This window comes from Oxyura jamaicensis, chromosome 5 (assembly GCF_011077185.1).
Source record: "Oxyura jamaicensis isolate SHBP4307 breed ruddy duck chromosome 5, BPBGC_Ojam_1.0, whole genome shotgun sequence".
Classification (NCBI taxonomy): domain Eukaryota; kingdom Metazoa; phylum Chordata; class Aves; order Anseriformes; family Anatidae; genus Oxyura; species Oxyura jamaicensis.
The window spans coordinates 25,058,586-25,202,764 of NC_048897.1; the positions used below are offsets into that span (position 1 = coordinate 25,058,586).

The window sequence follows — 144,179 nt, forward strand, 5'->3', positions numbered from 1 at the left end:
GTCTTAAAGTTTTACCACTGTATCATCTCTGGATCTGCTCCTGCTTAAGAGATGTGGACAGCAACATGAATGGCCAGGACTTCGGGCCAGCATCACCTTTAGCCACTGGGTGCCTGGACGCAAAGCCTGTTTCCCTTCTCTGGGAAAAGGAGGCTGATCTCCAACATGCGCAGAGTATCCACTTCCCTTCACGAACCATTCCTGTTTCTGAAGGACTTGTGAAGCCAGGAACTGATAAATCTTCATTTCCCTTTTCAAAAAAGTCTTGACAAAGTGGGATGAGGAAACCACTGGGGTTATTTTGCAGTCGGCTTCTTTTGGTGCTTTCTTCCTTCCAAGCAGTGCCCATGGAGGCCTTCCAAGATGAGGTGCTTTGGGAAGCCCGTTCCTAAAAATAGCTGTGCTGAGGGGCAGGAGAAAAGAGGAAAGAGCTGCAACCATGCACTGCACAAAAACAGAGAAGAGCACGTCCATACAGTGTGTAGCAGCAGTGTGGCACAAGTAGCACTGAACACATTTTACACAGACATTAAGAATGTCTGTGAAAAGTATGTGTAGCCCCACCTGTATCTCAGCATCCTGTGAATGAATGCCAATTTCATCAAATGTTCTGCTTAATTTAATAAAAAGTTGAATAATTTAAAATTGCCTTTTTTTTTCTTTCTTTCTTTCTTTTTTTTTTTTTTTTCCAAAGGGAATTAGAAAAAAATATATTGTTTAAAACTTTTGTATGATTAAAATAACATTGAGAACTTGCAAGCTGAAACAGAGTACTCAGTAGACTCAGAAAACAAGCCTTTATTTCATTTTTTCTTAGTCTTTGGAAACTTCAGATGTTTCTTTTATCACTCATCCAAAAAAATTTTTTCTCCCAAGCTTTCGAGACTGTGATACGACGTAATTTCCTCTCCCCCTCTTCTCTTGACTCATGTGAACTGGGCATACCTCTCTGACCTGGGGCGTGCTGCATCATCCGTGAAAAGTCAACCCCAAAATTTGCATCCAATAGTAGTCTATACAATAGCTATTAAACACCTCGGGCTTATTTAGGGGCAAGTTTTCAGGCAGCCTTGCAATCGGTGGCATTCAGTCAGGTCTTCTCTGCCACCTCTCGCAGTCATAGGCGCTCACACACCTCACCCACATAGGTCCCGTTTCCTGTATCCACTGACTATCTTTTGGCTGCTCTGGATACATCAAACATTAGGAGAAAGCTGAGCTCACAGGAGGAGATATTTTCCAAAATAGATCCTGAGGGCTTTTTTGGTGGGGAAATTTTGAGGTAGTAAAGCAATCACGAGCATGCAGCTTCTCGCAGATTAATGGGTGCTGATTCGGGCACCTCATGACAAGTGTCCTGGTGTGGACAATTTTACCCATGACTTATACCATGTATGTCTCCACGCTGATTCAACTGAAGGCATGAAGCCAATGCACATGACCCAGGGAGTGTTAGGTATTTCCCATGCCGATGCTCTCATTTAGCAGCAAAGCTGAATGAAAGGAGCTCAGTGTGTCCTCTTCCTGCAGGTAAGTCCCCTGCATTGCAGGCAAGTTTGTCATGGAACACCACTATACAAGGCTTCTTAGCATCACCTTAAGAAAAAAAAATATATATATATATATATATCTACAGCTTCACTAACCTTACATCTGGACCCTTGGCTTCTGTCAGCAGAAACTGCATATTCCTTATAACCAGAATACAAGGAAAAATGCGTATAGCTTTATTAACCATTTTGCTTAATGTCATATGAAATATCACATTCATTAGCAATCCCCAAAGCACCTGAGGTCCATCTCTGGGGACAGCTAAAACTAGCAAGAAAACCCTTTGGGAGCAGCCTCCCCTAGGCAGAGATGACCCTCGCCCAGTGTGGATGCGAAGAATGATGCAGCACTGCTGGGTCCCACCAGAAAGGGGACTTTCAAGGGTGAACTAAAAAGCAAGCACGCCCTAACAATAGGGCAGACTTTTCCATCACGTTTCCTCACCACTCAGCTGAAGCACAGTGCCGTGATGCATGCAGAGCGCTTGCTGTTTGGTGCTGGCAGCTGCTTGCTCCGTGGCGTGGCAGGCCGTGACGTGGTGCTCCCCGCTTCGTGCCCGTGGTGGGAGCAGGAGGCCGCCCTGTCCCTGCAGCACGCCGTGTGCCCCGAGCCCTGTCCTGTGAGCTGTGGGGGACATGCTTCACGAAACCAAGGAAAGAAATCAAAGATGAGATAGGTGAGATGGGTGAAGTGTGCAGAGCATGGACCCGCTCAGTCCAATCGCTCCATCACCAGCAGGTGCGAATCCAGAGCTCGGGGGCAGAACTCACCAAAAGCACATATATAAACAGGCACGATAATCAGAAGAAAGAGAGCTTCAAAATGAGGGCAAGCACTGCACTTGTCATTGTTGGAAGGGCTGAAGCAGAGAGGCATTACGTGCCCACAAGCCCCACTGAAGCGAGCGGGAGCTCAGTGCCTCTTGCACCGAGCCTTCAGGAGCTCTTCAGACAGAGAAGTGCGAGCTGGCTCCAAGTGGGGTTGCTGCTTTGCATGGGATTTCACTTTACCTCGTTTTACAAAGCAGTGGTAAGAAAAAGAGGCAGTGATGGTAAATGCAAATATCTGCAGCACATCAAGGCCCCAGCACGGAAATCATTTTGAAGCTGCTCAGCTCTGCAGTACCTGAGCGTACGGATAAAGGAGCTGCGTGGCTGCGACGTGATTGACATGGGCCTTGACTGCTCTTCTGGCTGGGTAGAGTGCTGAAAAGTCCCTTTATCATGTCAACATTAATAGGGTTTTTTTTTGGCTCCTACTCAAACATGAGGCACCAAAGATCTGCTTTTAAAAGTGAGAGCTTGACACGCACAGCTGCCTTTGGCATTACAAGAAATGAAGAAGAAAGAGGAAATGATTTGAGCTGCATGCACACAGCATGAGCTGCATCAAACAGCAGATAGGAAGATTCTTCCAAGACGCAGTGCTGCAGCTACACTGGCATCTTCTCCCTCTTACTGCTGGCAGTTAATTATTTCTTGCATAGCTGTAGTCCTGCACCTAATGCTCTTGCTCCTGCACAAATCCAGAGCATCTCCCCTTTGCTAACTGGCAACCTGTTTGGCTCTGTGTGCCTGCGCAGCACTGCAGAGATCTCAAGTGCAATACCAGATGTGCTGCTGGCACGGTGCTGAAGTCCCCAGGAGGGGCCCCCTGCTCCCACTGCCCTCCGCGAGCTGTGTGCTCCCAGCATCTGCCAACTGGGGCTGCAGATGTCCTGGGAGAAAACCCCTCTGCAAGAAGCCAGCACGGAGCAGACTGATTAATACCAAAGGAATGAGGGAGAGGGAAAGAAATGTTTTTGCTAGCAAACAGCCAGCAATTTAAATTAAGAATTGCAATAATACCAGAGAGCCTGACCGAGTGTGGTATTAGCTTCTCAAAACACTTGCAGCACAACAAATACTACAGGTCTGCAGTGGGGAAAACTGAGGTACGGGTAGTTGATGGTTTATCTTACCCCTTCTGCAGTACAGGAGGGCTCAGCCTGCTTCCTGATGGCACTTAGGGAAAGTGAAACATCACTCCTTCAAAGCACCTTCCAGTAATGGCACAGGCTGGCAAGTGCTCAGAGAGCAAACCCCCTGCCACCTGCGTGGCTCTGCTGCTCCTTGCCTGGGCAGGCTGCATGCCCCTCGGGGCACCCAGAGCTGGCTGGGCACCAGCTCCTGCTGCAGGGAATGAAGTCAGAGCCCGCAGCGGGCCCGTGGCCTGCAGGATCACCGTCCCAGCTTCAGGCTGCAAGCTCCTCAGGGCACAGGCTGCTTTTAAATACATGTTTGTGGAGGTGCCTGGAGAGTGTGTGCTACCAGTCTGCTCCGGCACAAAGCCATGAGGATACAAACTGGTAAAACCAGCACCGACAGAGTTAAATCCATTGGTGCTTTCAGCTTGCACCCACTTCGATGTCTGCTGTGACAACCAAAATTCAGGCTGTCTCCTCTGCACAGGGCCTCCCTCAGGTGCTTTAGGCACAACCAAATGAGCAGATTTCCATTGGTGATGTGCAATAAGTTGCAGTGATACATTGCAGACTCCAGGGACCAGAGCATGGTGGAAATTCAGCAGGATTTATGGCTGGGCTGGGACCCTGCTTTCCAGCAGGTTTCACCTTTGCTCAGCCTGCCTTGCAGAGGCAGTCTATGCAAATGCAGTTCTTGAAGCTTTAACACGCATAACTTTCAAAAGTTTCATGCGATTCAGAAACAAAAATATAGGATCAGATTTTCCTATGGCCCCTCAAGTCATTTTATTAATCACTGGGACCATTCTCAAACGTCTTTCAACATTGAGAAATTCCACTTAATCACAACCTGCCCTGCTATCACCCTTCTCAGCATCAGATGGAGAAAGAAATGATGCAGCGAGGACCTTAGTCACACTAACAGTGCTTCAAGGCTGAGCTGGGGAATGGGACGTGAATCATCTTTGCCTTTTGTTTCTTTTAAGGGAAATAGAGAAGACTGCTGCTGTGAGAATAAAGTGCATAAAGCAGTGACGGGGGCTTCCTGCTTCCTTCCCAGCTTCAGTCCCTGCTCCTTCCCTGCACTCAGCTCTGTGGACTGAAATACAAACTCTGCTTAAAGCTATCCCTTGGGGATTTGTTCACCACATCTCAGCAAGCACAGCACCTTGTAGAACTGTTTTCCAGGACTGGCTGGTGGAGTGAACTCTTTCCAAACAAGCCCATTCCTCTTACCTGTTCCAGTGTCACTCAGCCCAGAGATGGTTCTGTGCATACAGAGTTACAAGGCCAGTAGGATGTGGTGTGAGGAGAAAACAGAGCAGCTTGTCAGAGCTGTGAGCATGGCAATGGCAGGCATTGCAGCCACTCACTTTTAAAAGCTTGCTGAAATCCTCTGGGCACTTTTGGAGCCCAGGATACAGAGCAAGGAGCTGCCTGAGCAAGCAAAGGGAAATGCCAAGGGCAGAGGCGCCCCGTCAGCCTCACCCTGACCAACATGGAGGGGAACAGAGGGCAATCATGACCCCCCTTGGTGCAGCCCTGCAGGAATAGCTACCCTGCAGCAAAGAAAAAGCCAGCAGTTGTTATCTAGACATGCTTTCAGCAAGGACTCTGCTAAAGAGCTGGGAGCTCAGCTCTGCTAATGCTCCCTCCTCCTCTCCAACCTGCTCCTGCCCTACTACTACATACGAAGATCTTTCAGGGCACAGAGGCCATGGTGTCTGCAGTGGCTTCCTGCCAAAGCAACAGGAAGCTGCAGACATCGCATCTGCACCCAGCAGCTGGGCACGCCGCAGTGCCTGCCTCTGCGAGCTACCCAAAAGAGCCAGGGCCAGGCAGTAAGCCCGGGCTCCTCTGCGGCAGGACAAAGCCGTGCAACTCACTGCAAGCAAGCTGGGACACTGCTTGCTGCAAGCAAACAGCTCGTCGCATGTCTTTCCTAAGGAGAAACCCCAGCAGGCTGCTTGGGCAGGCAGGGGTTGCCGTGTTTCTGTTTGGGATTTCCTGGCCTGAAATACACGTGCCCGCGCTGCAGAGCCATGCACGCAGTGAGCTCAACAGGTTGTGCGCGCGTGGGGTTTCCTGCACGCCGGGCGGCCGTCTGCACAGCGCGGCCAGATTTCGGCAGCCCTTGCGCAACTGGGAGCCCAGGATTTCCAAACACTCGGCTGCCGACGAGTCACAGCTGCAGCTTTGTCGGGGCTGCCTGGAGTCAGCCAGCCCAAGTCTTTGGCTTCGGCACCAGCAAAATTTCCACGGGTGGAAATTGCTCGGCCAGAGAGGGCTGAGGCACGTGGTACCTGTCGTGTGCCCTCCTCTGGGGCCCAGGCCAGGGGTATCAGCTCCTGCTGGCCCTTTCCACGTGCTGGCAAGCTGCTGGCCTTCCTGGCTGACCCAAGCACTGCTTTAGACAGAAAGCTGCCATTAGTTTAACAGCCAGGTCTGCACACTGAGTAGCTTGTTATTAATTTTGGTACGGCTCGCTTTTTTGTTGTCTCGAGTTCACAGCCATCTGGACTCAAATGACATGTAAAGCTGGGGATCTCCCCACGCCCCAACCTCTCTATCACTGAACAAAGCCACCTCCCTAAACTGCAGGCCTTCAACCTAATTACAGACCCTGGCATCACGCCTGTACAGACACACTCCTGCCATGCAGCAACTCCAGGGATCACAGATCCAGGCTGCAGACCTGCCTGCAGGAGACACAGAAAACTTCAAGGGTTTTCTCATTTTGACCCCAATGCTCATTCTGTGTCTCCCAGCCACTCATCCCACCACCGCTGCAGAGCTATCTGGCAGCTGTGCCATGGTCACAGAGCAGGCTTAGAAGCTCACTTAACTCTCTTAACTTAAATCTGTTGTTTTGAGATTTATCAGCCTAAAGGGGATAAACAAGTCAGTTCCTAGAAGCTTTGCTGCTGGAGCTGGCAACCTCCACTGGCCATCAGAGACAACTACGCAGGAAGGTGGTGCCAGAGGTTACACGAGCAGGGAAGCCCCCAGCAGGCAATTTTGCAACAACATTCTGAGCATCCAGGACAGGGATGGCGGCTTCCAAGGTCGCTCCTCTCCATCAGCCTGAGCACGTCTCCCTGGCAGGCTCTGCAGAAGTTGCACGCTCTTGCCGAGTGTTTGTGCAATGCTGGAATCAAAGCTGTGCTTAAGGCAATCTGAGCTCATGTTTGCTGATACCTATACAGGGGCCTCGTCCTCGGAGTTGAGCAAACCCATAATTTATGCTGGGGATGATTGGCCTTGGGAGCACGCTGAGCCACGGGGAGAGCCGGTCACGTTGCTCACTGCTCTGCAATTTATTTGCTACCCAGACTATTTCAGGCTGTGTCAGGGTTACATGAAGAAAACAGCTCGTTGAGCAACAGGCTGAGTTTAACACTTAATAAGGATACTGCAGTCACCGTCCCAGAGGTCCTTCCAACCTGGTGCCATCTTCAGCCGTGACCAATGCTGGAAACATCAGAGTATAACCTCACCGTCACTTGGGCTCCCGGCCAAGTAATAGCACAGACCTATGCAAGGAGGTGTTTCTGCCCACACGGGAGACGATCTGAGCCAACCTGCAGCAGCAGGACTATTAACAGCCCTGTAACGTGATCCCAGCTGGAGCTGTGCTTCTGAAAGGCCACAGAAATACAGGAGCATTCAGTCCCGGCCTCAGGAAAGACGGCTTGTTTTCCAGTAGCATAGCGGAAGTCAGCACTTGGGCACAGATCCCAGAAGAGATTTCAAATCCTAAATCAGGATGCTGGTAGGCTGTAAAAGCCTATATCTGAGCCTGGAAAGCCGGCACTCAGCAACTCCCTATATCCTGCAGCACGTCATATGCACTAGCTGGCTTCTCCGCTCAGCTGACAAGTGGCTTTGCTCGGCACAGGGCTGGCTGTTTTCTGGATCTGTTGGAGAAGGACAGGTTTTGCTGCACACCCAGCTTTGCTGGTGGAAGAGCCAATGGTCCCAGTCTGGCTGGCCAATGTGGTACCCACCTTTCGGCCCTCTGAGGGCTGGCAGAGAGCACTGCGCAAGCTTCCCCCAGCTCAGTTCAGACAGAACCAGCCTGGGTTGCTTAGGCAAATCAAACTGCTCAGCGTGACCTGTATAATTTTGCCTGAAACCCGCACTGGGAACTGCACTCTAATCACTCCACCAGCCACCTGCAGAGAGCAATCTCCAGTGGGAAAGCCGGGAGGCTGGAAACTTCCTCCAGCACCAGAGCTGGCACTAGAGGAAGGAAAGTCCCCATGGCCCAATGCACGCAGAAAACCCCTCACGATAACCCACCACATCACCAGGGTAGGCAGCAGCAGCAGCCCTTCCCAGAAGGGACGGAGGGGTGACGTTTCTGCAGGTTCTTTAGTAAAAGATGGAGAGGGCCCTAAAGGTTTACCAGGAGACTGAGCAGGAAAAGCCAGTAGGGCTGTCTGCGAGCGTGTGGGAGCACAGAGCAGATCGCAGGTGGGAGGGGGCCCCTCCATGGAGCAGCCAAGGCTGGGAGGGCAGCCAGTGGAATGAAAAGCTGGGAGGCTGAAGAGAAACCAGCAGGCCCCACAGCTTGCCAGGCAAAACTTGCATGGCTGAGCATGTGCTGTATTGAAATAGAGGAAATTTGCAAAGGGAGAGAGGAGTCCCAGGGCTTTCAGCATAGCACCACACCAGCCAGCAGCGTCACACTCCAGCCCCCACAGGCTCCCAGGCCACCATGCTTCAGGGAGGGGAGGAGAAGAGCAGCACCCATGTCCCGCACACAGGCACTTGTTCCCTCTGCTCACGTAGGATGGCTCACCTCGAAAACCAGCCTGGCACCAGGTGAAGAGGCGCTGAGCCCGACCAACACCAGCCAGGCAGGCGGGCGCCTTTCCCAGCCCAGCGCGAGGCTGGCTAGGCTGCGGCAGGACCACGGAGAGGCAGCCAGCTGCTCGATCGCAGCACAGTCAGCTAAGCCATTGCTCTCACACTGGGTAATTCCAGGTTTCTTCCAGAAACAAAATGTTCCTTTTGCAGCCTAGTTTTGGTGGGGCTCCTGTGAACGCCCAGTCTGTATAAACAACACCAGGGCTGGAAGTAAAGGTATCAGCTTAGTGGTATGCACAGGGCTCCTGAGGGAATGTTTGCAGAGCTCCTCGTGTTAACTGTGGTGTGACAGACATCCTCCATTGCCCTAGTGATGTTCTCAGGTAAACCTGATGCACATCTGTGATGTGAGCAGCACGTGCCATGGCATGTGCTGGTGCTCTGTGGGACGGCATTGCCCAAAGCACCTGCTGACAGGTAGGTGTCCTGGTGACTCGGCTCTCATGACGTGCTGCCACTCATCGAGGAGGGGTTTGTTACTTCCAGCCTAACTAGCAAGGCCAGCAGTTCGTGTACTTGAGATGACCTTTCTTCTCTGCTTCATTAATGCATTGTTTTGGCTGAATTGGCAATGCCCTTCTTGCTCCCCTTGCCCTAGGAGGCAGATAGCCACTGAGCGTATCCACCTTGAAGCAAGACTCGCTGTAGCGGATGAAGCGCTGCACTGAGCACTTCCACTGCAGAAGGGAACCAGGAGAGGAAGGGTCCCAAGTCTGACGTGGGAGATGTGCCTATGGGGGAGCAAAAAGCAGATGCCAGCACAGAATGGGCTCGCAGCAGACAGACAAACCCCAGTTTGGCTAGTAGCTGTCTGACATTAAGCACAGCATCTGTGAGAACCCATGGAAACTTCTTAGCGAGGGACAGGCTGGGGGCAGGACTGCAGAAGCTCACAGAAGCCTTTGGCAACATGCAGTGGCAGCTGGAACAGATCTGGGCAGAGATACACAGATGAAAACATTGCCTGCAATTGCTATTCTCAAAACAAAATTACCCCTGGATCAAACCAATGTAATTTCTAGCTGGGTGTGCTGGATTTCAGAGCAAATGGGCATGTCGTGCAGATACTCTCCTCTTGGTGTTTTTGCTCAGAAACCGGAGGGTTTCCTGTGGTAACTTGCTGAGATGAAATCCTCAGCTTTGGAAGGAAGACATTTTTCCATGCCCCCTAGGGCAGCTTCCTGATGGGACATGCTGGGAAGCAGGAAGGGCTTCCTGGGGGGCTCAGGAGCGGTGAGGATTGGCTTCCTGTCCTTACCCTTTATTCTTTCACCCTGTCTGACTGCTGCCGAAGCGGAGGAGAGGCTGCTGCAGCGGTTCCCATGGAAGGCTGTGGCTGGTGGAGCCGTGCCAGCGCCGGCGACTAGCCACCAGTTTGGCCTTGACTGTGGTTTTCTGGGGAATCACCCCGATGAAAGCAAACAAAGCACACACCTGATTACTCCTATTAAATATATCTCACTTCCTTAAGGTAGCAGGCAGCCAGCATCCTTCACCGCTCTGGAGTTGGATCCAGGACCAAGTCACCCAGCTGCAGCAGGGCTGCTTCGTGTCTGCAAAGGACTGCTGAGGCCAGAGAGCTTCTGCGGGGATTTGCAGAGCTGGTTCATGCATATGCTGATCATGCAATGCTGCTTCTTTCTGTCTCACCAAGCCAACCTCCTTTACCATCACACTAATCAGCTGATTGCATTTCACTATTAATAGTTAAAAAAAAAAAAAAAAAAAAAAGTTCCTTGTGCAATTTTCTGGTTAATACCCATCTCCCTAGGATTTTGCTCACCTACTTTCAGAGTGATTCAAGTGGAAAACACTGCTATAGCATGATTTCCACTGAATATACAGATTCACAGGGTCACACGCTGATCAGAAGTTTGGTGGCAATCAGGTTGTACTTTCTGTCCTTATTTTAACAGCGAGAAGAAAAGCACTGCCAGCCCCAGATGGTGTGTCAGGAGAAGGCTGCTGCATGCAAGCACAGCCTCAGCACCAAGTGTTGTAGATGCAACACGCTGGCAAAAAGTGGTGGTACTTTGTACTGACTGCTCACTTACATGCAGGGCAACGGAGCATTCTCCTTTCTCAAAAAGTTATTCCCCATTGCAGCCCTGTTTATGCTCCCCCAAAGTCCCCTTGCAGCACTCTCTGCTGCCCCAAAGCACTGCAGAGCAGGATTTTTCATCCTTGAGTTGAGACGTCCCCCAGGCCACCTGTGTCACTTTGGGTCTCCCACACTCCTGCTGATTGTTGGACCTGAGGAGAAAAAATACTGAGGATGTTTCCAGCAAGCCTGCAGAACTGGGGTGGAAAACAAACTCATCTAAAAGTCAAATTTTTTAGATGGAAAAAATGAAAAGAATGGAAACCAAGCCCACAGTAACTGCGGGATGGACATGCCATAATGTTTACATGAAAAACAAGGCACATCCCTCCCATTTTTCAGCCAGTTTTGCCCTGCAGCTAAACACAGCAAGAGACCTACACAGGGACAGAATGTCTTCCCAGGACCTCTTTTTCCTCTCTCTTTTTTTTTTTTTTTTTTTTCTCCCGTGACATTTTGTTTGTCCTTTTTTAAAATCTTTTTTTCCCCTCCCCTCTGTTTGGTTTGACAGGACAACATCTGCTTTTGCAAGGAACACCTCGCTCCGGCCTCAGCACTGCCTGTTTCAGCTTACTCAGCTTCTCCTCTGGGGGATTTCTAGCGGAAGGCCACTGGCACCGCAGCTAACGCAGCTCCTTCAGCAGCCAGCAAGTAATCCCTGATGTCCAGAACAGGAGCACATGCACCTCACCAGCACGAGCTATTTCACACCGTCCGCGTTCCTACCTTGTCCTCTCGTCCCACTGATGGCAGTGGGAGGAGAACCACGACTTGCGGTTGGACCTGTTCATAGCCCCTAATCCTCCAGGCCCTAGAGGTGACTAATCAGGCTTTTAGGATTTGAAGGGATTTTCGCAAGATTACTCTTTGTGAAAAACATTGCTATCAAGGTTAAAAAGTCCATTAGTGCCAGCTCTACAGGGCCTGCTCTTCTCCATTTGCACACTTATGTGAGTCTGTTTCCCCTTGCTTCTTATCTGGTTAAAACCAGGAACATACAGGTCAAAAAAAAAAAATAAAAAATAAATAAAAAAAAGTTTGTGGTTTATAAGAACTGTCTACTCCTGGAGGCACTGTCAATTCTCTTGACAGGACGGTTGAGGGAAAAAAAGGAGGATCCCTCGCTCCTTTCCGTACTGAGAATGTCTCCCATGCATGTGAGTCTGCAGAAATTGTCATGAATGGAGCAGCAGCCACCACCCAGTCTCACGGGGATCCTGGTATGGTCTCAGTTTTTTTGAGACAGACGCAGAGGACACTGGTTGTGTAATGACAAAACCGCTGCATTTTAGGAAGAAGAAAAGAAGAAGGAAACCGTGCAAGACAGGAATTTCCCAGACTGCTATGCTATCTTCATACAAGGTACTTTTGAATGGAGGAGAAGTCTGGGAACCGGGAAACCAGGAGGGGGTTTTGGTACCTTCACTTCTTGTTGATCCCGTAACTCAGATTCCAGCTGAGGCCACGACAGAGTTTGCCCACCTTGGGCTGTGCACAGCAAGAACCTGGCAGGCTTGTGCAAAAGGCGCCAGATACTGGAAGCTGAGAGAGGTGCACACAGTGCATGAATGCTTGCCTGCCTGCCTCATTTGCCTGGGGACCTGCTGGCACCAGAAAATGCTGCTGGCAGGCCCAGAGGGCTCCCCCGCAGCAAGCATCACCCTTGACCACCCTTTGCAGCACCTCCCTGCCCTCTGCTCTGCAGGGCAGCTGGGGATGGATCCAGCCACTGCAGCAGGGGGAGCACCCCACTCCCTAGCAGGTTTTTGTTTGTTTGTTTTGAACAAAGCTTTTTGAAGAGTCAGCAGTTGGACTTGATAACCTTTGGGGTCTTTTCCAACCTAAATGATTCTGTGTATCTGTGACCAACTTACCTCTTTAAGCACTCATCTCTGATGCAGTACGTAACTCAGCAGGGGATTTTGCTGTGAAGCTGGTATCAGCCTGCAGTGTTTGAAACACAATTTGGTGTGATCCGCAGCTTCCAGGTGGGCAGATGCCACTGCCCATCTGGCCAGGAGGGATAAAAGCAGAGACCAACCACCCTACTCTTATCAGAGGAAAACCATTATTCGCTGCTTGCCAAAACCAGAAACAAAGCAAACACCACACTCCCCTAGCTGCCACGGCCACGGCAACCCTCTGCACCGAGCAGATACAGCTTGGCTTCCCTGGGGGAGCTTCAAAGGTGCTGGCATAGAAAATCCTCTGCAGGGGGAACTCAGGAAAGGCCGTGCACATTCACATATCTCCTTCCTTTACAGGACCTGCAGCCAAGTTCCCTGCTGTGCTGGTTTCGTGTTGGCCGTGGTGTTTGCTGTGGTGCTGCCGTGCAGTCACCGTGCGTGGGAATTCCCTGCGGGGTGTGGCGCTGCCGGTGGCTGCGGCAAGGGCACCGCTGAGCCCAGGGGTTGCTGCTGCTGTCAGGGTGGGCCTGTGGGGCCTTTCAGGGCGGGGAGCCGCCTCCGAGATTTTCTGCTGTTTATGGTTTAGCAGAGGAGCAACTAGCTGCTGACTGAGCGTGTTGAATGTGGAGGGGACGGGACTGGGACAAGCACTGAGTTGATGAGTTTCTAACAGCCTCTGTCCTGGTGTTTTATAGCTTACTTTCTGCAGAGCTGCTTGCCATTTTTGCATCAAAAAGAGCGAACACTGATCTGTTCTCCCAGACTGAAAAACCTGCCCATGACCTGGGCATAAGAGGTTTTAAAGACACCTGAAAACAAGACCAGCTTATAGAAGTCTGCCCATTTGCAAGGCAGCACTCTGTGCTACAAAATGGTTGGAATAATCCAAATTACAGTCAACAACAGGAGGGCAAGAGGAAGTGTGATGCTGTTCCTTGCAGCTCAGGGCTCCTGCAAGGCTGCCAGCAGCTCGGTGCCACCGCAGGCCATGAGCCAGGGCTGGTGCCCAGCCGAGCCGCCTGCGGCAGGGCAGTGACAGCCCTCCATGCCTGCTGCCATCGCCACCGAAACCACACCAGCAGGAACCACGCCAGGATATTTTTTGATCAACGTTTCTGAAGCACGGGCCCAGCTGAAACGAGCCGGGCAGGTTCTCCTGCAGCTATATTTAATCTGTTCCAAATCCTGTGCAAGGCTCGCGAGAGCAGCGGCGGTGCTCAGCTGGCTTCCTTTCAGCCCGGTATCCCCACATGACCTCGGTTACTGTGGGCAGCACGCTCTTCTTTCCCACCTCTAAAATCAACGGATGTGCTAAACTGACTGCCAAGCCTTGTTCATAGATACTGTGAACGCTCAGTTGTGGTAAACGCGTATCTTTTCACACAGATGCATTTAAAACAACAACAAACCAGACCTTCACTCAGCAAATCCGAGGCAGAACAGGATGGGGGAGCAAGCAACAGCACAGCAGCCAGCACGGCCAACCTGCCCCAGCAGCTCCTCAGTATTTGCTAAGAGCTCAGGGAGGGAGCTTGAGCTTTCCAGCAGCCAGAAAGAACCCGGGGAGTAACCGCAGATCCTAAATCCAGCCCTCACAAACATCTGTTTCGGGAAAAACAGAAACAAGCACGTGCACCAGGAGTTTCACATGCTGTGCTGATTCAGCCCACTTTGCAGGTACCTCACCTCAGTCACAGCAGCACGGCTGGAGAGCCGTGCTGTTACTCCTGGAGCGTGCCACAAGTTAGTGACGTGGGTGAGGTTGGCAGAGAGCAATCGTTTATTATTCTCCTAGGGAACTAAAAAAAAAAACCACCCACACAGCATAGCCATGGCAACCCACAGCATGCTGCATGCCCGTCTAACAAGAGACATGCAGGCTTTTCACTCTGACAGGGTGACGGCACGTCAGCCTGTGCTACGTGGGGTCCCACCTGCCCTGCTTCCACAAGACCGTGCCCCATTCCCTGACTGTACTGATGCCATTGCTGCATGAGGAATGGTGTGGGACCTGCAGCGACCAAACACTGGCGTTTCTGACTTGGATGTGGTAAAGATGCTGTGAACCCGCACCTCCACCTGCTTGTGCTGAGAGCTGAACCTAGACAGATTTTTTTTTTTTTTTTAATTGTGAGCCTAGAAGCTGAAACAAACCCTTTGCCCACCCTGCTCTTACAGCACTCTTCTCACTTAGGCACTGCTAGCCCTCCCCGCAGATCTGGGTTGCAGCACATATCAAAACCATACGCAGCAATTCTGGTCACAAAGCACAAGCGTTCACGCCTTGTGACGTTGTGTTTTGAATTGCTACCAGAGTGGGACAGCAGCATATACTCATTGTTATCTACAACTGCAATAAGGGCTGTAATGACATTTTGAAAATGTGCTTCATCAACAGTGGGAGTTTCTCAGTCCTTCTGCTAAGTGTGTTGCACATGCTTTTATTTATCAATAGGCATAGCATCAAAAAACATAAAAATTCACTTTACTCTCTTTTCCTCTACTGGTAACTAAATCCCCCTCTTACAAGTGAAGGGCAGAGACATCTTTGCTACTTCTTTCTTCTATGATAGACTGCTTGTATCACTACTTTTATTTTATTTTATTGTTTAAATGTTCCTTTTCTGGACCACCTTGCACCCTTTATCATGCCAACAAACTGGATGCCATGACATTTACAGCATCTGTGGATTGTGTTTGGTTTTATGTTTTGTCGGTGGTGGTGGTGGTTTTTTTCCTACATCCAGGCTTAGTTTGCAGTCCATCTCTACTCTTGCCTTTGAATTTATGGACCATTGCTCCACATCAAGCAGCTGTCCCCCACTCAGCTACCTACATGGGTGCACAGGTCTGTTCCCTGTGCCAGAGAGAGAGAGGTGTAGGTGTCCATGCAAAGTGCTCGAGGAGAAAAAAGATTAAGAAACTTAAGTATTTCCTAAGTGCTACCGTCACCCAAAGGATACAACTATTATTGTACATACAGAGCTAATTTTGTAATTTTTTATGCTGCATTTACCTGGTTTGTTACTAGGTAAGAGAGATAGGTAATGGAAACTTCTGGAGATAAGAACAGGGACTATTGTCACAACAGTCTAACCGGTACTTAAACATTTTGCATGGCAGACACCCAGGCAGGGCAGAGCAACCTGGAACTACAGACCGAAAAATCCACCAGAGGAGGTTCAGGTGCACTGCCTGCTAGCTCACTGCAAGCCTCCCTGGCTGTCACTGAAAACGCTTCTTTTCCTCCTGTACCTTCTGCTGACAGCCTTGAAATAGACCCTCCGGCTTTCTCACAGGCACATCCTGTCACCTTCAGATACCAGAGGCTACGGTGAAGGCAGCAGACAACTAAGCTACCCTGGTAGCCTATTTTCAAGGTTCACCACATCCTTAGGGTGAGAAATGTTTTTCTCTCAGCCAGGCATTTCCAAATACTGCTAGCTGAAACTAGGCTAGCATTAACCGTAACTAAATCCCTTCACAATGCCTGAACGGTATGCACAGGCACAGGACACAGTTGGAAAAGCGAACAACAGAAACGTTGTCCGTTCCACTTGTGCTAAAAAACCCTCCAGGGTAGCTATTCCCTTGGCATCCAACTTGCTGCAGGTTTTCTCAGCACCTTTGTTGGAAGCCCTACCTGCCTTGAGGCCCTAAGGCTGCGCTTACCTCAGGCCCTCTTCTGGGCTAGCCATGCCAGGCTTCTCTTGGATCCCAGAAAGGAGGCTTCAACAGATCCAGAGAATCGATATCCCTCCCCTTCCCATGGAAAATATTTGCTGATAAGGATTTTGACTACCCCCCCAGCAGGTGCACCACTAGTTGAACCGGGCCCTGCTGGTGGTTCCTGTCCTGCACTGCCCCCTACGCTGGTATCACTGCTGCGGGACCAGGATCAAAGCTAAGCCGGGCGCCACACATCTCTGAATGGATTTTTTAACAATTTATTTTAAAACATAATCCTGCCTCTGAATCACGTTCCCTGGTAGCCCTGGAAGTTGCTGGGCTGCACAAAGGGCATAGGAGCAGAGGAACAGGAGAGAAACTACGGAATAGCACCATCCCCAGAGAAGCCTTCCTCAGCCTGGTACCTGCCTACTGAGGGGGCAGTCCTGATGCTGCTCGAGGTAAGACTCGTGTCACCTGCTCACAGATGCGTGTTCTACTCCAGTGGACCAAGTGCCATTATAGAGGTTTAAGCCAAAGAGCAGTCGGGGGCACAATGGGCTACAAATTCTCATGTTTCTTCCTTCCCTCCTTTGTGATGCAGGCTGTCATTTCTGCAGGGGCTTAAATCAGAGATTACAATCCCATTTCCCTCTCCCTTCCTTTACTCCACCTTTCCTGCTACTTAGATCCTACAGGGCTGATCCAGGCTGCTACTCCAGCAGAGAGCTGGACAAAACCAAAACACTTCTCCATCAGTTTAGCAAAAAAAACAGCTCATTATAAATTTAAATGAGCAGCAGTGCTGGCTGAAGGAAGAAGATAGAGGTACCTGGGATCAAAACAGGGAGGAGGGCAAGAGAAACCACAAACATCACAGAAGGATCACTTGTCACAAAGAAATTCCCATTCCTGATTACGAAATCCCTGCCTGCACACATTCACACCATGCTTTCTCACAGTAACCCTAAATATGCAGGCCTACGTGAGAACTACGTGCATCCTTAGCCTTTAAATAGGAGGCTTTAAATTCTCAAGCCCCTTTGCAGCTACCAAGTTTGACTGACTTGAAAGAGGTTTGCTTTATAGGAATCCTGTGAGGACTGAATACCTTATGTTCAACAACTGCCTATGCCAGTGCCTGTCACAGAAGGTGCTTTTCTGGGAGAGGGAAACGGATATAACATGTCAGAAAAAATTTACAGCTTGGCTTGGGTGTCTTAACCTGCACTGCATACTATCCTGCTAAAGCCTTAAAAAATTTTACTCCAGAGGCTTCTGGTTTGACAAACATGTCAGCTAAGAAAAGATGAGTTGCATAGCAAGGACTTGTAGTGAATCTAGTGACTGAAAACTCAGCTACAGCTGACATGGAGAAGACTATTAACCCCAAAATGGAAGCATACACTTCATTGTAGACTACTCAGTTCTGCCAAATGCAGTTAGCTGGATTTTGACTTAGTGCTGTTGCTGAGTATTTATTCACCAGGTTAACAGTCACACACTACAATTCCCGTATTTAGCATTGCAGCACAGAATTTTCATAGATTATGGTGACACAGGAAAGAATAATAGTAAAGAGAAAGTTCCTATGCTAAGTATGCTAAGAAAAACTTGTTGAACAGCAGCTGTCAACAAAGATCTCAGTCATTTAAAAAATGCAAGTATACCTGTACAGATATTGAGCAGGAGAAAATGATTTATTATTATTTTTTTTTTTTAAACGTGATAATCGTAAGAAACAAACAAAATCCAGACAGCAGTTTCTTTAGGCAGCCATGCATACGCATGTGACTATCTTTGTTTTACTTGGGCATGAGAGACTTAAGCTTACAGTTCCAACTGATCCTGAACTACAGGATGTCTCACATTGTTTCCAAATACTTTGGGTTACAGCAAAACAAGAGGACAGAACAACTCGTTACCAGCAAGAACTGGCTGGAACACGCTATGACAATTATGAACTTCCCATAAAAAAAAAAAAAAAATACAAAATGAAAAACAGCGTGCCTTACTATTATCACCCCCAGCAGCATAGGGCTTTTCTTAAAAGAAAACAAGAGTACTCTCATGGATACACTTCAAAAACTTGATCACGAGCCAACAAGTTTTGAAGAATTCAAAATAGCAGGCTTTGCTTTGTGTCTAGTGAAAAATGGAAAGCTTTTTTATTTTTTTTTCCCTTCAGCTCAGCAAGCTATAGATCTAGTTCTTTCATGGTACTTTCAACAACATACACGGAACCAAATTATTTCGTCTTTGGTACTTTTGGTCAAGTTTAATGAGGAACAGGACAGAAAAGGTAGAAGAGATACAGTGTATTATTTCACATTGCCAAAATTACTGTTTATGTATCCACATGTACGCATTCCACATGAGTTCCCAAACTATCTCAAGCCCGGTATCACTTGGGATATGCTCTGCTGAAGCCAGAATTGTTAGGATCATACCAAGCATACCCAAGTTTCTCTCCAAATGCCAGGCCTGGACCAGTAAGTGACACCAAGTACAGTTCAACAACACTCATGGCTGATGCAGTTTGGCTGCAGATGCTATCTGCTCCAGGGTATATCTGTAACACACGGGGTTTTCCCCGTTAGGTCGGGTATCTATCTACCTTTTGTGTAGCCTTCTTACCATAAGCAATAAAAAGCTTTGACTGAAAAAGGAAAATCCCCATTATTATGTAAGTGAGAAGTATGAATTTTCATTACAGGACAAGACACCAGGAAAAACAGTATTTCACTTGCTGTAATTTTAACTTATAAAAAGAGGATGTAACATTCCCAATGAATATACTGTTGACAGCTTACTTCATCATCTCTGAAAACAAGGTGTGATGTTCTGCATGCAAGTGCATAAGGTATGAACAAACACTGCTAGCAGAAAAAACATGCAAGTTACACAATCACATATAAGCCCCCCAAAATTAAAGGCATTGTAGGGAGCTTTAATACTCTAAGCAAATGTGCTCTAGTCATATGGTTCTCTGATTGTCATATTCCTTTTAATCAGCTTTGTTTGTGAAGTCATTAGTGGTTTTTATACATAAGCAAAGCTGATCGAGAACACAGTGTGAGTGGAGTATGTTTTATGGCAAAGTAAATGATGATTTCAGCATACTCAAAATTCCAGGATGTTTTACGAGTGTTTTATTAGGAAGAAAGGTTTGGGGAAGTTTTGTTCAGGGAAGTTTCTGAAACGCATCTGTCATTCGGAAAGATACAAACCTTTCCAAATGTGCCACTAGCCTACGTTTAGCCAACCGTTACACATAACGCACAACTCTCTAATAACCAACACCCCCCCCCAGCAAAAAAAAAAAAAAAAGATAAAAAAAAAGAAGGCAAGGATGGCTTTGCCTTAACCATCCATACTATAGTATCTGACATGATAGAAGCTGAAATTTAGAGATGCTCTTGGAAATTCTGGAAACGTTGCAAAGTCAGCAATTCACACTACTTTGGAGGCATAAGAAAAACGTGAGGATCAGAATTTCCTCAACTCAGTTATACAGTTAGCATTATCTTTTATTAAAACCAAACACTGAATTGTATCTCCTTTACTACAATGAACTTGAAAAATTCACATTGAAGGGGCTTAAAGTATAAAGTAAAGCAAAAAATATTAAGCAATCCCAGTTCCTGAGAACTTACTAGGCCTTCCCCAAAGGTCCTGGAAACTGAAGAGAATTTTAGAGTAATGGAAGCCAGCATACAAATAGCATGACAGAAGAATTGAAGAGCTAAGTCATATTTAGCTTGGCATTCTTCCAGGAAGACTCTCACGTCCACCCGACAGCTAAAAGTATCTGGTAGTCTTCAGTTTCTCCTCAGCATCTCCTTCCTTGCAACTTTATCACCTCCCTTTTTGCTGTGGAGACTGAAACCTCTTAAATTCCAGCAAGACAAAAAAGCAGTTTCCTTTACATTGACTCAAGTTTTTGCAGTCTTATCTTTCCTCTTAACTTGGAACCTTTAAAGGCTCAAGTTGAATTGCTTCCCAGAGACATTCTTGCTGATGGACTTTGTCTGTTGGCTCCATCATTGATTGCGTTTGGCACTGCCCAAAGCCTCAGACCAGGTAGGTGACAAATCCCAACATGGACTGCATATAGAATCTGTTCCCCTAAGTGTTAGCTTCAGAGCTATTTGATTGTAGCTGACATCTGTTAAGCCCAACATTCCTCCCCACTCCCCAGATAAATCTGTTGAATACACTGGGAATCACAGCTCAGTTTTTTTTTTTTTTTCTTCAGCTTTTGTCCTACTTCCTCATAGAAACCAGGGCAAATCCTCAGGTTTGAAATCAACATCTTCTTAATTTTCCCACAGATAAAACAGTACTGTTACAAGCCTTTAAATATTTGGGCAAGGAAACACATGGAAATGTAAGATTTATCTCAAGAGACACACACCACAACCTGATATGAAACTTTACACTAGGAGTCATATAGCTCAGATGAAAAATACAGAACCAAGTATAAAATTGCTCATAAAATACAACAGATATAATAATCACAAAAACATTTAAAGTCATCAAGCATTTTGATGAGAACTTCATTGAACTGAAAATTAAGAAAAATAAAAGACAACAAGTATTTCAAAAACCTCTGTTTTATTTGTACAGAGTAAAATACATCATACAGTGAACATTGTTTTAATACCATAATCTAAATTCGTTAATAAGTGTTTTATTTTCACCAAATATCCTGGTGAGAAGCACAGACAACAGAAATGGGAAAGCTAATTAGTCTCTCTCTGCCAGAGCTACAAGGTGCACATCGATCTCTGCTTCTGTAAGGATCCTGAAAGAACAAAAAGAAATCCTAAATAGCTTTGATGATTCTTCCCCTTAAACTCCAACCTAGTATCTACACAAATCCGTATTACACATTGCATCTTTCAAACTTTAAAGCCCTGCTACCAGGGCCACAAACCAACATTTACATTATTCTCAGAAAATAAAGGAGGAATCAAAGGCACAGACAGCAAAGAGGTAGCAAATGGCAGAAAAAGAACAGGTAATTCCTCGTGGATAATGTATTAGCAAGCTGGCACCTTGTTTAAAAGAATGGGTATGGTAGTTAGTACAACGAATTACTCCAAGGAAGGCACAGGCTTCTATAGCCTTCTAGTTCTGCATGTCACCTGTCCTTTTTGGAAAGGACATAAGACAGGTACATGAAGGTTGGCAGAAAGGTAGCACTAGAGCCTTGAGCAGCATAAGAAAAGGGTTAATGTAGCTCTTGTATGCTTTTTCAAAAATGCTGTGCTATTCTGTTGTCCTGAACATCCACTACCAAAAGGAAAATCACCCAGCATCACCATGTCAACTTTAAACAACTTAGGAAGCATTCAGAAGTCTGCAATTGTAGGACCCAAAAGTTTAAAGTCTCTCTCCAATCCCCACCTAAGTAGCTAGACTAAAGCAGCAGAAGACTTTTTCCTTTGTTTATTTTAATGAAAAAGAAAACCAAAACACAATGAAAAACTAAAGCAGAATTAACTGAACTCCTCTGCAACAAGTCTGACTCAGCCAAATTTTAAGTAACATATACCTAGAAGGTCCTGCTGCATTGACTAAAAGACCCCAGAAGTTTTTCTCCCTTTCTTTCATGTGTAACTCCACAGCTATACACTGTGTTGTGGGAAGGCTGTTCAGCACATTGTATCTGATGTGAGATATAGCCTGCAGCAGAAGATTTCCAGGTATTGTCTGTGTAACCATGCTGCACACAGTAGGCTGCACTCAGATTCAGACAACAGTCTGAGGGGAGGGGAGGAAATGGCAGGTCTCGCTTTCGCAGTAGGCTGGAACACAGTGTACTTGGAAAGTAAAAGTTCAGCGAGTTCTGAATCAGCACAGTGGTTTAAAACCCAGAATCTTTTAATCTCGTCAAACTTAAATAGATTATTTCAAATCATACAAATGTATAACCTATTAACTACACACTAGAGCTCCTAAACACTATGATGAGATGAGGAAGAGTCATTTCCCATTTAGAAAATGATTAAAAAAATAAAAGGACTTTCAGAATGAATCCTAATATAAAATAGACTTTACTGAGTTAGCTGTCATGACTGCGATTTGAAAGTGAACTCCAGATACTAGTATAAACAAAAGTACTTAAATCTTTTAAGTGTGATAGAAACATCTAGAACAGACAAACATGTTTTAACCATGTAAAACAACACCCTTTTACAAACTGGATCCCCTAACCAGGTCAAAAATTTTAAACCATGTTAAGATTAATATCAATTTCTGACATTTCTCTTTCGGCATTTATTATTACACAACAAATTAAAACTAATCACACATAACCAGAGAAATACACCATGTTTTATCAGTACTGATCACTTACCTGAACTTAGGATTTTCCACTGTGACTACACCAACTTCTATTTCTGAAGGTTTGAAATCAATGGATAGTACAGTAGACAGGCATGTTATTGCTGTCTGAAAGATGACCAAAAAAACATCATTAAACAGAAAGCACTGAAGCATTGTTTAGTAGACCTAGCATCAACAACTATCCTCTCTTCTAGTTTTATTTCCTTCCACCTCAAAACCTTAGCTGTAAAGCTTCAAATAGTTTTCCTTTGTTACAAAATACATTTCCTCTCACCTTTTCTCTCCAGTAAACCCAATCTACAAAAATCAAATTTTCTTAGCAGAAAAAAGAAAAAAAAAAAAAGAAAAAAAACAACAAAAAAAAAAAACTTTTATCAGGTGAAGATTAAAACCCCAGATCCCAAGGACAGAACATGTTTCCTAAGTGGCAAACAAGCCAGACATCATGATTACAATTCAGGATTACTCAAAGCACGTCACTTGTGTAGCTTCCATGTTGGCTTTTCTTCTGCTAACTAAAATTACACCACCTGTTTTTAGAAATTGTGTTTAATTACAACTTAACCATCCTAATCATCACCTGTTTTAAAATGTGTTCTCTGCATCCTCACTCATACTTTGCAGTCAAGTCATAATAACGCTGAAAATTCCTTTTGAGCACAAAAACGAGTTCTGTAAACCAGCTATTTAGCCAGATGCTTACCAAATCAGTTATTCTGACATCCTGGCATTTAATTCTCATCAGTATCGCTTTAGGAAGCATAGAACACCAGACAAGACTTTCCTAAAGTTTATTTCTAGTATGTTGACAATACGCTGGTTCTGCAGTAATTGTACGAGACTATGCAGACATCAGAAAACTGCATGGAAGCCACGTTGTTAAAAAACAAAGAAAAACACAGCAACACTACTTATCCATGGAGAATTACCTTTAAAGCACTGCAAGCTTTTTAAAAAAGATGCGTGTGAACTTTCTGATGATGAAGAACATCTCAACAACATAATCAAGCAGTGTCAGAAAAATACATTTAAGGTGAAGATTATTTAAACAGGATAAAATAGGGTCTCTGCCAGAATTTCAAATACATTCAACTTCAGTCTGCTGCAAGTATTTATCCTCTCAGAATCTTTTATTTAAAAAAAAAAAAAAAAACAACATATGAAGAAATCAGTATATTGCACTTTTTGGACAGACATTTTAAACTGGTGCATTTATACTGAAAAACTTCCCATTTAAATGTTTTTTTTCACAGTAATGTAGACTTCAGAAGCAATTTAGCTGGAGCTCTGAATTTGCATGGCATTCGCATATATGTTAATACAATAGTCTGTTTCATCTCACAGTGGGGTCAATTGCTTCGGTTATTATACTTCATTTCCAGTGATCTTGTGATGCAAGAAACCTAACATTATGGGAGATGAACAAGACCAGGCAGGAGAAACAGGTGCGCCGTGCAAGAGCTCTGTTTAGACAGGTCTCTACAGTGTAAGTGAAAAAGTAAGGGTTATTATACAGTTCATTAATCTGTTGGATAAATAGGGTATATTTTTATAATGGGCCTTGAACAACAGTTTTCACAGCAGGCATAGCAATTGTTGTTGTATTTACTGAACCGACAGATGGGCACTAACCCCCATCTTGTTTGAAATCCTTTTTAACATGAGGACTATTTTAACAGCCACTGAAAAAAAAAAAAAAAGAATACACTGATATGCCCAGAATCCTATGGATTCCACTTCAGCTAATACACGCAGAAAAGGCAGACTAGAAGACTCTAAACACTTGCCAAATACCTTCAAAAGATTTTCTGGTTGGAATAGCTATAATTGCTCTGGCAGCAATACAGAGCTGTAAGAAAACAGGAAATGTGTGACTGCACTCCCCTGTATCACAAGCCTGCATAGATGATAATCATTAAAAATACTTCGATAAATCTTTATTACCGTCCACCAGCCTACCTCTACTGTTTGTTCGTATGTCCAATCAAATTTCTTCTTTACTTTCTTTTCAAGAAAACTGGTCGACTCTGTCTGCTTAACTCCTGCAGCTGTGGCCTTGAATCCACAATAGTAACCTGCTGGATCACACTTGTACACCTGAGGGCCATGTTCTTCATCAATACCAATCAAAATCATACCTTGAAGGGAAAAAATATATTTTTAAAAATATTATTGTTTATATTTTTTTCCCAATTTCCTCAGTTCCATTGAACTGAAGACCACAAGAGATACTCCTCTCCCAAGAGACATGTGCGTGCTGCAGTTCATTTTCAGAAACCAGTCCAATACCTAGACCTGTGACTCCTTTATCACCTTTATTCACCATTTCTTACCAGTGTCTCATACCAGGCACACAGCTCATTTTAGAGCAGACTAGATTTCTGTCACCCCCAAGAAAACTGCTCGTTAAACATAGCAATGCTTTGGCCAGACTCAGTAGTAAAGAACCACAAAGTCAGGAAATACAAGTTTAATCCTGACACAAGGCTCACCCAGCCACAATTCACATCCTGTGTATTATGTGACAGTGACACTTCGAAAGCATAAACAGACATTTGGTTAAGATGTCTTTTACAAGAAAGCATCTTTACAATATGCTGAAGTGAAATATTAAAATAGCAATTTTGAGTTCTTGACTATAATCTTGACAATCACTGCATTACATCTAGACATAAACTGGTCAAATCCCTGAAGTGCAGCTATATTCAGCTACACTTTTACATTTACAGTTCTATAGTCTCAGTAAGCATACTAAAAATAACTGAAAAATAAAAAAAAAAACTGCAAAAAAAAGCATCTTATTACTTTTAGCTTTATACTTGTGCAACTTTTAGATAGCAGTTATAGCTATCAGCTTCTGAACAGCAACTGCTGAAACAAAAAAAGTTTCATCTTTTTAAAAAACAAAGTTAGGAAAAACACATTTTTCTTCTTGCATTGAAAAAACTTCACTTTCCAGCAGCATCAGGGCACAGAAAATGCCAAGCAACGGAATAAATGGTCATTCCCGAACATTACAAGTATACAAGCCTACAAAAATTGCCCCATCATGGAAACTGTGCTGCAACCCTGAATGTTAATTCTTTAGTAAGAAGTGCTACTGCCTAGTACGATTACCAGAAGTGATTCATCACTTCTGAAAATATTTTCATTAAAAAAGAAAACCAACGACACAAAAAGAACTCTAGGCAGAGCATGTAACAAAAGAGCAATAGAGGAAACATTATGTCTTTTACCCCAGTTCCCAGGCAGTCTAACGATACAGTTATACATTACTCATGGCCAAGCATAAGGAAAAAAAAACAAGTCAGAACTAAACTCAGAATACAAGGACAACGAAGTATATGCAGAAAAATTTACACACTTTTTAATTAAGTTGGGTTTGCTATTATATAGCCAGAGTGATGCAGAAATCTTTACAAGTGAAATATTAAGTGCTTCTTCCCTACATTACACGGTTAATGGTAAAAGTTAAAAGCACCAATTTAGTTTACTTTTAGCCTATACACACAACTTAGATTAAAAAAAAAATTGAACATCTTCACGATCTGCATTCTTCTCATGTCTGTGATATTTACCCAGACATGGACACTGGTAGAAAGAGCATCTTCCATTCACAGTCATCACTGTGCAACCAGATTAGGCTCATAAAAATAAGGTGTAATAGCAACATGTTTTAAAGCAGTTAAATCATTTAATTAAATCCAAATGCTAAGTCACTTGTAAAATTATGGCTCCAGTTCAAGACTTCTGACACTATTCTCCCACCTGCCTCTTCACCCCTTTTACTCCTTTGGTTACATTCATATCATTTTGCACAATTTAAAAATGGGTAATTGCTTACACTTGAAGTTGCAAGCTTAGACATGAAACAGAGAAGATTTCATACACTATACTTACAGCAACCGAGAGGTCTCATTTCAGCATTTTGCGTATAGACCTGAGAAATATCTGCAATCCGCTTACACAGCATGTCCACAGGGATGTCATAGCCATACTTGTACTTCCAGTTAGCAGCCTCATAGCGGGCCCTCTGCACCTGGGATCTGCTGTCAGCTAGAGGGAAAGAGCTAATTAATTTCACTGAATGCATACAACCTTTATTCCTAGCGTTGCTTGAGAATGCAAATTCCATGCCCAACTCTAAATTTAAAAAAAATACATCAGATCTAGACAAGTTCTCCAAGACCAGATTGAGTGTAACAAGTTTCCTAGAGCACAGGTTCAGTTTTATGCAATACACAGTTGGCCAACCAAAGAAAAAAACAAAACCACAGGCATTCCAGATACATAAAAAGATAGTGAATTAAATACCTGTCATTCCTGTCATCACACAGCCAATATTTTCAGTAATGCTGAATAAATGAGTCACTGTGTTGGAATCCAGTAACTTGTCCTAAAGAGGAAGAAGAGAGAATCTAACAGAAAATGCTATCATAGACTGGTTTGGGTTGGAAGGTACCTTAAAGACCATCTAGTTCCACCACCCACCTTTTGTGGGCAGGGCACCTCCCACCAGATGAGGCTGCTCAAAGCCCCATCCAGCCTGGCCTTGAACACCTCCAGCTTCCATCCACAGCTTCTCTGGGCAACCTGTTCTACAGTCTCATCACCCTCATAGCTAAGAATTTCTTCCTTATATCTCATCTAAATCTAGTCCCTTTTACTTTAAGGCTGTTATCCCTTGTCCTGTTGCTACACACCCCAGTAAAGAGCCTCTCCCCATCTTTTTATAGGCCCCCTTTAAGTATGAGAAGGCTGCAGTAAGGCCCTTGAGTACAATAAAGATAGACTGGTAGCTACAGAAGAGCTCAAAAGAATCAACAGCTAAAACTTGTCTTTTGGGTTCTCCACTACTTACAGCTGTACACACGCAAAGGAACAAATAGGATAATGAGGATGATAAAAACTGCAGTATCTGGAAAATGCTGACAGCTAAAGCATGACCAATGTAAAGGCCTCTTCCCTCTGAAGCAACTTTGAGAGCAAGACATAAACACTGGAGTTCCTCTTTCATTCTGCCCTTCAAATGCAAGTGTTCCTCCCCTTCGTCAACAGTACATCTCCACTGTGCTGAAACACCCAAGCTGTTGTTGTGCTATTGGTATGTTTTCTTAGTGGGAATTAAGGAAGAGAAATCAGAAAACTGACTTGGGACAGCTCAACCCTTACGAGCCAGAACACTGTACATCCACCAAAGTAGACCAGAGCCTAGCCCGTAGTTTAGCTTTATCCCTTCAACAGCTGCAGAGAAAATCACAGTACATGGGGATGAAACGTACAACTGAGCACTGAACAGAACTAAAACTCACAGAAAGCAGAGTGACAAGAAATTCAGTCCAAACATCTTTATGTGTCAATGTTAATACATAACATTAATGTTACATTTAACATTGTATTTATATAAAGAGCAGACTTACAGGTACTTTCTTCTGTGTTACGATTACTGCAGAATCCTTCCCACGGACAGCTACGGACGTAAGTCCGCCCTGGTTTATGGCCTTAAAAGCATATTCTAGAAAAATATGTAAGAGTTATCAAAAAACACTATTAGATAGATTAGTACAAGCAACTCTGAAACCCTCCCTCCCCCCCCCCCCAAATCTCACCAAGTTTTGGCCTTTTTAATTCTAGGCACTTCTGTACCACTTTGTCTTTAAGCTCTTTAGCACAAAGCACAAGACTTTCTGATGAAAGTTACGCTGGTCTGTCTTCACAGAACTGCTATTATTGCTTCCTTCAAATATTTCTAATAATTGGCCTTTTAGTTCAATTAGAGCACTTAGCAACAGAATTTGTTCTGCACTTGGCCAACACAGGCCACCATCAACCTACAGGAACCGTAAACCCCTACATAAATTTTTTATCATGGCAGAATCTAGTATTTCAAGTATTATTATCACTATAAGGATGTAATTTTCTTTTGGATACTTTAATGAATACAGGTGAGAACTGAAATAACAGGCAAGGCAGAGAAGCTGAGTTGCCAGCTCAACGCCACATTTTGCGTCTTGATGCTCAAACGCTGCAATGTTTCTATTTGCTTTTTAAAACAAAATCTATCCATGTGCTTACTAAAGCGCATTAATCAGACAGTGATTAAGAATTACTAGATATGTTCCAAGAAATAAATTTCCCTTCATTAATGATTTCAAAAGCCTCAAGAGCCTTTAAAAACCTTTATCTGGCAATACGTGATAAACATTCAAAACTTTCTAATACCTGGACAGGAAAAGCAAGTTTCAGGCACTAGTTAGATGCAGACCAATTTTTTTGTTAGCTACGTGAATGAGGCTGGAATCCAGAACAAATTGGTACCACTACTGTCAAAAAAAAACACAGTAGGGGCAGGAAATAAGAGTTGTTTCAAAAGCTGTGTTCAAATTTGTGGGAGAGACCACAACAGGAGAGGAATCATCTGAAAATGAAAAATATATCTTGCAAAAAGTCAACGTCTGATACCCTGAGTCGGCATTGTGGAAGGGGTAACTGTCATGTACTGAGAGTGCTGTATTTATTGCTCTCAGACTTCCCAGCATTTACTGGTTACCTAAACATACTGTAAGGAACGTTCCCCTTTTCTCTCCACTAGATGCACTATCTTGCTCACCTTCAATTTGCCTTCCCAAGGCACACCTGTGCTAGCCTGCAGCGAAGCACAGAGCCCTGAGACACAGCTAGCACTGCCCTAGCACTGCCCGCAAAGCGCCCATGTTTGAAGCCCCAGGCTGGGGGTGTGCAGCACTTGCTTATTTGTGTGCCTAAATACCTGAAGGGAGGGTGCAAAGAGGACAGAGCCAGGCTCTTTTCAGTGGTGCCCAGTGCCAGAACAAGAGGCAACAGGCACAAACTGGAACACCAGAGGTGCCACATGAACATGAGACAGCACTTCTGGATGTGGTCCTGGGCACCCTGCCCTAGCTGGCCCTGCCTGAGCTGTCCCCCCTTGTCTGTTCCTATAGCTACCTGTGATGCTGTGTTCAAAGAGACAAGCCAAAAAAGTGGCTGTTCCAGTATAACAAGTCCAAATAAACATTGCTGCTGGCAGTGAAGTCTGTTTTCTGCTATTCGAGTATATCATCAGAAATTCCACCATTTCCTTCACCTCCCAGAAGTTCCCTAGGCAGAAATATCAGCTCTGATAACTGGAACTAACGGATTGCAAGCCAACACTGATTCGCTGAAGGATTTTAATCACAGCAACAAGAAATTCATACAAAATAACTGCTATTTTTTATTTTGAGAACACTTTGAAGGCACATCAGCTTTTTGTGCTTCAGAAGACAGACGCAAGGCAAAGTGCTGGCATTTCAGGCCAGTATCACTACACTGGAAATCTCTGTTCAGGTAAAAACTTCTGGGGAAGAAAAAACAAAACAAGTTTTGAGACAGCCTTAAAGCCTGAGATGTGTCCATCCTCAATAGCACCTAAATAGTCTGTATCTAGCACACAGACAAGGATGTATAGAATTAAGAAAGAAAGATTCACACATTTGACCACAAGCAAAGTTTTCTGCCCATGCTGTGGCTAGGTGCTAGCCAACGGAGACTCACGTGGCACAACGCCTGAGCTATCAGCCTGGCTGCAGGCAGAGCGAGCTCATGCTTACCTGAAGGTAACTACGCACACCTAAGTACTTTCCTCCCTATATTCCCCTAACAGATGGATACTCAAAACACCTTTGGACTGCGTGCAGATGGTCTCAAATAGGCATACAGGAATTTGCTTCTCAGACATGGGCAAAAGATACAGAAGTGCTGCACTCTTCTCATGTATTATCTTAATGGTTAGTAACAGTCGATGCATATGTCCGGGGGCAGAAAATGAAGGCTCAATTCCCTTGTTGCTGCAGGATGCTAGTAGCACTGCAGCAGAGAAGGAGCCAGAAAGGTGGTGCAGGCCAACCAGCAAGTTTTAATGGCAACAGAAGGCCGTACTCCATGCCTCTTCCATCGTGGCCCCACTCACATTCTGTGCGAGGAAGCATTGTTCCTACTACCTGCACGTACAAGGCTTACCGCACATACTGCCTCTAAGCCTTACGTAAACTACAGGTACTAAGAAGGCGGCTGTAGGTAGGTAGCTAGGGACTTTCTGCTGATGCATAGCCACCCAAACATGGACATGCTTGTAGGTGTGCCTTGCAGTAAGGGCTGTCCAACGCTGCCTGCCCAGAAGCCTGATCCATGCAACCTTCTTCCTGAGCAAAGCTTAAGGGCAGACATAAAAGGAAGCGCTGGCTGCTGCTGACCATCCGTGCAGCCCGGTCGCAGCAGCCTCCTTTCCTGGGGAGCAATGGCCGTACAGACACCACAGACAGACGGTGAGGCGCCTGCAGCCGGGGCAGAGCCCCCACGCTCCGGGGGCTGATGGCAGCAGGATGATGCGGCCAAAACACTCCGTGGGCCCGGCTGCGGGGCTCCCTGGGCCGCACTGTGGATGAACTCTGCCAGGCTGGGAGGCGGCCGCATTGTTACCGAGGGCCCCGCAGAAGCGCACCACGAGGCCCCCACACCCCACGCCGCCCTGCACCACCCCGGCCGACCCCCTCCACTCCCACCCCTCCCTCCCTCAGCCCCGCGCTCCCCTCACGGCCACCGCGGCCGCCCCCCCAGCCCAGGCGGTGGCGGCGGGGCCTGCCCCGGCCGGGCCCGTGACGGAGCAGTTCCGGGGACGGGCGGGCCGCGGGCACGCACCGACTTGGTAGAGGCGGCCCTCGGGCGAGAAGATGGTGATGTGCCGGTCGAAGCCGGCGCTGGAGCCTCGGGACATGGCGGGCGGGGGGCGCGGGGGCGCGCAGCGTGCAGGGCCCCGCCGCTACCGGACGGGCGGCCGACGGAGCGCTTCCGGGTTACGCGCTCGGCGCACGCGCGCCCCGCCGCAGCCCCGGCTCCACGCCCCGCCGCGCGTGCCCGCGCCGCTCGGCCGCGAGCCTCCAGCGAGCATGCGCAGTGCGGCGGGGCCCTCCCGGGGCCGCGGCGGGGTCCGGCCCGGCGGGAAACCCCCGCCCTTGGGTGAGGCGTGCGGGCGCCGCGCCCTCAGCGCCCCGGAGTTCCCCGGCTCTGTGTGGGAAGGGCTGTTTTTTTTTACTTTTTTTTTTTTTTTTTTTTTCCCTCAGAGTTTAATAAAAAAGCTGGGAAAGCTGTGTTTTGATGTCCAAGCCTCCATTTGAAAATGAGTTTTCCTGTTGAAATAGCAGCTTGCAGGTGCGCATCGTGTACGCCACGCGCGAAAAGCCTGCTTTAATTATTTCCACATAGCTTTCCTTGCTTGTTAATACAATGGGAGAATGAAACGCCTCACCACATATTTATTACACGAGACGGATTTTGTCCCCCTCATTAGGGAGAGGCTCCGTGGGAGGACAGGAGATGTTTAAAGCTCTGATGCAGAAGTCCCCAGCCCGGTGCCCTGTCTCCAGCTGTGGCCAGAAGCAGCCCAGGGAGAAGCTATTAAGGCTGCAGAGAGCCTTTCATAATGCATTCCCTGAATGCTCTCCCCGTCTCCAGCCGTCTGGAGGGACTTCCCAGGGCAGAGATAGCGTCTAGTTATTTAATAACCCCTGCTGGATTTCTTTCATGAACTTGCTGGTCTCCCCTTGAACTCATGTGAACCTCTCGCATCCACAGCATGCCGTGGCAAAGGGTTGCTCAGCATAGTGACGCGCTGCGTGGTTTCATCTGAAACTTCACCTTTTGTATGAAGCTGCTATTCACCAGCACCATTTGATGCCACTTTAGTAATGGGAGAGACGGCAAGCACTCCATCCCAGTGCATTCCCTCCGCAACACTCATGATTCTTACAGCCTGCTTGCCTTAGGACCTCCCCTTCCCCATGCTAAGGGTGCCTGGCTTCCCATTCCTACCACACATGAAGCAATTCCATACTATAACACTGGAATCTAATGTCACATTCTTTGTTTTTATTCTCAACGAGAATAATAATAAATGAGGATGGAGAAATGGAAAGAATTTAGCCCAATTGCCAAAAAGTAATCAAGTGAGAAAATCCATTGCTTTTAAGTGTTTGGAATCAGAGACTCAATATTTGAGTTAGACCTAAGACTAAGATTAAACAGTTACTCAACACCATGGACATGACAGGGTGGAAGTCATACTACTCTCAGGATACAGTTTCTAGAAGTTTTCTCCATCTATATAACAATTGCATCAGCTTCTAAACAATGGTTTTGTTTCAGAAGAGTAATCAAATATTTTTGGTGTATTATTCATCAATTCTTACCAGCCATATTAAAGTCTGTGATGCAAGATTCTGAGAAAGACTATTCTCACATCTTTTTAACATAATAATCAGTAAATGGGCAATCCTGGAGATGAAACTATTCACAAAACAACTACAGCAAAGGCTGAATCAGTCCACCCTTTCTCAAGTCTGTCCTCCCAGCGCGTCTCCATCCCCATGGCACGTGGCAGGCCCAGTTAGTGTTGTTCTCCCTCTTCTCACTCAGTGTGCTTGCAAAGGGCACCAGAGCCACTTGCCATGGTTACAGTGGCACTGACTCCTGCGACATTCAGAGGACTTACCTGAACTTGCCTTCCTGGCTTTCAGTGTGGACCCATCAATCCAATAAACTAATGCAAGGAAGACATTAAAAATCCTGGTTTTTCAGTGTACAACAGTACTAATAAGCAGTAGATGTCAAGTAGATCTGGTAGATGTCAGTAGATTTGCTGGCAGATTGCTTTGATTTGGCTCTCAGGTTGCCAATAAAACACCCCAGAATTCCTTTTAAATATCCAGAAACAGGTGGCATGAAATTGAAAATGCCTATGGTTAGGTCATTAACCTCATTCATTCCAGAGAGGAGGCTGTTCATCCCTTCTAAGGATCTACAGCAAAGTGCATTAGCAGCAAACTTAATTAAAAATAATATCATAAGAATTCTCACACTAATCCTGGGACAGCTTCCTGTTGGAAATTTCCAGATTGTGTTCCCTCTGGCTGGCTTGTTCAGTATCTGCTCTGAGATAACTTACTGCTTTAATGGTTGCTGTCATCAGTTCTGTGTTATTGTATTATTTCAGCTAATTCCAATACTCATGTATTTGGAAGAAAAAAAAAAAAAAAACTTTGAGGTTTTCAGCCAATTTCTTACATTCTCTCAAAGAAAATTTTTCATATGCAATAACTAAACCCAATTACTTATTACGGTACTTCATTTACATGGGATAACTGTAAACCTCCCTGCCTTTTGACACGTTAGGCAGCATATTAAACTACACAACTAGTAGTAAACTCTTCTGGTTGACTGGTTTTAAATAACTGGCGCACTCCCCAAGGTGAATATGGCCCCAGTCAAAATGACCTGCTCAACTCTACAACTGCAATGGCACCGTGGGCTTCAGGATAAATTTCCTGCACAGGGGAATTCGTTTCTATGGGGAAGAGCTGCAGTGACACCCCACCTGATAATGTTTCACAGGCACTCTAAAGCTGTCAAATGATTCAATCAACTCCTACACCGAAACGCGTTCTGAAGCACGTAACTCCATGCTCCCTTTCATCCTGCCAGTGATTAACAAACTCTTTCCATCCCCTGCAGTACAAATAAAAAGGAAGGAAAGAGCACTGAAGAAGTAACCATTTTGTAGCTTGACCATGAATTAAAATCATTGCAGAACCTCTGCATGATAGACAGCAACACGAAAAGCACACATACTAGCATGCAGTATTAACTACCCACACTAAGACTGTGTATTCAGGAAGTGTTATTATTGAGAAAGTATTACCATGTCTCTCTAAGAACAGCTTTTGAGATGAAACCTGGGCGATTAAGGACATGTCTGGTTTCAGTTAAAAGCAAGCACAGGATGCAGTTATTCCAGTTAGATGTTGGAATTACAGGCGTCTGTTAATGACCAGGGTGAGATAAAATACAAACCTCAGTGAATGTGTCTCACAAGTTTTATAGTGTTTGCATTCAGCTGACTCAGCTCTGAATTGCTTAGGACTGCAAGACAACCAAAGCTAGCACCACACTGGGACCGTGACAACACTCACTCAGATCAGCTTCTGCTGTCATGGAACTACAACAGAGGGTAACCCTCACTCAGAGCAATGGTTACTAATGAAGCAGTCCTGTGCAGGAGCAGACACTCGCTTTAACAATGCAGTATTTGCATTTTCAGGGAGATGTGGCAGTTGTTGGACTTTGAGAACTGTAAAAACAATATTCTGACAAATTAGAAGTAAATCAGTTTGAGGAGTAAGAGAAGACCCAATTTCTCTGTGTTCCTGGAGGACTCCAGAAAGCAGATGACTTACCAGAGCTGGCACATCCTGCCAGAACAGGGGGTTGTCATGAATGCTACCAGCAACACGATGAATTTAAAACCAAGGTTCTAGGTTAGCTTAAGAGGTATCCAGCTCCTCCGCATTTTCTGCACATTACTTGAAGGACATGACTATGTGCCAAACAAACCTACGGCTTTACAAACGGACACCAAGAACAGAACAAGTGTCAGGACAGCTCCCTGTTGTGAAAAAAAATAGCAGGGAGCATGTTTGAACGCTGAGTCATGAGGGAGCTTGTCATCAAACATAGTGAAAACTCAGAACTGCAAGTAATATGCAAAGAGATCTGCATGATTCAGCTCAGTTTCAAGCAGAGGACTTCTTAGTGTGCAAGATAAATGTGACAAAATGTGATCCTTTAGCTGAGATTAACGTGGCATCTCCATGTTTTGGAGGGAGAGAGGCATGCGTAAAAGTGGAGAATGGAATAAACACATTTACCATAGAAATACAAATAATGACTTAGAATACAATCACTGTAAATAAATACTACTTTTCTTGCTTTGGGAGAGGTTTCATTAAAATCTCTGTGGAAAATATAATTCTGTTGTATTATTGAATTGCTAGTTTTTGCCAATTTTTGTTTAGAAAAACTAAGTATTTCCATAAGCGAATTATTCCAGTGATAAAAAATTCTGTCAGAAGCAGCAAATTTAAGACTGAAAGAACCAGACAACATTCCACTGGGTGCTTTTTCATTCTTACAGACAAAAACTTAATATATGTTGCTACAACAAATCTTTCACATTCTATATAATCAAATTAATTGTAATTAATGTGAGGAAGTATTAGGAGCTATGCGTGCCTGATGAATAGTAAACATGCCGTTTGGCCCTTTTACCTCTGTTTACTGGACAGTGTGCAATACTGTTGCATGGTCAGCATGCCAATTTTGAAGGCACTCTGGAAGTCTTGCTTATTTTTTTAAAGTACACAGTTCATGAATTTCAGTGTAGATGAAAAGCTTGAGCAAAAACAGGCAAATAAAAAAACAAAAGCACACAACCTGAAATTCCAGGTTCCCAGGAGGGAAAAACAAGTTTTAATTCAAAATCACATTGAGGCTACAGAAATTGCCAGTAAAGATGGAAATCGTGGACCTAATTCATCCCTGCTGGACCCCCACTGATATTAACAGATTTACTTCAAGAATGATTTTGACAAAATGCAGTTAATTAATTTTCTTTAGTTACATGCCTCACACATTAATCCCGTACTTGTACTGCTGTTCTACATGTATTCTGTTCTTTTAGTCGACAGCAGGGATTTTTTTTTTTTTTAAAAAAAAGAAATTTCAGCTTGTGCAATTACATTCTTCTGTACTTCCGATGAAGGCAGAGCCATTTTCTTGGCACTCGATATGAATATTTTTCCTCATAAACATCTTTATAGGGGATATGCCATGTGTCCCCTGTAGTCTGTACCACACAGTCATAACTGAAAGCAGGCTGTAGGAGAAAAAAGAATAAAAACTTGTTTTTAGACTTTACATGAGATGCTACTGAAATACCATTTATAGCTAGTTATAAGTTCCAACATTTTCCTTAGAAATCTCCATGGATTCATCTCTTCAGCAACTCTCATTTATTTCCCCACAACAAACATAATAAATTTTAGCACTGAAGGAAAAACTAAAACATCTTTTAGCATTTTGTGGTCTAGGGGTCATTGTAAGTGGTTAAAAAATTCAGTCTTCGATCTCCACCAGATAATTATGACTTGAACATAATGCACTGAATTTTCAGAAAAAGCAACCTTTTTTTCTGTTCAGTTAAATGAAATCATATGGGAATTAGCTCGGGGTGCAGAGTTTACCAGCTTGAACTGATAGAGTACATTAATGACATCCTGCGTTTGTTCTCCCACTGTACCTCTTTGCAGAAATGATTTGCTCTGTGCTGAGGAGGACATAAGAAAAGGGGTTCTCAATCGCACTTTCAAGAGCAGCGTGTCAGACGAGTATAAACTATTCTTCTGGTAAACCATGTTACAGATATACTAACTCAGCACACGTAACCCAAATAGAAAAGATTACTGGTTTGCAATTATGGCTCTCAGAACACATTATAACTGTGTATGTATAGTCTTGGAAGTCTACAGCTGGGAACGTGCGATACACAAAACCCGCATGGGAATTAAGATGTGAAAATTACTAGCCCTGCTACAACAAAAGAAAGAAACAAAATGCAGCTAAAGCTGTGTTACTCAGGTAACCCTGCATCCAATTTTTGTTTCCGTAGAAAGAAATGTATATGGCAGCACGGAATGAAAGGCTGTCATTCTTACATGCTTATACGCCTGTATCTCTGCAGTCTGACTGTAGTGATGAACATCAATTTACAGTTTTAACTTGAGCAGCAAGGAAATGAATCTGCGTATGTGCGGTATTCCTTTAAGCCAGCAATAACAACAAAGAGAGATCAGACAGCAAGAAACTGCAGGATATGGAATGGCACATGATGAATTTTTCCCTATAAAAATCTTAGAACAGCTGCACTCTTGTTAACAAACTTTTAATGGCTCATGAGGACTTCTGTCTCCTAAACAAACACAGTACAGCATTCTGCTATAAGATGATATTATGCTTGGTATGCTGTGATTTCAGTAGCTAAATATCGACTACAAACGTGACTATTCTGGGCTCTTTTTCATGAAACTTAACAGATATGTTAGGATAATATTACAGTGAATACTGAAATGCCTGTATTTTCCAAGGGCTGCTTCTTTAACAGGTCTGTGCCACGCCTTATGAATATAGTGAATCTTCAGTAAAAATGGAAGTTCTGAGCCAAATCCACCTCTTATATTCCGACAAAAATCTTTTTGCCTACTGAGTTTGAAATTACATGTATTTAACAAACATGCTTTGTGTGCTTTCTGACCGTAGAAGAAAACTTACCAAAAATTTCATAGGATTTCCTCCTACAGAAGGAGAAAGGGCTATTTGGTGTCCACGCTGCCACTTACGGAACAGCTGACGCGTCTGACTGTCAGAAAGACAAGCTTTGTGATCCCGAAGGAAGTCTCTCGTAACGAACTTGCAGTGTTTGCCAGATCGAAGAGTGGCATATAACAAGAAGGTATCATCTTCAGAACTTAACAGAACAAATGGAAAAGACAGACATCATTCACAAGGCAGTAATTGTCTGCAGGAAATGAATCAAATGCTGATCTGAGATTTATTCATCAGCATCACCGAAAATTCCCACTGCTACTCAAGGTCCCTGATAAAATAAATAACTTCTGCTTGCCACGAGGCATCAAAAGTCAGAGAATACAATAAAAATTGCATGCTACGCAAAGCACTCTTCCCTCTCATCACAGTCTGGTAATATAATGATATCATCTTTTGCCATAAAACTTCACAGTACAGTGGTATGTGGAACAGAACTACTGAAACTGGTACGGGTAGCCCCAAAACTTTGTTGGAATACAAACAATAATCACCCGTCAACAGCACAAATCTGGGAGTCTTTGTCACATGGGTGAATGAACTTCCAAAAAGGCTTGATGATTATTTGCAAAAATGTATTCAATATTAGCTGCTATTAAACAGAAATAGTTTTGGGGAAAAACCTCTAAAATACATTTATAATGGGCAGGAGTTACCCCAAGGCTGAAAAAGGTTCTGAAGCAGAACGTTGCTTGAAACCTCCTACTGATTGCTATGGATTACTCTAATAGTTAAAGTGATGAGACTTGAGATTAGTGAGGCTCTCCTCTCCATCCTGTGGTTACTGTGTCCCCATTGGTGGTGCTCAGGTAGTAGAAAAGAAAGTAACGTGATTCAACAGCAAAGAGAAGAGCAAGAACTAGACGGGTGATGCAGGAGAACAGATATGAAAGACAGAAACAGAAGTGACTTGGACTGGCTGTTGGGACAAGGGACATGTTCAGAAGTTCTGGGAACTGGGAGAACACAGGAGAAGTGGCAGACAGGCAAATGATCAACACTGCCCAAATCAGATGGAGACTAGGTGGAGCTGGCACCAAAGGAAGACTGAGGCTCATTATATGAGGAAAATCATTACATGAGGAAAGCAGGGCAAGGAGGGGGACACTGGGGTGGAGGCAGAGACAAGTAAATAATTTACAGCCTTGGACAAGCTTGAGTGGACAGGAGCAGACAGCCTGTTTCCATTCTCAGAAATATGCTACCACAGGAGCAACAGGGAACTCCTTGCTCCAGATTCTCCACATTCCTCTGCTACAAAGCATCACTGGGCAGGCACAAACCTCATCTCCCCCTGAGCAGGGTTACACAGCAGACTAAGACAGTTTACTGATGCTATCAAGTATGCTGTAAGTTCAGGCCAGTGTGATCTTTGGCAGTGCTTTCAACAATTATATCTCACGGGAAACCATACGGATGTCAGCCCAATTCTGTGACGAAATTTTACATAATGCAACTTTTAATACGTATTGTTTTTTGCAGCGAATATAGCAAGGGATATGTTTCTCTTTCATGTATACAACTGGAGATACTAGTAACAGTACTAAAACCTATAGTTGTTAATACTGATTAAAAAGGCACATAAATCAGGTGTTGATCTGTCAACTTTAGCCTCTTTCTTCAACTTACATGTTTTCAGCAAAGAAGAAGTCTGCCTTATTCTGCATCTCCTTCATAACCTCTCTTTTCCAGTTTGAAGAGTTGGCCAGCATGTGTTTGCGGCCCAGCACAAGCAAGCGGGCATTGTTTTTTGCCAGGCAGTTGACAGCCTCAAATAGCTGCAGAAAAAAACAGCAAAACCAACAATTTCCTTAGCTGTAAAACAAGAATGGCAGGAAACACTTTCACATCCGCGTGTCAGGTAGAGGGAGTTCTGGCATACCCTCGTTTCCTACAGTTCTTACCTGCAACACAAGTTAGGTAGATAAGTAATTTGAGTCCATAATAACAAAAAAAAAAAAAAAAAAAAAAAAAAAAAAAGCATTGCTATTTTCAGCCTTTCCAACTCCTGCAGCTTGACACGCCTGAATTCAGTAAGAGATTTCAGAAATCCAGGGCTGGCTGAGGGACCTGAATCACTTAGGGATTCAAGTAATATTTTGCCCTGGGAATGATTCAGCTGAGAAGCCTGTGTTGGTACTGGGGAGGACTGAGCCCTAGCCATACAGCCATTCCAGCCCCACCTATTGTCGAAACTACAGAACTACATTTGATCTGGGCTGTCCTCTGGGGAAGAAGCAAGCTAGAGTAAAAGGAAATTCATGACCTCAGGAATAAGGGTTTGTGAAAGCCACATCCAGGCCAGCCTCCCACTTACAAACCAACATCCTGAGGTGACAAATTCACTGCGATGCTGGCATCTCTTCAGAGGGACTTTTCGCTTGCCTCTGAGCGGTGCCAGTTCAGCAATACGTGCTGCTCTGGACAGGCATTGGGCCACGACTGCTGCCTTGGCTTTCCCTCCCTGCTTCACCCAGAGATGAAGGCACAGACTCTGACGTTCAGCCTGCATACTGGCACCACAGGTTGCTCACAAAGCAATGCCTTTTGAATACTGCCTAGAAAGAGGAAAACTCTTTCTTTAGACCGAAGCATCGTGTTTGAAGGCCAAGGACTGTATGCTCAGCCTCCAGGGAAAGGTGTTTCCTAATGTGCCACTGTTTGCTGCCACTATTCGTAGATGTACAATCTCCTGATTTTACTCTAATCCCTGTTCCTAGCTTTTCTAGCTACTTCCCTCTTCCCTGTTAACTCTTCTCCCTGCTACATCTCCAACTATCTTTCTCTTATTCTTGCTCTTTCCCCTCCTTTTATGATCACTACACATTATTTGTTATCATCAGCCTTTGTTCCAGGAAATACATTTTCTTGCAACCCTGGAGTACATCTTTACAATGCATGTGGTCTGACCTCCCTGGAAGCCGCAGTGGAAGGGGTGCTCCCACTCATTCCTGTCTCAAGCTGCACATTCCCACCACTTCAGTGGCACGGGATCTAACAATGTCCCAGCTACCCGCGAGCTCACCGAACCAACAAAAGATTTTGTTATTTTCTGCAGGGCTGAGCTTGCAGCCACACAACTGAAAGACCTGACGGAAGGGGAAATGATGGGAAGACATCACTGGAGGTAGCGAGGCCAGGAGGTGTGAGTGCCCCGTTTGGCAGAGGACCTGCGGGCAGCTCAAACTAAGTGTGCCATGTATCTGGCAGCCAGGTGGACTTTCATCTCCTACATTTTATTAGGATATGTGGTTCTCTAGTACAAAGGGCTTCTGGGAAAAAAATGAGGTGTGGGTATAAATTAACTACAGTTTTGCAATGGACAAACTCAAAACAGGCTTAAATCTTAATAAAATTAACTGGACTCACCTTAAAAAAGAATCTCCTGCCTGCATAACATGTTATCCCTCCTCTAGTTGCCGCAAAGATTAAACTTTACTTACACAAATAAAACATAGAAGATAGAAATTGTTTTTGATTTCACAAGATACAAATAATTCTGTTCTGCACGCCCTCTTGCCTGATGCAACTTTACGAAGCAGCATTTTGTCTCGTTTCAGGCTTGGGCACTTAACAAGGGTGGTCTACAGAGAGTCGCAGAACTTATGTGGGGGCTTTCCCTGAGCGTGTCTACTCCCACGCCTGGCTGCTTCTCTAGAAAGGAAGACATGAGACACACAATAATAACACTTGCTTTAGTCATAGAGGAAAATCAACATAGTACTGTTAACAAAGAAGCCGAAGTAGTGATACCTCCCTTAGAAAGAAAGAGCATTTTATTAATCTCATATTTCCAAAAGTTAGAGAAAATTTATTGTTACCTGCCACTACATAATGCACATCTGCTGTAAGCAACAGCTGATACGTTGAGCTCCAGGAGCCACAGCTCTGTGCTGAGGCACCTTTTGAATGTTCCCACACTAGTTGGGCAGCAAACGTCAGATGTTCAGCTGGACAATCTGCTCAAAAGGCAGTGTGTGCAAAACATTTAAAAATGTGCAGCACATGCATTCCCCATGTTACTCATTTTCTCAAGAATGAGGATTACAAAATTAGTGAAAGAATGACCAAGAATGACCTTTTATAAATATCTATCTATAACAGATATTATAACAGCATATATAATAGTAATACCTATTATTATTACTACTTACAAATATTATCTTTCAAATTTGGTCAGCAGAGCATATAAAAAAACTCATTTTCTCTGAAAACTAGAACTGTAACCTGCCATTTTGCAGGGAAGAGAAAATGAGCACGGTTAGGCTGACTCCAACTCACGTGGCCAGATGCAGCTGAGCCAGAGAAGCACCAAGAAGCTGTGAACTGCTGCTGTGCTGCACACATCACTGCCACGCAGCAAGGTACTGGAAGTACTACTGGATTATATAAATAGCTATCACTGCATTGAGTCTTACTTTCTTTTCCTCAGACAGGGCACATCAGGGTCCACGCTTCTTTCTGAACCAGACACATTTTAATCAACTGTTCGTAGAGATCACTAGATCCTTCCCCACAAAATTCATGCTCATTAGGACCTGCAGAATGGGATCTGTTTGCAATCCCTTTCAATTATCAGCTACATTTAAATAATCACTGTGCTGTCCCAGTCTTCGTTTAATGAGATCCTTCTCAAGCTTCTCCTAAACATCTCACCGACAATGTAAACAATTTTGTGTTCACAGCAGGTTAATCAACTGGACTTGGATGGAGCCAGGGTGCAGCCACAAGGAGTATGAAACTGCACACAGATCAATGCAAGAGTGCAGACCACTGCTCACACATGTATGTTATCCCCCAACGTGGATCTTTAAAGCATTTTTCTATTAATTAGTTTTTATAGGAAAAGCATAAAATGGACGCATGTGTACAGTGTGCATGCTCTGATTCTTACTTCTGCACCCTAAGCTGTGGATCAGTGGAAGAACAGCACGCTCGCACAGCACCCTGGCTGAGCGCATACATTTATCTTTCCTTGGGACAGTCCCAGAGATAAAGGCATGCAGCTATTTCCCCACAAGTAAATGAATATTTGTTTTGTATCTGCAGCAATGCGATTTCATGGAATTTCCCCTCCACCACCACACTCCTGCCCTTATAGCGCAATGCACCTTTTTTTTTTTTTTTAATATTTCAGTTGTGCTGATACCATCTGTTCGTGGGGCCATGCCGTGCTCACACTCAAGGGCAGGAACTTCTGGATCAGAGGAACGAGAGAGCACAAACTCCACAGCAACCTGCTGGGGTTCAGCCACGTTATACGATCCCACATTACAAAAGCCTAAGCTTTGCCAATGTGAAATAGAGCAACTGAAAATGCTGTAGCTGGTAATTTTATATTTTAAAAATCAGCAAGTTATACCTTAGAAGAATCACTTTTCAGGTGAGGATTAGCTATTAAATACAGATTCTCAATGGGAGGAAATGCTTCAGTACTAATTCCTGGGAACAGTTCTGCAGCAACCCACATTCACAATTCTGCACAACTGAACAAGGATAAAACACGGGATCAGCTGAGGGGCAGACAATCCTTGTCACATTGCAAAGCAAATCCTCGTTCTTTCAGCTGTACAACAGCCTCATGAAGTAAATGCATACTTAAATCTCCCCTTTACACAAGTGCATAATGCAGCACAAGGAAGACGGGTGAATTACTCCACCTCTACAAGGAACTATGAGCAGAGCAGGTGTGGATTTCCTACAGCCACTCATCCCCTCTGATCGCTAGATCATACAGTGCCACGCGTCCCTTTTCCAAAGGTTAGCTTTGTAAGACAACCTTTCTCCTTGGACACTGCTGGTGTTTTCCCATTTGTCGGATGGGAAATCCCTAAATGCTGTGCTCAGAGGCACACCCTTTGGCCCTCAGCAAAAGGTGGTGGCTCACCTGTGTACAGCTATAGCAGGAAGAAGTACTCAACCAAAAAGTTTAAATCAGTTTACATTTGTTGTTAATAAATCATGTTAGACATTTTCTGAACATTTGGTTTTACTAGTTGCCATTTAAAAGCAAAACACACCTACGGTCTGGTATCTGCTAATAACAGCAACAAGCTGCTGAGTGTTACTGCTATTTATTTTCACCTGCTGTCAGTGCTGCCTCCCACCCAGGCCCAGAGCTGTGCAAGTGCAGAGGAAACCTAAAACCACCCCGCTGACCACAGGTACAGAGCTGGCCCGAGCACACCACCAGGCGGGGCTGAGCAGGAGCGCTCTCCCCAGGGTTATGCAAGGAAACACTTCCCACCATCAATACATTTATTTGACTTAGTTCCATAATTTTTAGTTCCCTTTTTAGGGATTGCAGACAAAGAAGCTCAAAAAACGTGCACTTAAGTGCCACACAGGAGAGCGAGCCGTGCCGGGATGCGGGAGGTATTCCCCCAGCACGAGACCAGTTAGGCAGGGAAGGCAGGGTGCTGCCTCCCAGAAATTTAACATCCAAACAAACCTAATCTGTCACTTTTCCAGTGAGCCCAGTCATTTTGCTGAAGTAGATTCAACACCATTATCAAAGCAACAGACATTATGGAAGTTGCTTCTTATGTTCCCTACATTATTACTGAGGGTATAGGGTAAATTAGTCTCAAAGTCCTCTTCACTCAAGTGCAGAGGCTGCATACACGTTTCTTGGTTTCCTGCAGATTCCCTTCCCCTGAATAGAAGGGGGCAGCTCCTTAGAAGAGATAACAGTAATGGATTAATAAATAACAGCCAGAAGCTCGAGCAGCCTGGTTTACCGTACTGCTCGAGACAGCCAGTAGCTAACTCTTGGGAATTATCCTCTACACCACTGAGGGTTTCTGAAGTGCTGCAGCTACAATATTGTTGGGAATATTTGTATGTCGCGTTACAGCAGGACTGTGCAGATTGATGCAACACACACATCATCATGCAAAACTCTACCAATGACACCACTTTGCACATCATGACAGCAATCACGCAACGTTTAACATGTTTTTACCTGTCTACGTTGACTCCACACCTAGAATTGCCATATCCTCTCTTGAGAACACACACACATGCATATGCCTTAACTTCCATGACTCATTAGAATTTGCAGTTCACTTTTAGGTCCCAGCTTTTGCTCTTGACTTCACAGCGAACTCTAGTAACCAAAGGCAGAGTATGGATTGAACAGGAAAACTAAACCACAGAAGCAAAGATATCCAAGTTGATTTCACATAGATCGAGGACAGTGCAGCAGCCTCAGTCTGCCCCGAGGAGATGATGCCCAAATACAGCTCTGCTGTTTGCAGAGAAATTGGTATTCAGAGGCATCCAAGGGATGCTTCTGCAGCCAAGTGCAACCTGACTGTGTACCAAGACCCTTGGCATTTCAGCACGTGCCGGTGTTCCCGTTGACACTAAGTGCAGCCTGACTCACACGCCTTCTTGATTCCCAAGTAGCGTGGAGAGTAAAGCAGAGTTCCCCAGTTCCCTCATGATCTTCAGATGAGTAAAGGTCAACCATGGATAAATAAAAGAGAAATGGGTAATGATAACAGTTAGCAAAGCATGTTATTAAATGAACAATGCCAAGAACTCTGACGTGATGGCTAAAGAAGTGATGTGGAGTTGGTGAACTGCTGATTTTCACAGTATTAATTTGTAAAAGAGAAAAACAGCTTAGTTCTTTGACTCTTACAGCAATTCAAGAAATATGTGGACACAAACATTCCTTAGTTGCATAACTGAATTTTTGAAAGTTGAGTTTTGAAAGTCACTGCAGCGCCAGTTAAGTTTCTCAATCCACGAAAAATTCTGTTATGCAGCAACAGGTTTAGAATCACATGGAGACAAAGAAACACTAATTTTTTGTTAACCATCTGCAACAGCATTTTTTTTCCCTATCACTTAAAAAATTATACCATTGATTTAAACATGCAAACTGACCCATTGATGTTGGCTCAGTAATTATGAAGTAGGCATAAAGATCATGAAAAAGTGTGAGTTTGAAATCCAAAGTAGCATTTTTGACAAGGCAACAACTAAAACTGGGAAATGTTCATATTCACAAGGAAAATTTAGTAACACAGTCATTTTCTGCTTTTGTCACAAGTGTAGCAATGTAAAACTTCTTTAAGACTTCAGGAATTCAGAAACACTCAACCCACATCAGCAGTCACAATCAATAATCTGAAATCCCCTCCTAGGCTGTTTGACCTAAGCAATTTCAGATGCTGCACCTCTCTATCACAGCCTGCGTCTTCTACTACCCAAAGTGTGTTGAAAAAAGGAGAGAGCATGGGTGAGAACTACAAAACTAGGCAATCTCACATGGCTCCTGTTGTTTTGGCTCCACGGTCTCTACTTGGCTGCATGACTTTGAGGGGCAAGAAGATTAGCCACATGGCTCCCAGCCCTATCTTCCCATCTACCTGATTTCCTGACACTGTTTGTGGTAGAGAACACGGAGACTTCTGCTGGGAGGGAAGCAGGGAGAAGCAGAGTTGCTCTCTCTGTAAGCAATCAAATTCATCCACATACACATCAGAGGTTTATTCTTATGGACAGTTACATTTTTAATATAAGATGTTAATCTGAGACAAAACTGGGCAACAAAAGATGTAGGTATGATACAAAACATGGCTTATAAGCTTGGTTCATCTATTCTAAATGTAAACAGTTTTAGACTTTGTTTGTTCTCCCTGAAAATTACATCCTGAGGTACTTCCGCAGAAAGTAAGATCAAGCATCTGTGTCACTCAAGTCTTTTCAGGAATGAAAGCACGATTTGTTGGAATGCAATACTTTAAATATTAAGGATAAAAAGTCTCTCTTGCATTAGTTAAAGCTTTAAAATATATTCTTGCCAAAGAGATTAATTCTCCAGAAATAATGACAAGTTTACAATATTATAATTAACAATTTCTGGGTTCTTCCTGTCCTAGATAACTTCTTCCTCAGAGTTAATTATCAATACCATAAATTAAATAGATATTTTTTCCTCAAACTGCAAAAAAGAAAAAAAAGGAAATTCTAATGATAAAAGAATGACAAGATTTTAATCACCTTTTTCTTTTCTTAAGGTTTATTATGAAATCCAGAAAGTCAATTTACACAAGTAGATCTGCTAAATCATGGCACAACACCCCTTCCAAATTTCAATAAATTCTGTTTGGCAGACTGTCTCTTAATCCTCTTCTCAAGCCATGTTACTCAGGTTACGTCTCAAAACATTAAAGAAAGAAATACACCTAGGCTTCCAGTTGTTGAATGACTGAAACTAGTAATTGATATTCTGGATCAAAACTTAAGTTCATGCAAACCCGTAACCTATCTCTTAAAAAACTAGTACCAAATGACTCCATTAACCTTATTTTAATCCTTTGACCTCACCTGTCTTCTCTATTTTTTATATGTATCTGATTTGTTGCATACTTTCATCTCTCCTCTTACTCATCTCCTTTCTTGCCACAAAGAAAAAATACCAAGATCTTCACAAAACTCATGGGCATCTTACATGGATTTTTTTTTTTAATCCAAACTTCTCTTGAGAACTCTCTATTTTGTATCAAAACCTGAGGATTTGCAAAGTATGAAAGATTTATCAGTATCAACCCTTGTCAGCCAGGAAATGAGCTAGGTGATTCTGTCCATCAGTGATTATACAACAGTAGGAAAATAAGCATATAAAAGTTCAAAGGACACAAAGTCTTGCCTAGGTGTTTCCACGTTACTGAGGTACTATCCTTTGTTCTCATTCTTAAATTCTTCCTGCTTGTGCTGCTGTTTCCTCAACAGTGCCTTCTTACTGTTCACTACACATAGTTTTATTGCACGGAGTACTGCATATACATCACCATTATTTTCATGAGCAAGTAAGTTATATAAAAATGAAAAGGTATAAGGTTTTCTTATTTTTGTATAGGCTACAGAAGTGAAACTTCATCTATCAGTGATATAGACTGTAAATGGAGAAATTGTCCCAGCTGAAGTCTTCAGGGGTCAGCATCTTTCACTGGAAATCCAGTCTGACATTACACTGGTATTTTTGCATTTCTACTATTTCTATAGCAGTTATATACAGTTATACAGTTATATACAGTTATATACAAAAAAATATACAAAAAACCGATCATTTCTCATTTGTAAATGTAAAAAGCTAACTATTAGAAAGGATTATTTGTGAACTATATGCAGCTGTGCCAGCCTTTGATCTTGACAGGCTGAGTCAGAAGCTATGTTTAAGTACCGAAAATCCAAAATGTGAGCAGGACCTCTGGGTGTTGGTGGCAATGGCAGTGGGTCATTATGAAAATGAAAACACAAGATCAACTGATCTTTTCCACAGATAGGAAATAACTTGGTGCAGGACTGAAATCAGCTTTGTAAGACTGAAACTGACAGTTTAAAAGTTACCAATGTTGTAGCTCTCACCACTGTCCCATGCAGATGTCTGAACAGCGTCACTGACCTAGTCTGATGCTGTGTTTTCCCCCTCTCCCATCTGTGGTTCAAAAAGTCCCAGACGGTACTTTTATTCTTTGAGGAAAGGTGCTGCACCAGCTGGGGAGATCAATGTTACAGCAGGCACAGGCTTGATGCTGTTCAAGACACAGTAAACCTGTGCTTCTGCAGTGAAAACCTACCTTTTGATAAACTAGAGACTTAAAGAAAAACTTTAAAATATAGGCTATTTCTCTGCTCACAGGTAAACAAGCTTATGGTCCAGGTGAAATGGCGCGATAACCAACGGAAGTCATCCATAAATCAACAAAAAATAGAATTAAACTACAGTATGAAGCAAATATTTATGACACAATTTTCACACAATTTTTGTTCTGTTTCTTATTCCTACTATTTTGCAGTTGCTTGCTACAGATTACTATTTAGAGCTAAAGAGGCTACCTCCAAAAACAGTTGTTCCAATAGGAGCAATTTTCCTGTCATTAACACAGATAAGTACATTAACTAGCACTACCCAAGTCTGGTGATTTCTCTTTGAAAGATGAAAAATTTGTTTAATAAGACAGAGAACGCATCAAATATTTTTCCTCAGCAGGACAAAAATCAGCAGAAACAAACTAAAGCACAAAGTTCTAAAGTGAAGGAGCAACAGTGACGCCCAAGCCAGGCCTACCTACCTTGCACGCATACCTAGGGGCAGCAGAGAGGGACTAAGGCAGGAATCTGTGCAATGCTGGTATAAGCATAATTGGTATTTACCAGAAAACTTTAATATTTCAGCATTATTCGTCTTGACACAGTTATTAACTCGGATTGTACAACACTGGAGACTCATGCTATTTTACTGCTAGTATTGCTGCTGCCAACATCTGGGCCTGGAGATCCTTGGCAGTGAAGGTCTGAAAACCCCTCACAATGGCTATGATCCACAAGATCTAATTTACTTTAATGCTTTTAATATAAGTTTATTGGTAACAGTCTGCAGTACTCAGTATCTAAACACTGGCCAGGTCAGTGTTTATCTTAAGTATTTTTCTTTAACTCAGGAGATAAGATAGAGTATCTGACAAACAGATAATATTGTCAGCTCCCACAAATTAATTATAGATGATTTGGCATTTGTCTAAAAGCTCCACATCATGGGAAAAATGGGTTATATGAAAATCTTTGTCAACTTTGTCATTTTTTGCCCTTGTAGTCAGAGAAAGAAGCTTCTGAATATGATCACCACAAAGGCTCAGGTAACAGACGCCAAATAAGAACATCCCACCCCCTATTTCATAAAAGGATCTACTTTTTTAAAGCAAATTTCATTCTGGGGACTCAGCATTATGGTTTCCAGCTGTCTGTATGTGACTACTCCAGCCAGACATTTAAGGAATTCTGCTACATCTTTCCCTCCTTCGCCCATTCCCGTGGAAAGAACACACATACCCACAAACACCCCCTGCAGCACCCAGGTACAAACATCTATGCTCAAGTGTAAGGAACAGCTGTAGTTTCAAAAGTATTTTGTATACAGACAATAAGCCAAATGTATCAGATAATTTAATGTTAAAACTGTTTCGTATTAGCAGTTATGATAGCTAGGCTGGCAGAGTGATGGGGCTTGTGGAAATGAGAGTGAGTGGGACAAGAAAGAAAAATTCTATTCTTTAGCATTAGTATTTCTGAAAGCCCATTTGGGGATGCCCATTCAGTGGAAAGACAGAACTCTTTACTCTGTAAGACATGAAAATATGAAGTATGACATATGTATCACTGAGAAGTGAAGATGTCAAAACCTCCACACCTTTTATTTTAAACCACTTCCTTTAACTGTTGAGTCGTAGGGCCAGCATGCACAAATGGATTTAGATAGTCAATACAAATCTTTACAGGGATATCACATGTAAACACAAATAGAGTTAGATGCTGAAAGCAGTGTAGCAAAATTAACATTAGACAAGACCAGGATGATGACTTTTAGTAAGGATCATGGTAAATCAACATCATTATGACTGACTGGTTATGCTCTGTGACTACCCTCTTGCATCTCTCTTACTGCCATTTTATTTATTTATTCAAATATGTAGCAACTTAGGACTGCAGTGGAAGAAAATTCCCATCAATCAATCAATAAGGTAGTAGTATAGGTAGTACTAGCACTTAGTGAATACCTATCTTCCATTTATAGAAACATAAACTTTCATTGAATGTAGAAGCTCAAATTCCAACGAACTGCAAATCTAATATGCACCATCATACTATTTTTTTTCCATTGCAAAGCGTAAGCAATACCTAGTTTACCCCAACATCACATAATTAGGAATAAACAAGGAGAAAAGGCATTAGCAAAGTGGATTCTTCCACACGAGTACACCACCTAAGTCAGGCATATTTCCATTGAACCAGTGGAACTGAACTGGCGTTTAACTTCTGTTAGAGAGCTTATGCCACACAATGTGCACAACTTGCTCAAGGAGCCGTGTCAACATGAATCCTGTGAAGTTCAAGATTCAAAAAGATTAAATATATCACAAACGGAAGAAATATTATTGCTAACTCACTGTTTCCTTTTATAATGATCATAAAAGTGAGCAGATAAATAGATGAATGCAGGAAAATGATAAGGAGATATAAGCATAACTAGTATTTCCTTATTTATGTCAAAGGTAAGTTGGTTTCACCACAAACTTGACAGACGTATGGGTCCACTTTTAACAGTCACTACAGGAAAAATTATGCAAGGACAGGACAACGCAGCAGTTGGAAATAATAGAAATGATTTGGAAAAATTAAATAGAAGCCAGTAAGTATCAGTTAATACTGATAAAATTGGTTGGAAAATAGAGTATATTATGTTTAATAACTTTGACAACGTCTTTAGCTTCTGACTCACCTGACACATTGCAACTTGAATGTGTGTTTCCAGATAGAACTGTGAACAGAACTGTTCAGATCATTAAAGAATTATCTGGTGAATAACAGATCAGGAGAAAACTGCATCACAAGTTAGTATCTCCGTGCAGAAAGGAAAAACCAGTAGATACCTGTAAATATTAGTATGAAATATGTAAATGTTTGGAAATAGAGAATTTCCAAAGAAAAGGTAAGTTTCTTACAAATATATGGCAGGTCAGTAAGTACGATGCCAAAGATTAAGCATTCAAAGTGACTTACAGTGTATTTTTGGGGATCATATTTAATGAGAAATATTTGTAGCATAGAAAGTATGGATTTTTATTTGATGGATACACATAAAAAGGGGAAGTTTAATACAAATTATGCTTCATAGGGGTAATTCTTCATCTAACAGTTTTCAAAGTCCAATTTTTAAGACCTTGAGGTAGGCATCTTTCTCGGAGGTCAGCTAGTGAAGAATTCTACTGATGTACAGGGGGGCCATAGAACCATGGCTACTAATAAGTAAATATATATACAGTTTTAAACTTCTAGTTCATTCTCTATCATTTAGAAAAATGCATATCAGAAGATCTAAAACATTGTAAAACCATGTAAGCAACATGAAATATTACGCTAAGAAGCAAATACGGAAGTGTTAGGAGGGTTTCTGCAACTACCAAAAAGCATTCTGTTCCTTTACACAAAGAAATAGGGATGACCTTATATACAGGACTGACGTCCGCAGCAGTAAGCCACTGACTTGCTACACTACCACTACATGCCTGTGGAGACCCAGCAGATAAAAGGCTCATTTTCAGGAGATCCTGCAACTCAGGGATGATTTGGGGGTTTATTTCAGCTTGGGACTTTTCTCCTAGAAGCAGGCTCCAGAAATCCCCATTCTTCAGAGTTCATTCTATATGACAAAAGAAGAACTCATGCAGATCAACACTGCCTGTGTTAGAAATTAGCCTCTGGTAATTTTTTTTAATGAAAATTTGAATAGCAGTAGCAAAGGTAGCCGTAGCTTTCTTATTATGTTCCTGGTACCGGTATTTTTACCGTATCACTACTGCTCCTCACATGACACCTAGCAACAAAATCATTCACAACTCCCAGCATGTGTGATAATACCTTAATTATGTTTTGTATGAATAAATCAGGTCTGATTAGAACCGTTAATGGACACACTTGCAAGGCTTCCAGGTATTTCATGTTTTATACTATTCTAGACTATGTTTTGATTTCATTGGTGTTGGGGAATTAGATGGAAGACACCAAAACTGTTCCCTCCTCCTGCTATCTCTGTTTAACCACTTATTTAACCACAGTAGAGGTGTACCACAAATGATCCACAGAAGATTGCAATGGTTTGCTGTAGTCTCACAGACTCCAACTGCCTTTCTGAGGCACAATTAATTTTGAAATTTATTTAAAATTTCATATTAATCTCTTCCAATTAAGTAAGAAAAGATATTAGAAATTTTCATTCTATGAGATATAAGAATTTACTTTAAAAATAGTGAAAATTTCACAAAAAGCTTTGGCTTGTTACACTACCTACAAGAAATCTGCAAGACCTGAATACTTCAAACAGAGTTGCTCACAGTCAAATGGGAGACCAGCAATTATATAGTGAAGTGCTGCTCTCCCCAGTCCTATTTGAGGATCTTACTCTTTAGCCCATGAGTAGCCCTTATTTTCATCACATGCAAGGTACATCACAGGTACAGCAAATACCCTATCAAGAAAGGAACACGGTTAAAAATAAGAAAGATAGATAAATCCATGACACCTAACTTGTACAACTGTATGCAATTTTTTATTCCAGATGATTTATAAAGAGTATGTGCTACCTATTCGAGATGGCCTGAAAGATGACAAGTTAGCTGGAAAGTGCAAGTGGTTAATACCTGCCATTTCTCAGCACATAAAGTAGAGGCCATCATACAAAATTATCAGACAGAAGGTTTAAAGCAAACAAAAGCACAGACTTTATCATATCTTTTGTAATTGTAGAACTCATTGCCACAGGATGCTTTGAAAACCAGAAGTATTTGGGAAAAGTAATTAAATACATTTCTCACAGAAAATTCTATCAGTGGCAATTAAATCTGTTATTCAGGAGGCAGTTTTTTCAAGCAGTAAATAAATAAATAAACAAATCGGGAAGACTATAACAACAAGAATCATCCCTCCCAACTTCGTAGAACTTGAAGAGTGAGCGCCTCTTGCCTGTCACCTCTGCATCGGATGTACAAAATCAAAACTAGAAAAAGGTATGTTTTTCACGGTAAATGTTTGATGCAGGAAGTCATCTGTAATGGGAATGGTATTTTGGATAAGGATTAAGTGTCTTACCATTTCTCAGTTTGAAATACGAATTCTTGTGAATTGTTTTTAAACAAGCATACTGCTAGTGCAATCATGTTGGCAGTATGGAATCTTATCCGGTGAAGTTGTTCTTCTAGATTCAAACAGGACTTTGTAAACTATTTTCTTGTACCAGACAACATGAAGCAATCAGTTTACAGAGAGATTTAGATTAAAATCCATGGAGAATTCTACTCCATTTTTCCAGAATATTAAAATAATAATAATAATTTACTTTAGCTCTGGTTTTAAATTTCACTGCAGGTTACAAACATTTTATAACTTCTGTTTCATATGTATATAACAACCTGTATAAACCTCTATCCCTATATACCTCTTTCACTCTAGCTGTACAAGTATAATTCAACTAGAGAAAAAACAATAAATGCAGCTTAATGGCTTGCTGAATCCTTCATAAGCATGTCAATATACTGAGATCCCTAGAAATAACCCACTGTGCAGGAAAATCTAGGTTTTCATAACTTCATAAATAAATCCAAATGGAATTTAAGCTTCTGGTTTGTTGCACATTTTCTCCCTGAGATAACACAGCTTCTAAATGTGTACTTTCCTACTTCTACTAAAAATAGACTATCATCTTTAAAAGCCAAGTGTGAATCAAAAATGTATTGCTTTTCAATGTACATAAATCCAGATGTACATAAATGAATCCAATAATTGTTCTAAGGATTTTATCTACATTACCTTTAAGATGACGTACAAAGAAACAGCATTTCTCAGGCTCAAAGCAAATATTTATTCTTGCATGGAATTGGCCTATAATAAACCAATCATCACGTTTTCTGGCCTGCGTCCCCTATGCTAATACCACTATTCAATAGGAATTTCCATAAAAGGATCACTTCTAAAGAAGCAGTTCTGTTCCCTAAAGACCAGGTTTCAGATCTGGAAGCACAGCATACCTCTTATTGCCCCATGATAACATTTCCATAATCAGATGAATCAGTTGGGCTGCCCAAAGAAAGTTCACCTTTTGGTTTCTAAGGGAGAAGTGAAAACAGCATGACTGAAACTCACCCAGTTCGGAAGATACCCTCACTTGACTTCGTCACCCAGAGTTTAGCAGGACTTCTCTGTGACACAACAAACAACCTGTTGCTACAACTACTAAGTTCACCTGAACATGAATCACCAGGGCATGTTCATTCTATTCTGTCGAATTTCAAGCTCATATACCTGGTGATGTACAAGAATTATTATTATGAAAGATATTACGCAATTCCCCTTATAAAAAAAGGATTGCTTGGGTGTTCCTGTACTTATCTTAACATTCAATTTGCTCCTATTGCCAAATACAAAGGCAGAAATGATAAATACCAGAGAGGAACCATGACAGGTCGCTACTTTAATCACAAGTGTTGTTTGTTTGTTTGTTTTAATTTAGCCTTTTAGCCAGAGGCCAACAAGGGAGGCACCACCAGAAAGTATAAGACTTAGGCAGAAAATGACAGGGAGAGGTTGTCAAAATGCCTGATGGTCAGATTTCTTAACCTGCTCAGTTTCTGCTGCTTTATTCTTCTCACCAGGAAATGCAAAATGAGATTGGGTAACTCTAAAATGAAAGTGGAAGCATACATGCCTACTACTTGAAGGAACATTTCTAGAATCTCTGACATTTGTGTCATATATGCCTTCAACTATTCTATATGTGTGTGAAGCTGAATATGTTAAATGCCCCTTTATTTCTCTTTTAGCCACAAATGGAAAGCATCCAACTGTTCTGAAGAACTTCAAGGAGAAAAGATAGACTTTCCTCTAAGTTTGAAGCAAATGAGCCTGCTCCCCTTCACCTCTCCTGAGGAGCTTAACAGCCTTTCTCTTCTTCTTGATCTAGTGGACAAAAAATTATGAACTGGACCTATCCTACTTAGCATGGCACAAATATGAGGGGGGATACATTTCAGCTTATCAGTCTCTTACATGTGACTTCAGAGAAGAGATTCACTCAGTCCACCTGCTGAGATATTCAAGGACCCTCAGAAATTAACAGAGGAGAGACGAAAGCAATGCTGAGTGTGACAGTCACACACCTCTAACACTAAAAATAAGCGCGGTTCCAAGAGTACCTGTTAGTACTTGAGCTATACTAAGACAGGGTCTGAATGTCAGGAGAGGTATCCTGTGACTAAACCAAGTGATGATCATGTTACACACGCTGTAGGTGATTTTCAGTGCATCCATCAAGATCTTCATCGTTATGATTTGAGCAATACTCAAAGGAAATGAAAGCACAGTTCTAAAGACTACAACAGATGTTGCAAAGACAGAAATTTCTCCAACACTGAGTAACAGGGCAATGCTTAGTTATCATAGAAATGTAAATTTGGACTATCATCAGAAGACAGAAAATAGAAAGATGGAAAAGGCTGGGAGCAAATAGACAAACACGTCTGACGGCTCTGCTGAGTGGTAGGACAAGAGTTGGTAGGAGGAAGAATTGATGAACTGTCACAGTATGACAAATAAGACCTCTGTTGGATGTATTGATTCTGAACAGAGAATGACTCATGGATCTACTCAATTTTCGCTTCATTTAAAGACAGTAAAGTACTTGAACAAATCACAGATGCTGCCAAATGAGTCAAAGAAGAAAGAACATTCTTTTCCATGCATGACTTGTTTTGGGGCAAATTTATTAATAAACGCTTGTTTTGCAGGACAGCTCATACAGCGGAGCTCAAGTTTTGTATCAAGTAGCAGTGTCTCACTAATAGTGCAGTTGACCTCCTGTACATGTAGCATTGCTAAGAACAGACTTGAAGACTGGGAAAAATCACCACATGAAAACCTGAGTAATTAGTTTTTTTTGTCAACTGTATGTATGTACATATATATGTACAGACGTTACTTTTTTTCTGTGTTTATTAGCCTCAAGGTATTTTTTTACTAAGTCAAGACATCGGAGCAAAAGTTTTCTTTATTGTTTCCCCCAAACACCATAAGCTCCAATACATTTTTTTTTCCTTCTTCTCACTGTCAGTTTTCCCTTCAAAGCTGCAAATTCTCTCTATCCTCTTCCATACTACTAAAGTCAGGTGTGGTGCTTCCATACTACTAAAGTCAGGTGTGGTGCTTTTACCGTGCTAGGCAGCTGAACACCACAACCGCTCTCTCACTCCCCCTCCTCAGATGAGGAGGGGAAGAAGTAAAGGAAAGAACAACTCACGGGTTGAGATAAGGATCATTTAATTAAAGAGAAAAAATATTAAGGAAATATTATTATTAATTAAACAATTCAACTAAAGGGAAAAAGGGAAAGGGGAAAAGGGAGGGGGAAAGGGAATAACAAAACAAAACAAGTAAAGGCTATGTGGAAGTGCAGAGGAAAGAAATTACTCCCTACTTCCCACAAATGAGCGATGCTTGACCATGTCCTTGAAGCAGGGCCTCAATGCTCATAGCCGGTATTCGGGAGGAGGACAGATGTTTTTGCAATGAGAGCCCACCCCTCCCCTCTTCTCCCTTTTTCCACCTTTTATTGCTGAGTGTGACATCATATGGTATGGAATATCCCTTTGCTTTAGGTCAGCTGCCCTGGTGATGTTTCTTTCTCACTTTTTTGCCCACCCCCTAGGAGGGTCAGAGAGAGTCCTGATGCTGTGCCAGCACTGCTCAGCAGCAGACACAACACTGGTGTGACACCACTGCTGTTCTAGCTACAAGTGCAGAGCGCAGCACTGTATGGGCTGCTGCAGGGAAAGTTAACATCCCAGCCAGACCCAGTACATCAGGGAGTCCAGTAATACCTAGTACAGAACCACTAGAATGGGTAAAGTTATAATATTAGTCTTAAACTCTGAATTTCCTTGATAAAAATTTGAAAAATATTTAATATGAAAAAAAAGCAGCAATAACCTGTGTTTGCTATGCTACTTGTGACCATGCAGTTCATTCAAACAGCCCTTTGGAGGGTTGGTTACTCAGAGAGCAACCTCCATTCAACAAGTTTGCTATTTTTCCCCTGGAAGAAAGAGGAAATACCTACCAGGCACACCCTATCCCCTCTGCCCGTCTCAGCACCCCAGCTACAGCAACCCCAGCCCTTTTGTGCAGGAGGGCAGCTTTGGTGGCTCGCCCGGCAGGGGCTGACGGCTGCTGCAGGCGGAAGGAGGTGAGGCAGGGGCGGCTGCCAACTGCTGCCACCGGACGGGGATGGGAGGGGAAGTGCAAGGCTCTGGCTTTGTCAGCTGTTGTACAGGGCCACTACAATTTGCATGGGAATTATATGAACTTGTGTAGTCCAGTTATAGAAATGCTTATTAAGTTTGGAAGTAACCACTTTGAACTCTCTGCCAAGAGTGAAAACTATTTCTTTGTGCAGTATCTGCCTTAACAAATTCAATCTGGAAGTATTTTACCAACCTTTTAGATGTCTGAGTTTAATACAGAGATTAGGGAGTGAAGTTAGGGCTGAGCTGGCCCCAGCTGCTGAACCGTTTGAAGAAGGGAATTGTGAGTTTGCTTTGATCCGTCCCAACACACATTTGAGATACATATACTCAGCTATGCCTAAGACCAGCTGGGTACAGCTATGAAAGGAGCTGGCTGCATACCTCATTCACAACAGAGCAATCTCAATGTATATTTAAAACACTGAAGTCCTCTCTAAATCATGCTTGCTGACCACGCTCTCCTGCCCATCTCGCTCTCACCCCTGCCCTGGCCTTTACAATCTAGGGGTAGCTGGGAAGAGCTCAGAGTTCCTTGACTCCTCTCCCACATCCCCAGAGGGATGCTTCAGAGCCTAGATATCCCGCTTGCACTTAGATTCCCCTTGCTTCCAAGGAACACTTCTGCTGAAAACAGTGATAAACAGGAAAAAAATGCATTTGAGAGTTATGTAACAGTTTGTGTTTAAGAAGACAACCGGACAGCCAGTGCGTGGAAATTCCCTCTCTTGACCTTTACAAGGTGAAAGGCAGGAACACTACAGGGAGTTGGGGCAGCAGGGAACAGGGAGTTCCAAATGTCATTGTGTAGCTGCAGATTGGTGTAATTAGATACACCTGGAGGAAAGGATTAACTCTAAGTCACGACACAGCCAGAATGAACTTTGCTTAGTCAAACTGTAAGGATAGCTTAGTTTATAAACTACCAGCTTTGCAGTACGAACCGTGACTGACTCATCAAGGCAAATACACACCAGGTACAATCTTAAATTGGAACAGAATATAATGCCCAAAAGACATCAAAAAAAGACATACGATAACTATTTTACACTTTATGGGAGTCTGTTTCTATTGTTTGGATTATACAGCAAAAATAATTTCCATTTCATGGTGTCTTTTAATTAGGAATTAATTATAATGTCTAATTTAAAACAACACACTAAGTTGCAAAGTGTCGAAAAGAGGTACTTGCTAATATCCAGTGTTGCAGCTTTACACCGACTGCCTTCAAAAGAGATGATCTCACCACTCCCTAGCCCTCAAAAATGCTTGTTCCCATCCTCATGCTACCTCCTCTTTTGTCAGTAATTGATGCAGCCGCTTGGTGATTTGTACCAGGAAACAGCCCTAGTTTAAAATCAACCTGGCAAAAAAGTGGATTGTAATTACAAAGTGACTGTGTCATATAATAGAGAAATTACCACAGAATATTCCTGTAAATCTGCCAAGTCAATAAGATTCATGATGATCTGCTAAGTAAGTGCTGGCTGTGAAGAATAAAGGTGCCTGGGGCTACTGGAAGTCACATATCTAGTTTTCCAGAATGTCAGAATACTTTGAGGATTACACAAGTAAAAGTCATTCCTTTAACTTTGGCTGTTTTTCCTTTCTTCACATCCCATATGGTACTTGTACCTTGCCCCTACACCCAGCCACTTTCTAAGACGCCTACAGAATGCATAGAGGGAATTATAAATATTAAGCTGTTTGAAAAAGAAAGTAGTATTTTATCAATGTTTTATCGTATTTTTGTTAAATGTAAATAAAAATGAGACTGCATTAAAATTGCCACAAATCTTACGCCATCTCCTGTGTTTCACTATGACTTTTATTCTGCTATTTACTCTGAATTGTATACGAGGTGGTCCAACAAGCTAACAATTTGCAGTTTTTTTACACAGGTTCTTGGAAATATAATATTTCTCAAGAAGAGCAGACTAGGTCACTGAAAAATCACAACACGCCCCTCTTCTAAATTGGCCAGTCATACTATCCTAGCCAGCCACCCTGACCTCAGCAGCCTTCTCTATCCTTCACACTCTGCCTCCAGCTTCTCCGGCATTTATTTCTCCTCTTTGTCCTCTCAGTTCTGCATTTTGTGCCCCAGACCTGCCACTTTCCATTCAGCTGCCTCTGCTGCAGGGACAGCAGCCTCCAGAGAGGAAGCGCTTTTTGGCAGAGTTAAAACTCAAAGCACAGACTACAGCTTGCAGAGGTCAGCAGTCACAGATGGGGACTACTCCTGCAGCACCAACACTGATCAGGAAAGCTACACCGGCAGCCTTCCCTTCCATCATCTGGATGGGAATGGGTTGACAGAAGAAAGAGTTGCTTTGTTTTGCATTGCTGTTTCCGTTTCCTTTTATTTTGTTTAGCTGTGTCATGAAAAAAAATAAACAAATGAGAATACATGCTTCTTGTCCAAAGCACCTAAAATAAGAATAAAGGCACAATCCTTTCCTGATATGCTACAGTGCAAGAATACAGGCTCACGAAGAAAGAAAACAGTCCTAATTAGTATCCTACATGCTCTCACATTTGAACTGTTCCACACTTCCAGTGGATAAGTGCAATGTTCCACATTTAAGTGGATAAAACAGTAAACTCAGCAATTAATAGAATAATCATGTATAAAGACATCTACCATTAAAAAAAAAAGTACCTCAATGAATACAGGGGCTCAATAGAAGAATAAAGTATCTAGTAGTTCACATGTCTAGAAGAGTGTTTCCTTGGGATGGTTGGAGCAGCGAAGAAGCTATTTTGTCACTTAGAGCATGAATATACACTTCCTATTAAAAATACATTCTGTCCATCCAGTAAATATCTACAGATGAAAGGCACAGAAAAACTAATGGGCATTTTCATCCTATCTCTTGTAATGACTTCACACTCTCAAAAACAGGACTGTGGTACCGAGCAGCAAAAGACTACTTGGCAGAAACTCCAATGATTAACATTTTGTGCATGACGATGCAATAATAATTAAAAGCACCATAGCTTGTAGAACAAGTAAATTTTAGTTAAGATAATCTTTCTCAGGAGGTAAGATGGGATGAGCCCAAGTTAGTGTTCTGTAGTGCAGGAATAAAAAGCAGACATAATCTGTAAATACCTAAGTCTCATGAAGGATCCCACCTGCATCTATATGGAATCATCTAAACGGAAGCTGATGCTGCCATACTGCCCTTCTGGAGCTGCTCGGCATCATAGATCCTAAAATCCTTCCAATAAACACAGCAGAAGCTAAGAAGGAATTCAAAGGCAGCTTATGCTACTCAACATGCTAATACCTCCTAGTACGATTTCTGACCAGAAATCAGACGTAACTATACTGCAAAAACAGGCTTGCTCTTTGCTCCATTGCCTTCAACATCTAGTGAGCATTCAAGACCCCGATCAGAGCTCCCACACTGCAACAGGCATGCACTGATGGAGGACATCAACAAAACAACACTTCGTTTCTCTTCTCCCTTTGGCAGCTTAAATCTGTCTTCATAGGTCTTAAAACATTGTGCCACTGCACGCTGCCTGGGATTCTTCTCAGATAATCAACACTTCCTCTATGATTCCATGCAAACAATTTGTGAACTTCCTTTTCTACTTTCATTCTAAGGAAAGTACCCTCTTCGTGAGCCAGTATCTCATGAAACTTCATTGCAGCTCTTAACATCTTTCAGCAGGTTTATCTCAGCTCCTTAGCTCAGCTGCTTTTATCTCCATATATAAAAGGATATCCTGCCTCTTCAGAATAGTTTTAAAGTAGTTCTAAGAACAAAAATGCATTTCTTGTAATTACTAGAAGTAAATTACTTCCTTTTTTTTTTATCAAACTCATTTATAACTTAGTTTTAATTTCAAGAGCTTGAAAGTTTAAAGACTGGCTCTGGAAAACATGTGAGGAGCTACTTTGTTATTCCTAATTTAAAATAAATATTTCATTGGAAGTACAACAACAACAAAACATTAAGCCATTTCTTAGTGAAATGCCTAAAAGGAGTGCCAAGAATTCTCAGCAATTTGAGAAAGGTACTCTCAAAGGTATTGGCAAAAAAAAAAAAAAAAAAGAAAAAGATTCTCAAAGGTATCGGCAAAGCAGCAGGATTATTCTTCTAAAAAACACCAGGTGGAAAGAACTGGAGCCAGTCTGAGTTGCCCTTGTAAGAACAGAACTCAAATGCTTAAGACAATAGGAAGTGAAATAAAGTTTAAACATATAAAGGATGCAGTCTGAACTAGGGGGTTATTTCAAGAGAAAGACTTACCAGCATAACTGCATTAGATTGTATCTTCTATAGAGTAGGTTTATTCTGTTCCCCATCGTTATGAAACCAGAGGAACACACAACATATGTCCTAGTAAAGTTACTATAACTTATCTCTAACTATGAGCATTGCGTACAAGGGAAATTTATGTATTATTTTATACGATTAATACAGTTAAGTATGTAAGAACCACCGTCTTTCCACTGATCGTTTTCATTTGTGAAGTCTAGATAAGTCTTTGGACTTTTGTAACATGCTACAAAAATGTTTGACCAATTTCTCAAGAGGGTAAGTAATAATGAGTCACTAATTGTTCCACCATCAGCCTAAGCATACACAAAACTCTTAATTAATATTTAACCAGCACTTACATTTTCACACTGCAACTTTCTGGGTTTTATGTGGGAAACATTGAGTCCATCAATAACAATATCAAACGGAAATCGATTTTCCACAAATGCTTGAAAGGCTTCAAATTCCTGAAATAAATAAATAGATACATAAATTGAAATGGTAGGGGGAATAAAACATTTAGCTTAACAGAAAGTTTTCATTCAGTTTTTATTAAAAACAAACAAAACAAACACTAATTTTTCCTTTGTTGGTTACAATTCACATCTTTACTTGCATATTTGCTAAAACAAACATATGCACAAAATAATACCTTTAGAAGCCATAAATGTTACAGCGGATACTTTCAACGTAATTTTAAGTTACATTACTGCTGAAAACCAAAACATTGCAGTCATCTAGATTTTAAAAAATTATAGACCAAACATTTTTGTAAAGATACATGTCTGGAGTCATTGTTACGGAACAGCTGTGGAACAAAGCAATACTGCTGGAGTATGACACTCGCTAATATTTCCAAAGTGAAAGCATCATGCTTAGTTTCTCTGTAAGAATTCTGAAATCCTTGAATGCCAGTCTTTGGATAATAGGATCTATGTTTAAATAAAGATTCATTTACAAACACAGCCCTCCGTTTGTGAGAAATGCACAGCCTTAAGCCCAGCAAAACAATGAACTTACTAGGTCAAAAACATAATGCAGTGATTGAGCAAACAAAGAGCATCCATCCATGTTTTTCCCAACAGAAGGAAAACCACAATTGCTTTAGGCCTGACAGCCCAAAGTAGAACAGAATACAAAGTCTTAATCAAGGTTTCAGGAAATGCTATTTTGATTTTTGAGTAAAGATTTAGTGTTTTCAGCAGATGCTTGCATTAGATTTCTACTTCCTGCTGATACTGTGCCAAGTGGTGTGCAGTGACCTTGTTTCATAATAGAACCTTCTACTGACAGGTAAAACTTATTTATCAGGTAGTGGATGTTTTACAGCACCAGGCTCTCAGTGACACTCACAACAATTACAAATTTCATCCCTTGGGCTCAAAATTCCAGAGCCACTCTTCTAATCTTACTTGCTCCCATTTATCCATATAGCAATATGTAAAACTAAAGAATTACAAGCCCCACAGCCCACACCAAACCTTTATAGCATATACAACTCTTCCTCAGAGAAAGAAATGCAATAATTTATTTGTTCAGAAGATATATTGCTATCAGGCAGTACCAAATGATCACCAACTTCAAATTTAGTCAGGATGCTTATGACAAATTACACTAGAACAAGGGTTACTTGTATGCAGAGTACAAACAAACCAAGCAAGGTAAGAGTGCATCATTCAGGTGTTAAAGTTTCAGTCACTAGCAGAGGCAGTGGGGACGAGAGAAGCAACTGCAGAAAACAACGAGGATTCCTGGCTGTCAGGCTCATTGGACTCCCCTGTGGATCACCATCAGGTGAGCCATCGCTGTAACACTGGAGGGCTGGCTGAAAGGAGGGGAAGACAAGAAGGCAAACGCATGCAGAATGAAGGTAAAACAGGAAAGTTTTGAGGCAAAAATGAGTAAGGATGGAAAAGACAAAATAAAGTGAAAGCAGATGAAAACACATGGTACACACTCCAATAGAGTGCTATATTCCCAATGCCAACATTCTTTGACGCAACACTGACTACAGTCAGGTACCCATTTCTAGAAAACATGGCATACGTATAGCCTTGTCTTCAAGGGCTCTGTGCAACACAGAACAAACATTTTGTGAAGAATCCTTAAAGAGGTATTTTATTTCAAGTGCCAATACTTATGGAGCAGTTCCTTGAGGGGGTGAGAGCTCCTTGAGTGCTCTGCCGAGGAAACGCTGCAGCACAAGCTGGGTAGGCAGCAGTGGAGGCGGGCAGGGGGTGCTCCCCTCAGCACTTTGCTCTGCTCCCTCTCCTCGCCCAGCGGGAGCTGCCAGGAGGGGCCTGCTGAGCGGGACAGGCTCAGTGCCTCTCAGCAGCCAGCTCCTGGCTCTCTCCGCATTACTTTTTGAACAGGGGAGTAGCTGCAGCCCTTAGAGTGCTCCCTCACCCCCCCACCTTGCCCTGCCATCTCCCCATGTCTCCAGGCCCAGCCCCAGGCATAGCCTGTCAGCGTGCCCCCGGCGGGCTCCCAGTGCTGCGCGGCTCTTCTGCCTCACTACCAGGAAACACCGCAATACAGCAGGGAGAGAAAGAGAACACACTCCCAATACCAGTAAACTATACAATTCTGGAGGAAGAGAAGGCTTGCTGCCACAGGAGACTGCTTTCCACACAGGGGGAGATGAGGAGTTAATGGCCATTTGTCTTTTGCACTTACTCTGCTAGGTTTAATTTATGTCATCAAATTCAGAAGACTCCTTAGTGACAAGCCTTAGAGAGATTAAAAATCCCCAAGGATCTGTTCATTTTCTCCTCTCCACCCATGTTTCCCCAGCAACACACAAGACTGCTCCTTTCCTTTTCCAGAAAAACAAAACAAAGCAAGAAAAAGAAAAACACAACACACCTGAAAGAACCATAGAAGATCCAGGTCTCCTTCCCTCAGAGAGAGCTTTTGAGTTGTCAAATTTATCATCCTCTCCAGACACAGGGAAGGAAAAGGGTAAACCCTGGGGAGTAAGCAGCAGGCTATGCCATCCAGATGCAGTACAAAGAGTTATCCATTCATACACACTGACTTACACTAGAGGAGAGAAAGTATATAGTTTGAAGGATGCTAATCTTTCAAACATCAGGATTTGTCTGTATTTTATCCAAATCTTACAGCTACAGTAATAAAGAGATGATTCATTGACAATTCTCTAAAGATACTCCCCTCACTAGTCATCTGGAAAAAAAAAAATGAAAATCTTCCTTATAAAGAGGAATTAAGCAGAGCACAGCTACAGCCAGGATACAACCGATCGGGAGAAGCCAGACCCAAAAATCACCCATGCGGTACAACAGTGACGTGAAAGTTGATTTAGGCAAAAGGAATCCAAACAGGTTTCCCCTTCCAAACTGAGGACACACTGCCTGATCCAAGTACACTGGTGTGTTCGCCAGACAGGGAGATAGATAATGGGTAAAGAAACCAAAAAGGAACATTTAGATGAAAACTTCCTGCTGAACACAACAGGGAGCACTTCTGATGAACCCCTGCAAGATGCCAACAAGTAGCAAGACATCTCTCTTTACACACAAGAGCACTCAAAAAAAACAGAGCAAACACTACAGCAATTTCTAACTTGTTCCAAATGGGTTTGCCTCAAAAAGATGCTGAGGAGAAGTTTCTCTTGATGCAAAGGAGCTACAGAAAAGTGCTGCAATGAACTGTACAGCAATTCTGCTGTGTTTGCTGCCAGGAGCCTGTGTGCCTGGTGAACGTGCCTCACTGCAGCAGGAACATGGGCAGCCTGCAGAAGGGAGGTTGCTGTGGTACCCTGTTGTACACTGCGTTCAAAAGAAAAGGGAATTGGAAAAAAAAAAAAAGGCTGATTTCATTCATTGCCTCACTGGGAAAATCGGGAAATGCCAGCTACGCAATCGTTAGAAGTGATTCACCGCCACTTTTACTAAGAGATCTTATGTTTGCAAATGGACACCACACTGACTAAATCGATTTATTACTAAGAGCCAGCCATAATAAACCCATTATGGAATTTATCCTGACATAAAGAAGTAAAGACATTTAAAATATTTTTTGTTTAACCACTAGCGTGTGGGTAGCTGAGTCTATTCATATCTCAGCCAAAGCACGAAGCGATTGCACATTTATTGGTACTCAGCACCAGCTGGATGTCTCACGCTGTATTTCACCACCATCTTTTACTGGTATGTACTGGTGCTGCCACAGAAAGAGGTGTTTCTACCTTCTTCCTTCTCTTAGCCATTCATTCCTAGTCTACTAACCCCACCTCTACCTATGCAAACGCATCTGTTGGCACCACAAGAAAGGCTGGAGTGGATGAAGAACTGATCCAACATGAGCTGGGCCAACAGAACAGACTTCAGCCTGCACCAGTTCACAGGTCAGGTCACAGCACAGAAGTCTGTACTGGCACAATGTGCAGAAAGCACACAGAGGAGGAATGAGGCTGGGAGCAGGTGAGACTCCTGGGATCACCGGGTAGTGCTGACTGTGCTAACGCACAGGATTTGAAACTACAGAATTTTGAGAGCCTTTTGGTGATCTCTCAAGCTGAGGTATTGGAGTGAAAGTTTAAGATCACTGAAAGGTTAGATCATAGCATTTTTTCCGCTCAAATTTAAATAGGAAATGTGCTGAAAACTAAAAATAGAAATCACGGTCTTTCTCAAATTCTTCGACAATCCAAAACGTCCTCTAATCTAAATGCTAAAAAACAAAGTGATATAGCATACAAAGGACATACATGAGCAAATCCATAGAGGACTTTAAATACAAGAAAAGCCATTATGCTCATGCAAACACATGGAATTTGGAAAAAAAAAAAAGGGAGAAAACCTACCAAAACCTATTAAAATCACTGGAGAAGCAGCTGCTTGTCACTCCTTCCAAGCAACAGAATCTGTGCTCACTCATAAGCAAGGGTGGAGACACGACAAGTTGATCATGAAGTACAAAGCTACAGTTACCAACATATATATTCAACAGAAGCATTCACCATATCCTAAGGTTTGTACAACAGAAAAAGCAGTGCTTCCCCTCTCCACATTGAATGGCAATATACTCAAGTGCAAGGAAAGAGTAAACGTGAATTAACAGAATATGATATTGCACTTAAATATCACACAGCCCTACCCTAAGAATCAAACAGTGTGTTTTTCAACACTGAAAGCAGCTTTTAGGGAACTGAAAACATTCACTTTTTAGCGGTTTCATAAAACGTAAAGCGATGGGGGCTGCTTTGTTTTTGGCAGTGTTTCCTGATATCAGAAGAAAAACACAGGAATGAGCATTAGTGTGTGAGAAATAAAATTCAGCTGTCAAACTGAAATCCAGCCAATTTCTTTTAAGGCGCCTTGTGTTGCAACTACTAGAGCACTCTTAAGTCTGTTTGTTGCTGTGCCTGAAGGGTTTAAATATTTCCCCCACAGTTTCAAAGCCTGGAAATCCCCTTCAAACCCGTATAAGCAGGAAGGCTTTTCTCAGTATTGTGTATGGTAACACTATGTACTCTGGATTGCATACGATTTGTTTGCCCTCTATTATTATGCCTGCAAAGTTAACAAACAATGCAAGAGTCTCAGACTGCTGTGTCTGTAACCTCCAGAGAAACTGTCACAAACAAGAAGGGCCTGGGATGGGAGGCAGAGAGCAGGCACGCCGGCAGCCCAGCAGCGCTGTCGCAGGACTTGGTGCTGGCTGATGTGGGTCTGTCACACCAACAGTGCCGAACTCAGGCCTCAGCAACCCAGGCAGGGCACTTCTGAGATGTCCTTCCTGAGCACACTTAACATGGAGGGAGGAACAAGAAGTTTGTGATGCTGTCCTCAGTGGGAAAATGCCCTCATCTTCGCACTGCTGCCTTTGGAGATGAACTTGGATGCCTAATAACACTGTAACTGGCATTGAAGACAGATAGTGGAACAAAAAAGCCATGCTGTGTGAACTGCACCAAAAAAAAAAAAAAAAAAAAAAAAAGAGCATCCAAGTACACAAGGCAGACTAGCACTTACTGCTAGTCAATAGTCTCCATGTGGAAAGATGCCTCCTGAAAATCAGAGAGCCAAATATACCTCCCTGCTGCTTTCTCTGTTACGCTGGTACAAATGCTTGAAGTGAATCTAAGCAAGGAACAGATTTAGCTGAAAAACCACCCATGAGAAAATAAAACATGATTTTGTCATCTAGCCTTGTCCATAGGGCTATGCTCACTTTTTTTCTGGCACACTTTAAGGAGGCAAAGGGGGCAGGAATGAGCAGCTGGTAGGGTGGTAAGGCTAGCTGTGCTAGTTTGAAAATCACTGCCACCAAATGCTTCTGCTGACTAATATTTGCAATCTCAATAGAAACAGCAACTGTTCTGGAGAACTGAATGGCACCAAATGTTCTAACCCTATTTTAATATTTCTGGAAACGATCCAGAGAATTATAAACCAGAATCTGTGCATTGTAGCATGATTGGACGGATTATGGAAAACTGTACAAAACCGCTGGAACTCCACAATCTGTTGGAGTTTCATGTGCACATCTTTTGCAAAAGAATATCTCAAAAAATGATTTCCATGTGTCAATGTAAAAGTAGGTAAAGAAGAACCACATGACATTAATTACATTTTCAAAAAAAAAACAAAACTAACTGACACAAGACTTCATAAAAAGCTGCTAAACCACTGAACAAGCCATAGCATTTTAGAAAAGAGAGCAAAGGGTCATGCTAAAAAATTAGCATCGTCTTTCAAAGTTCTGTACTAATTCCCATATGTATATGAAATATTTTATAGACATTGATGAAAGAGAATGGCGCAGAAGAAGCCAGACCAATGATGAATACAAAACCAAATTAAATTTAACATCAAAAAGATGAAACAATGCATTACTATGGAAAAAAGTACACTTACATTTTACAGATTATGGAGGAACTGTATCTACTTATAGGATCATCATGTGTAACGAAAACATCTGCTCGCGTTGCTGCTGTTCTAACACAAACCTTATCAAATCTTAAGAGATAAGGCATTTGATAGATAACATGAAATCATTATAACTCGTTAAGCCATTCTAGTTACCATAAATTACAATGAAGCCCTGTGTTAGAAATTCCACATAGGTCTCTGCAGCATCAGAAAAATCTGGGTTTGACCACAGCTAGAGACCAGAAGCAAGCATATTTGGTGATGGACCAAAGGATGAAATGGTAAAGGACCATTCGATTATGCCCAAGTTCAAAGAGGTAACATTTCAAAGTGTGTATAAGAACATGAGCTCATACTAATTTTACTTTAGAAGTATTATCAAAGAACTTAGCAATATTCAAAGGCAGAGAACACTGTCTGAAGATCCTAATTAGTGGAATGAATGAGCTGCAACTACTAGACTGTGTATCCAAGGGGTTTCCAATAAAACAATCTCCTTGAAAATGAACCACTCAGATTAAGTCAGATTAGTTTAACTCTTAGGTGAAAATTTACTATTCTGACTTCACATTTATGGCCCGTCTGCCTCTGTGATCAGCTAATGAACAGAAAAAAAAGGAGTATTTTATCAAGGTATGACATTCTAAAACCTTGGTGTTTTTTTTTTATTTCTTCTATTTCTCTCTCTTTCTTTTTATATGTTCTAGCTAATACAAGGAATATACAGATCTAGAAAATCATTGCATCAGCAAAGCAAGCACATTTTAACCAAGGAAATGGCATTCAAAAAGATTAGAAGATTAGAAAAAGATTTTTCTTACTTGATTGCCCTAACTGGAGTATTCGGTATGTTAGGAGAATTTCCAAATACAGAGGTGACAAAGGAGCAGTTTGAAATGACTGGGTGGGACAGCAGAACAGGTTTAGACAATGGATTGGAAGAAAGGAACGTTATTTTCTTACATGGTGGCCTCATTTTGGAACACAATGAGCTGATGGCATAGTAGACAGTGACCTCAGTAAAATCTCAATTCATTCCTTGTTAAATGAATCACGAAAAGGAAGGCTCGACCACCCCAGAAGATCTGACCCAACCCCAACAAAGATTCTCTAGCACTGAGGTAATCAAGGGAAAGAAATACATGCTAAATTTATTTCTTGCTCCTGAGAAAGCAGTTTAGTCTTTTTATTCTCCTGCCAAAATAATCTCCGTGCTTCTGTTTGCTTCCATTATTGGGAGCCTCTGGGGTAAGAGAAGATGCAAGAGAAGGCTTAGAAAAATTCCAGCAGCCTTTGTCTCTCACCATCCATTTCCCCGCGCAGTCTTCCCTCTTCCCCTCCTCCTCCTTCCTTCCAGAAGTTCTCCCCTCTCTAGCATATCATATCACAAGAAGAGTGCAACATCCACCCTGAATTAAATGGGGGCAGGAAGACAAAGTATGCAGGATAAATCCTGCAGCTTGGGCTGCAGTGCTCTCATCACGTCTGGGCGGTCTAGTACTGAAATTATCGCAACGTCCACCATAAACCATTACCCACCTTTATTCTACGCTTACTAAACCCACAAGATTCAGTAGTGGATTGAGCTCTGAAGCTAGTCTTCTTTCTAACCCCCAAACTAACCTAGCGCAAACACTGCAACCAAAAGAAACCTGCAGCTAATCCTGAGCCCCTCAGATCTCCCCTGTTCCTGTGGCACGTTACAAGACCTAGCAACATACCTGGCTTGAGGCAACACAGGATTCTGCTGTACTGACTACTAACCCCATCCCAATTGAGTCCAGTGGCCCATACGTAGCAGAGAAAAAATAATAAGAAGAAGAAAGTTCAGCCCTGTCTATAAATGTTGTGTCTCATCTTTGTAGGTTTTCCTAGACCTATGACAGAACTCTTCATGATCCAGGAGTCAGCAGGGCTGGCGTATTTAATTCTAATTGCAATGCTAACCCCTTTCTTATCCACAGTCCAAGGACCATATTCATCCCATAACTAAAAATCAGCCACAAGGCAGTGATGGACTTGATCATCACTGTGTTATTCTGCAACACCTGTAAAATCACCTGTAGAATAAAAACTGTTCAGCAGTGGTTGTCCTATAATGAAACGAGTTAAAAGCCAGTGTTTTGATCCATGTTGTTGCTGACTATCATAACCCATTTGTTCCTCCCGATGTCACTTCTAATCTAATGCTGTGACCAAACCACAGCCATACTGAGTGAGCACTTCAAGTATCTTACCTCCCAAATATCAACTCTTGCCTTAGTCTTGTCCATAGCCCAACACCAGCACGAACCCAAAAGGCTACCAGTAAGCTCTTCATCTCCACTGCTATTAGCTCTCATTTGATCCCAATGAACTTCTAAGATTCTACCAATAACTCAAGGTCTCCAGGGCCTGCTGTCCAAAACAGTAACCCCAAACAACAGACTTCCAGGACTTCTGAGATTCAGCCACACCAAGTTCTTCCATCCTTGCCATCCTGAAACCCCGTCCTACCTACAACCCAGAAGAACCACAGAAAGCGTCCCAGCCTAAAAAAGCCCCATCCCAGTGCGAAGTGCAGCGTTCACCAACAGGCCATGTTTTTGCACTCCTACTGTACATAAAAAAACTTAACTGGGAATTTGAACCCTGTGACGCAGTATGGCACGCACCGAGGAGGGAAGGGGGACATGTGAAGCCACGGGAAAAATTCCACCCAGCCTTCTCCTTCCTTCCTCGCCTCACAAAGTCCTTTTGCTCGCTGGCACTGACAGGGAGAAGGTAACATATGGGAGCAGGGGTAGAGGAGGTAAATGGCCCACACAGCCTGGGTGTAGCACACACCGTGCGCTGTGAAGAACTAGATGATCTTGCTAGAAGCTAAGACTGCGTCAGACAGTTTTGGAGTACACACATTTTTTGGAATTAGTGAACTACACCACCTAGAACAGAACGCACATACAGCACAAAGGGCTTTGAGGCAAATTGTGGAGTTGGGACATGTGCACGTGAAAGGAGAACCAAAGCACTGTAGGAAAGGCATCAATCTAAAAGCTGACAGAGAGCTTTATTTTCCATGCTCCTTAGAAACAGCAAAGCCTCATTCAACTGCAAAAATAACAGCAATATGAATGGGTCACTTCCTCTTCTCCCTCCAGTCTCTTATACTGTAGAAGAATTTGTAAAACCCCTTTACACAATTAACCCAGACCTAGTGTGGGGACTTTACATGCCCACAAACCCATCTCTTCCTGCCTTCCTGCCAGCACACGCACACACACACATCTGGCAAGTGCTTCCTTCCTCCTGCACAGCATCCCTTTCCAGGGGCATGAAGTAGCTGTGAAGGGAACGAAATGGCTGCATTCGTGTATCTGAGAGAAACAGCTGAGAGCAGCTGAGCATGAAAGTCTTCACAGCAAAAGATGCTGCTGCCTCTCAGGATACTGATTTTATCATCTCAGGCTCAATAGCAGAGCTCCCAATTAAATGCAGCCAGAGTAAACAGGCATGTGACAGTCCTGTTACGATTGTTTTCTTCCTGTATCAGCTGCAAGGTTGCGGCTCGCTACATCTGACCAGCATCTGACATCCTTATTCCACAACTTTTGGTAGCTGTGAACAAAAATCTGAATTAATGGTTATTTTTCATGTGTCAGAGGTATTTTCTCATCACGGATGACCAGGTACATAGTCCAGGTAAGCCATCTTTTCAAAATATTTGTAAAGTATCACACACTGCCATTCTTATGTATCATCCTAAGTTGTTTAATTTTCTTCTCTAAAAGTATCTAAACTCAAAATCTGATTTCTTTTAAACACAGCACAACAGACTGCTGTTGGAGGATCCTCAATAAACCATGCCTTTGCTCCTCACTTTCTACTCTGACTGCATGTATGATTCAGTGACAGTAAAAAAAAAAAAAAAAAAAAAAAAAAAAAATGACACTGCTGTAAGACTATTCCTTAGTGAAGAAAAAGGAAAATTCCAAATGCCTTACAAATGCAATTTAAAGCGTTATTGGAACAAAACTTTTTTAGAGCTCAAAACAACTCAAACTGTTTCCCTGATTAATCATTTTGTTGCAAGAAGCACTGATGCATTGAGGAAAATTAGTTAAATGAAAACAGGGAATAGAAAGTCAAAATATTTTCTATTGCAGCTACTAGAAAAACGTGACTGCCTGGAAAATGGAAAACACCCTCTCTCATTTATTTGCCTACATCATGACTTCAGCCTCCTCACCTAGCTTCCTCTCTGGAAAACCCTGGCTGCAGGAGAAGTCTCAGAGTCTGGCATAGCAAAACGGGGCGGGATACTTTCTTCGCCATGTCTGCTTTCACAGAACAAAGGCAACAAAAAGTCCCAAAGTTATTTCTGGAAACCTCCAACACATCACAACGCTGCTTGGCCTCTGCCACACCTCCACGCTCAGCTCTCAGAGCGGGAGCAGACTCGGAGCCGTGCAGCCAGCAGTGAGCACACCGAGCTTACCCCCTCCCAGCCTCCTGCTGCCCACCTGGACCAAGGCCATCACGGAACTGCCCTAGAGAGGCAAATGACAGAAATTCAGCTACTGCATCAATTAGCAAAATCTACGGCCATCAAAACTTAACGTGGATTGTTTCATTACAGCGCATTCATTCACTAGATCCATCAGGTTCATTTCCATTATTGCTCAACTGGGGCATGAATGACCCATTACAGAATTCCCTAGCTGAGCTTCCCCCCTGCAGCGGGTGCTGCTAATCTAGCCCTGTGCACTTCACACATTTGAAATTTACAGGACAGCAGTCACCACACAGAATGTGAACGAAGCTTCATGGACTAGACAGTTAACTGTTTCAGGCTCTGAATTTTTGCTGTTGCTTTTTTTAATAAACCTACCTCAACTAGAATTTTCCCAAAGGTGTTTGGAGAACGAGTTAAAGTTAGTTCTACAGCATGCAATAAAACACTTCATTTTCTTTATCTTGTAATATTACAGAACACCAGTACCCACTGAATACTTAAAATTATTGCTGTATTTTTAAGGATAATTTCATTCCCCTCTATAATTCACAGCCAGATCTGCCAAAAGTCCTGAACTGAGGAGAGTATCTGTGTAGAAATTAGGTATCTGAACAGGCTTCATACACTACAAGCACCCTGACATTAACTGTTTCAGGTTTCTTTAACTGCTATACATGTGCAAGGGCCGTGCCTGCAGACAGCCTTAAGAACAAACCTGGCATCCTCTCCCATATTTTCAGAACCGGTGCAGAACAGAGGTGCCAGCTGCAGCAAAATGACATCAATGCTTAGAGAGGTAAAGCAGAACCACCCCAAGACGTGGTGTGGGCTCCACCTAGTGGAGCTCACCTTCATTCAGTATCACTATCGCTGCATCTCCACACAAAACGAGTAGGAAGCAGCACTGCAAGACGTAACAGTCTATGGGAATTACTCCCTCTCCCTCCTATGTACACAACATCCTTAGAAGAGCTTGACACTCCAGATGTATACTGTAATTATAAATATGAAAGTACATCTTTAAAATCAAGGGGTAATTGGTTGGTCGGTTGTAAAATCTGAGTAAACAAACTGAAAAGGGGATCTTTATTGTTTCTGGCAAACAGCTACCCAACTGAAACATCAAGTATTCAGCAAGCACATAAACACAAGCTTCATACATGATACTGAACTTATGAAACACAAGGACTTCTACTTTTTTGCAAGCTCAAAATGCTACAGGTCTTACTTTGTTCTCGTGACTAAACTTTATTCCGTACTTAAAACGTAGCTTTTGAAGGATTAAAAGATTTCCACAGCTTTTCATTTATTAAAAAAAAAAAAAATTCAAAGTTTCCTTTACATTTTAATTATTTCAGTCTCCATTAATGACCGGCTGGAAATGTAAGAACAAAAACAATACTAAAGAGATCAAGGTTTAGACACGTTTTATCAACAGAACTGAATACATATACTATATATATATAATACTTCGAGTAAGTATCTAATGACTTATTAACGTTTAAAGCCAAGAAAAAATAAGATTTGTGGTGTTTTCAAATAAATTTAATATTAATTACATATCGCCCTCCTGGCCAATGAGCCTGACAACATGCAAGACCTACCTGTGGACTTGTCTTTCTGAAAGTATCCGTTCCATGTATCACATCTCTTATTATTCTTTCACTGAGATTGTTATACTCCTCTTCGCTGAGCTCACTATCCTCCAACTGATGGCTGCAAACTGGGCACTGTCCACTGCATCAATAGTGAAACAAGAAGATAAAAATAAAAGACTTTTAAATACGAAAAGCTGCCTTAAATTTTATTAACTTGTCTGACTCTGAGCACATTTCTTTCCAACAAATCCAACAGAGTAAAATTATGTGAAAATTAGTTGTACTTTTTCTGGAATGCATCCAACACTCTGTAGTTACCAGAAATACTTTATGCGCTTCCATTGGATCAGGATCAGAGTGAACTCTAGAGACATTTGAGGATTTAGGACTAAAATTCTGCAAGAGCGTGTGAAAAAGCTGTGGCCGCTTCTGGATTTTTGTATAATGTTCCAGAACTATGCTGTTAGAAAGAAAATGGTAATCTTTTTAAAAATCTAGCCTTTTTTCAGTTGTTGCATGTCCCACAGCCACAGCCTCTGCCCCAACATACGTTCTGAATAGAATCAAATTGCAGTAGCTTCCAAGTACAGAAGTTCATTCTTTTGACTCTTTCACAACTGTCCCTCCCTTTAGCCCCTCCAAATAAAGTCTGTACAGCAAGACAACGCACAACTCCATACCCAGGTCAGAAATGTGTGAGTCATGCACCATTGCCACGAACCTCTGGGCCTACCACAAAGCCATCAGTAAGGTGTGGGTAGCAGGGGAGACAAAAACAACACGTGTCTCAGTGCTTCAGTTGCGAACTGCATGAACTTTTTTTTTTCCCCTAAAAAACTTGCTTTGAACTTTCACAGATAAGCTTTCTAAAGACAAACCAATGAGCTAAAAATAGACTTCATGGTATATATACTTCATGACGTGCATCTGTGATTGTGGGTTAAAGCTGGAAATGTTTCCAAGCTTAACTCTTTAATAACTACGTGAAAAAGGGAAAAAAAAGGGTCAGAAAGGACATTAAAGAGAGATGAGACACAACTGACTGAATTTCTGTAGTGTATGTTAAAGTTCTTAAGCACTTCTTCAAAGAGTATTAGCCATGAGATCCACCTTGCCTCTTCATCACCAGACCGGAGACTCCAGCCACAGTACCAATAAAATAAGCAGAATCCAATGGTTGTTCAACAGGCAATAAATTAAATAACACTTAGTATGAACAGGTCTTTGATAATTCCCGGCTGCCAAACAATGAATTTTCCCTGCTTGCTCCCAATGAGGCTGCTCTTATATGCAGGATATGTTGTTGATGCTTCATTTTTTCTTTCCTATCATGCTCTGTTTAGAAGCTTATATTCACCCAGCTGGGCATACTTTTAAGTGAAGAAATAAACATTCTTCTCTAAATCCAACACAATAACTTATTTTCAGAAGCACAATCTCAGAACTGAATCAAAGGCTTTGAGCTTCAGGTGTTAATACAGAACAAGTTGTTCTCTGACTTTCTGCACAAAGATATCCTGGAGATACCAAGGGGAAGCCATTGTAATTTTCTAAACCATGGCAATCAGAAATGTGAAGTTCTGCCAAAAACTGATGTCTGGTACCCATTAATGCCTAGGCCAGTATCTAAAAACAAACCAAGAATTCATTAATTGCATTGCTGACCTCACTGACCATTTTATGATTTCATGCCGAGAAAGTCCCAGACAGAAAGCTTTCACCTCTGCAAGATATGTACCTGTCCTTACAACTCACTGACTGTTAAACCACTTTTTTTGAGGGACAGAGATAGAGTATCACAGCACTTATGTATAACAAGAACTCAGATGTGATAATTGGCTCAAAAAAAAAACAATCAAGCTTCAGCTTTCTATAGCTGATCTTGGAAAACCAACACTTTTGTAGGTCTCAAAGTCAGTAAAACTGGTCAGCAGATGTCAAGGTTTGCTTGCAGACGGTTCAAGCTTCTGAGTATGACTATCACTGATCAAAGAAACTAGGAGCTCAGAGAAGGAAGAAAATATCCTGGCTATAAGATATACTACAAGATATATTAGATATAACTGCCAGTATTTATTAAAAAAAAAAAAAAAATCTATAATCAAGCCTACTGAATTTTCAAGCTCAGCTTAGGCAATAATAGTTCCTTTGGACACCAGTTACACTGAGTGCAGAGATGAGTCTAGTAGCAATCACCACATGCGTTTCAGATGTACCTTAAAAGGGCTTTGTCCTTTATGCTAAGGCCAAAAAAAAAATTAATTTCTTACAACCTAAGGATTCTTTCTGTCAAAAGCCATTTAATTTAAACACAACGAAACTCACATATTCTTTTTCTTTTCTTGAAACCATTTTAACTTTATTTGAATGCTTACCCAGGCAGGTTACATGAAAGCTGTTTACTTCAAAATAAAAAGTATTCATACAGTTATCACAAAATAACTGCTACATCGCACCTCGCCACTGCTGCATTCATAGATCCATAACCCATGATAGCATGCGAAGTGATCTAAATCGCTTTAAGCCTGTAACAGCTTATACAATAAGAAAATAAATTTCTGCAACTTTTGAATTTTAAAACTCTTCAGAGTTTTAAAGAGGCTGAAAAGGTTGTCTAGACTTTGGTGATTTATCACAGTACAGTACAGTAACACACATTCGTACGTGCTATTAACCCATCACGTTACAGTGAACAACCCCTGCTCTTAGGGCAGGAGTTTCTCCATTCTTTCACAGGCTTCAAAAGCATCAGTCTCTGCGTGCTTTTGCTTATGAGTAGCAGTGCATTATTAGGAACCACCACTTAGCGCACCGCTGTGAATCACCAAAAAAGCCTAATCTAAATGTTCTTATAATACATTTGCAGTTTCCAAATTGCTACAAAAACACAGAATTAGGTCTCAAACAGAATGGTAACCCGTACAATGGGAATTTACAGACATTAAGAAAGCTGTGCAGTAATACAAACGTGCACCCAAGTTACAACTATGGAAAACCAACATAAGAATCATTTATTGTGTCTTCACTCAAATCAGGTGGGAAGGGAGAACCCTTGCATCTGTACAAATTACTGCAGGGAATGAATACTAACAGAGAGCTTTCAAGGTGACATCAGTTTACACCCCAAAGCCGCTCTACTAAATATCCTGTTAAACCACAGTATTGTAAAGCCAACCAAAAAGTTAGTCTTTAATTCCTAAACATTAAACAAATAAGCAATGCTGTAAAATAGCATTTTTCAAATTATTTTTCTCTGTGTTTTTATTTGCTTTTGAGGGTTTTTTTTTGGTCTCGACTATGCTCAGTATAGCTCCTTTTCAGCTCTACCTCTTGGGTCTTGTTTCACGCACAAGAACGAGTTGGAAATTGGAGTCTGGGAAGTCACACATACACAATGAAAATTCTCAAGGATTAAAATATTTTCTTATACAAAGATATAGAAAAAACTATTTTTTTTAAAAGCTCAAGATTTATCAAAGGATAACAGCTCACTTTTAAATAAAACGTTGCATTTACCTGTTGGTGATGTTGGTCAGGTGTCCTCTCCAGTTCTCTCCCGGTATACTAACACGTACATAGAGAAGGATAAATGACAGTATTAGATCCTTATTTAACAATACCTAAATTACAGATAAGGAACAATTCTATTCTGGTCAACATTTAGAAATAAAATAGACCAATCAGCCCTGCAAGGAAATTGTACAAAGATTCATATGTAATTTAGCAGTGTCTAAAAATATTCTATAATGCATCAGCATTTAACAGCATGCAGAGAACTAACACCAGTCTCTCCAGTTTACTGTCACCAAATATTAAGAACTGTATACATTTTTTTTATAGAGATTGCACAGACAATTTCAAGCTGCTGCCTTACACATTCATAAAGCACTTCTGAAATCAAGACGAGAAAGCACTCAAGAATTCTGTGCACATTATCCTGAGAGATTCAGAAAGATACTCCACAAGTAATGTTGCTTATCCTGCATTGAGGCTTTGTCACCACATCATCATCACCCCCACCACTAGTGGTGCCACCATACTCATGTGAAGTCCTTTTTGCCCACAAGATCCAAACCAGAATAATACATGTGACAACATGAAATGGCAGACTTCTCTCCCTTTGCCACTGCATTTATTATCTTAGGCTGCACAATTACACATGCCACGGGCTTTGGGATAGTCATCCCATTTCTCCCCTCCATTCCTATGGCACGCTCTGATACACACAGGTTCTTTAATGTTTTTTGTTGATGATGCTTGTTTATTTTACTAAGACAATAGGCAACCAAAAATACTGTGATTCTTTGTTGTATACTCAGATCTCTGTATTGGATCTGGTTCTGCTCACTAGTAAAAGCCAGTGCTAACCAGCTCTTCAGAAAAACAACAACAAAAACATTATTTAAAAGTACACCTATTCAGTTACACTCACAGACCTCACTTCTGTGCGTACTCTACCATCAGTTTCCCCTGTTAGCAAAAGTCACTTCCCAATCTGCACTGTTTTGGCAAGGCTAACGGTGCTAGAAGGTGGAAGATTCTATTTCTGTTTGGGGACTGTGTCAACTGCTTATTCATTTTCAGCCATCAGCATAAGCAATATGTTAAGGGATCTTATTAGGTTTGATGTGTGGAATAATTAGAATCCCACCTTCATGAACTGGAGCTTGCTATTGGAACATTATTTACCTTTCAAACCACAGCTTTATACTCCGCATAAGTGTTTTGTGAGGATATATTTGGTTCGCTCTGAAATATAAGAGGATACCAAACAGCTCTTTTTGTAATTCAGGATCTTTCATACCCCTGCTGTAGTCAAAAAAGGTCTGTAGCACATCCAGCGTTGGCACCAAATCTTTAGTCAACATTTCATGGTAAAGTTCGCATGCGAGGGTCATTTCTTGGTGACGGCAGGCTGCTTTGATACAGGACTCATAGTTCACTCGTGAAGGAATCATAGCCTTTTTTATTTCTTCCAAAACAGTCAATGCCTTTCTCCATTGATCTGAATTACCCAGCCCCCTGACAATAAGATTGTAAGCCCCACTCTCTAAAACCTTAAATCTGATTTTCAATATATCATACACATCACAAATTTCTGAAGTCTTCCCTTGCTGGACACACAATGCCAGATATTTGACCAACAAGTTATACCCAATGTCACCGTTACTTTTTGCCATGTGAGTCAGCAAGGACTTAGCCACGTCAATGGAGCTGTTGTAGCTGATCATACTGTTAAACATCACTTCTTCAAATACTTCAGGTGACTGAAAGCTTTCCTTCAGTCTATTCCATTCCTCAGCCTGTAAAGGTTTTTCTGGAGGCTGTACCTTGGCAAACTTATGCCTTAATGCAATGTGACTTATTTGTTTCTTGGGAGCTCCTGCAAAGGAAGAGAGGCGGGGTTTCTCTTCAGGTATTTCTTTAGTTTCCTCATCCCATCCTTCTTCTTCGTAAGTAACTTCAGACCTTTTCTTGGTAGGAAAGGCATCAGCTCCTTTGGGATCCACGGGTAAAGCAGTGCTGGAAGAAGTCACGGAACTGAAAGAGCTAACTTTTTCCCTACTGGGGATGCCAAAAGAGACGGCAAACAGTTGTTGACATCTCGAAACAGGTTGGAACATACGACATTTCCACAGCAAACCCTGCAAACCCTGGTGACTGGTTTGAGAAAAGAGTGCCATCACAAGAAGTTATCTCGCTATCAGCTCACGGTGTGGAGAGAAACTGCAACATGGAAAGTAGCTTGTGTGGGAAAGTTTATCATAAAGGTCTGAGGGCCGTCACGCTGCATAAGCTTCCGTTTCAAAATGCGTGTTCTGTGAGTCTTTTACAATTATGGAAACAAAAAATAGTAAAATGTCTTTTTTTAAAAAAAGAAAATTACTCAGACTACGAGAACATTCACCCAAACGAGTGCCTTTCTGTCTCGAGATGACGTCTGGCGGGTTCGCAGCGCGGCGCTTCTCTGACAGCTGCCGCACGGACGGGGCGCAGGTACGTTGCGTGCAGCCCAGGGACTGCAGCTGCCAGGCCAAGGGCACAGCTCTTCTTCCTCCGGGCCAGCTCAGGAGGTCCCCTGAAAACAAGCACAGCAGCCACCGTCACCATCCCTGGAGGTCTGTAAAAGACGTTTAGATGCAGAGCTGAGGGACGTGGTTTGGTGCCAGTGTTGGGTCAGAGGCGGGACCCCGCGATCCCGGGGGTCTCTTCCAACCTGGGGGATTCTGCGCGCTCCGCACGGCTCCACCCCCGCCATCCACGCCGCCTCCTTCACGCCTGCCGACACACCCCAGGCTCGCTGTACCCGGACGCCTCCAGCTCAGGAACCGCCCCGGGGGCCCTCGGGCACGGGACCCCCCGCCCGGGCCAGGCCCCGCCCGCTCGCCCCCCAGCCCCCCCGGACGCCTCGCTGCCACAAACCGGGCCCCCGGGCGACGCGGGCTGAACTACAACTCCCAGCGTGCCACGCGGCACGGCGGCAGCGCCGCGCTGCCTGCTGGGAAATGTAGTCTCTCTCCCCCCCCCTTTCCCCGCCTCACTGCGCCAGAGCGTTAAGGAGCGCGGCCGCGGGGCGCGCTCCCCTCTCACCCTGCGGGGCTCGCTCACCTCGCTCGGTTCTCGGTGGCCGTGGGCGCTTCGGTGCCGCGGGAGGCTCGCTACGGGCCCGCTGCCCGCCCGGGGCGTGGGGCAGAGGCGGCCGCGCGGCGGACAGGGCACTCACCGCCTCTCTCACCCGGAAGCGTTACCGGGAGCGCCCGCCGGGCTCCCAGCCAATCACATCTCGCGGGGGGTACCACCTGACCCGGGGCGCTTTATAAGCGCGCACGGCGGCAGCGGCCCGTTCCGCCATGCCAGTTGAGGGCGCGGCGCCCGGAGCTCCCGGCGCGTCGGGTGGGAGCAGGGCGCATGCGCGGCGCCGCGCTGCGGGGCTATGGACTGGGCGCAGAGCCTGCGGGGCCGCCTGGCCGCCCGCCGCCTCCGTGAGTGGGGGGGGGGGGGGGGGGGGGGGGGGGGGGGGGGGGCCTCGTCTTCCTCATCATCATCCCACTGTTAGCCCTCAGCCGGGGCCTGCCGCCCCGCTGAGCCTGTTACTGATGCAATAGGCGTGTGTTCCGCTGCTTTCCTCCTGATAACTGCCCCGCCGGTCCGCACGGCTGTGCAGGCGGCAGCGTTCGTTCCTCTTCCCGAGGCCTTCGGTGTGTTAGGGCTCGAGTCCAACGTGGGAACTGTTTTCTGTGTTAACCAGCCAAAAAGAGCGAGCAGGAGCTCAAGGATGAAGAGATGGAGCTGTTCACAAAGTACTACATGGAATGGAAGGGGGGAAGGAAAGGCGGCAACCCGTCATACACAAACATCCCGCGCTTCTACTACAGGGTAAGTGAGGTGCCCAGGTAAACAAGAGGCTCTTTGGTCTTATAAAAGATACTTCTGCTTATTCAGAGGGGCGTTTCAGCCTTAGAAGCTGAAGTATCTTGAGGTCTGAAAGATGTGGATTGCTGAGCATAAATGTCTTCCAGCTCTGTGTGCTTACGGATTTCAGCAGTTTCAGATAATTACTATGCATCTTGTGAAAGGCCATGGAATAGTTCAGCAATCAGGGAGTAGGCTTAGGGGTTTCCTAAAGGTAACAAGTCCTGCTTCTTTTTCAGAGGTACTTCCCTTTTAACTAAGTTTTGGCATACAGGTCTTTTAAATACGTATCTGCCTGCTTCTGTTCAGACACCGTAGGCTGCCACTTTGTGAAAAGGAAGGGTCCTTAGTGTTGCAGACTACAGGTAAGGCTGTTGCTTGCATCTGCCAGAAATGCTTGATCAGGCAACTTACCTGTGGCATACATCAGATAGCTATGGTTGACTATGAGAACAAAAGTTAGTTCCACATCTATCAGATTGATTGTTCACTGCTGTTTCACCTTGCATCGTCCCATATTCCTTAGGATCATGGCTTTCTGCCAACAAAGTTCTCAAGTACTTATGTTTCAGTTGATGACTATACATGCAAACATCCAAGCTCTGATGGTGGTAGTATAGCTTTATGTGTAAATGCTGGTAAAATTTTCATACAAAGCATTCTCCCGTCTATTTTGCTTACCAAAACATGTCTCATAGACACATGCTTTTGAGAGTCAGGCCTACTATGAAACAGAATATGCTACTCTCTCCTGGCTAAAAACACACTAGTAAATGTCTCATGTAGCCTTTCTATCTTGTAACAGTGGGAAAATGCTTCTAAGGTGAGTTACCAGGTATGTGGTAGGTCTCCTTGTCTCTCATGTCAGCATCCTGCTTTAAATAAGTATTTCAGTATTGAAATAATTTGAGGCAGTATTGCAAATGTGACGTACACCTGTAGAAGAAGCAGGTACCACACAGCATTCTGGTTGATAGTGTGGTATTTTCTGTTGAGTAAGCAGCTTCATCTGAGGGTACGAGTCAAGGCTACCTAAGAATACTTGCTAGCCATGTAGTTTTTGAATGGTACCACTGTACAGAAAAGTAAAACATCACAATGCTTCTAGCTGCCAGCAGAAGATGAAGTCTTGCTTCAGAAATTAAGAGAAGAATCTAGAGCTGTCTTTCTGCAAAGAAAAAGCAGAGAGCTGTTGGATAATGAAGAGCTGCAGGTAAGAAAACATCTTCTGTATGCCTTGTAATGACTTTTGACAAACTTCTTTCTCTGCACAGTTTGAGCATCAGCCATCAGTCTGCAGAATCTCGTGTGGCTGGTAAGGTGCTTTGTATTTGGGAAAGTTGGCTTATTGTGAAGTCCTAGAGAAAACCAAAGTGCTGAATAGTCTTTGGCTGGTAAGGTTAAGTGTAAGACTTCCTCGTGATGTACGTGAGGATTAATGGCTTCTATTTTTCCAGCACATTCTGTCAATTTCCTAGTGGGCCTAGAAATAGTAAGTGTTTACATATCACTGAGAGAGACTCCAAAGACAGCTGAGTGTACTGCAGTGCAAAGACAAAGGGATGTGACCCTGGAAACCCTAGTGATGCGTGTGTAACACCAGTTTAGCATAGTTCATGTACTGCTTGCTTGCTTTTCTGTCTGAAGTGATGTGTACCAATTACCTGAGATAGCCCTGCAGTAAAAATGCATTTTTGCTGCATTTCTTAGATGCTCTGTCTTATGCATATTGATGTATACGGAGTGATATTTACTTAACCAAATATATAAATGCCTTTCAAGAATCTCTGGTTTCTCCTGGACAAACATCAGACATCACCAATGATTGGGGAAGAAGCAATGATCAATTACGAGAACTTCTTGAAAGTTGGTGAAAAAGCTGGACCTAAATGCAAGTAAGGCTTTCTTCTCTTGTATATGCTTATTCTGGCCAAGTTTAAATGGTGCTGTAACTTTTAACTGCTCAAATAGAGACAGTTAATGGTGACAGAAATCATGTTCATGAAGTTATTGCTGAACATGATGCTTTACATCCTTGCAAAGGTGTATTGCCTGCATCTCTGCAGTCTCTTTTGATAGAGCTGTCTGCAAAAGAGGACACTGTTCTTTTGAAGAAATTCTCATCATTGTATGTTTATGATGTTAGTGTGGACAGTAAACTGCACATTATCTACTTGGAGAGGAAATCATGTCTAGCAATACTGCCTAGCATGCTGTAATATCTTTTGATGGAACCTGTCCTACCAAATTTTTGTATATGTCATGAGATGAATAATGCTTCTTGACGCTCCTGTGGGAGTTTGCTGTCATGCACAGCTATGTTGTGCACGTAGCTTTGTGACTTGAGTTTTATGCAGAAGCAGTTTAGTTGTCAGTACTGGCGGTTGCTTTTATTATGTGTATGTTATTGCAGAAGGTTGGGAGCTAGCAAATATATTGCACTAAAGAGAAAATATATTGGAGAAAAACTCTCAAAATTCTCACATTGAAGAGTTTCATGTGTATGAGCAGCAAATGCTGCTGCTTTTTATTGAGTTTACCGTTGTTACTTGGGAGGTTCCCAACTAAGTGTGTACTTGCTACGAACACGCTCTACACTTGTTGGGTGTAGCATAGCAAATGAATGCATTTGAAAACACAGAACATGTTCTGTGTTAAAACAGTGTTTAAAGTGTCTGAGTTTTGGGTACGGAATTGCATCTATCAGTGCAGTGTAATTAGATGCACAGATGTAGCTTTGTATTTGTGTTTTACAGGCAGTTCTTCACAGCCAAGATCTTTGCTAAATTACTCCATAACGATCCTTACGGGAGGATATCCATCATGCAGTTTTTCAATTATGTCATGCGAAAAGGTTAGTTGATGTTTCCTCTTTTTTGATGAGAAGCTGTTATGTTTTCAAGGTTATTTTAACCTTCATTAATTACTTGCTGTTCTCCTCAAAAGCAGTGAGATCTATCCCTTGATTGCTAATGCTGTTGTCATGGAGGTTTGAGTTGTTTTTTATTTTTAACTTGAGGTGAGAGTTCACTATACCTTTTAAGTCCATCAGCCAGCAAGGTCACTTACGCTTTTATTGTATATGTTAACAATATAATTTCCTTTATTCAGGCAGTAGTGTGAAGAATAAAACAATGAACTTCTGTGGCCAGTGTGATCTTAACCTGTGGGATGAGACTGTCCAGCAGACAGCTTTGTTTACCAGCTGTTTTCCCCTCTACAGAGCATTATTTATGTCTTCTGACTCTGCTTGTCCAATATGTAAATGTGTTCTTGTCCGTGTCGATATAGCCTTACTATATTGTCAGCTATTTTGGATTATAAGTAGCCTCTGGGGCTGAAAAAATATACCATCTATATATATGTATTTAGTCTGTATTAGATCTTGTTAACAACATGAGACTGGGTAGCATAATGGAAAGGCTGCCTCATTGCCTTATCCCATGTGCTTTCTTGAGTCTGGTAGAGCCTTCAGGCGGGGAGAATGGCGTTCTCTAGACCAGCTCAGCTTGTTTAACTTAAATTCTCGAGGTGCAAAGGATGAGAAATAAGCAGGAAATCTGGTAAGATCTGCAGAGTATGCAAGAAGGGAGTGGTGCATCTGTTGACAGCAAATGGCAAGCACAAAAGCTACAGGATAGGAAGAGACTTTCTGTGAAGTCTGTGGAAATTGTGTGCTTTTCAAAAAGGCCTCCTGGGAAAGACAGAACAGATTCTTTCACAACTCTGTTTCAGTTGTTTCACAGAAGTTTAAGTTTTGTGTGTTTATGGCAATACCTGCCTCCTGGCCCCTGAAACAAAACCACCACCAACAAAGCACACACTGAGACTGAGACACAGGCAGCTTTCTGCCTTTCAGTGTGTCCCATCTCAATATGATTGCATTGTCAGTCCCTGTCCAACACAGGTCCCATTGCAGTGTTTGGCTCTCTTGGGACAGTTCCACAAAGATCCTCGGTTTTGCTTCCTTTAGCACAGAACTTCTCCAACAAAATCAGCCCAGTAGTGTCTGTGCAGTCAAAAATAGATGCTTGTGCTATTGTAATTCTACTGTTGAAACTCAGAAGTGAGGTTGGGACAGTTGGGTGTAGCTGCAATACCTCACGCTGCGCAAGCGGCTGCAGCAATCTAACAAGCAATCTGTATACCATGTTGTACAGCTGTTTTTAATGCTGTAGAAATAGTTCAGTGAGAGAGAACAAATCCGTATGATTCAGCGTACCAGATGAAATGTGGTACCTGCTCAGCCATTACTCACAGCTGGTTATCACAGGGCAGTCTTGGCCACAGCATACCACATAGCACTAGTGACTCTTACCGGTTTGGAGACTGAACCAGGCTTTCTCAACAGGGTTGGTACCTACCTGCTTAAATCTCTGAAAACCAGGAAATGTAGACGTTAATATCTAACAGTGCTGCCTGAAAGACTTCAAATTTTGGTGAGACCTCAGAAAAATTCTCCAGGTTTTTACACTACAATTCTGTTTTCTGTTTTACAGTGTGGCTTCATCAGACAAGAATTGGTCTCAGCTTATATGATGTGGCAGGACAGGGTTACCTCAGAGAGTCAGTAAGTACACTCTTGGTTAACTTAATATCCATCTTCGCTCGTGATAGAGCATCAAAACAATGTTAATCTGGATTTGGGGAGGACACATCTGTTCAGATAAATAGCAATCTTTGTACTAGAAATTCACCAGTGAGAGGTCTGCCAGCCTTTTTAACTTAAAGGTAATTATCTGAAAAAGAGACTAGTTCTTTACTAGCTCTGTTAGGATATAGTAGAAATCACAAAGTTATGACTAGAGTGGGCTTCAGTGAAATTAGTCTCCTAACAGAAATTAATATTATAAAATAAAAAGGTTCTTGTTACTGCTCTCCTTAAAAAGATATGTTAAAGGATGTTCAGCAGTAGAGCAATCCAGTTAGGAGTTACACATTGGTATTTGAAAAAGGTGCAGTTGGAATGCATTTGTATTTACACGTGAATATCATCTACTTTTTTAACCTTCTGCTTTATTTGCAGACCACTTCAGTCATGGCACCACGTGTGCGTTTTATGTATCTGACCTAGGATTTCTTGTACACAGATACCAGTGAGCTCTTTTTGCCTGCATTTATGCTCTTTCCTGCATTATTGCTGGGTTGTATTTTTAATTAAGTATTCATGACAGCCAGGGTGGAGTGTAGCAAACAAAGATACTTTAAACAATAGTGGTGTTTAAAGCCTTTGAATGTGTGCTCTTTTCTTAATTCTGCAGGATTTAGAAAACTATATTTTGGAACTCATCCCTACTTTGCCACAGCTGGATGGTTTAGAAAAATCTTTTTATTCTTTTTATGTCTGCACAGCAGTTAGAAAGTTCTTCTTCTTCCTGGATCCTCTCAGAACAGGTAGGTCTGTGTTTCTCAAATTCTAAATATATGGGAATATTTTCACTTGTGAATGTTTCTACTGAAGCTACTCGTGCCTTCAAAATAATACGTAGCTGTATTTGTAGGGTCCCATTCAGCAGTATTGTATTTGAATTGAATATTAATTTCCCCTGAAGACCATAAGCCTTTCTGTGGGTTGGGTAGTCTGCTTATGCTGCTGCTGAGTTGTGCTGAGGTAGTACAGAGTTACAGAAATTAACGGATAAGACATTGTTTCATCATAATGCATCATTAGCAGTAGCTAATTTTAAAAGTATTTAAAATGTGTAGAAAATACTAACTAAGGACAGGTAACTATGAACTGTGGGCAGAACATCCACAGGGCTGAGGAGATGCTCAAGAATGCTTATTGTGATGCACTTCTCTTGTGTTTAAACGTGAGCACACCATATAAGCTCACTAGAAGAGGTTTGCAGTTAGGGCTGCTAATTCTCTTGTTACAGCTGTAGCTTACTCAGACAAGAGTTTTTTGTTTGTTTGTTTTTTCCCATATCCTTGAATTAAGTCACAAACTATGCATTTATGAGATTTTGCTGGGCCACTTGAAGATGTCAGAGTTGTGTGGGCAGTACCCTCTAGCAGAGGTAATGAGCATGTAGAGAGGGTGTATGTGAAGCTACAGCATTGTTGTTCTGCACAGCTGTTTGTGCAGCATCTGCGCACTGGTAAAAGCTCCATCAGCAGAAGTTCTTGTCAGGTCTGTAGTTTCTGAAGATACAAAAATAATCACATTGCTTCGGAGACACTTCTTCTAGTAAACATTTTAAGCCTATGTTTTCTCTCTTTTTTTTTTTTTTTTTTACCCTTGAGTTGAACATTTATATTGTTATCTAGTTTTCTGGCTTTCAGAGTTGCAACCTAACTCCTCTTCTTCTACCAATATCAGACTAGTTTTTTTCCATCATTTGAAAAGCTACTTTTATTTTATCATTTAAATGACTGCATTATCCTTGATGTAAGAATTTATATATTTTTTGGTGAGAACCAGCTAAATGAGAACAGCCAAATGGATGTGTTGGCTAGGTGACTGTTAAAATGCACTTTTTTTTTTCTTGCTGCAGGGAAGATAAAGATACAGGATATTCTAGCTTGCAGCTTCCTGGATGACTTACTGGAGGTAAAAATCTAATAATAGATACTATTGTATTTTAATTTACTATTTCTGAATTCTAACTTTATATTTCACTTAGTTAAGGGATGAAGAACTCTCTAAAGAAAGTCAGGAAACAAATTGGTTTTCTGCTCCTTCTGCGTTAAGAGTTTATGGTAGGTTCCTTTTATATGTGAGCACTTCTTTTTTTCCACCTTGTCTGACTTAAGAAAAATAACACCAAGAATTGGATTGTTATTTTTTTCTCTTTAAATCCTTCTGATAATTTGTCTTTTCAACTCCTTTAGCCATCCTTTCAGTATATCCTCCTGACCTTACAGTTTCTGTTCTCTAATGTTGCTCTTTACCTCAGTTTTATCCTCTGTCATTTCCTGTTCCCTCTGGCATAAGGTACGAGATTCCTCTGTAACCTTCTCTTTTGACAGTTCTGCTCATACTTTTATCACCTTTAGATCTTTTTTGTTTACAGCAGATCTGTTTAAAATGTTCCTGTCAGTCTTTTATGCCTTTGTTTAAACAGCCTTTACTTTTGAGCTGTTAATTTATGGTGGAACTGTTTAGTGCCTTGTTATGGGATTTCTGTTGGCCTGCCTGGTCTGTGCCCCCCACGTGGTGCTCATTTGTGTTGCTCTGTGAATATTATTGTGGATCTAGCAGATGCCCACTTAACTACATTAATTTTATGATGAAAATTAAATTAGCATTAAACACACTAAACTTTCTTTCTCTATTGCAACAGTTTGGTGATATAGGGATAATATATTTTGTCCTGTCTCCTCCCTAGGGCAGTACCTAAACCTTGATAAAGATCACAATGGCATGCTCAGCAAAGAAGAACTGTCCCGATATGGAACAGGGACTCTAACCAACATATTTTTGGATCGTGTTTTTCAGGAATGCTTAACTTATGATGGAGAAATGGTAACTACTCTGTTCACAAGATAAAAGCTTTTTCTTATTGATGAGCAAAATGTCTCAAAAGCAGTATCTTAAAAAAAAAAAAAAAGCTTGGGATGAAGTAATTTTTGTTTGCCATTCACATAAATGATAGTGCAGCAGATTAGAAAATTTTCTAACATCAGGATGATTGCAGTGTGGTTGGAAAATGAGTTGTTTGCTTTGAAAAGTAGTGGTGTTAGGAAATCCAGGTAACCTAGGATAGAAATTCTCTTCCACTTGTAGAGTCAATAATCCAAAGTGCATGTTGAAAAAATGTATGCATATCGCCATGCTTCTCAATTATGTTTCATTATTTAAAGAGACACATCTCATACTATTGCAAGTTGCCTTCGTGATGAAGTGTGCAGGTTAGCTAATAGTGTTGGTTCTTGTTGTAGGCTTTATATAGCTGTGAAACGTGAAGTCTAACTAAATTACAGTTAAAACCTGAGCCCTATGTTTATTTTGAAAGCTTGAGGTAATGCATCGCTACTTATAATGTCTGCATTCAGATGACTTAGTCCATAGAATCACAGCATCACAGAGGTTAGGGGAGGGAGATCTTAGTTGCCTCTGGTTTGCTGGACTTGCTCCAGTAGGCCCATATCTCACTTGTACTTGGGAGTCCAAAAGAGGTTAGCCAGCACTCGGGGTGGGCATATATATATGAGTGCTGCTGTCAGCTGCCTTTGCTGCAAGGGCACTCTGCAGTGTTGTGGTCAGCTTTGTGCCCATGAGGGCTCCCAGCTCCTGTGCAAAGCTGCTGTCCTCTAGTTAGTCCACAAGCTGTACTGGGGCATGGGGTTTTCCCTCCCTAGATGCAGGATTTTGCATTCCCTCTGAATTCAATGAGATTCTCTTTTCTCCAGTTGAGATCCTTCTGATTGGAAGCAGAACCTGCTGGTGTTTAAGGCAGACATGGTTATTACATTCACAGGACTTAGGATTTTGGCCCCTGGCTGTCACAGCTGTATGTTAATCAGGAAAGCAAGAATCATTACTAGTGGAAAAAGTCAGGAAAGTCAAGAAATGTACAAATCTTTGCTTGCTAATGCTTTAACCACACAGTTTGCCAGACTACCTATTCTGGTCTAAGAATTGTGTACTTGAATTGGTCATATAGTTTACTCTTGGATAACAGTGGGATTACTACTACTGGTATCTCTAATTTATGCTTATGACAACTTTTTATGGCTTTTTTAACTATGCTCAGCAGCCTAAAGATGTAATGAACATTGTTTAAAAGTGTATATGGAGCCTGTTTAATTTGGATTTATACTTGGAATCCTACTTTGCATCGAAAATGGCAGGCTCTCCTACCCTCAGCAGTCAGAAACTAACTTTTCTGTTCACATGGTTGGTAGCAGCCATTTTCTATTTCATGTTGTCTTTTCCAGAAAATAGACTGATCCCCTACAATGAAATAGCTGCCAATTATAATGTTCCTGCTTGCAAAATCAATTTAGAAAGAAGACTGTAATAAACATGATTGTGTCTACTTTTAGGACTATAAAACCTACCTGGACTTTGTACTTGCATTAGAAAACAGAAAGGAGCCTGCAGCTCTGCAATATATTTTCAAACTGCTTGATATAGAGAACAAAGGATACCTGAATGTCTTTTCCCTTAATTATTTCTTTAGGGTAAGTCTCTTTATACAGGTAGGCCATTTTCTGTGTTTATGGTGTTATAGCCTGTGTGCTTCCGCATGCAGATCTGCAGGGAATCACTTTGAATTACCAATACCCACTGGGAGGCTAGTAACTACTTGTAAGAAGATTTAAAACATTTTAAAAAAACATTGCATAACTTGGAAAGAATTCAAAAGGTATTTCAACATTTTATCTGCAGTTGAAATTAACTGTTTTGGTTTCATTTAGGAAAAATGTTTTCTATTATTTTTTTTTAAAAAAAGGTCCTTAAAATTACCTAATTATTACCTGTTAAAATCTCTTATGATGGTTCTAGTTGATTATTGCTCATGCTTTTAGTTTCCACTGTAATCCTAAAAAATGGTACAAGAAATGAAAATACTGAAATGTGGTGGCCTTCACATACAGCTGTGGGATTTTTCATCCAGGGTACCTCTAGCAAAAAGCTTCTCACATATTAAATACTATGTATCTTTATCTTTTTTCCCAAAATAGGTCTGAAATAATATTTCAGACCTATAAAGTATAGGTTTACAGTAGACTGTAAAGTATCCCTTTGAATTACGGCTTTGGGGGTGGAGTTCTTTTTCTGGTTTGTGGTGTTCTTTTGCTAATGGATACCTTGGGTGTCTTGGGAAGGGGGAATGTCAGAGTAAAGCAGTATTTTTGTTGTCCATAGGTTCCCAGCTTGGGACTATGTCTTTGTCTTTGTGGCTGGTTTTGGCTGAGTTGAGAGCGTGATGCTTTTTATTCATGTTCAAGGCCGCCTTTTGGTGATATTTATTCAGACACAGGGACAAATGCTTCAGTTTTCTGTATGTGGGCCATATTAGAACATTAAAAATAAATGTTGTCATACTTCTCCCTGTGCTCAAAGTATGAGGAACAAGGCATATACTGCAGTCAACTTGTTAAGTGTTCAGGCCTACTCAAAGGCATAGTCTTATACCCACCTTCTTTCTTCATGTTCAGATGGAGGCTTATTGCAATAACCTTTGGCAGGGAGTATAACCATATAATTTCGTAAACAAAAAAAAAAAAGGGGGGGACTTATTATCTTGAAGACCTTTCTTAAAAAATGAAAGGTTGTTTTTTTTTTTAAAAAAAAATAATAATAATACTTTTTTAACTGCATTTTGGAATCAGAGCAATTTAGGGTGGAATAGAACTTGTGGGATCGCCTGCTCAGAGCAGGGCTGGCTTCATAGTGAGGTTAAGTTGTTCCAGGCCTTGTTCAGGCAAATTTGGGGTATTTCCAAGGATGGAGACTCTGTAGCTCGACTGGGCACTGTGTTCCAGTGCTTGATGACCTTGCTGAGAATCTCTCTTCCCCCAATCCTTTCCCCTGTCTTGGTCTACTCAGAATGTCCCCTGCTGCAGTTAGTGTCTGTTCCTCTTGTCCTTGCCCTGTGCATCTCCAAGAGGAGCATGGCTGTGCCATCTCTCTAACCACCTGCTAGGCTGCTGAACTAGTATGTTGGTTTGTACCACCAACTTTGGCTTTCTGCTCTCCAGGCTAATTAATTGTCTTATCAAGCCTCTCTTCCCAGCTGTGCTTGCTTTTGGCTACCTGAGCATTCCGATGGCCCTCTAGTGGGCTCGCATTGGCTTGTCAATGTCTGTCACAGACTGGAGAACCCAAGGCTACATCTGGACCATAGTGATACAGCTGCCCTGGCAGGGCTGTGCAGCTTGTGCTAGTGAAGCAAATGGCTTTGTTCGCAGTTGTTGTTTGCAGGCAGACGTTTGATGCAGCTCTAAATAGTCTTGCGTTAAGAGCTTATAGTAGCAAATACCATTTTACTCCGGATCAGACATGCATACTTAGAGCATGAAGCAGGAGAATCCTTCCATGCCCAGAGAAATGCTCAAATAGAAAATGCACCACCTCCTTCACATTATTATTTGATCAATCACAATACAGGTTCCATTTTCAAAGCAATTGCAAGTCAGTAGCCACACTGCTTTGTCTGTCTGCTGACTGGTCTTTCCCGTTCTCTTTCCCTAATCTGTATTTAACACTTTGTAGGACAACGGAACCTTCCAGTTTGAGTGTATTCCTCTTGAGTGGTGAATGGTGATATCCAAGTGTCTGCACGTCCTGTTGACAGAATGCTCAAACACGGGTCATAATGATACTGGGTTCTTGTTACACTGACTGAGAGCTGTGGATCCGGAGATGTGTATCATTGATTGTCTTAACTCACCGCTGCCTTACTTGTGGAAGAGAATTGATTGCGAGCTGTGCTGTTAGTGCTTTGTCACTAGGCAATACAGCTTAAGATGGAGAAGCATTTAAAGTTTCCTACAGTGTCAGTATAACACTGAACTACTTTTTCTAACTTTTGTATTTTAGGCTATTCAGGAACAAATGAAAATTCATGGACAAGAACCAGTTTCTTTTCAGGATGTGAAGGTTAGTTTTCCTGAATGGAGAACTACATAACATATTTGAATAAAGATTTTGTAACTTAATATTGTAGTTTCTAGGTTGATGCATATTTACTTGCAGAGTAGTACAGGTGAATCTGACTTGTTACAGGTTTGAAAATGTCTTACTGTTCAGCAGTTGCTTTGTAAGAAAAATCTGGTATTCAGCTGTTCTAGTAGTTTCCATATTTAATAGATGCGTTGGCTGTTAATATGTATTGCTCTGCCTTGAACATATTTAATATATCTGTTTCATAATTCAGAATCATCTCTTTGGGGGGGGGTGTGGAGTTGACTAACACCAACTATCAATAAAATTTGCCTCACTGCTGCCTACTAACATCTACCAGTTTTAGCACTACAAGTATGAAAGTTTCTATAAAACTTAACTCACAAATGAACTGAGTTTCATGTTGCTACTTTGAGCCCAAAGGCTCCCCAGAAAAGCAAGTTCTTATTTGAGATCTGTGAGCTGAGCACACTGGTCCTATCTGTAGCTGCTATTATGTTTTGTATCTTAAATGGTTAGAAACTTAATCTTGTTTTGTAAACTGGTGAGGATGGCACTAGTTACCCAAAGATCATTCTGTATACGGTATAAAGTCACCATTATTCTACTCATTAATGTGGGGGGGCTTTTTTCCCCCAATTCTGTCTTTTTCACAGGATGAAATCTTTGATATGGTAAAGCCTAAGGATCCTTACAAAATCTCCCTTCAGGATTTAATCAATAGCAGTCAAGGAGACACTGTTACCAGCATTCTAATTGATCTGAATGGGTTCTGGACGTACGAGAATAGAGAGGTCCTTGTGGCAAGTGATAATGACAGCACTGCTGACGTTGATGATACGTGACTTTGAACAGGAGTAGACTGTATCCATTGAGCTCTCTAACTGAAGCATTCATTAACTGTTGGAAGCTGGAAACATTCATTATTTGAATCGATGCCTCTTCCATTTTACTCCTCCCCACCTTATTCCCCCTCAAGCATATAATATAAAATGTGGTACAGAGGAATTGCAGAACTAATTCCTGAAAACAAACCAGCAAGTCTTGTTTAAGAGGTAGCTATGATCTGGTGTGTGTGTGTGGTGTTTTTTTAAAATAAATATTTGTGGACAAAAGCCTTTTTTTATTATTTAAGCACTCTAATATAGAATGTGAATTTATCCTGAAAGTGAGAACGTGTTTCTTTGGTATCCTCAGCACTGCCCTGTATCCACACAGCCATTCAGCCTCCCTCAGCACTCCTTGTGGCTTCATGTAATGACAGCACTGTTACGCATCCTGTTGTAAAGGCAAAGGTCTTCAGCAAGACGTAAACAGCTTAGGCATTTTTCTTGATTTATGTCTAGCTTTGTCTGGCAGAAAGGGGAACTATTCAGTCAGCTCAACATTTATTTATTTATCTACTCTGAAGCGATTCATGGACAGAAATGGAACCACCCTAGCTGTAGGTCTGGTTTAAAAATACCTGCATAAAGGCTTTCACCAACTTAAATTACATAAAATAGTTGCACAGGAGGTTAACTACAGCTGTAGCTCAGCTATATAATTAAAGAATAAGTGTTTTTACTGATTTAATGAATTTATGTAAATGTTCCAACTCTCAGATAAATTTAGAAAGGCTGCAGGCCAGAAATGGTTGTAGTCTTCCACTATTTATTAGGTTGGGTAGTGCTGAGCATGTCAAGTACATTAACAAATACTGCAAAAGGTTGTAAGGAAGGGGGGGCAGTGTATCTTGAATTCCAGTGCCTAGATGTTCTACCAGGACTCCCATGACTCAAGAACAATGCAAAGTGAACAAGCATCTATTCCTGGGTGTAGGCATAAACTTTCAAAGACCACACAGTTTCAAAGGAAAAGCCACAGCCAATTTTCAGTTCAAAAATCATATTAAATATAAAATAACCAATTAATGCATTTACAGAAAAACCATTATGAAAGTAATCACTTTCATACAGTTTGCAAAAAAACGGATGGGAAGGATTAAGTTAAGGCACAGTGAGTAATACAGCATTTTATACAAAGAAGTTTAACCCCGAGGCAGTGAGACCATTTCTGATGCAACAGATAGTTGGGAAAAAATAAAATACAACTGACATTTTCTCTGCAGAAAAGCAAAGCATCCTTCAGCTCTGCCGTTTCTACTCTTGAGCTAGGGGCTGCTTTTATCTTTGCTATAGTACAAGAACTCCCAACACGATCTTTTTCTCTGTATTCCCCACATGATGAACCATACTCTCCCTTGCAGATGTTCAGGGCTATGGAATGATTTTAACCAGCTGTCAGCACCCTCTGCATTGCAATTCAAAAAGGCAAAGAACAGAGCATCAAAACAGATCAAACAGAGCAGATGACACAATCTTCCTCAGAAGATTTGCTGTGGTGCTGGAATGCTAGGGGCAGATGAGAAAGAGTTTGAGTTGTACGTGATGCTAGTTCAGGCAGAGAGTTGTTTGAAATACGTAACTGAGCTCTGCAAACTAATAGCTGAGCTTCCTGGCCTGTGCTATTCCAGCAGTCTCCTCAGTTAGCTGGCAGTGGCACCAAGGCCAGGCAAGTGTGATAATGCCCAACCTAAACTTTCTCTGAAGCCTCTTCAGGTTTATTTTTAGAAGTCTCAAGGACAAAAACAACAATCCCTACAGTAACTAGTACAGGTCTTCCGCTCATTTATCAACAAACTTTCTGCATAGACAGTGACTGCGACACGGTTGTTTGTCTGCCTGCCGGACCAGTACCTGATTGTCCCAAAGCAAACCATTCACCTTCTACAAGGGTAGGATCACAGTCACTGCGCTAAAATTCTTTTAATTGAATGGTATTTGGGGCTGGTCATAAACTGGAGCTACCTGCAAAAACAAGTATTATTTCACTATTGAAACAAATGCTTTTCATGTTATAAGAAGTCATAAGCCTGGTTTTCTAATCTCCAGTTACATATATATTCTGCACTAGAGGGGACAAGATACCTGCAGTGGCCCATTTCTTATTCATAATTAAACATTAACCTTAACTGGGCTATTTGTTTAATCAAGTACACTGACTCAGGTAACCTATGTTAAAGTTTTTGTAGTTAGAGACTGGTACCATACACCAAGTCCAGTAATTGATTATAATTTAGCAAGACTTCAGTTTACGTCCCAGGCCAATTCAGAGCAGGTAAAGAATCTATATTAATTCTTGGATTTGGAGTGACAGCATCTTACACTGATAGTGTTCTAGTTCTGTACTTTGCTACAGCACTGAATGGCACAGCTGAACACTATTAGCCCCCAAGAGTGCTTGTACTAGTTCATAAATACTTAAGGGTGTTTACAGCCTCCTTTAGAGTTAAAAAATAAAGGAAAGTGTTCCATTAGGCCCTTAAATCTAATTAACATTAAATCTAACCTCTCTTGTGTTAGTCACATAAAAAGAGACATGCACACAATAGTGACAATAAATAGGGGAATTCAGAAGTGATTATAATGACTTGTGAGTTACAGGACATTGATTCCTATCAATCTATTCATAGAGAGCCAAGTTGCAAACAACGTGCAGATCAGAAATAGGTGTTCACAAGGAAGAACAGCATTGCATCTGCAATCCACTGTACCAGACAGCATTTTAAAGGAAAGACATTTTTACTTGCTTTACACAGAAATTCAATTTTAGACCAAATGTTTGTAGTGCAATTTTCATTTTAACTGAAGTGCCAATTTGGCAGAATGCCTCAGCCTTTATTAGGCAGACAGACTGAAGAGACATCACCTAGCTCTCTCCTGATCAATAAGAATGCTGTAAGTTGTATTACACTGAATAAGTATAATCCTATTTTTCCTCCTTATAGCCAGATCGTGACACCTGACACTTCCTATTTCCTACATTATACAGAGCTTTATACTTAGGTAGGGACAGGAACTACATCTTGTTTATTTTCCACAACAGAGTGGCAATCTCCCTCATTTTCAAAGTTTAAATTCACAAATGAAGTACATGTTGTTGATTCAGGCTGGTCTGTCTGGACAGAAGCTTCAGATTGTGCCTTGTTCTGCTGCTCCTGATGCTGTCTTTCTGCTTCTTCTGATAACTTGTTTTCTTGTTCCTCCTCTTCCTCCTGAAAATACATAACCAGATTCGTAAGTTACTGTTTACTTGAAATAAACACCACTTACATTCTGTAAGAACATACCAGTTCTATTACAAGAAAATAATATTTGTTCTGCTACAAAACAGTCACTAGTTTATCATAAGATTGGGTGTTTTGTTGTTTCTTTCTCCTCCATAATGGGAATTCTGGAAATAGCCCAAAGTGAAGGATCAAAGTGTGTTACATAAACACAGAAAAAATGACATATCTAGGTAAGCAGTTTTTAGTCAAAAGTAGCAGTGATAGGTCCACCTTCTATAAAGTATTTTCAACCCTTAATAATTAAAAGCTATTAAAAAATAAGTATCAAAGCTTTAAATGTTTCACATTTCTTCCAAATGAAATTTATTAATTTTTGTATATATGTATTTTTTTTGCATAAAGTACTGGCTATCATTTTAAGTTATGGTTCAGAACAAATGGTAATACAATGTTCAATTTACCCTTGGTACTTGCTATCACACAAAACGGGGCAAGTTTCAGAGTTTCAAAGTACACTCACTTTAAGTGAGTAATGTGAGGCAGCTGCCTCTTTAGGAACTGCTCCTTCCAGCTTTCTCACAATCTTGACTTTAAAATGCATCGTAGAAGAGAAGCAAGTAGAGCAGTGCTCAGGACAAAACAGATCATGCTAATGGATAAATAAGCACAAATCAAGCATCAAATGAAAACTGAAGGCGAACTGAAAGAGAGGTTCTAAAATTTAACTTCATTTTAGTGAGTAACGCACAAATACAAATTTTACTTTTGAAAATGCCAGGGAAGATAAGTAGGGAGAAAAAAATGTAAGAACCCTATTTCACACACATACCTCTTTCTTCATTCTGTAATACTCATCAATAGCATATTGGTATTTTGGTGTGCTTATCCCCAAAACAGATGCAATCTTTTCCCCAAGGAAGTCACACACTGCAGATAAAGAGAAGTTTACAAATGATTAGTATCTAGAATAAAGTTATTGAACACAGTTGTGCTTTAAAAATTGTCATCTTTCCTGAATACTTTTCCATAGTTCTACTTCACAAAAAAGACAAAATCTACTATGCTAGTCTACTTATATATAGTTATTATTAGCTAAATATATTAATAATTGTTTCAAAGAATGAACAAAAACACAACAAAAGCCTTGAGGATGGTAGTGTTTCCATTCTACCAGTTTTAGCTTTGCATCCAGTTTTGTTTTGCTAGGGCATCAGTTAAAATACAAGTTTTTAACTGAACTTTAACTGAAAATTAAGGCTAGATAAAAATACATGGCTACCAACTGTACTGGCAATTCAGTTTAATGATACCAAGAGACTGAAGTTATTTATTGATAAATGTATACTTTAAGCCAGTATCAGTTTTAACAATGCTGTGTTGCATACTGATGGATTAATTAAATTTTTAGGTGTCAGCTGTATCAATTTTCAAGCTAGAGGCTACGTGCAGTTCTCCTTTGCTAAAACAGGTAGTGCAGTCAGAAGGATGGAATAGGTGGGCTTAGGTCAGTCAGTCTCTCTACCATGACGACAGCTAAAGCACTGATCCTTGAGTAAAAGCAAGCAAGAAATCAAATATATTGCACTTCAAATTAAAAATCTGCCCTGAGGATGTGAATGAGTTAGTCATCTTAAGTGAAAACAGAAGTCAGAAACTGAATGGCTCAGTGAGTATTCAGTCATTTTACAGGCATCCTTACAGACAGAGCTCTTGCAAAAGACAAGTTCAAATAACAAAGTTCAATGACACTGAAGTGAGATGGAAATACGTAGCAATCTTCAAATTCATAAAAACTTCTGAAAAAAAGGAAAGCGATATCTACCATTGTGTATGATGAAAAGATATGCAACAAATCGGATTACACTGTACATTAAGGTGCTTCTAAAAATAATAAAAATTAATAGGATAGACTGTCAATAATTTAAATTTCCATGCTGTACAAGCATGGAAATCCCACAAATATTTGTCAATATACAATACAGATACTTTACAATTTGGGAGGAAGACAGATTATGATAAGCAGTCTAAAAACAGCAAAATTTTAAGAGGTCCACAGGTCAACGAAAATTCTGTGAAGTGAGTTTAAGACTCTTGACAATAGTCCTATTTTTGTTTATTTTGCAACTTCAGCAGCCTGTTGTAAAGCACAAAACTAGGTGTGCTTTTAAGATACTTTCCAGTTTAAGTCTTCATAAAAACTCAATTTAGTCAGGCCACACAGCATTCTTTTCAGATAAAATCACTCAAAATGGTTATATAAGAGATGCTGAAATAAATCCCTTGCCAACCCCACCATCACTTCATATGGAGAAAAAGAGAAAAAGTGTTCAGCAAAGATTTTTCTGTTCATTCTTCATTCAACAGTTGTTGATTGAAAGTAAATTAATAAATAAAATTAGTGCCTAAGAGATTACATCTGCACAGAAAAAAAAAATTAAAAAAATCTCATTCATACTTTTGAAAAATTGACCAATAGATCACAAAAACGATAAAAGTGACTCAATATCCCTTCACAGGTTTACTTAAGAATTAAATAAAGCAATACCTGATAATGTCGATGTGGCAACTCTTAGCATATGGAACCACAAGTAAGGTCCCCATGTGAGCGTTGTCTGTAACAACAAAACTAGTGTCAGTACGTATAGCTCTAAGTTCATGGTACATAATAACACATGTGAAAGCTCAGACAGAGATCTGTGACATTGCCTGTTTGCCAGCTACCACAGTATTTTTGCTTTGAAGTAAGTTTAGGCAAGACATACATGAAGCAAGGTATCACCATAAGATAGAAAGATGACCACTGTTATATCTGGGAACGTTCACTTCACTGTTTTTTGTTTCCTGCCCCCAGACTTGGGAAACAGCAAGCATCCAGCTCAATTGCAAGATAACTCCTGTAACTATAAAGGCCTTTTCAGAATGTTCTGAATTCTGTCAGACCAAAAAGAGAAGTGGGTTAACCAAGTATTCCCTGATTCTAATAACGAGAGGACTATGAGAGACAGTTTAAAAAATAAACAAGCAAAACAACACTTCAAAATGGTCCTAATGAAGAAGCTGCTTCCATGTATTTAAATACAGATATGAATTATCATTTGGAATTGTACCTGACAAACAAAGCTAGGAACAATGAGTGAGGGAGAGAGTCACCTGCGGCCCTGTGAGGGAGCAGTGGGCAGGGCTGATTAGTAAAGGGCCTAGGATGCTGTGAAGGTAAGGGAACACCAAACCAACAAACCAGGGCTTCAGCTGTCACCTCAAGCATTTGCATGTAGACAAGGAAGTACTTGCAAGGTACCATTCTGGAGAAAAAAAAGAAAAAAAAAAAAAAAAAAGGAAAAAGGAAACACCCCTTCTGGGAAATCAACACACTGTGGTGCCTGTCTGAAGTGCCTGTGCACTAAGGCATGCAGCATGAGGAGCAACCTCAAGGAGCTGGAGATCTGCCTGCAGCTGCAGGGCTCGGGCCATGCTGGGATCACAGAGACACGGTGGGATTGTCTCTATCTGTTGCAGTGCTCCTGTCACGAGACCGGCTCATCAAGGATAGGCTGGGAAGCAGAGGATGGAGCTGCAATTTGTGTGAGCAGCTGCAGTGCATGGAGCTCTGCTGGGGGGTGGATAAGGAGCCAGCTGAGAGCTTATGGGTAAGGATTAAAGAACTGATTATGGGTGCCATCCTAGTGTGTCTGCTATAGGGTACCTGACCAGGAAGAACATGTGGATGAGGCCTTCTACAGATGGCTAGAAGCAGCCTCACGTTTGTAGGCCCTGCATCTCATGGGGACTTCAACCCCCATGACAGCTGCTGGAGGAACACCACAGCAGGGCAGAAGCAAGCCAGCAGGTACCTTGAGAGAACTGATGACAACTTACTGACACAAGTGACAGAGGAGCCAACGAGGAGAGGTGCTCTACTGGACCTCATACTCACAAAGGAGGAAGAACTCATTGGGGCTGTGAAGGTTCTAGACAGCGTTGGCTGCAGTGACTGTGAGGTGGTGAAGTTCAGGATCCTGAAAGGAGGGAGCAGAGCAAACACCAAATCACAACCCTGGGCTTCAGGAGAGCAGATTTTGACCTCTTCAGGGATCTGCTTGGAAAAGTTCCGTGGGAAAAGGTCTTAGAGGGAAGAGGGGCCCAGGAATGCTAGATGATATTCAGAGATCATCTCCAAGGGTCATGAGCAATCCATCCCAAAAAGTAGGAAGTCTGGCAGAAATGCCACAAGGCCTATGTGGATGAATAAGGAGCTCCTGTCCAAACTCAGTCATAGAAAGGGACTACACAGAGGTGGAAGCAGGGACAAATAATGTGGGAAGAATATAAAGCAGCCTGAGCATGCAGAGGCACGATTAGGAAAGCCAAAGTGCGCCTGGGTTTGAAGGGCAACAAGAAAGGCTTCTCTAAGTTTGGTAGCAAAACGAAGGTGTGGGCCCACTGCTGAATGGGGCAAAGGCTTTGGTGACACAGGACGTGGAAAAGGCTGAGGTAGTGATAGCCATCTTCACCTCAGTGTTTACTAGTAAGAAGACTGGCCTTCAGAAATCTAGAGGACTGAGGGAAGGTGTAGCGTAAGGAAAAACATGGAGGAGGATCAGCCTACAGAATACTCAGGCGAACTGGACATATGAGAATATATGAGCCCTAACGGGATGCACTACTGTTATCATGATAAAGGGACTGGAGCATCTCCCATGTGAGGGAAGGATAAGAGAGCTGGGGCTGTTTAGCCTTGAGAAGAGAAAGCTCAGGGGAAATCTCATCAATGTGTACAATCTGTCAAGCCAGAAACTCAAGCTGGGCAGGCAGAAAAAAGCCAGATGCTATATATATTTGGCAGTGGGTATGGAAAATATCCTGCCAAGGTAAAAGTGTAAGCAAAACCAGCTGCTATCCTGCTTACACAAAAGCACCTCCAGCTTGTTGATTACGTACTCAGTTGGCAGACGGGCTAACGACAATCATTTCTCAGTTTGTTCAGTTGAAGAAGTCAAAAAAAGTGCTGGAAAAGCTTGTTGCCACAGGTGCAAATAATGGCATTGACAAGCCTCTGTACAATCCTTCATAACAAGGTGACAAGGTTAAAAAGCATTCACACAGTGCACAGGACAAACAAAGGCCTGCTGTGCAGCAGTAAGCAAGAAGCTACAAGAGTCCCCTTAACATTTACGGATAAAAAGAGAAGCTGAGCTTCAACGTGACAGAAGTAAATCAGACACAGAATATTCTAACGTACTATTGTAGTACCAGAAACATAAAATTTGAGACTCTGCAGGCATAGAGATGCTTTCTATTTCCTCTATTTTCCCACTACAATTAAAGAACAGTTTGGTGTGTTAGAAGTACTTCTAAGTTCAACTTTGTAGAAACCTCTGCTTTCTGACGACATGTCTCTAGCCCAACCAGACACTTCTTCACTCATGTCTTTCTGTGATATCCAGTGTTGCTTTGCTGGTTCCAATAACTTAAAAAAAGGAGTATTCTTTCAAGCATCTCAAAAGGCAACATAAAACCAAGAGAAGCTACTCTATGAAAATTAAGCAGTAAAAATTAAATGTTTTGTGGAGTAAACCACTCAGAACAAGCAGGAACATAGGAACACATCTGGGAGAAATAACCCTCCTCTTTTTTTTTTTTTTTCCCCTCAAGTTAAGTTTGGGTAGCACCTCAGAGACCTAAGCAAGAATGGCAAATATGAGGCGAGAAGAGGTACTGGAGAGAACAAGAACCTTGTGGAACGTTATGGGTGATGTGAAGTGTTATGCAAAAGCTCAGTACAAACTAATCCTCTGTGATGTAGCTTTAATGCATTGAATGACACTGGAAAATGGCACCAAAGTCAGGTCTTATTAATGGTTGGTAAGAACCACTTGCTGTCATGCTGTGCATCAATCTCCTTCAGCCAGAGGAATGGCTTTAATCAAAACAAAGACATAGTAATACCGTATTTTTGAATGGAATATGGGACATCAGTTTATGGGGAGGCAATAGCATTTCTCCTAGCATTTGCATCTACTCTTAAGTATGTGTTTCTGCAATGCTTAACTATACTGTTCTGCTATGAGTTCATTTTGCTGTTTAAAATAGAAAACATAATGCTTGCTACACTCAGCTTTTAAAGTACAAAACATCTTAATGTACAATTCTAATCTGACATTCAGCCATAATACAACCTGTCCAAATCTACCTCCAGAAGGTGTTGGTGTACTGCATTTTAAGTAGGAATAAACATAATTAATTCAACCATTGATAAAAGAATGTGTTTCATTCAAAAAAGTTTCAGTACAAAAAAGGACACTCCGATCCAAGCATGTAAGTGAACTGAACACTGACCTACGGAAGTGCTGGAATCATTGTTTCAAAACAAAGCTGAAGACTCAGTAGCTCATGAGAATTTGTTTAGTAACGAGTGACACCAGTCCATCACAGTGAGTTCTTTAGTTGTCATTTACCAGAATACACACATGCTACTTTGCTTAGCAAGAAAGACATTGTCATCATCTGCTTAGCTCTAAAGCATAATTAAACCAAGGTAGTTACTGCAGAAGTTTCTTTACAACCTGGCAAAACATTTGTTTCTCTTAAACTCAATTCAGAACCTGCTTGTATGCCAATACCAGCTGAGCTTTGAATTTTCATGATGTAAAGTTTCTATTCAAAATATTAATGTGCTTTTTCTAAAAATAAATTGGACCAGAAACAGCTATTATTTGCAACGTACTTTTTTGTATCCCAACTGAGATAACAAGTTTTAGACATGCTGGTCTCAGCAAACTGACTATTTAATTGCTTTTATAGAAATCCTACAATAAAAACATTCTTAAGGCAGCTGTTGGCTAAAATATCAAAGCTCAGCTTGGACTAACATTTCTTCAATTCACTGGCTCAGTTGGGATACACGAAGCATACAGCAGATAAGGTAAACTTCACTTAATGGCAACCCTTAGTCTAATCAAGTTTATTCTGTCAAGGTAAAAAGCAATGCATAATATGGCATACTGTGCTCCACAATAAAATGTTCAGCTTTGGAAGGTCCTTTTATTAAAAAATGTAATAAAAATTAAATATTTCATAAACTGTAGAAGTGGAATAAAGCACTCTTAACTGTGCCATACAATATACTTTCAGGTATTCAGAATAAAAGCCGTATTAGGAAAGCAGGAGAATGATCGCACAGAATTCCTGGCTCTTGTGAGTATTTGCAGGTTTTTAGTTAAGTGTCCATTTGTACAGCAGTGTGTACTCCTCTGGCCTCACAACACATACAGTCCCCTGAGCCTTCCATCATGGTGAAACTGTTCTACTGAGGGGAAATGACAGAGAAATTATACTGATCTGGTCCTCTGCTAATTATAATTGGAAAAATACAAATCTCTTTGTACACATCCATGGATATCTGACACAACCTGCATAGTGGGGAACAGATCTGACTCCAAAGATACCTGAATGCTGAGCCAGTTTCATAGTTCTTGCACTTCTTTGACCAGAACCTCAAAGACAAAAAGAAAACAAACAACAAACAAAAAACCCACCCAGCAAGGTAGCTTAACATCTATTCATTGTTGATAAGTTTAGTACATTTATTTTCAATAATGATGCTTTAAATCATGTATAAAGCTCATATGCATTTCTATACTGATACACCTGCTCTCAGGCTAATGTTACTTTTCCTTGTACACAAGAACAGCCTAAGAAGAAAGAGATGCCAGTGCCACCAAGCCATCCAAGATTAAATGCAATGGCTTTGCTCAGGAGCCCCAGCCCCAGCTTTCCATAGTCTCATTGCAGCTCAGTCCTCAAACTACTACTTTTTCTTCAAGGTAAATTAATTTTATAGAGGGGGAAAAAGAATTGATTGACAGTCCTTCCCAAAGCAAGCTCCTCGTGTTCGCACCACTTACTCAGAAGAGAATGAGCAGAAAGTTAAACTTCACTGCAATCCCCCCAGGAAACCCCAGCTTTCCCGGAAGGATGCACATATAAATAAACACAGAGCCTAGTAGTACAGTAAATAGTGAGCTTCATACACGACGTTTCTTAAGAACCTATTCCCAGACTCTGGTGCATGAGTCATTTTGACAGCAATGCTTACGTGAGGTAGGAAGCAGCACCAGTTTCTGTGCATGCCAAGACTCTTATCGAAGTGTGGGAACAAGCAGCTCTAACCAGGGTTTGTCTCCAATGTGCAATCAGGCAGGACTGGCTGCTGTACAAAGCAGTAACTCCCAGCCACTTCACTGTACTCAGCACATAGGGAAGGATCCAGCCAATTTCAGGGGCTCCACCTCTAACTTCAGCACAGGCAAACAAGGCAAGCAAGAGCCAGGAAGGGAGTCCTGCAGGCAGGCAGGGAACAGGTCTACAGACCCAGTTTGTGGAGGACAGAATTGTAGGTGGGTAGAGAAAAGAGGTAGTTGGAACACCAGTTTGTGGGGCTGTCATAAAAGAAACATCAGACGGGGAGTGTGGAAAGATGAAGAGATGGATGCCTATCTTCTCTGAGACTGATTGCCAAAAGGCAGGGAGCTGCTTCCTCCAGTGCACTGCTGCTGGAGTTGCAAATCTCTAGGCTACAAAACACATTGTCAGACACTCCAACAGAATAAAACAGGTGATAAACTTCATTTTACCTCCAACTGTAGATACCAAATCATTGACAAAAAGGGAAATGTTTTGGTCTTTTTTTAGTAGCCATAAAACACACTATTAGAGGCAGCTTTAATTGTCCTAACTTCACTTGGATTTGGACCAACACATGGGAGATGTCATTCAGCTTGAGCAAATCTCAACAGTTTAAAACACAGATGGACTTCACATACATGGACTAGGCAGATCCCTTAAAACCTGTTTCTGATATATCACGAAGTTTTCCTATACTTCTGCAAATCATCTGTTTTTTTCCTTTGTACACTCCTTTAATTGCTAGTATGCTAACACTAAATTGCAAGCTCAACTCTCCGCTGCCACCAAAGATAAGAAAAAATGCCCTCCCAACTGATTTTTTCAAATGACAGTGTGAATAAAAGAGACACCAAGCAAATATTATTAGAGGGGAAAATTCTGGAGAGGACAGATTAGAACTGTGAAGAAATTAAACCCATTTCTAATTAGTAGGGCTATTTCAGTGAGGGAGGGCTGCAGGACAAAGCTTCTCAGAATACTTCTCTGAGATTTCTTGATGCCTAGAGGCAATCGAATTTACCGCATCTTTAATACAGCAAATCACATTTGTGACATAAAAATTAAAGGATAAAATGCAGGCAATGCAGGTAATCATACAATAAACCAGAAGCAGCAATTTATCAACCAAAATACCTACAGGATCTACAGGAGGCAACAGGTCTTTCTTCTCTTGTTCATCTTCCTCTTCATCTGTGCTGTATTCTTCCATTGTTTCTCCACTTGCAAAATGAATAACCCTTCTGGGAACTTTCTTCTTCTTCCCTATGACACCCAGCTCCACATTCTCAAAGCCTCTATCTCCATTTGCAAGTTGCTATAATGAAGAAAAAAAATCATTATCTCAAGTACACTTCCGTGCAATAAGCTGCAAAACTGTAAGAGTTCCCCCTTAAAAAACATCATGAGGTATTTAAAGAATTTTAGATTGTTTACCATATTCAATGGATATATCTAAGAGCTTGGCTGTAGATAAAGGATAGGACTGGAACATTATTGTTTGCAGATGCATAAAAATTATCTACTCACTAGAAATAACAAAAAGATAAGTGACTTCATTTCAGCACAGACAGGTGGTTTTAAAAAATATCTATGCCAACAGAACGCTGTTATGTAAGAGTTCCTTAGCAGAACACTTTAAATAATTTGATGAGCTCATAAGTGTTAATATTTAAGTGTACTGTTGGTTTCTGAATTAGTATCTACTGAAGTGAATTGAGTAACTCAGAGGCTATAGCCACCTCTTTGCAAGTTTAGACAGAAAGCTCTAGTTCGAAAGAAAACCGAGTCAAGGATAACTAAGCCACCAGGCTCAAGCTTTAGAAAGATGCCCCAAGGAATCTGCCCCTCTGGGTTTTCATTAGCAATCATCATCAGTACAAGGCACCATGCAAAAACAAGAACACTGAAACTGGTGCGTAAGGACAGATGAAAAAGAAAAGCACAATGTCTGGTTTTGTTCTTCAGGCTGCTGAATACTACAATGCCATCTTCGAGCCACAAGCGTTAGAAAAAATATACTCCTAGTTCAAAGGCCAATCACTCCCACAGACAGAATTTTAGTGAGGTTTTGTATTGTATCTATCAAAATAGAGTCTGTTTCTTGGTAGAGCTTTTAAATACTACTACAACAAATGCAAAAACTGTTTTGAAAACATGTCTGTCACACAGAGAAGGACACAGAAGACAGGAAACGTTAGCCACACATTTTTAATGTACCGTGAAGTTTTTTAAAAATGCATGAGTTCATGTAATTTAAAAGCACGGCATAAGAAACTTGTGGAAGGAAATGTGTGTAGGCATACACAGAATTACGGCTGCATAAAACGGACAGGTTCCAATTTTTGACTTCTTGTCTATGCAACCCCAGCAGCCCTCACAGATCACGAATCAAAATTATTACTAAAAATGCGTATTTTTATCACACAGTTGTAAAATAACCCTTAATCATTATGAGCACAGTATCGCCCGTCCTGCTGATTCTGCTGCATTACATAAATCAGCCTTGCAACAAAGAAAGGCTCAGTTAGCCAGGATAATCAGGGGGCATGGTATAGTGGGGCAGGAGAAGGCAGAGGAGAGCAGAACTGCTGCCTTCATTCCAGGCAATAGATTTTTCTCATGCCCACAGAGCAGAGGGAGGGAATATAAAGATCACGTGCCAAGCCCGACGATGTGAAGAGGGAGTACACACATTCATCATCCTTCCTAGCCCTCGTACAGCTGCTTCAGAAAACTGCAAGTCATTTCAGCTTCCTGGAGTGTTTCTTAGCTACCGTGGCACATTGTGTGTGTTTTCCTGGAGGAGCAGAGCAGAATCAAGTGACAAGTTTTCCAAAGTATAATCCAGCTGAAACGGCCTTATGTTTTCATGCAGGAACGCAAAACTGACTGCACTGGGCCTAGTGCATTCTCTCTGCTGAGTTTCAGTCTTGGAAACACAGCAGTGGCAGAACAACAAAGCTACAAAAATATGAATGCTGAAAAAAGCAAAACAGCCTAAGTACAGGGAGCATCCCTTGCTGCCACTGGAAAAGCAGAGACCACTTACTGCAAGTCAGCTCTGGCTTTTTCGGAGCATAAAGCACCACAGAATCAGCCTCTTAAGAGAATTTCACACTCTTTGATTGGAATAGTATGGTGATTTCATTGTTTATGTTTAGTCACAGTACTGAGGAGCACTATTTCTTGTGACACAGCATCACCAATATTATTGTAATTAATAATCGCAAGCAGCATAAACCCTCGCCTACAAGCTCCTCTAAAGGCACAGTCTTCTTCTGAATTTGATTCATTTAACTCAAATACTTCAAACATGTTTTAACTTAGAAAAATACTGTAGTTAATATTTAAAGTTTAAAAAGCGGGCTTTAATTCCTACACCTTTCAACCCATCCCACACTCCTCTTACACTACCTACGGTGAGAAGCTCAGCACAGCTGGCACCGGTACAAAGTTTCAGACAAATGCAGCAGTTCCAGACAATAAGGATTCATCAAGGAACAATGAATCCAGTTGCCCTTAGTAATCTGGTTCAGAGTCCTAAATTATTAAATAAAACACATCAGCTGTTACTTTGGTTATTACACGGTCTACAAACTCGGATGCTGATTTTAGTCATCACAGTAGCATTTGTCCTTTTAACTTTTATATACACAGTACCAGTTACAGCCAACTCTCAACCCAGCTGCAAGCAGAAAGTTCTGCATCAGTAAATTTTATTTATCTTTCCAACAAAGTCTACCCAAAAATGTGGCAATGCAGATCTATTCCCTAAGTATCATCCAGGTTCGCTTTATAGCCAAACAGTACATTATTTTCTGCTTGAGGCTTTACACATTTGATCTTTCTTTCCAAGTGTGATCTTTCTTTTCCAGTACACGAGGTCATTACACAGACCGTCCTTCAAGTACACAGCTCTGCTCAGGTTGCCATCTCATTTTTTTCCACAAGCCTATCCCCCTCCAACACATTATATAGGCCTTGAAAGGCTCAGCAGCTGACATAACCTCACGCTATACAAGTATTTACCATGGCTTCTATGCTGTCAGCTTTGTGCCAACATGAGGGCCTTTGTGCTTTCTCCCACAGTATCTAACGATGTGAAGACACTCCAGGAACACTGTAAAGACACTTCCCTTTCCTTTCAAATGCCCTCTTGGAATTTTTCTTTGCTTTATGACTTCCCCATAAACCTCACCTGTCAGAAAGTCACATCCAGAGCTGCTGTTCCTCGTTAACCATTTTTTCACCTCCTCGCCTACCTCACCCTTTGGCCGGAAACACACCGAGAGCAGGGAACATTGTGGCCCTGTTGGTACAATATCCAGCACAATGGAATTTAAGTCCACAATCTAAATGCCAAAACAAATAAGCTACAATTAAGGATGAGGTGTGCCAGGACACCTGCAGCCAGTGGGGCTCAATACAACTAACACAAGGCGATGCAATAACCTCCAGTCTCGTCGAAGAAAAGCAACCAGCAATAAGGAGAAGAGACTACTCACTTTGTCACTTTCTAATCTGTCAGAACCCGGTGTTGTATGCAAGAGCTTTTGTTCCAAAATGCCAAAGCCTGTGACATTCGCTCTCCCTCAGCAAGACGAGTAATTCGGTTTGCACAGATCTACTGATCCGACAGTGCCAGTTACTCGAAGGCTGGTAATACCTATTGAGAAATATTTCCACCCCTGCTATCTCGCCTGCCTTACTGGTTTCGTTGTGTTACTTTTTTCTTTTTTGGCTAGGTATTTTTTCGGTTGGTGGTTTTTGTTTTGGATTGTTTTTTGTCATATTGCTTGACTTTCTACCATCGTGTTCCAACTGCAATTAAAAAGCACGGGTATTTTGGAAGCAGGAGATGACAAAATAGGACAGTCAGAAGGGAACTGTAAGAAACCCCGGGCGCTGCAAGCACCAGAACGGCAGCACAAGGAGCTCGGCACAGCACACGCAGGTATCGGGGATAAAGCCCCAGCAGGAGACACACGGGGCCGGCCAGGTGGAAGCGTCTCGGAGCCTGCCAGGCCCTCTCCGGCACGCCTGCCAACTTGTCCGCGCCGCCCGGCAGCGGAGACCTGTCTTAGTGCAATATTTATCAGGGCCGTTTGTAAGAGGCGTTGTTTGACAGGTGAAACACAAGACACCGAGCCGCGTGCCCGCCCTGCAGGCTGTAAGTACAGCTCACTGGAAGGGCACGCTTCCTTCCTCCCTTCCTCCTCCCCCTGCACCCCGGATCCCCGTCTCCTGCCCACCCTGCCCCGGCCCTGCCCGCCGGGCTCGGGGCACGCAACGCCCCGCAAATGGCCGCCTTCCCCGCCGAGCCCCGGCCTCCCCGGGCCCGCTCCTCACCGGCTCGGGCTCCATGGCGCAGGCGGCAGCCGCGGGGCCGGCGGCGGGGGCGCAGTACAGGGTGATGGCGGACAGCCCCTGCTCCATCTCCCTCCGCCCGCCGAGGCGCCGGGGGAGGGCGGCAGCGGGCCCGCCGCGGCCCAGGGAGGCGAGCAGCCGGGCGGCACCGCCCGTCACACCGCCCGCCGGGGCGGGGCAGGGACCGGGGGCAGGCCGCGGGGGCAGGCCGCAAGGGCCGGCCGGGCCGCCCCGCTCCGCGGAGGCCCTCGGGGGTCCGAGGGTAGCCCCATGGCCCCGCGGAGTGGGGAAGGGAGCCCGCTGTAACGCGCCTCTCGTCGTCCCGGAGAAAGAAATGCAGAGCGAGGGTGTCCCGGCCCCTGGGGTTTGACTCAGTGAAAACAACACGTTTTCCCAGAGGCAGGGAGAAGTGTTTTGTGTCAGACAATTCGTTTGCTCCGAGCCGGGAGCTGACCGTCCTCAGCCCCCCAGCGCTGTGCTGAGCGCCCACAGGCAGCCGCCTGCCCGGCCCTCACGCGTGGCCGGAGCTGACTGAGGCAAAAGGCACGGCCACTGCCAACAAGCAGAGAAGCCAGCTGGAGGAGGAAGCATTTGAAGCATCCTTTTTGTGGAATCGAGGAGTGAATCATGTTTTAAAGGTAGGAGTCGGTGGCTGCAACACACAATTATTTACATGATGGTAAGAGCCATCCTTCAACCCTGTCACTCAGTACGGCTTCCAAAGAATTACGGGCTGTGGCACAGATAGACTCTTAGACCATGTATTAGTCATATAGAAGCATTATCCAGATTGTGAGGCAAATTAAGGTCCCACTGAGCACAAACGTACCAGATTTACAATTAAACTTGCACAAGGCAGAAAAGTTCCCCTTACAGAAGTGACTTACAAATGGGATGTGTGATCAAGGGAATGAAGAGTACTATTTTATACAATACAGGACCAAGCATCTCCTTTGTATATAGAAATTATGAGGTATTACTTAAAATTGCAAAGAAACAAAGTAGCATAAGGGCAAGTAAATGCCTCTTATCCTTAGATCTGAATTCTCTTCATTAGGAACTGATTGAAATATGTTAGCAGCTCTTAGAACATCATTAAATCAACCAACTTGCTGTCGTTTGCCTCTACGGTTATAGTAACAGCTGTGCAGTAATACCTCCCCAAACAATTTGCATTTGCAAATTAGACTTTAATAGATGCCAGTAGTGGAAGTCCTAATGAAAGGTAAAGACTAATATCAGTAAATAACACAGAGTTCTGACAAAACCATACCTTTGCCTTTTCATGGCTGTTTTTGTGTGCTAATAGAGTTAATTGTCTGGATATTATCACACAGCTATATATTGACCATCAGAACTGTTTCCTCTCTTAGTAGGCTGCTCAGGCAGAGAGGCTTAAGAATAGCTGCTATGAACTACATTCATCCTTTTCAGTAGCTGTGATGAAAGGTCATTTATGTTTGAACTACCAGGGTAGTTCCTTCTCTTCCTTGTGTGGTGCGAAGGAGTGAGAAATTCCATCAGACCTGTTGTTCTAGCCCAGTCGGTAGGACTTCCATCAAGAGGCAGCAAACTGAGAAAGCACGCACCAGCAATACACAGCTGGTAAAGGTCTTCCACCTTTACAGAACAGCAAAAATCATGAGGACTTACAAAGTTTTATATCTGTCATCTTTCAAAAACAATAAACACACATTAGGTACCTATTTCTACATCAAGGTGCACTAATGAGCACATAAATATCAGAATGTATTAACATACTGTAACCTTAATATAGTGTAGCCTTAAATACTGTAAGAGGGCAACTGCAGGATATCAATGATTTTAAAACAAGGATGTGCTTCTAGAACAGCAGCTCAAGGAGACAAGCGTATTTTGTACTCTTTTGTCCCTTGGCTCCTCCCCGTGTCTTTCCCCAGGCACTACAGTTACCTGATTTCCTAAACCCTTCACCATCTCCTCTCCAATTCTCAACCTAGATTTAGTCACGAGCCCAGACAACAAAATAGCAAGATAGTCCAAGCTGCACCAACTGGTTTCGTGAAGACAGACATAGAAAGATGAACTTCAGTCTTCTATTTATTCCCATTGAAGTTTGCTTCAACTTTTCAGGATTCACATATGACAGAACTTCTGTGTGGTGGACAAGCACAAGTCATCTAAATAATTCATGAAGATAGTCCAGGGAGTTGTTACTTTCTAGCCTTGTTTTACATAGCCTCTCTTGGCTTGATGCAATTAAGTCTTCACCTTAGAGCCCCAGACTGAAAGAATGTACAGAATCTGATAGCTTCTATTCTCTGGCAACAGCTCAGATTTTCTTCTACACATTGCCATCTGCAGGATCTACAAACAATGTTATTTCCCCACACTCCTTAAAAATGTTGTTCCCCTATAAAGCTTTGAGAGGGTTTTATAGACCCTTCTATACATTTGAAGTTTCCACTTGAGCACCTCTAGCATGAGCCTGTACCCACATTTTTTTCTTTAAAGACATCAATTCAAATCTTTAGGCAATTGTCCCTAATTGTTCTCTTCCTGTACAGTAGCAGCAGTAGTAGTCGTTTGGATATTCTAAAGACTAAAATTAAACATTGTTGATAAGCTGACAGTCCAACTAAGCCTGTACAGGAACAGTGCTTCACTGTTCCTCCTCAATATGCCTATTCTTCTCATGTTTGGTTTCCATCAACAGCATTCAACTTAACTCCACTATCCCCTGCCAACTGTGTTGCAAACCAAGATTTAGATTCTGCTTTCTAATGCAGCTGCATGGTTTCATATATTGTACTCATTTTAATTGCTCAAGAACTGAAAATACTATAAAAAAGTAGTTTCTGTAAACACATGCCACTTGTAAAGCTGAGGACAGCTCCTGCACAAGCCCATGATATACATGTATTCATTCTTTTGTTTAATTTTCACTGAAAATAATAGAATCCAACTAAACCAATTCTTTTTTTCAGATTACTTACATGCCTAAAATGCAGTATGGTAGTGAAAAGCATACCAAAATATTTTGCAGCATCCCCTCTATATCAAATAGATGTACCATTACTAGTGCAAAAAATAGACAGACATGAGAAACTAAGTTACAGCATGCCTTATGTTTTATGTAGGTAATTATGCTCTTGTACTAATAAGTTGTTCACTATCAGCTGTTAACAGTCACCTTTGCAAGCAAATGGCTGCCACTAACAGATGGACATACTTTGATTACTGTATCTATTTTTTATGTCATCTAGGCATCAGAAATGGGTATCTATTTACAATCCAAGCACTCAGCATATTTAAATAAATCCATAATATACTCCCTTTCCTTAAAATAAGGGTGAAAGATCTCACCATACTTGCTAAACTGTGTATCAGATTTTAAGGTTTATCTGGCTTACACTTTTGAAGTGTACCTGTAAATTCCACGCATTTCAGACCAACAGTGTGGACTGAGGTAGTACAAGAGATGACATAGGAAATTAAGATCAGATAATAGTTGAGTTGGGGCAATATGGTCTGTCAGATACAGCTATCTATGGCTATTTTAACTTCAATACCAGCACAGAGTTCTATCCACTATATATTGCAAGCTGTCTTGGTAACAGAAGAGCTGCTTAATTGGCAGTCCAGTCGAAGATTTTCAAGCTGTCACATATACTGAAGATTTCTACATACATGTTTTCAGTTCCTTCATTGTTTATGTATAGGAAAAGACTGGTAAGACTTCTGGAGAATAATTTTTGTACAAAACTGACACACCTTTAAAAATTTAAAAACCTCTACATTTTAGATGTTGCATTACAGTTATATTACTGCTATAACTGTTTGGCATAGATAGAGATGATTCAAATTAAGGAAGTCTCATTACACACTGATAAAGGATCATTAGGAAGATTTGGAAGAAATAGGCCATTCCTGTGTTCATAATCGCTTACTTTTATTTTACAGTATATTTGTGACATTTTATGTTACTATAACCAAAGATCAGGGTTGTTTACAAATATAATGGCTGCCATTTAATGTAAACAATTAAAAAGTCTCTACATATTAAAATTTTACATCATGATTTTATTAAATTGAATTACTCTTTGTGCCATCAGGTATTAGTGAAGAACTACTTTAAGCAAAAATAGTTTTCAGAAGTTAGATGTAGAAACTGAGAAGCCTGAATAAGATTTTAAAAGACCACTCCCCCATCAGTGTAAAAAGGAAGAAAGTAATCCTTTCACTGAAGTCGCAACTAATAGTCAACCAAGTCCATTTTTATTAAGGCTTCTTTACATATTATTGAATCCCATCATGCCTTTCATATTCCCAGCAGCACCTTGTTGAAATTGTCTCATCATTGACTGCAATCCTGCCATGCCACCTGAAGAAAATAAGTGAGAAGATGCATGTGTTAATTAGTTTTAAAGGACAGCTATTTTGCTTCTAAAGTATGTGTGCTGTAAGGAGGCCATCTCTGGCCTCCATACAAAAGCCCAATACTCAGCCAAGCTTAAATGGCTATCAATATATGAACAACTGAGGAAGTAATTACATAAAACTTAAAGTAGGTTTTAAGATGACCTTTGCATCAAGATCTAGACAAAGGAAAAAACCTTGAAGGAATTACCATTATCAGTTAGAAAGATTCCAGTATGGGAATCTGGAGTAAAAGCTGTTCTGTCAAAATTACTTATTTAAGGCAAAGCTTGGAAGGGAATGGAAGTTCAGGAATAGATTTGCTTAACAACAGACATGCTTGAAGTCAGCACTGCACTATTTCCTCAAACGCTACTCCAATTGCTCATTTTGAGAGCTGAATCCAATTGAGTCCCCTTCCTAAATTCTGTAATATTTCAAATAGATCACTGTAACAGCTAATCACCTAGCGAAACTGTCAAATGCCAACACTTACCCATATGATGAAGGACTCTTGGATCCATCATCTTTGCCATCTGTTGGTTCAGCTTGGCCAGCTGTGATGGGTTTACATTCTTTGACATATCACCGCCTTCAAGAAAATGGGAGAAAAAGTGGATTAAAATACAAGGCTAAAACACAGAATTTTACCTCCTAATTCTATAAATTAATTCAACTCAATGATCAGAAGTTAATAGATAGACTACTTTAAAGTAATTAAGGATCAGCAGTCCCTGTCCCACCCACATAACAGACTACAGTGTTAGTATTGTGGTACTCATGAACTCTACCTTGCTAAAGCCAAAAATTCAGTAGTCCCAAGTTACACATTAACATCACAAAGAACAGTATGTCTCTCACCAGTTAAACCAGAAAGCTTTCAAATGTCATGAAAATGAGTGAACTAAAACTCAGTCCTCCTCTCCCACCACACTTTCCTCCTTGCTCCCCTCCCCCAGCACCTGATCTACATTACGGGCTTTCTCTGTGTTCACAGATCAAGTGACCTTCACATTGAGTTAATGAGTGTTTTACTTTTTTACCTTTGAAGAGCCCTTTGATACCTCCCATCTTTTTCACCATCTGTGCAAATTTAGTGTATTGGGTCAAAAGCTCCTGGACATCTCTGGTAGAAACACCTGAACCTCTTGCTACTCTTTGGATTCTTCCTGGCTGCTTACTGAATACTTTGGCGCCATCTGTACTGTCAAGTTCTGCAATTACAGCAGAGGAAAGAAACATTCAGTTACTGACATTAGTATCTATTACAGCTGTAGAATTAAAGTGTGCACTCTGGATCAAAACTAACTTCTCTGCACAAAAAATAGTTGAAGAAACATCAACATCGAATTGTACAGAAATAATTGAGATAGAATATTCAAGGGAATAGCACTGGCCTTTCCAGCCTCAATTACAGCGATAGAAAAAGTTGCCAGAATATGTTATGCTCTCAGCATACCTGGTGTAAGCCAGGATAATAAGTTTAGCTCAAGGGTGAGAGCACACCTCTCCTGTAAGAGTTCTGGGTGGATTAGAAACAGCACACCCTGAATTCCAGAGACTAGACTATATCACTAAGTAAACTTGAGGGTGGAAGAAAGGTATGAAGAAAAATGATAATGACAGATTAAGCACAAATGCAACTTCTTCATTTGCACATATAGCATTAATAATTTTAGAAGCACAACTACACTAGAAAAAGCAAAAACACATTAATTATCAATGGAATGCTGTGAAATTCCATCTAGTCTATACAAGAAAGCAGCATCAGGAAGTTGTCAGTATTATCTAAGTATTTGGACTTATTCAGGAAGTTTAAAGGCACAGGGATAAGTAACTCATTGCTGTTTGTAAGACTGATAAATGCTCTTCACCTTTTTGTTATTTTAGATACTACCGTAGGTCCAACTTGTACCCAAAAGAAATCCCTGTAAATAAGCTTGTTCAACAACTGAGAAGTGAAATACTGGTTGGAGTTTGTTTTACCTTGGTCATTCATACTGTCCATTATAGTCATCAATTTCTTTAGCCTTGCCATTGATTCTTGTTCATTGCCTTTACTCATGAAGTCAGTTCCAAAACCTGGGATCATGCCCTAGTTTTAAAATGCAAAACAAAAGCTGTGTCAGAACGAGCAAATCTAACTTTAATTAAGCAGCCAGAAATACAGACAGCAAGTTTGAGTTCAGCAGATATGTATCACAGTAGACCTTTTTGAAAAATACAAAGCACGGACTCTAACATTTGTTTCATGTAGGAGTTTTAAGTTCACAGCAGAAGTTTGTCAGATATAAATGAAAAACTGATGAAGAAGAACAATGATTTTTGGGATAACTAACCAAGATCTGACTGAATGGTCCCATTTTCATGATGTTTTGGAATTGTTCATACATATCTCTTAATGTAAACTGACCTGAAATACAACAAAAAGAAAAAAATAAGCAAAGGTAACACTAACATTTAGGTGTTACTCAACTATTTACCCTGTGAAAATCAAGAATACTATACTGCATAAAACAGATAAGTAAACATCTCTACTGTTAATACATCTAAGCACACAAGATGGCACACACTTGAGTTTTAAGCTGCTTAATCTGCAGTTACAGCACTACCCGTCACTTGATGAAAAACATGACTGTTTACTTGCTTGATGTATTTATTAGAGAAAGAACAACCATTCCGCAATGTGCACTTGAAATAAATTACTTTTCTCTACCTAGAACACATTAACACAGTGGTCTGCATCTTGGAGGGAACCTGCAATGATTAATTCATTCATGGTAATACGCCTGCTATTCAGGGAACAACTTACCATGTTTGAGCTTTTCTATGAGTGCTTCATTATCATCCAGCTTTAACTCATTTACTTTATCTATCAATCCTTCAATATCACCCATACCTGGAAAACAAAACCAGCTCTGAAGTTAGCATAAAAAAATTACATTTGAACTTTCCATTATCAGGTTCAAAGCGTCTTGTAAGTACAGTTGCATATAGTACATACCAAGAAGTTTGCTGATGAAAGGCTGCGTTTTGAAGGGTTCAAAGTCATCTATGTGTTCACCAGTTCCAATAAAAATAATAGGACTCTTTGTAGCAGCAACTCTGCAGTAAAATATATATATTGTGGAATGGTTATGGAATATGGAATACATTATGTCTCAGACATCATCAGCACGACACAATGAGCACATCAAGTCAATCTTCTAAGTATCTTTTTTACTCCCAAAAATTATTAATGCAGAAACATCCAGCATCAGTTTAGGAGGGGTAGCTGGGAATACCTGACAACATTTCTTTAATTAGTACTTTGTAAAATACAACCTCTGCTTCTCCCACACTGTTTTGACAAATCACCAATAGATACGTAAGTTGCATTTTCATTGCCAAGTTTCAGAAACTTGAAAGGATAGAAAGAAAAATATAGTGTGTCCATTCTACCCTAATGTTGGGAGGTCAGATAACACAGGTGTTGACTAATTTTTCTTCAGGGTTCCTCCTACAGACAGCAACCTCATTTTCAACAGAGGAACAAAGCTGAGACATGATAAAAATCAAAACCTTTTCAGGAATCAGTCACTGACACTAGCTTTAATCGAACTCTGATTCCAGCGTATAGAACGCCACAGCAGACAATGTGTACAAGTACATGACAGCTGGAACTTGCATTTGGTATTTCCATTTTACTCTTAAATGTAGTGTTCCATCACTGCGCTATAAGTAACAGCAAAATACATATGGCAGTTTAGGAATTCTAACACTTAAGATCCAAGTCGGACACATCTCAGCTCCATACAAGCTGTATCATTCAAAAACAGCTGGAGATTAATCTAATTTAGAAGAGAATACGGCGTGTTCTAGTCAACAAAAGTTGTCAAGATACAGTACAGTACATAAGAAGCCCAAGAAGAATGGAGTTCAGAAAAGCATAACTGCAGACTCATCTTTTTACCAAGTTGCTGGACACTAAAAATTCAGAAACTTGACTTGCATCACAGCTTTAAGGCCATTAGATAGGACTAGCTACATTTTTTCCCTTTTGGAAAAATCATGGGCATTAAATGAGAAGGAAAAATTTCCAGGTAAGCCTTATCCATTAAACTCAAATTTGTATTTTGCATCTGATATGCAAGACGCAACAATAAGCGTTTTATGCTGTTCTCAGAAGACAGAAGTCTGATGTATGACAATATACACTACAGCACTGGAAGTGCATTGTAATATCCAATTCCGATTCACATTGAGTGTCAACAGATTCACTGAAATTAGGATAAAATCTGTTACTACTGAAATTTCTAGATTCCCTGTAACATGACGGTGACACTTCCACAAGACAGGTTTCTGTGAGACACTAACACACTTCATGGTTGTACACCCACAGCCAGTCAGTCCTTGGACACCCTGTTATATCACAATACTTACGCACTAAGAGCACCACCTCCTTTCGCATGTCCATCAAGCTTAGTAACAATAACTGAAGCTACATCTACTTTGTCTTTGAAAGCTTTAGCTTGAGCTTCACAAGCTTGGCCAATGGAAGCATCCATCACATAAACAATGTTATCCGGTTGCTAGGAGAAAAAGAAGAGAAAACTGTTTCCTGCTTTCTTGGACTGTGTTGATGCATTATGTTCAGTAGCAGAACTCACTGCAACACTGTTCTATGAGCAGCATTGTCTAAGGACCAATTAAAACCCTGATGCTGTGCTACTATTTGTGAAAAACTTAACTACAACACAGAATATTAAACCTTAATAGTTTTACAGTTTTTATTTATGCTTTGAATTATTTTAGCCAGTACCTGAGCTAGTAAGCTAATTAGCATCTACAAGCAATGAACATCTTCCATTTGGTTTTACATTAAGAGCTTTATGATGTCAATTTCTCTGAAAACACGCTACCATTAACAGGAGTTGTGTGGGAACTGTCACATTGTTATGCAAGATCACAGTATCAAAAAGTAGCCAAACTTTTTAAAACTCACTCAAGAAACACCAGCTTCATTTACATATCCAAGCTGATGAATATTCTCCAATCATCTTTTCTGTTTCAGGGCAAATATTCATAACAATCACAGAAATGTAGTATACACCTACAGAAAATCAGACCAGACTGGTTCTTTTATCTGGTTTCTCAGTGCAAAGACCCCAAAAGGAAAAGTTAAAGCAGTAAAACTGCGAAGTGTTAGAAGTGCTGACACATTCCAGAAGACAGAAAACCACACAGAACACTGGGAAATGACCAATGATTCGTACTCAAATTATTCTAACAGATGTTACTGTGTTTCTTGAAACTACTCACAATGGCATTAGCAACTTGTAACATCTCTTCAAACAAAGAGTCTTCCTGTTTGTGACGTCCACTAGTATCAACGATGATTATTTCAAAGTTTTCTGTCTTAAACTTCTCAACACCTTCTGAGGCAATAATTACAGGATCCATTTCTGTGTAACTGATCACAAAGATAAACATCAACATGTATGCAATTCCTTATCCTTAAGCTAATTAAGCATTTTATTACTTGACTGTGAACTTGTTAATTGTAAATCTACCTAGATTTCAAGATGGACTTCCTCTTATATCAAGCCAAAACTGATTCAGATTATGCCTCCCTAAGCCATTTACCCTTGCAGTCCAGTGAACTGAAGCACAAAGGACTGTCTCACCCGCCGAAGATCATGCTAGATTCTGCTAGTCTTTCTCAGAAGGAAGTTGTAACTAGGCACTTAGTGCACCTCCACCAAAGCTTAGACTAAACTTTAATAAAAACTATATTAGTTTTACTGCTGCCACTATTTGACAAAAATTAAGGGCCAAAAAAATCACATCTTTTGATGTAAAGATGCTAAGTGGATTATTTCCTGAAAACCTGAGTCTGTCTGGTAAAGCCCTGTAAACTTGCAAGCTGAGAGAATATTTAGGGGATTATCTCCAGATGCCTGATCTATTCATATACTCACTCTACCTGCTACTACTGACAGACAGAATAAACTGAGCTAGATAGGTATTTCATCTCATGAGAGCAAGTATTTTAATTGCCTATTAGTTAGGCAACACTGAATGGGACTTTGTGGGAGATGCTCAATAAGGAACAATATCTTGTTATAATTGAGCTGTTCTTCAAACTGATTCTGAAAGATACTTACCTCCCATAAAAGGGAATTCTTGCTTTTGTGGCATTCTGTTTTAACTGGTCAAAAGCACCTGTAAGACAGGTATGGTCAATGAGCTATTTAAAAAAACAAAAACTAAGAGAAAGAACCATATCGTTAGAAGCTGTTTGTATTACCTGCTCTGTATGTATCTGCACATATTAAACACGTCTTCCAACCTTTCCTCTGATAGAAGTATGCTAACTGTTAAAAGAAATACAAACAAGTAGTTACACCAAAATCCCACCAGAAAGCATGACCCTATGTAACAGCTTGAAGTACACACTGAGGACACAAAATCATCCAGCTTTCCTATAACTGAGACCACTTAGGAGCACTGTGCCAAGTGTCAGCTTGTTAGCATGTTAGAAAAGTATGTTATATAAATAATTATCATGGTTAGATGAAAATAGTTACTCAACTCTGCTTCTGATTTCAGTTTCCTGAGTTAGGAATGGCTACAGATAGCCTTTGTTCCTGTTCTGTTAACTCCTAGATTCTGCAGATAGGATTAGCTTTCAGAAACTACCCAAAGCCATACTGCAATGTGAGCATTTGTTTCTTCACTTCCAGAGGAACAAAGATATTTCATTGCAAGGATGCGTTTTAAAGCAATGGATAGAAGCCTTATTACCTTGTAACACTTGTAAGCTTCACTAGTACAACATGTATTCCTTCACTAGTACAACACGCATCCACAGAATATTTGATTCACCCAAAGACAGACTTCCAAAATACAGTTTGTCTACGTAAGCACTAGGAAAGTCCTATGAAATCAGAGCAGTGATATATTCAGTACAGTTTATGTCTGAATCTCTCAGAGAGCAGATGACCAAACAGAAAATATACAAACGTACATCAGCCTTCTTCCATAGGATGATTTTTCCTTCCCCAAAACCATTGCACATAGGTTAAGTTACAACTGCTCTGAATTGTGCTTTTTTTTTTTTTTTTAAAACCTTGAGAATATCAATCTAAATTTCCTCTATAAACTTGGGGCTGGAACAGATTTCACACCACCCATTCATGATCAGCTGAGACACTTAATACAGAGGCCAATTTCTACTTGTTCCCCTAAGTAGGGCATAGAATGAGATAGGTTCCACTCAGAGTACATCTTAAGTCCAGGAAGTATGGAAGGGAAAGAATCTGTGATCCACATACAAAATTCTTTCATTATGAGTTTAAAAAAAATCTTGAAGGAAGTCCTGAAACCATAAAAGAATATTACTTTGAACATTCATCTCATCATCCCCTCAACAGAAGTATTTCTACAACATAATCAGTCAGTACTTCCCTAGTAACAAAAGCAGCATGGGTCACGAGCAAGTCCTACGTACTGTGTCCAACCACACCCTCGTTCCCAAGCAAATCAAAACCCAACACAAACAGGTTCAGTGCAAGTTACCTTTGAACAGGTTGTTGTTTTACCGCTTCCTTGCAAGCCAACAAACATGATAATGTTCTGTTTTCCTTTGGTAGGTGTCCATGCTTTGACTCCAGGATCTACAAGCTATAGAACAAAGTATACTGTATATGGCAGATCTGAATTTCAGAAGCACAGAACAGTTAGTGTCACATTCCATGGAGAAAGACAAGTTTCTGTGTATCTGGGTCTTAATTTGGCTTTGACGCTTCCCGGTTTACAAGAACAGCCAGAGCCCGTGCAAGAAATCTGTAGTATATGGTATTATACCTAATCATTCTGTAACAGGAACTGTGCTTCTTTCTAAGGCCAAGCACTAAAGTCAGGGTGGCCTGTGTATATGGCACAAATATTACAACCAGCACAGAAACATGACCTCCACCCCACCATCGCTGCACTAGGTGGACCTCTTCTGATGAGAGTCCAACACTACAGAAGACTTTTTTTGGGTTACTGCCTTGCTTTTCAATGAGCAGAAGGTGCATACATTCCAGGGAGATATCATGTGGGTGAGCACAGACTACAGAAGAACGAAAAACTACATAGTTAACTGGGAAGAGGACAAAATACAGACACCCAGGCACTGACTTGACCAAGCAGGCAGGTTAGAATTTGCCATAGAGTAACTGCCTGGTTGTTACTAATACTTTTAAAAGTCGCTTTAAAAAATCTTCGTTAAGGTAACAAAGGCTTTTTTCTGGGACAACCAAATACAGTAGTCCACAAGTCTGTAGCCCGTCAGCCTTACTTTGTCTTCACATTTCAATTGAAAAGTAAGCATAGCTGAACTTGAAGGTTACATTAAGGTTTGTCTGAGAGAGATGCCCTGAAAGTAAAGTTCTGATCAGAAAAAAAATACTGTTTGCATAGTAAATAGCATTAGAGCAGAAAACATAACAACCCAAACAGGCAGAATGCCTGCTGGAACCACACTGTAACCTTAAAGCTTAGCTTGCTACTGTAGTGCTTACACAACCCAGGCTGTACAAGAAAAGTGATGTAATAGGGAATTCTGAAGTCCTACTTTAACTAGTTCCTTAAAGACAGCGTGCTGAATCATTTTCCTTTTGTTAAGGCCAGATGCCATCTCTTCAAGATCAATTGCAGACCTGAGTTTAAGAAAACAGTTTTAGTAAAACCAAAGCCATGAAACACTAGTATAACTTAAAGCATCAGTTTAACCTAGTAATGGTGAAGTCTCTGCGACTGGAGCAGCACTCTGATCTGCCTTGAGTTTTCAGTTAGTGCGCATTCAATAAGTGACATACATTAGAGACGTTACTTCTGTATGCAGGATGAAAACATGTTTCTGGAATACTTGTCTTTCAGACTCACATATACTTGAGTTACACAACTGAAAATAGCCAAGGTACAGTCCTGGTCATATGCATAGATCTATTTATATCCAGTACAAAACATATGAAGATGAGGTGTCTAGGCAGCAACAAAGAGCTTGTTTTCTCTTCCACTCAGCTGACAATTTTTCAAAACAAGTAGACAACAGCAAAGACTGGCTAAACTTGAGGGAGATTCTTTTGATGGAGCTGGCATGGCATTTAGTTTAAACTGATTTTTTCCGTAAAGTGAAAATAGGGGCTTACAGGTGAACTGGGTATAAGAAAACCATATGCAAGTTATAAGTTGTTCTTCTGTAACCTCAAATTCCAACTTTTACAAACATTAGAAGTTAAATTCATTTTGATTATGACTTACTTGACATTTTCTCTTAGTTGCTTCACAAGTTTAATATTAACATCAGCTTCCAGTAGTGCTGTACATACTTCTTTTAACATAGCATTTAAAACCTTTGAAGTATAAAAGAGAAACAGATTTACGATCCACAGCATTGACTAGCTGAGTATTAGTTTCAAATAAAAATATGAAAGTGTATTTACAATCTAGTAAAGGCTTTTATAAATTAAATGCATTTTTATATCAAGTGCCACATAAAGTCTGCACATTTGTTCATATGCAAATCAAATTTAAATCTGAAAGAGAATGGAGGCTCCTCAACTTGTAATATACAAACTATGAAGTAATGCAGAGTGCTTCCTACTGCATTAAGGAGGATGGCAGCTTGTAGCAATACCTCCTGAACTTCCCTACAGGTACTCCTTGAAAACAGTCACAACAGAAAGCCACAAAAGAATTTAACACCATCTTGACAGATAGAAGTATCCCCCCCATACAAGGTGGTCACACTATCTACGTTTTCAGCAGAAACTGGGATGTTGCTCTGTGGCATGACTTTGAGGCAAACAGGTGCCTCTGAAACCCAGATTAGGTGTTGTAAGACTCGTCACTTTGAAAAATCTGTAACAGATTTTTTTTTTTTTTTGAAAGTAACATCCAAGTAAGTGACTTCATTTGCACAACTTGAGCTCTTGCAGGAGAAAAGTCTGCATTGCTGAAAAAATGAATTGGGCTATATTTGACTCAGCTGAAGTTCTGTTGCCTCCTAGCTTAAGGCTTGTTAAAACTTTCCCCTCTTCACAAGTTCTAGAACTATGCCAACTCTACAACCTTTGATAAGCTTTCTTTGTAGTTACTTTAAGCCACAAACCATATCTTCCCACCTGAAAAGTTTCTAGCAATTTATTTACTCATTGGCAGTTCTAAACCATCACATCTGTTAGTTTTCAATCTTGCTTTTCAGTCTTTATAACAGAACACACTTATTTTTCATTTCATATTTTGATTTTAAAAAAAAAACAGACTCTATCAAGCAGGTTCCAGAACCACACACGCTGGCTAGAATAGAAAGGCAGCAACCACAACAATCCCCATATTTCAGAGGGCAGAATTTATATTGAAAGCTATTTCTCCTTCCACACTGTAACTTGTAGCAACCTAATGCACATCCACAGTGCAGCTGAACACAAAAGTTGGAACACTGTACAGTCTCACGGCATACATCCCACCCAAATGTAGGCGCAAATTGCCTCCTTCAGCATTCCCTCCTCAGAATACCACCGTCCAGGAGTACAGCCACCAGGCCCCATGACCACAGGACCCACAATCTCTGAGGCCTAGAAGCAGCTCTATGCTTTGGCAGTACTATCAGGGGTTATAAACCTCCAGCTAGAAATGTTACTTGAAGGAAGAAAAAAGCATAGGGATTGGATTGACCCACTTCAAGCCTCTCATCAGCCTACTCTATTAGAACTTTGCTTTCTAGATGTTACTGAGCCATCACACACGCATATTACAAACCTCTTCATTGATGATTGTAGCATTGCTCAGCGAGCGCAATGCTGAGGTTATTTTTCTTCCAAGATCTGCTAGAACCATTTTGGCAGCTTCAAATAGAACTTCAAAGAGAAGAATCTGAAGAAAAAAAAAAAAAAAAAAAAAAACACACAATTAAAAAATAATTTAAAAAATGAGTCAAAGCTATGCATTCACAAACAAATTATTCCAGTAAATACTGGGTTAAGAAATCAGCTTTGCATTCCAAGAAGCACACAAGTTTCACTTATTCAAGTTATTTTTAGCAAATACTGGCCTGAAGTTAATTTTAGGCTATCCTGATGGCCTACTTAAAAATAGAAGCACCATCCTGCAATTAGAATCACAGAATCACAGAATTTCTAGGTTGGAAGAGACCTCAAGATCATCGAGTCCAACCTCTAAAGGAGGCATTAGGAAGCATTTCACTCTCTGTGATACATTTGTGCATCAAATTCATGAAAAAAAAAAAAAAAATAGACAGACTTCCAGGCTGCTCTTTGTTTGCTATCAGCGATGTGCTCCATGGCAGAACCGCCCAGAAGCTCTGTGTCCTGCAAAGTCAGTGCGGCCAGAAGCAGCGGCTTTGCTAGCAAGGTTGAAGGCTATTGATCAGATCTGTTTTGTCTGCACTCCTCTAAATCAAACTGGGTTTCCCATTTCAGCGACGCGATAAACAAATCTGCGTGTTAGTGAGCAAAAATCATGTATTTTTGAACAGCTCTGCTTGAAAACCAGACCTTTTGTTGTTCATTTCGGGGAAACCTCGGGTATAAGCCTAGAATGTGCCTCGACTCACGGTCAGAGAAGTGTAAAAAGCACTGTAAAGTCATTAATTTTTTAACAGGCAGACTAAGGCGACGTGCTGAAGCATTCCCAGCCCCGCACAAGGTGACAAGACGCTCAGCGGGGCAGCAGCCTGAAGCCCCGGCACAGGGCGCACCGCAACCTGCTGCGGGAGCCCGGTTCCGGCCGGAGCGGGGCACCTCAGCCCCCGCTGTTGACCCTCCCGTTCCGCAGCCGCCCGCCCCGGCCCAGGCCCAGGCCCAGCCCCGCTGCCCGGCCGGCCGCAGGCTCAGCACCCCCTTGCAGCGGCCCCGCACGGGAGCGGGGCACGCAGCGCGGCCGGCCCGGGGCGGTGTCCGCGGGCACTCACCGGGCTGGGCCGGGCCGGGCCGGGCCGGGCCTGGCGGCGCTGCGCAGGCTCCGCGCTCCGGCAGCGGCGGGCGCTCCCCGCCGACCGGCGAAACGTCACCACTCGCCCTCACCCGCAGCGCGCTTCCGCCGCCGGGGCACCCGCCAGCCGCCCCGTTAAGGGCGTGACACCCAACCGCGTGTCAGCGCCCGGATAAATCCCGCGGGGCTGCGCCGCTCCACCTTAAGAGCAGAGGGACACGCTGCGCGGCCGGCAGGGGAGGGGCCGGGGAAGGGCGGCCCCGGATGCGCGTAGCAGGGCTTCATGGCCGGCCTGTGCGCATGCGCGGCAGTAGAGGGGGGGAGCCGGGCGGGGAAGCGCAGCGCCCCCCGGCGGCGGCGCTGTGGTACTGCGGCTGCTGGGGCTGAGCGTGGTGGTGCGGTGCCGGTGCGTGCTGTGCCATCCCCTGGTCTGCGGACCCAGGTGCAGCACCTGCTTCCCGTAAATAAACGTGTAAATGCATATCAACGGCGGGGTTCTGCCGTCCTGCACATTCCGGCCTGCTTCAGCCCTGCCGGGAGCTGCCCGTCGGCAGCGGTGCAGTTCGCGCCCCTGTGCCGCTGCAGAAACGACGTGCTGTTGTCAGTCAGGAGCTCCTCGCTTTCTGTTCTTATGCTCTGACTTCCAAAAACCCTCACAGGCGGGTCGTTTCTGTCAAGGACCCATATGATACGCTCCTACTTCTCCTCGGATTGTGATCTTCCCAATGCTGTTTTAAAATTTTATTTTAATGATCGAGGTCTGTGCCTGGTCTTTCAGGGAAAGGCGATGGATACCCTTGCTTCACGTCGCCTCTTTGTAATTGCGATACAGGCTACGGTGTGGGTCGGGTTCTAAATTTTGAGCCGCGTCACACTCGATACGTCTGAGTAATCTTGGTCCTTCTGTGTTGGTGTGTGCTGATTTCTGTTGCCTCACTATGTACATCCTCTGGAAACGAACATAATGTATTTTCTGGTCGCCATTCAATGGCTTTTTGGCTCCAACGCTGCAGATCAGAGCACAGCGTAGACAGGATGTGTATGATCTGATAATGTTAATAATAACTATAATTTGTTACCTTTCTCTTTTTCAGAAAACAAAACCGTTCCTATTTAACGTACTGTCTGAATGCCATTAATTTATTTTCTAAGAAATGAAATTACACTTTGGGCATCTGCATCTTCAGCATTTCCTTACAGCTTGTGACTGTATTTTGGCAAGGCTGAAAATATAGGCAACCTGCGTGTGTCACTTGAGACGTGTTGGACTTTGGCTAATTTCATTTCCCAGATAAATCTGTGGAGAAATCTAGAGCCTGTAAAATTTGGCCTCATGCTACTGCCTGTAGGAACTACCAGTTTCTGCATCTGTTGATAATGGTGTTTAAGCAAAGCGATTAACATTTGCGCAAGGTAGCGCTGTAGTCACTAGGACTGGTCGGACAGAGGCACTGAGGTGTGAGTTAGGGCAATAAGTGACCATATCCCTGCACCACACGGAAATAAAAGCCCAGTCTTTGGCAACAGAGATGGAGGAAAGAAACAAGTCTATGAGGACAAAAAAAGAAAAAAGAAGAAAAAAAAAAAAGGAGGGGTAGAGGATAGCATTCTGAATGAAGGGAACAGTGAAAGTAAACAAGGATGGGATGTATGGAAACAAAAATGGCACCCTCACAGACAAGTTGTTTTTCTGTGGTGTGTGGGTTTTTCCCCCCTCCTACTGCCATCCCACTCCTGTTTCTGTCAAGATGTTGAGCTTATAGTTTTACTTCCAGCTGAGGAAGACTGGGCAAGATTCCAGTGTTAGTTATAGGCAGGATTTTTCCCTCTCAAGCAGTGTACATGCAGCCTCACAGTAAAGCCCTAAAAGTGAAAAAAAAAAAAAAAAAAAAAAAAAAAAAGCCCTTTAGGATTTGTGTTGTCACAAAGTCAGCTGTATTTATTCATTTTAACTTAACTGATGTTTTCTGGTTGATTCACATGCTACGTGCATGAACTGAAATCAAATGTTTCCATGGATTGAAATCAAAACTTTTTCCACATTACTTTTTAATAAAAGAAGTTATCTACAGTAAAGACACTTATGTACACGGGGCTCGGAGAACATTGTACAGGTTCTCCTTCTAATGGTTTCTGACTAATCTTTCTCAGTAATTATGGGAACGTAAGCGTGTGTAAGATGCTATTCATTTTCTTTGTCCCAGAAGAGAACAAAATAACTAGTCATACTTTTTTTTGGTCTCGCAAATTTTAGAAATTCCAAATCTTTACGTATGATGGAAGAAGACGTTACTGTTCGAAGGCAGCTGTTTAGCAACGCTGCTTCGCTGTTTCGCAATCAGCCAGCTCTTCCCACACACTGCAGCGAAACGTACGTCATTTCACGGTGACTTGCATTCCAGCTTTTCTTTTGAGTTACTCTTAGATCTTAAAGAAAATGAAACAATAAGAGTTGGAAATACTAACAGGAACCTTTGGTCTCTTAACTGAACTTTTCTTTTTTATAATAGGATGATTAATGCTTTAATATCCTTCTGCAATAACCACGTTCCAGAAGTTCTGGCTAAGAAAACTTGGGTGAAGCCCAAGAGCTAATTCAAACCACTTGGGGAAACCCCCCTGAAGATCCCACTTGGTTGGGTCCCAGCATTTGATGTATAGCTTCCATATAAATGTGTGCATACACATTTTTCCTAACGCTCTTCCACTGCCCAAACTCTTAAGAATGTTCAATAGCAGGAGAGGTTGCATTTGGGTAAGAATGGGTGCTGGAGAAGATGGGTGATGCGAGCAGAGTTGGTCAGGCTCTGATCAGGCCTCCGTATCTCTACATTAACAGAAATACGGGAATCAGAGGAAGTAGCTCCAGGAATACTAATTTCAGTATTGAAGTGACCAAACCACTCTGCCTGCTGGCAACTACTGAGCATCCTTGCTGTGCTTGGAGCCTTAATGCAGGTTACAAAAGCCCGTCTCTTGATTCATACCAGTGAGTGCAGATAAGGTGATAAAAAGACCCTTTATGATTTTTCATGTACTGTCATGGAGTCTAAGATAATTTTTTTAAGTATTTTTTTTTTCGTACAGACTAATACTAGCTTTTTAAAAAAATATTTTTTCTTTTCTTTTTCAGTTGTATAACAGTAAAATAAACAATATTATAAGCTTTTCCATTTTATACATTTCACTAGAAACATTTAAATTTGAAGCTAAGAGTTCAAAGTGATTTACTGGGCTGAAATGCCAATTGTTCATAGAGTGATGTATTATTCAAAACAGTCATTGAATAATAAACCCTCACAAATCCTCTAAGTTAAAGATAAGCAACATATAATTATGATTTTTTTTCCCTCTTGTGGATTCACTTGTACTGTGAGTAAACCAGCTTGTTAAGAGACTGATGTAGAATTTAGTGCTGTGACTCTGGAGTTGAGGTCAATCAGTGCTGTAAGCTCAGGCTTTTAGCAGGCGGTGAAGGAGGGGTGTCTGACAAAATTACCTTCACCAGACCATGGTAGACATGCTCCTTTAGTACGGTGGCCTGCATATGGAGAATAAACTGCTCATCATGCTCTCAGGAACACACCAAATTTGTCCAGGTTATATTATGTACTTTATGCCTTGGCCTTTACTGTGTTCCCACACAAGCCAGGTAAAACTAGCAGATGGTGATTTTCACAAGACAAGAGTAGGACATAGTATAAAATAAGAAAATAACCCGACTCTTACAGGGAATGGTCTTTCATGTTTATTTTCAGTACTGTTGTCACTGCAGGTGGAATGAGTCTCTTTAGAAGGATAAAAGCATGGTTTTCTGCGATGTATCAAGTATACGTGTAGGCGTTTTTTTGTATGTGAAAAGGAAATTTAGTACAAGGCTTAATACCCAAATGGGTAGAATTTATCCACGTAGAGTATCATTGCAAAAGAGATCAAAATAGTGTTGCAAAGCCACATTAACAGGAATGTAGTTTATTAATATGATGCCATACCAAAAATCTTTTTCACTACTCTGTTGCTTGGTAAACCTGTCATGTGATGAATCACCAGTTTTAGGAAGTGGCGTTAATTTTCTTTGTTACTCTCAGTTGAGACAAATGATACTGCTGCGGGAAAGAAATCTCAAGAATACCAAGTACTTCTAAGTTGTTAGTCACTGAACTTAATAATGGTGGTGAAAACCAATGATTGTAAAATAGGCGTGTGAGTTAACTACTTTAAAATTTACCTTTGAAGTTTCTTTCGATTTATGAATGAAGGGAACTAATAAAATAATCTCTGGTTATATTTCTGTTGGGAAAAAAAAAAAAAAAACAAACAACAACAACAAAACTGTTTTCTTTCTACCAATGGCTAGTTATGCTTAGGGGTAGAAAAGGGATTTGGAGTTCATGAAGAACCTGGTATACTGAGGTCACAGATTGGTTCTGAAATTATTGGTCAAAATTGGAGCTAGTAATGTTTTAGGGATGTGGGACTTCCTCTTTGACCTGCTTGTCCAGTATCCTTAAAGCACACTGAATGGCTAAATTAGCTCTGTATCAAGTAACATAGATGTTAGTGTTTGCTTTTTGCTCCTGTGAGCCTGAATATACATCTCGAAAACCATACGGTGCTGGCTGATCCTGCAAAATCCTCACCTTTCCACATGACATGTTATCTTTTGTTGTAATTCGGAAGTCATAGATTGCCTTCTGCCACGCACTTCACAGTGCCAGGACGTTTAGATGTTGGATAGCAGTCCTTTCTATCCCGTGTCAGGCTTTGTGATGTTTTCCTGGCTTGTGTTATATTTGCTGTAGAACGGCTGAGCAGCACCAGGGTGTTAATTAGGTTTTTGCAATGTGTTGATTAAATGTTAGAAATGCACGTTGAGTAGATCCAGTGGAACCGGTTTTTGAAGTAAAATACAAACACTAATGCTCTCAGACTTCCTCCATAAACAAATGATTGTGATTCATCTCGCAGCATTTCATGAACTGTGCAGTTCTTTCCTGGTTAGTTGTCTGCTCTCTGAACGCAGGGTTTGTCTTGCACACTCTGCATTTCAGATATATGTAACAGGCACTAAAACGATAGCAAAAATAGTTTTCTATTTTTGTTTTTTTTCTTTGAAGATCCTTGTAAGGTGATACTGAGATTCTCAAGAGTGAACAATTTGTTAAACACCGGGGTGGAGTTGGTAAAACTGCAGCAGTCTGAGGCAGAAATACAGATTTTCATACTTGGCACCTGCGTTCTGTACTTGATGGCAATCTATAAATATTTACATACTGCAAAAGTAAATGAGTTATTGCGGGAGCTGCTGCTGTTTCTTGCTTTGACAGGAACGAGGTGACTCTCAGGGTGTGAGTTTAGTCAGGGGCCAACCACGCAAGTGCAGAGCGTTCCTCGTGCGGCTTCTGCTGAAGCTGCCATTTTGCCATCTCGGGAGGAGCGTGCTCAGACCTCCTCTTTTTTTGTTGCTGAATGTTTTTGCTTACAAAACTAATTGATAGTTGGAAAGGAGCACTTCCTTTGGCCATTTGTTTTTCGGTATCAGTATTCAGCAGCTTTTCATTTGAGCTGCTCGGGTGTTTTAAGGAGATTAGGTTAGGACCCGTTTCATGCAGAGCATCCACAAGAGCTTTTGTACGGCGTAGTTTGGTTCCTAAGAGGAGCTCAGAGGGCCCCGTAGGAGACGTTCAGTGTTGTGACAAATATTGTCCGGATGGGAGTCGTGGAAGGGCAGGGATGTTCCAGGATCTGAGGAAGGTGGGTATGCTGCCTGTCTTCCACCGTGGTGGGGCTGCGATATTGCTCACAGCCTGCAGGGCTGCTCACCACTGCCCACAGTCAGAAAACGTGGCTGGAGCCACGAGGGAGCAGGTCCTACCCACCAAGGGAGCTTCAGTTCTGCCTTTGCAGTGGGATGTGGTGGGCCCAGTGGTCTACGAACACTTCCTGGATTTCATTAAACTCCCTGTATGAATTTGATACTCTTAGCAGGCAGCATAACAGCTGGATGAGCTCTCTTGCATAGTAATAGCATTGTTTTAAGGCATGTGCCAGATGTAGGGGCTCATTGCCCACAGCCACCAGCCTGTGCAGCTGCTAATATCAGCTTTCTACTCTCTTGTTCTGTCTACGTCATGATTTTTCCTCTTCTTGCTTCCTCAGACATTTTCCACCTCCACAGACTCAGGTTCCTTTGCACTCTAAGGGTCTGTCCCAGTGCTGCTGATGGTCCCATTCCCACAATAATTATTGAGGTGTCCCCCTGATATTGTCAGACTTAAGCAGCAGTTTGTTTGTCCACCTTCCCATAACCTCTGGGTTTCCTTCTGCGCTACATCACATCCACATAAGCCTTCCCTGAACCGATCAGAAAAGTCACTGTCTTCACGGCTTCTGGGCTGTTCCTACGGGATCTGCAGGTTGTGGGGTGGACCGGAGGGTAATGGGGACGGGTGCTGAGCAGAGGTTTCGAATTAGCATGCTGACAAGCTGGAGCTGCTGCCTTGCACCTGTTGTTGCTGCATTTGCAGCTGCCTCCTCTATCCTGCCCTGTTCCTCGATGCAAAGTTTGCATCTTTTGGGGAGCTGAGGTCCTGGAAAACCTACCTATGAACTGCTTCAAACAGCAAATTGTCCTCCAGTTGTGTAACAGCTAATAGGGGGTGTACCGCGCCCCGCAGGGCTTTGGGGTGCTACTGCTGGACATTTGCAACTGTTAAACGAAACACATTTTAAGGGAATACAGCTCATTTACAATTTCTGCTGCTTACTATGGGGGATTTAGGATTACCTCTTCTTGTCAGTCTGGGAATGTGTTGGAATCACTGTTTATGCTTGTATCCTGTAAGAAGAGTGTTTTGCACTGATGAATGATGGTTTCTTCAGTCATGTTGTTCTGACTGCAGTGCTTAAGCAAACAGCATTTCAGAAGCATTTCATAGTTAAAAGTGTAGCTGGTCTCTGTTTCCTACCTATACTACCTTAATTGTTCTCACTGTTTCTAGCATTGCTTGTGCTTCACAACAAAGATTGAGTGTACTAGCATAGGCAGAACTGTGGCATGCTTTATAGGTTTATTTTGAATCTGCTTGCTATCAAGCGTGCTCATCCTAATGCTCCTGCCTGGGACAGCAACGCTGACAAACGCAAACTTTTTTATTAACGCTTATAAAAGCTGTCAGATCTCCTTTTGGTGAGCAAAACATGTATATGTAAAAACCACGCTCCCTGCCCATGTAGTGGCATTCTGAATGGAGCCAGAAGCAAACCAGGAGGGGTGGGGAACAGAGGACAAATGTGTGAAAGAATCAAGATGGGGCGGATGTATTTTTCAGGATTAGTTTTGTGGTTGCTTTTTGTTTCATATTTTTTTGTTTCTTTTACATGTATATAGTTGTGACCTGAGACGTACCTTTGTCCAGAACCAGCTCGGTGCCCTCAGAGCGATGAGATGTCCACGCAAAAGGAATTTCATCTAGTCCTTTTTTTAAGGGAAGTTTAACTGGAGAGGAATAGAGCACAGGCGTACAGATGATCTCAAGCTGAATGTCAGTTCGGAACATCATGCTCTGGGAAGAGGGCTGTGAAACTGGAGTGTGTAAGCAGGATGTTGTCTGCAAGGTGTGAAAAGTCTGGTTGATGCAAATAAACCTTTAGCTGGAGTCATGGGTCTAGTTCTGAACACTGCGGGTCATAAGGGATGGGAGAGTCCAGAGGATCTGAAGGGGAGAGTTGAAAATGATCAGACTCCTAGGAAGAATGCAAGAAGGGGCTGAATAAGTGGATCTTGTTTCTTTTAGAAAAGGGAAGGCTTGAGGGGACATGATGAGTCTTCAAATAATTAAAAAAGCTTTTATATACAGAAGAGGAACAAATTTCTCTACTTCCAGTTGTGAGTAGGACAGAGAGTACCAGGTTTAAATTGTCACAGAGAAATTTAGATCAGTTACTAAGAAAAGTATTTATTTCTAATAGTAGGTGTAGTCAAGCACTGAAACAGATTGGTAAAGGACGTTGTAGAGTTTTCAGCATTAACAATCTCCTTTTTTTTAAATGATAGTTTGAAAGAAGTAGTGCCACTCGGAATTGATTCTGCCTTGGAAAAAGCAGTGTTGGTAGCTCCAGGTTCCTTCCAGGTCTTTTTTCTAGATGTCTAAATCAAAAAATCAAAATTTACAAAAAAAAATGTTGAAGTAATGCAGGAAAATCGTGGAAAATATAGAAATACTTTAGTGTGGCTTTGCAAAAATTTACTGGTTTACATCCATTCTTATTTTCTTTCACATTTTAAATATTTTGATAGTTCCAGTCACATAAAACGTATTGTAAGTTGAACTGTTGAACTGTGCATTATCCCTGATTTTTTTTGTAACCAGTTTATTAGAAAGATGGTATTTATAAAAAGAAACTTTTATTTATAAAAACAAACAAAAACACAAAAAACTATGCACATTCAGGCAACTGTGAGTTTTGTAATTTCTCCAATAGTTCAAAAACATCTTTGATGTTTTTATATCTTAAGCTGAAACAGTATCACTGTGGTGGCAGCCCAGACCATCATATGTGAGTTATAAGTTTATAAATATGAAAATAATTTGAGTTTTCAAAAAAGTGCTACATTTATTTTAAGTGGCAAAGTTATTACAATCTAAATCTGTCATTGGCTGGGAAAACCAACAAAGGCTGAAAAATGCATTTCAAATAAAAACTGTATCCATCTGGTATTGTTTATGTCTTGCAACTATATTGTACTGGTCATCACTTAGTCCACATGATCTACATATGACTGTTCAGAGTTTTGTGTTTGTTTTGATTTATAGGTGACTTTGATGAGCTTGTGGTAACGCATAATGAAGTTGTGCTCAGAAATATCACTGAAGATTTGCAGAGTTTACCTCATTTACCCACTGAGGCAATGTTTAAATTTGGAACATCTAGCTATGCAGAAAGTAAGTTAATTGTTACGGTCTCCTTTTGCTGCACCACATCATTTATTTGGGGGCTGTGCTGATTCCAGTTTTACTAGTAGCTCATGGTAGAGGCTGAGCACTGGATTGATATATGGGAAATCTCAATTTGGTTCTCAGGTCTGTTGCTGCATGACTGTGTGACCCCAGGAAAGCTGCTTCATACTGCTTCATAAGTCATTTGGCACAGCTTTCATTCTGTGTGGTATGGTACCCGTCACGGTGATTCCTTAATGCTAGCTCCACAATAGACTCTAACAGCCCCCTGAAAGAAAAGAGAAATACAGGGCCAGTGCTTTGCTGTTGCTGTAATGTGGGCAGCCCAGAAATGATTTCCAGTTCTTTTCAGATTCTGATGGCTCAGAAAGAGGTGGGCTGTGAGTCCCGTGGGAGGGGAGAGCACCTTTTCTGCTTGAGCTGGCAGTATAGCTGGGAAGTTAACACATTTCCCAAAAAAAGTGGTGTGTGGCTCTTAAGTGGAAAAAGTGGATTGGCCACATGCAGTGAGCCTAGGAGAGGGAGGAAGGGGGAGTAGGAGGATAAAGAATTATACCCCTTGAAAGGATAAGAAGGCGAGCATCCCAACTGGTATCCTTTTGACTGAAAATTGCACTTGTGTTAATTAGGGGTATTTCTAGATTGAGGCATAAAGCATGAAGATGAAAATACTCAGACAGTTGAAGTTAAGAAGCAAAATCGCCCTTTCTTAATATACGTTCTCCTCATTAAAATGGAAGAGAAAAAGCTTCCATTACCCTGTACCATCTCTATATCCAAGCAATTCTAAGGAGACAAAATTCATATCAGCTCTCCTACTCAGCTATCAAAACCTGCTTTCGTTCCTTTGTCAGCTTCCACCTACTGGTTATTTCAGTGGAATTTGATGATCCAGGTCACATGCAGGATTTCTGTGGTTTAATTTTGTCTTGTAACTTCTGAACAGGGAAGCACTTGGGTCTCAGGGAGTTGGGGAAAGGTAGAACGGTGGGGTGATTGTCTGTGTAACAGCATAAAATACTTTGGTTTAGATGTCTTTTTTAGATTTTGTTCTTTTTCTCAGATGCATCAGCATCCACTGCCCATGGTTCGTGTTGATGCATTCCTTTATGATGATGATTTTCATTGATTCATTGTGTGAGGAGCAGAGAATGAATAGAAATTACTGCACAGAGTGTGGCTCATACAAGACTACATCTTTAGGTAAGTGCTCTTTTGGGAACATGAGAAACAAATTCTGTTCAGCTAAACTGGTTGGTGCAATGACTCAGCTGGACAGCACAGCATCCAGCTGATGGAGGACTTCATGCACACTGGTGCAATACATGGCCAGAATTATTGCCATTAACCAATGGAAGGATATTCCTGCACAAGTAAGTCGAAGTAATTTGCAGTGTATGAATGACCCTAGCTGCCCACAAGAACTGGGCAGGGAACAGGTTCAGCTATGTATAACTGAAAAGGAAGATGCAAGAAGAAAACTGTTTCTACTGTGCAGTAACCTCAGTCTCCTCTTGCACGTTGAAAGGCAGTAGAAAGCACCATCTGTCTTAAAGCTCATGTGTGGTGTGGTAGAGATCACTGCTGTCACCAGCACAGCACAGGCATTGAAGAAGGAATAGTTTAAAAGGAGAACATTCTGTTCCTTAAAACCTTGGAGTTAAATTTTAAGCTATTAATATGTCTGCCCATAAAAAGGTTTGTATGAATTGTGTTGAGCTTTAGGTACCATGTTTTCTTTTTTATTTAAATGACTCCAAGTTACTGTATTTGGTTTTCTTTAAAGTGTGTCACTGTGCAGAAAAAGGGAATTTAATTTCATTAAAGATTTCAAAATTCTCCATGTAAGGGAATGAGTTCCCAGGCTCAGGACAATCTCCTTGGCAGGCTACATCAGATCTGCAAACCCTGGTTTTCCAGGGTCCCCACACTAGTTCAGGCAGGAAAGCAGACAGGTTTTCAGTGATGGCAGCTCTTCAGATTAATGTTTAATTCGTTAATAACACATTAGTTAGCGCTGCCCACCCAACACCTTTGTTCTGTCCTTATTTCCCAGAGTTTATTTCACATTCCTTTTCTCTCATGACACTAAAGTTTCTTTATCAACATGTAGTGCCTGACCTGACAGCAAAGGTAGTGGTTGACGTTGGCTCCAGGCTTGGTGCAGGGCTATTTGTGGTAACTTCCAGCACAGGAATTTGTATTTTATTACTGTGACAATCATTTTCCCTCTTCTCTAACTGCCTACTCTCGTTACTCGATCTTGGACAGGTCATTCCTAATGGCATCTCTGGTTTGACTGTCTGAATAGAGTATGGCACTGACTAGTTGTGATTTTAGTTCTTGCTCTTTCCTCACAAAAGGGAATACAAATGATCTTGCTTATGGAGAGGAGAAGTCTGTTGTCCAACACGGCAGCATATTGCTCTCACACATGCTGCTCTTTTGCTAATTCCTGCTCTGTCTCTCCTTCATAAGTAAGTTTGTCCCGTATGTCTTGACCATGTCTATATATAGATTAGTTATGTCAAATTCCTTTATAAAGCTGACAAACTGTAAAATTACACAAAGGAAGACTTTGATATGAATTTGTCTCCAAAAACATATTGTCCTGCTCTGCGTTTTAAAATGCACATAAAATACTTCATCGAGAAACTTGAGTGCAATTTTGATTGCTTTTGGCATGGCTGGTGCAACATATGGCCAACAGCAATGCAAAACACACATTACAACTTTGTTACAAAAGTCAATGGCTGTTTAGGGCTCAGTCTTGGAAACACTGGAGCATGTAATTTTACTCATCTGAATAATCTAATTTTGGGACTACTCAAATGAGGAAAGTTACTCCAATTTGTAAATATTTGCAGCATTGGGTCCTTAAATGGTAATCCTTTTGTTAACTATTGAATTTGTTTTGAAGCTCTTAAATGCTTGTATTGTTAGAGTAGAAGATAGTCTCAAGATAAAGCAGGAAAAATGTTTTGTAACGAGTTCTACTTTTTGTCATGTTCTTGGCTTGTGTTGAAGAAATGGTGACTTTACCTTCACAGGTTGCGTTTCTGCTGAAATGAGTGGGTTCAGAAAATGTTAATTAGATTGCAGTCCATAGGTAGCTCAAAGAGTCTGTATCTTTAGCTTTGTTTGCCTTTCCCATTGTTAGCAATAATGCTAATGTGTAATAATGGTGTTCAGTGGAGACAATGGCAGATAAAAGTTAAAGCAGTATCTCTATTAGGGACCTATATGCTCAAGCATTTGGTGGTTGGGGTTGTTTTGTTTTGTTTGTTTGTTTGTTTGGGATTTATTTTTTAGGCCATCTCCAACAGCTTTCCAAAATCTCAGTCCAAAACCCGAAACTGATCCACTGAAATATTTTGGGCTTATCATTGAGGGATAATACCTCTTTTTTTCATATGTAACCCTATGAAGCACCTGAAAATGGTAGTTGTCAGAGGTGCTGACAAAGACTGTCCAAAAATATTCCATTATATTATGGGTGCATTGTCCTCCATTTTCACTCACATTGACTGTGTGTGTGTCTTAGGATTTTTTGTTTGTTTGCTTGTTTTCTTTTGTTTTCTCTTGCTATTTTTTTCTTCAATTCTCACAAGAAACAAAAATGTACAGTCTTTTCCTTTCACACTTTTTATAATTTGTTTTCTACTGCTTTTTACATTTATAGGCATTTTTCCATCTGTTCTGCAATTGAAGTGAAGTTGGAGTTTTCCTTTTATTTTTATTTTGATCTCTTATGTTGGATTTCTTTTTAAAAATCACAAGATATAAGGGGAAATTGCCAAAATAGGGGCTTAGCTTTGAAAAATACATCACATCCAATATAAGACGTATTTCAGCATCCTGTTTTAAAATACTTAATCTTAACCTTTGTTTTTTATTTTCCATTTCAACTGAAATATTTGAAGTTGTTCTAAAGGCAACAGTTACTAAATTTCCTTCTCCTAACACAGGTTTATCTTTATAGCTCAGCATTCCATCTCTGTGGAGTAGAAATGCAGACTTTTGCCAGTTGCAGGAACCGACAATTACAAAATACAAGCTCATTGACAGAATAGAAGTAACTAAATAATATGGTTCAGTGTGTTTTTAACCACTGTGCAGTAGGCATCCCGTTCATGAGAGAGACTGGTGAATCAGCATTCTGAAAAGTTGTTTCTGCCTTTTCTTGTTTTGGTCCTAAACAAGGTCTTTGTACTGGAAAATAAATTCTCAAAGCAGAAAGGAGAAAGGAAATTACCAAAATACGATAATGTGTGTCAAATGGCTTAGCCTTTTTCTGGAATGAATTTACCTGCTGGCTCATGCAGAACAGATACATCTTAGCTGTTTATCCAGTGAAATAATGACAGGATTGCCACTAACTTCCTTGAAACTGAGCGTGTAAAGAGTTTCTGTCTTGAATAACAAAACTAAATATCTCTGTGTTTCATTAACACTAGCAGAAAAAATGTTTGTAGGATGTGCAAATTTGCATTTAAGAACACATAAAGGACTTTTGGCTCTTGGTATTTGTTTTCTTGGAATGCCAGTGCATGTGCACCTTCCACAAACAATATGGGTTTCAAATAACAGGATATCATACGGGAACTGCTTCCATACTCCTGTTGTGGAAATAACTACTACCACTTTAATGAGAAAAATGTTTTGTATTTTTCCTTTCTGGGGCATACCAGTTGCTTTGTTTCCAGCAAAAACTGGTGAAAAGGGTATGCTGAGTGAAATACTGGCTTTAATCCTGTGTTACGTGCATATGCTCTTGAGTGGAGTCACACAAACTGCTGAGTGCAGTAATGCATTTGAAATTAAACTTCAATTTTAAACTATAAAGAAATAATAAACATACGTAAATATAACACAAGGTAAGCAGTATCATTGGGTTACCCAGTTCAATCCCAGGCTGCCAGATTATCCATAACCTTCACTTTTTGCGTATTCTTTGTGTTCATTTGTGTAGCACCATATTGTGATGAGACTGAAGGTGCAGTTACGAACTTTGTCAAGTTACTTCAGTGGAACTGGAGATACATATACGTGCTTTTCGGCCTTGTATATTCTTTATTATAAGACTTTGTTTTTCCTTCACACCTTGTAATTCTGCTGAAGTGTTCATTTCAGAGCATAAAGATAAGAAGATACTACATTTTCAAAGCAATGCCTGAGGACTTTGCTTCTTGCATCTCATTAGATGCTAATTTAGTCATGTGACTTCTGTTACCACACTGCTTTTAACATCTCATTAGATTCTTTTTTACCCCCCAAATGAATCTTCTCTAGAGATACCTACTAGCTTAAAAAATAGTCAGAATCCAGATGCTGATAACAATTTATGACACAAATATGGAAGAAACTTTGAATAGTCCTTTCTCAAATAGCCATTGGATTTTTGTTAGAATATGTTCCGAAAGGACAGCAAGGTGTAATCTTAGTCAAGATTTGGTTTGTTAAAGTACATCGAAAGTTGCTCAGCATCTTTTGCCATTGGAGCAAATGTTTAGATGGTGGGTGGAAACTAAAATAGTTTAACAGATTTAAAATCAGTTGCTGCCTTCTCTGTTGTGCCAGCACATAGCCACGCAGATCAGGGAATTGGTCTGGCTGAAAGAGAACCCTTCAAAAAAACAGTGTTTCAGCTGTAGCAGTATCTGGGTCCGGCTCGTGGTGCAGCCACTCACGTAGTCCCACATTCCTTTGTAGGAACAAGGATGTGATTAGGGAGAAGAGGCTGCTGAAATCAGTTTAATCAGCACAGTCACCTACTCTGTAAATGCAGTCTTATTTTAATTCAAGGTTTAAGTGTTTTTGAAGTAAAGGAGGTAACAACACATGTTCAAAATTTCCTAGTAGCTTGTTTTTCTGAATTGGGGCTTAAAATACGAGGACTGCCATTAGTAGGGCATTAAGAAAATTCAGTACTAATATAACTTCTTGTGCTGTGTATATATATAACCCTTTCCTCCTTCAGGTTGTCATTTTAAAGATCCTTTGTGAAGAGTCTGTCACACGCTTGTGTTGGGAGTAAAGGGCTGCTGCTCAGGTGTTTTGTACAGAAATGTAGTGGTTTTGTTGTTTCCTCCCCTTGAAAATAAACGAATAAAGTAAAATGTCTCCTTAGCCTTGGAAATTGTGATCTGAACCCTGCTTACAGCCTAGGTGCACTAAAAATCATGGAGTAATACAAGTTCTGATAAGTGAGCTACGATAGGTCTTGCTGAAGCATGTTTTCTCCCTTGCTGTCTGTCCTGCCTCACTGCAGGAAGCTGTTGCCCATGTAGCAGGGCAGTAGTCAAGCCTTTATCTATAATGTCTCTACCACCTCAGTTCATAGTCTGTCATTTTTACCTGCAGTTAGCAGTGGCTCGTGCAGAGGACATGAGTTCACAACTAGAACCTACCTTCTTTAGGACTGCTGGCGGTGACATCCACCGGAGTGATACATCTTGTTTCTCTGCTGCCTAGATGTTTGAGCTTCTTTTTAGAATCACAGAATCATTAAGGTTGGAAAAGACCTCCAAGATCACCTGGTCTTCCTGCAGTTCATAGTGCACTGTTTTAAGATAAATGATGACAATTTAAAAGTATAGCGAGCTAGTGGATAAGGAGTTCAGATGTCCATACGCTATAGGTGAAAGTAGCCATTTGACCAGTCATTCTGACTACTAAACTGTCATATTTCTCAACGAAGTACAGCCTACAAACACTAGCCTGCCAGTTCTGGATAAGGTACGATAATACATTTGCTTTCCTTCTGCTCACTGCAGGAGGTAGTGACCAACTTGACATGGTGATGCATTTAAGGAAATAGAGCTTTTCTTTTTTTCTTTTTTCTTTCTTTCTTTTTTTCTTTCTCCTGAGTTGGAGCACTTTTAGAGAGCCCATGGAATATAGCTCACAAAGATGAAATGCTGTGATGCAGAATTTTTTTCTGAACAGTAGAACCTTGTTTCTGCTGTTACTGATATTGAAATATTTGGCTGTAATTGCAATTTGCTATAATGCACTCTGATAGCATCAGCTGGGATCATAAACTGTGACAATTTGTCATCACTTTCCCCACCAGAACCCCTACCAGTTGCAGGAGTGGTAGCATCTGTTTCTTCAGTCAATCAGAATAGCATGCTTGCATGTTCTTTATGAAGAGAGATGTATATTTTACTCTCCCAACAAGTACTTGTATATTGTTAAGTGGGCAAAATGTTTTTCAACAGGTAAATGTTTTATCTTCTATACAAGCACTCAGCTTTCCTGTCAGAATCAAAAATTCCCTTTTACATCTTCCCAGCACTGGAAGGAATTCACAAAATGTGAAATGTTATATCCATCATGTTAGTATATTCTCTGCACAGCCTAATA

At 41.7% G+C, this 144,179-nt stretch overlaps 5 protein-coding genes across 5 annotated transcripts; 1 reads left to right on the forward strand and 4 right to left on the reverse strand.

Moving 5' to 3' along the window:
• Window positions 1-20,318: 20,318 nt before the first annotated feature.
• On the reverse strand, window positions 20,319-31,303 carry PSMA6 (proteasome 20S subunit alpha 6). Its single transcript, XM_035328185.1, has 7 exons — window positions 31,115-31,303; window positions 27,838-27,932; window positions 26,732-26,813; window positions 26,318-26,473; window positions 24,377-24,555; window positions 22,428-22,522; window positions 20,319-20,870 (listed from the first exon to the last, which is right to left on the reverse strand). The coding sequence occupies exons 1-7, from the start codon at window positions 31,188-31,190 to the stop codon at window positions 20,813-20,815; spliced, it is 741 nt and encodes a 246-aa protein (XP_035184076.1). The 5' UTR covers window positions 31,191-31,303; the 3' UTR covers window positions 20,319-20,812.
• Window positions 31,304-35,756: 4,453 nt separating this feature from the next.
• On the reverse strand, window positions 35,757-80,756 carry PRORP (protein only RNase P catalytic subunit). Its single transcript, XM_035329265.1, has 7 exons — window positions 79,508-80,756; window positions 78,335-78,382; window positions 74,825-74,957; window positions 62,186-62,293; window positions 39,317-39,465; window positions 37,634-37,829; window positions 35,757-36,182 (listed from the first exon to the last, which is right to left on the reverse strand). The coding sequence occupies exons 1-7, from the start codon at window positions 80,500-80,502 to the stop codon at window positions 36,042-36,044; spliced, it is 1,770 nt and encodes a 589-aa protein (XP_035185156.1). The 5' UTR covers window positions 80,503-80,756; the 3' UTR covers window positions 35,757-36,041.
• Window positions 80,757-81,664: 908 nt separating this feature from the next.
• On the forward strand, window positions 81,665-97,147 carry PPP2R3C (protein phosphatase 2 regulatory subunit B''gamma). The gene is made up of 13 exons (XM_035329267.1): window positions 81,665-81,801; window positions 82,068-82,195; window positions 83,340-83,444; window positions 84,014-84,126; window positions 84,988-85,085; window positions 86,731-86,801; window positions 87,493-87,625; window positions 88,729-88,784; window positions 88,858-88,933; window positions 89,563-89,699; window positions 91,223-91,360; window positions 93,726-93,785; window positions 94,466-97,147. The coding sequence occupies exons 1-13, from the start codon at window positions 81,753-81,755 to the stop codon at window positions 94,652-94,654; spliced, it is 1,353 nt and encodes a 450-aa protein (XP_035185158.1). The 5' UTR covers window positions 81,665-81,752; the 3' UTR covers window positions 94,655-97,147.
• Window positions 95,680-111,629, reverse strand: FAM177A1 (family with sequence similarity 177 member A1). Its single transcript, XM_035329268.1, has 5 exons — window positions 111,454-111,629; window positions 107,243-107,419; window positions 100,466-100,532; window positions 98,750-98,847; window positions 95,680-97,905 (listed from the first exon to the last, which is right to left on the reverse strand). The coding sequence occupies exons 1-5, from the start codon at window positions 111,538-111,540 to the stop codon at window positions 97,693-97,695; spliced, it is 642 nt and encodes a 213-aa protein (XP_035185159.1). The 5' UTR covers window positions 111,541-111,629; the 3' UTR covers window positions 95,680-97,692.
• Window positions 111,630-115,380: 3,751 nt separating this feature from the next.
• Window positions 115,381-127,856, reverse strand: SRP54 (signal recognition particle 54). The gene is made up of 16 exons (XM_035329266.1): window positions 127,844-127,856; window positions 126,661-126,775; window positions 125,161-125,252; window positions 124,472-124,556; window positions 123,430-123,534; window positions 122,159-122,225; window positions 122,016-122,073; window positions 121,171-121,321; window positions 120,292-120,440; window positions 118,874-118,974; window positions 118,682-118,768; window positions 118,209-118,282; window positions 117,856-117,964; window positions 116,913-117,083; window positions 116,366-116,461; window positions 115,381-115,834 (listed from the first exon to the last, which is right to left on the reverse strand). Exons 2-16 carry the CDS (start codon window positions 126,736-126,738, stop codon window positions 115,743-115,745), a joined length of 1,515 nt encoding a protein of 504 aa, XP_035185157.1. The 5' UTR covers window positions 126,739-126,775; window positions 127,844-127,856; the 3' UTR covers window positions 115,381-115,742.
• Window positions 127,857-144,179: the final 16,323 nt, after the last annotated feature.

Bases quoted from the DNA above. Each gene is read 5' to 3' on its own strand.
- PPP2R3C (XM_035329267.1), top strand. From the start codon at position 81,753: ATGGACTGGGCGCAGAGCCTGCGGGGCCGCCTGGCCGCCCGCCGCCTC. The intron at 82,196-83,339 runs GTAAGTGAGGTG...CAATGCTTCTAG, and splicing joins TCCCGCGCTTCTACTACAGG to CTGCCAGCAGAAGATGAAGT. The intron at 91,361-93,725 runs GTAAGTCTCTTT...TTTGTATTTTAG, and splicing joins CCCTTAATTATTTCTTTAGG to GCTATTCAGGAACAAATGAA.
- FAM177A1 (XM_035329268.1), bottom strand. From the start codon at position 111,540: ATGGAGCAGGGGCTGTCCGCCATCACCCTGTACTGCGCCCCCGCCGCC. The intron at 100,533-107,242 runs GTAGGTATTTTG...TTGTTGTTACAG, and splicing joins TGTTGCCTCCTGTAGATCCT to ACAACGCTCACATGGGGACC. The intron at 98,848-100,465 runs GTATTGCTTTAT...CTTTATCTGCAG, and splicing joins TGCCACATCGACATTATCAG to TGTGTGACTTCCTTGGGGAA.
- PRORP (XM_035329265.1), bottom strand. From the start codon at position 80,502: ATGGCACTCTTTTCTCAAACCAGTCACCAGGGTTTGCAGGGTTTGCTG. The intron at 74,958-78,334 runs GTAAATGCAACG...CTATTGATGCAG, and splicing joins CTGACCAACATCACCAACAG to TGGACAGTGCCCAGTTTGCA. The intron at 37,830-39,316 runs GTAAGTTGAAGA...TGTTCTGTTAAG, and splicing joins TTCTTCTTTGCTGAAAACAT to TTCTGAAGATGATACCTTCT.
- SRP54 (XM_035329266.1), bottom strand. From the start codon at position 126,738: ATGGTTCTAGCAGATCTTGGAAGAAAAATAACCTCAGCATTGCGCTCG. The intron at 124,557-125,160 runs GTAAGTCATAAT...TCTTAAACTCAG, and splicing joins CAACTAAGAGAAAATGTCAA to GTCTGCAATTGATCTTGAAG. The intron at 117,084-117,855 runs GTAAAACAAACT...CTGTAATTGCAG, and splicing joins GGACAGTATGAATGACCAAG to AACTTGACAGTACAGATGGC.
- PSMA6 (XM_035328185.1), bottom strand. From the start codon at position 31,190: ATGTCCCGAGGCTCCAGCGCCGGCTTCGACCGGCACATCACCATCTTC. The intron at 24,556-26,317 runs GTAAGTATAGTG...TTTCCCTTCAAG, and splicing joins AATGAGACCTCTCGGTTGCT to GTATGATTTTGATTGGTATT. The intron at 20,871-22,427 runs GTAAGTGATCAG...TTGTTCTTTCAG, and splicing joins GTGGAAAATCCTAAGTTCAG to GATCCTTACAGAAGCAGAGA.